Raw genomic sequence first — 144,179 nt, 5'->3', positions numbered from 1 at the left:
ATGTTTTAAATAGATACTGTGGGTAATAAATAAATCAGTGGTCCAATCTAGCTGGCTAAGCCCAGCCCTAGATTGATAGCAATGGTAATTTATGGTATTGAGCTTCAGCAAAACACTTTGAAATAAATAATGGACTTCAAGCGTCTGCAGTCACTCTCTGCTGTGGATCTGGATGGGGAGCAGAGGCAAAGTTTGATGACAGGATGCAGAGACCAAGAGACAAGCCTCTTATGTGAAGCATGACTAAATAATCCTTTTGTTTTTTTTTTACTGGTAATTTAAAATAATCACTAAATCAGAAGACTTTCCATACACTACATATAAAAAAATCTCTTCTTTAATTGGGCAAAATGATGCTTCATTCCCATTGTAATTAAGCTGTGTGACTCTCATGTCTAAGCTGGCAAGAAAATAAAATATTCTGACCATTTAAAATGTGCGAGGTAGAGAAACCTTGAAATTCATTTATTTTTTTGGAAAAATCGATTGGGCCAGTTTCGCTAAACCGCTGTGATCCAAGGCCAAAAATTCTATATATAAAGCACACAAACGTGCGTGTTTGTCAGGACAAACTCCTCATGGTACAAACAGATAAAATTCAAAAATGAAACCCAGGTTTTCTCTAAATTCAGTACTGCCAAAAATCCTACCTTTCAGACACATTCATCTTCTTCTTTGTCTTGTCTCCCACCGTCTGTTTATTCTGGCATTCATCAGTACCATTACTGCCATGCCCGTCAGATCTCTTCGAGGAAATGAAAAACAGCAGTCATTTTAAGGCGCAGGTTAAAGGTTAGTTCATGTAGATGGAGTCTGGCACATCCCTCCTTGTACGCTGGTATATTCACTGTCGCTCAGTGCATAATGTAGCAAAAGTAGACTTGAAATTTCATAAAATGCCTCTTTATTTAGTATCAGACTTTTAACAAATGCCTTGGGATTTGATTTTATATAGGACGCACAAAGGCTTAAAAGGGTGTCAGCATGAGTTCATGGAACAAAATTTACTAATAGGAGACAGAGAGAAAAATCTACCCGAGTAAAAGTGTCCTCCACTCAGCTCTTGAGAGGAGATTTACCTCTGGAAAAATTGTTCCATGAGCGAAATTCATTTTTTTTCCTCTTTCAGATGCCTCATTACATTATATCCATCCCTGCGAGTAAATGAAGAGCAATTAGCTCTGTTAAATTCTCCAAAAGGCCACAGTGGCAATAAAAAGGACTGATTGTACAGGTGGCAAACATTCTCTCATCTCCGGGAGAGGAATGCACTTCTGCTAATGTTGGCGGTGTTGGTCCAGAGGTTACGTGGGTAGCTTGTGGTGATTTTTTTTCAAGCTTTTTGTAGTTCCTCGGAGGTGATGAATGGCAATGGGTATAGTGCCAGTAGCAATGTCTCTAGAACTAGCTTATTCTGTGCTGCCAAGCATGATTTATGACAAGAAAAGGGAGGGGGGAATCTCTGACTTCACCATTTGCCCTCTTGCACTTTTCCATATTGTCCAACAGGAGTTTAGGGGTATTGGATTGACAGAGCAACTGCACACATCTGGTTTGGGGATATAGCCAGACCTTTTCCATGCCAACAACCATTTTAAGGAAATAAGTGGGAATGGGAAAATGGAAATATGAAGAAGCAAAAGAGGGAGTAGTATCCATGACGATTAACAGCCCAACACAGTTTGCTGTCAAGTATTTTATAACTTCTATGGACTTTCTAAAGTACATAGCTAACAGAAAATGGATATTTTTAAGGTTATTGTCTCACATAGAGACACTGTGGACATTCAAATCAACCATCATTCAGAGAAGGAAACACTGCTGCGTTTAGGTTTCCTGTGAACTGAAAGTTTTATGACAACCCGACTGAGTGAAATATTTCGAGAGTGCTGGATGCAACCTGATCAATAATGAGGGTGAAAAACACGAGAGAGAGAAAACAGTCAATATCAATAGTATCAATGACCTCTCACAAGCACGTTATGTGCCAATGTTTATCCAGATAAAGCAGGAACATTTAGTTCAGCGGTCCCCAAACCCCGGGCCACGGACCGTTACTGTGGTCCGTGAGACGTTTACTACCAGGCCACGAGAGTTGAGGCTCGGGTGTGAAATTTATGGTTTTCAGGGTATTTATCGTTATTGTTTTATCATTTTTATCATTAACTTGGTTTCCCTGGGTCTTTTCCCGTGTGTTATGAATAAATCTTAATTTTTTGGTACCAGTACTGGTTTTATTTTGTTGTATTTATCCGTGACACCTTAAAGGCCAGTCCGTGAAAATATTATCGGACATAAATCGGTCCGTGGCCCAAAAAAGGTTGGGGACTGCTGACTTAGTTGATGTGTGGGTATGTATGTACGGATGCATATATGTATATATACATATATGTAGAGCTGGGCGATATGAGATTTTTTCATATCACGATATGTTTTTTTCATTTCAGGCGATAACGATATCTATCACGATATAAGCCAAATAACTATATTTGTAAGATTTAAATGTGCCGTTGCTCACAAGTAAAATGTGAAATAATCAGCAGCTTGTTTTTATTTAAATATTTATTTCCCATAATAAGTTCAACAGGGTAGATGTACTTAAGGAACATGAGACTTTTTCAGATAAATAAAGGCAAATATTACAAACTACACAAAAGGCAGCCGCTAAAGCGTTTAAGTTTCAAAATAGAACAAACGAAACAGACTAAATTGTCAATTCCACTTAGAAACAAAATATTAATTCTAAAAATAAATCTTAGTTTGTTTTACAGAAGAACAGACAAAACTGACTAACTTTTGTCAATATCAAATAAACTGAGAACTAAAAGGAAATTCTCAATCTCTCCTTGTTGTATAGCTGAGCTTTTCAAACACTTTTAACAGTTACTTTAGTCTGACAAAAGCCGAATGACGAATTAGCGCTTCCAGTCAGAGACTGAGGCTACGTCCACACGTACACGGGTATTTTTGAAAACGGAGATTTTCCGTTTTCGTTTTAAAAAATAATCTCGTCCACACATAAAGGCAGAAATGAAGGAAAACGCTGCTATGAACATGCCAAAGCAGCAGGTGGCGCTAGATTCCTAACCGTGCAGAAATGTTGGCCAATCAGAAGTCTAGAAGCCTCGGTGGGAAAAAGTAAACAAAGCTGGGGCATAGAAGCAGAACCGAGTCGTATGTGTGGAGGGACAGTAAACACTGCAGAGAGTAGAATTAACAGTAACAGTCTTGTAGAAATTCATTTCACCGAAACAATAACGTGGCGCACAGTGTGACGCATGCACCAGTTTATTGTATTTCCAGACTTGCTTTCGGCACAATTTACAGTGCACGCTACTCTGTTTTTTGTCAGACTTGAAATAGCCGAAATACCTTCACCCTACGGAACTTCTATGGCTCTTCCGTTCGACAATCTCTCCGGCATTGGAACCATCATCTGTTTTCTCTTCGGTCACGCTCGGTTGATTCTTCTAGTCGGCACACTCATTTCCTCCATTACCCGCTGGCTGCTTCCCAAACAAACACACGTGCGGCTTGGCACTTGTGCTGTATGTAACAAGTCACGCGACGTGACGCTGCGGCTGTGATTGGTTCGGCTCTGCGCTACTGAATTTGGATTGGCTGACCTTTTTTTTTTTTTTTTTTTTTAAGAGGACAAGAGCGGCGAGGTCTATCGCGATAGCTTAATTTCTCTATCGAGTAAAAGTTATATCGCGATACATATCGTTATCGTTCTATCGCCCAGCTCTACATATATGTATGTGCGTGTATGTTTGAATGCATGGCTGTATTCGTATGTTTGCAGGTGTATGTATAACTTGTACATATCTTTCTTATGTAAATGTAAATTTGTCTGTTATTGTGTAAATACTTACGCTATTGTGTATTTCACACACATGGAGAAATGCCAAACTGCCTTTCATTGTAAATGAATATGGGTATAAATTGTCTAATTGTTTACAGACAATTTTTTATCATATTAATTGAAAAAGAACACACTGAGAGGGGCTGTTCAATATATTGGACTTATTTTATAACACTTTTCACATTGTGCTGTTGCTGTTTTTACTTGCATATCTTTCACCTCAGATAAATAGGTTACAAAAAACAACAGCACTTCTCAGACGAATGACTAAAAAGTGTTTGGCTCGTGTAACTGCGTGCCGGTTCGGCACACATAAATACTGTAATATGCAATGATCAAGAGTTTATTTGAGCCATAAACCCTATACAGTACTGCCTCCCTCTAACCTCAGGCCATAAGTCCATTCCTGCAAGAGTTCAAAATTTACTTTAGTTTGTTTTTCTCTCCGCCATAAACCCTCGCCATCAAGTGACTAACTTCCAAACAATCTACTGTAATATATAGCAGCTATGATAAATTCAGTGGCAGTGATGCAGCAGTGGTCTCAGGTAATTCTGGTAGAGCATTTTATCGTTCAGACATGGTTTTAAAGACCTCTGTCTTCTTAAATAATACAAAATCAATGCGGATAAAATGTTCAAGGAGGATTTTAGCGCCATAAGGATGAATTAGACATTCAGAAACAATTAATTTCCGCAGTACGTGGCGTCATATTTAGATTTAATAAAAAGTTTTTAATAAAGCAGATTGGAAAAGGGATCCTTGCCTCCATTAGCTGGATGATGGATAACTGAGAAAGGTGAACAGCCACTCATTAACACTCTCTTAAATTACGAAAGTACTTGCCGCCCCCTCCCCCACCTTTCATTTTTTTCCCTTAAATGAGATAAAATAATACTGAGAGGATGAGCACTGAATCAAGTCCAACCGTAATTAAATACGCTGATGGGGTGAAAGTGGTCTGCAGTGCTGGTGGTGTTTAAAAATGTTGCCGTGTGTTAAAATCACTCCGGTGTCAGTTCACACCACAGTCTGTGGGAGTGTGACGAATCAGACTTAAAGTGTCTGACAAGCTTCAAACAAGGATGTAACGCACTTTTCTTTCTTTCTTATAACCTGTTTTGTTTGGTTTTTAAATTGGAGATTTATTTATTGGGAATAGGTCTTCTACATATACATGACCGTTCACCTGGAGAGAAAAGCAAAATGCAGAATTATCAGGATTTATCAGAATTTTGAAGTTTACAGATGGCCTGGTGCGGAACTTCAATCTAAAAAAATAATCTGTCAGGTTTTCGGTGGCAATGACACAACTTATTGGCTCACAACAGCCTCATAATCAATAAACAATTTAAGTAAACATCACGGCAGAATCTTTTGCTGAGGTTTTACTTAAATCAAACCATGTCATTAATAATTCTGGTTTCATCAGGGTAATGGATCAGCCCGGAGAACGTGAATTATTTCGCTTGAGCATCATAACGAATACATAAACGAGGCAGCCCTTCACTGAAATCTTTACAGCTTCTTCTCTGATTTAGAAGAATGAGACACACCCAAACTCTGCTGCTCACTTGCAGACCGAGCTGCCATAATAATGCGCAATATGACGATTAACAGTGAGACAAAGTCATTCATCTGCGACCTGACCCATTTAGAAAGCAGGGGGACACCATCTCTCTGATAAAGAGATGTTATATGGAAAAGAGGAATGTGTTTAACTCAGTTTTGATGAAAACTGAGAACAAAATAAAAAATAATAATGTTTTTCTTTAAACTACAGCCTGTACGCACTGCAAAATCCCATGTCATGAATTAGACTTCTTAACACCTGTTTATGATTAAATTCTACTCAATCCTTGTTAGCAATATCATCATTAACATTCTGGATTTACCTGCTTGACAGCTTGATACCTTTACAGACTGCAAACTGATATAATGATTAAAAACAGCATTGATGTTTATCCTACTTGTGATGATATTCAAGTGTATCTCCGGTCTTCTACAGTTTTTGTAAACTTACAAAACCGTAAAGGAGAGTATTTTGCTCCTGTGTCAATATAATATGCTAAAAGAAAGAGTAGGGACTTTAATCATTATCACCATAAACATTGCATAATTTTAACCTGTCAGCTTTATTCTTATTGCAGGTTAAGCACTACAGAAGACACAGAAAATGAAGACGGGTGTAATAGAGCGTCTGATAAAAATAGAGGTCACAAGGTATTCTTCATTTTGCTGACTACTCCAGATTTGGAACCACTTGGGACGCTGGTATATAGGACGCCTGCTGTTAAAACACCACCGTGCACCACCATGATTACAACTTGATCCTTTTCCACTGAAAGCTCATGCCGGTAGAAATCAAGTACCCCGAGGCTTACAGCACGCAGCCCAAGGCCTAAAAGGTAATAGCATGAAATATAGATACGGGGGTGACAGATGTTTACAGTGGGTCGTGAGATGGCATTGAGACACAACACAGTGGCTCCCTCCATTGGAGAGGAACCTGATGAGTGGTATAGTAAAGAGATGGAGTGATATAGAAGGTGCTCTGGCAGTGTTTGCAGGCAGATCATTAGGATCCCTCTTTAACTCAACCCCCAGTGACAATCTATTGCTCTCCACCCCTGTCAGCGAATCATTATGGTCTGATCATTAGTGACATCGCCACATGCCCATCACTCAGGCTGGTGCCATATTGGCAGATGAACAGCCTCTGCCCCAGGCCCACTAATCTAGAGACTTCAGACAGGGAGGATGAAGGAATGTTCACCCAGCACTGAAAACAGTGTTGAGGGGGACAATAACTGGGGTAGTCCTTATAATTTTAATGAAACACTCGACATTCTGGCCTTGATTTAAAATGCTCTGTGATTGTCTTTTAAAGAAATATGTAAATATGCAATAGAAATCATGTATTAGAACAGCAATGCAGATATTTAAAAAAAAAACCCTTTTGCATGATAGCTGAGTATTTGCATATGTCAGGTGAGTGTTTAGGTTGTAGTCTATGCATGATCAGGACAGTTGTGGTTTAGGAGAGCTAATCTTCTTGATACAGAAAAATACCCCTCTGTGACTTTTACACTAATTATTATTATTATTAATGCACATATTTCAGTGTAAAAACACAATGTTTAGTGAATTATCTGGTTCAGGTGAAACCTGTTTCAAACTGTGATGTCATTATATTATTATGGAGTTATGTGCTGACTATTTTCTTCTCAACTGTTATGAAGAAATCAGAAAATGCCAAGAAATTGCTACTTTTTACTTTAAAAAAGTAGCAAGAATAAAGGAATAAGGAAGAAGTACAGTTGCTTCTGAGAGAAATTCAGAACAACAAAGAAAAGAAAGACTGAAGTGAAAAATTAAGATAAGATACCTTTAGTTGCGCTATGTTGGGCCTATACATCAAAATTCAGGTGCACTACCTGAAACGTGCTCAGAATCTGCTATTGAACCACACATGCAACATGCAGCTCACACATACATAATTCTAACAAGCCTATTGCTCCAGTTAGGATAATGAAATAAAAGATAGTGATGAATACAATCTACAAGGTTTCAGTGCTGGAGTAAATACAGCTTACTAGTATTGTTGTCTGTGCTCAGATGCAAATGAACCTTTAGTTCAGTACTCAAGTAAATGTACTTAGTTACATGTCACCAGTGCGGCCCAGCAGACATGCATGACGTGAGAAATCATGTCACTCTTGTTGCTAATAATTCAAGTTTTCTTTTTAAATATTAACCTCAAGAAACCATCAGTGGTGCTTACTGTACACTTATATCTCCTGAGAACCTCAGCGTATTATATCGCTCCTTTCTCTCATCATTTCAGACTTAACACAAGCTGTAATTAAACAGCTACACGAGTAAGGAACCAAATCATGCATCCCATTTCAGCATGTAATACCAGCACAAAAAAGTAATTAGTTTTGAACATAGTATGCATGTTATGATTGATTTCAAATGGAAGAACTCCAGAGATGCTCTCAGCTCCGTGCTGTATGTTCTCAGATGATGATGCAATGAAAACAGAAATGCATGGCCTCTGCTCTGTGACCTGTAAATAATTGATAAATCAATTTTCTTGACTAGAACACCAAATAATGAAGCAATGCAATTCTTATCAATTACATTTTCGTCTTAATTGTTGACTTCACTTAGCACAAAGCAGCACAGCGAAACACCATGCCATTTTTCAATTAAAAGGTCCAGATGTTTTTGGAGGCTTCAGTAGACACAGGCAGTTGTGAGAAATGCTTTATCTGCATTGTAATAATCACTAGAACATCAGCTCCAGGCTAAATTTACATACTCATGTTTTATTCCAGCCCTCTTTCTAATGCACCGCTTAATTATACTGAGCGCAGACAATGTCAGACCCCCATAGCCCCAAATTTATTATTGCACCGTGTGAAGCAGCAACCATCAAACCTAGTGTCCCTCATCACAGCACACCACAATTGCTGTGCTCTCTCTCTCTTTCTCCCTCTATGAAATTCCGATCATGCTTTTGGTTCTCAATTTCATTGCCAACATGTGAATAAAATTAATAGCAATGATTACAAAATTCAAACTGAAATCACACTTTAGACGCACTTCACACTTCTGCTATTTGTGGATTATCTTCAGTACTTTGTTGCTGTACTTAACACGTAACGTTAAACTGTTTAAAGCGCATCAGGAAAAATGCATTTGGGAGCCAGAGACAGTATTGATGAAAAGGTGCAATGTAAAGGTATTTAATACTGAAGAGACATTAATGTATGCACAATTATCATTTCTTTCTGTGAAAACTGTGTTCTGTGAAAAGATTAGATGAGTTTAAAAGTCATATTATACACATGATTCAAGATTCATAATCAGGATATTTAATTACTAGAGAACATAAACATATTCTCTACATACCAGATTTAAAAAAGTATGCTCCATTTCAAGTGCAATTCTGCTACTGAAAGTGTTGTATAATGTCATGTTATGATTACATAGACTGTATATAAAGGATGGACTCACATTCAGAATCATATTTTGAAGCCTCAGTATTAGTGTCTTAGTCACTCCCATATTCATTCATTCAAGCAAGAGAAATTTATTATATTTAGAACAGAGCATGACATGCTAAGCTATCTGGAACTTTGCTAATTAAAAACAAAAAAAAAGACTTCATGATGCTTGAGGAGTTAAATATTACATTTAAAATTATTACTTTTGGCTAACGTGTAGGTTACTTTCATTTTAAAGTTTTAAAGTTCTAGCACAAGACTGTTAAATCTTACAGTGAATGACATTTCAGTGTTTTCCAGTATAAAGTAAAGTAGCTACAAACTGGATGAAAACAAAATGCTCATAAAATAAAATGGATTTTCCTAAGAACTCATTCAAAGTCAGCAAATGAATAAAGAACTACACAGATGATAAATAAGCAAACTTACATTCAACTAAAAGTGTAATCGCTGCAGCTGATTTTAAAGTTTCACCGTCGTAATTCATGATCTGGTTCTCGTGCAGGGTGGCTTCTCATATTGCGAGGTAAAACAGACATCCTAAGTACACAGCATATAAAAGGAACACTTCTTACACCAATTCAAGCCGACATCTCTAGTTTGGTAAGGTCACATGTTCCATTACAGTGAGCAGAGAGTGGAATCCCTGCACCCCCTCCATCCTCCTCCCGCCCAACCCGACAACTCAGCCCTGCTGCACACCAATCCCTCTGAGGACAGCCAAGCATGGAAGAAATATTCTTATTTAGATGAGGGCTCTGCAAGGGGCATAGTATGGCATAACAGAAGAAGAATACAATGTACTGTGGCAAGCACTGAGAGTGACTCCAATACAGCCTCTTTTACAGAAGGCAATCAAATCTGGCAGTCATGTGTAAAGATACTTATCTGCCTGGAGAGGATTTCAACACCATATTTCCAGGAGAAATGGAAATCAGTGCTGACAGCAGCTTGTCACTGTTATATATTCAGAATATCTGATCTCAATAGAGAAATTTCCTTGAGAAAAAACAGCGGGGGGTGGGCGGGGGGCTGGGGGATAATGAAGAGATATTTGGTGGTAAAAGGCCAGTCCTACATCCCGAATAAAGTTAAAACAGGAAGCGGGAGAGATTGCACTGTGCTGTAAGTGTTCAGTGTCCTGATGAGGATAGATTTTTCAAGAAAACACGCTGATCCTACCAGCATGCCTTTACACACTTTACATTTCATATCGCCTCGGGCATGTTCTTGCTTTTGTTTAAAGCACTGCTGCACAAATGAGATTTAGCATATTCCCAAATTCATAGACAAATACCTGTCTGCTGTAGCAGTTTTTGAGATACATTATTGCACGGTACTTTTCTTGATAGGTCTATAAATTTATTGTCTTCTGGGGCCTTGGGAAATATGACAATACATCAGCAAAGAGAGACTTTGACATGGACAAAAGCACTTTACGAGCTGGTATTCCTGCAAATGTGGAATTATCGCCCAGCCACTGAAGAAACTTTACAATTCCAGTGAGCGGCGTTAATCAGATTTTCCCCTCCAGAGCTGTAGTTCATTGTCATTGCTAATGGAGCCTCCTCTGCAGGTTGTTGCTCTTCACTAAATTAGTGTGAAGTCTTATCCCAAAAACATTGACTAATACTGCACTTAATCTTAGAAACTCTCAACTCCTGTGAAAAATCTCATCTGGAATGACACTGATGCATCGGAGCGTTGCCCTGCATTGCATTCATCATGTTCCTGACAAAATTAATCTCGATAGGCTGAAACCAAATTACACCTGAGTTCGCACCAATTGCTCACCACAAACACTGAATAAATATTTATTGATGATATGTGTGATTTCTTCTGCACTAGTGAAGTCGTTTGAGAAAATAAAGATGAAACGAGACAACTTTTGACACAAAATTTTGGCCGTTTGAACAAAGACAAAGAAGAGTGTGCAAGAACTCGGGTTGGCTCTTCAAGGTGGAAAACTTTAGCGATGGTATGATGAAAGGAAACCCATTAAAGCGTCACCGCACTTGGTGTTGGACAGTATGATGACAATAAAACTGCTTTCTTAGTATCTCCAGTGTAGAGTACGTGAATAACGGCATTAGTACATTTTCCTCTTGTAGGGCTTTGAACGGAATGTCTGTCTACCTATAAACTTTACTCTAGTATTTGCAAAGTAGTAGCTTTACTCTCCAACAATATTCAGCTAACCATTTTGGTAAAAGCTAACATTTTTGTAGCATGCAGCCTTTAGCCAATGTAAAAAATTTCAAGCCATCAGCATTTCTTTTAAATGGCTCTGTAAGCTGTTCAGACCGTCTCTGACTCCTTCTGTATGAGAATGGGGTGAAAAACACTCGTGTTTAGCCCTGCCAACCAAAAGCATGCACAGCTCCCGTTATTTATCATCCAAATGAACTCATTTTTCACTACTAATTAAAACATGTTGAAATGAGGAGGAACACGGAAGAAGGGAAGCATTTGTTTGAGAACTGCACAGTCATTCATTTAGACATGTATGTTTGGCTTCTGTTTAAAGAATCCAGAGTGATGTACGAACACAGAGCTAGCTGTTGTCACTAATAGCGAAAGGGAATCGTTTGTATTGTTGCCGTGATGCTGCCACAATAAAATGGATTGACGGGTCTTTAAAAAAAAGGTCGACCAACCTTTTTTGGCGCCTCTTTTAAAACCCGCTGCTTCTTTAATGCACTCTCCTCTATCAGTTATACAGCAAACCAACAAGAATATTTTTAGCCGATGGGGTTTATGGCTATGTGTTGGTGATTAATTGAATAAAAAGGTGGCGTTTCACAAATCATCCCTTTAATTAGTCGGCGAGCGTCAGTGTGACGACGCTGCCTCTGTCTGAAAACACGGAGACGGGGGTGGGTGTACCAGCCAGAGCTCCAGCAGGGGCCGAGGTCCATTAGGGGGCTTTGGAAAGAGGTGGGGTGCCGAGGAGGCGGAGGGGAGGCAGCACAGCCCCAGGCAGACTCTGCTGCACACCCAGGTGCTGTTGTCAGCTGGAGTCCTGCTCCAGCTGCTCGCCAAAGATCGATTTAATTATTTCCATTCCCTCTGTCCCCGCATTTCTTTAATTCTTTGTCTTCTCTACCTTGTTGCCTTTTGGCTTCTCTCTGAAAACCCAAAGGTCTATTGTGGCCAAAACAATGCGTCGTATATATTCAAATGACCGTTATTGGATTTCATGCAAATCTGAAGCGTCTTTTAACATTATAAAGCTGCACAAAGAGTGTAAAATTAAATCTACTAGATAACTTGCATTTTCCAAGCCAAATTTTGACACTTGTATCACTTAATCTGCTTCCTTTCATTCGGTTCATTTTCGCACATAATGAGACAGATTTTATAATTACAGATGTACTGCATTGTTACAGCCCATAAGTGCTGAAGGAGATTTTGGCTGTGGTCGCTGACTTTGAGGTCGCACGACTTGTGTTATCAATTCTCAATGATTTAAATTGCTAAAGTTCTTTTTCTCTTATCTGATCTTTTAAAGGGTAATGAAAGGGCCCATCTTTTTACTGAAACCCATCTTCAATCACTGTTAATGTTAACTCCATGTACACATAAGAGGGCTGATAAAGAATCATTAGTCTCGTTAATGGAATCACAGGTCCAATCCCTCCATCCTTTTCTATTGAAAAGCCCTCTTCATTTCAAAGTTGTTCTGCTTTATTAAAGCTCATTACCATTTCTCTTTTAATAAGCACTCTTTAAAGTCATTACCTGCAGTGGAGTTAAAGGCTCAGCTATTAAAAGGTTACTTTAATGTGAATAATGGCCTCCCGATATACTCAAGTTAATTACTATTGGATACTGGTTCTAGTTTAATCTAATGCTTAAACCTTAATGAAAGATATGTCACAGTACAATGAAATGGCAAAAAATTGTTCCCAATCAACACAAGTATTTGTGCTATCTCTGCTCACACAGGCAGCGTCTCTCCATCCTCAGCTTCACGGCAGTCTTCCAATACATCGAACCACAACGTGCACCGTTTTCTCAGAGCACCAATAGTCACATGGTTAGTGCGGTTAATTGCAATTGAAGACAATCTTGTTAACGTTGTCTTCGTTAATCACTTTTTCTAACATTATGCCGGAGTCAGTAACCGCTCTATGGTTTGATTTCTTGTTCAAACACGCAACTTTTGTTTTCAGAAGAAGAAAGGAAAGAAGAAGTAATTGTTATCTCTGTGCTGATACTAGAGATGGCACGATACCACTTTTTTATGTCCGATACCGATACCGATATCATAAATTTGGATATCTGCCGATACCGATATGAATCCGATATAGTGTTTTTTAATCAACAAAACTGTTTTTTTAAATATCTTGCTGCATTTTGTATAAGTTCATACTCAAGTTTAAAACAACAACTACACTAAAGCTATTCTGTTATACCTGTATGCAAAAAAAACCATTTCATAGTTCAGCAATACTGATCAATCTAATAAACTTAAGTAAGTACTTAGCGTAAATATTAAGCAACCTAACTAATAGGGTTCCAACTCCCAGCAACAAAAATAAATAAATAAAAAATAGGGAACCACCCCTCACGCTCCACCTCATGATGCTTAATCGATGTAATCAACCTTAATTTGATGCAGTGTGAAAAAAAATGCACAGAAATCAATTATTTTTCAAGAAATATTAAATAGATTCAACATCTTTCTTCAACAAAATTGCAGACTGCACAGATGGTACCTCCCCAAAGGAAAAAGTACTATAGCTTACTAGGGTATATATATTAGACTTAATAGTTACTATATACAGTAATTGACTTCTATTCATTTTACATCAAATTAAAACTTTGGGTGTCAGATAATTATTTATTAAAAGCTAGACATTTTAAATTAGAATAAGAAAGAAAAGTATGTCTTGGTGCCCCCTTTTCCCTGTTAATGCCCTATCGGCCCCCCTGGCTAAACTTTGCTAGATCCGCCCCTGCACAGTTACCAGCCGTCAGCTACGTAGAAAAAGATCCTCGAGTAGAAAGTAATATTAAATAAATTCTAACAACAGCTTATCAAGCTTAAACGTGCTGCTGTTGTTTATCCACTCTTTTCCTCTTTCTGGTGCAAAGTGGGCCAAAAACAAACAAGAGAGACGGACTCGCGACAGAAAAGCCGATCAGCTGATCATTAAGCAGTTTCATGATTGAAGTAGCATCAAGAAGAGGCAGTCGCTTGTTAAGCTTAACGTGGGAATGCTTTACAAACATTCAGAGATGGACTTACACACTTGCTTTACTTCTCTCGGGGATAACTTTGTCGGAGATGAAATGCCGGGTTGCTAGCGAAGCTCCAAATGCTATCCAGACCACCGACAGGTCCTGCATGCCACAGCCGCTCTATCACGTGATGCATAGTGCTCCGACGTGCTAACGTTCTGAGGTGAGTTACGGGTGTTGCAAGTTTTGTGAGGTGCTTTCATGATATTTAATGGATTGGATTACATTTTTTATTTTTCTCCGATATCCGATCCAGTAATTTAGGTCAGTATCGGACCGATACCGATACGTAATATCGGATCGGTCCATCTCTAGCTGATACTGCATAAATTTCAAATCTTGATACCTGCAAATTAAATGTAGATATGCATACACACTGGCGTGTAGCACAGTGCTGATTATTATTTTTTATTTTTGTATATTCAGCTTGTAAAAGCATAAAAAACCTTTCTGAGTCAATAGAAGTCACTGAGTATTTTGGTCACACAGATAGCCTTTCTCTGTTAACTCGCAACACTCTTTAAATATGGAAGGGGGTGGTAGTGCTGCCTGACTTTTAATGACTGGTTTGATTTTCAGCCCAAAACTTTTCTCACACAAATTTCTGTCTCCTGGTAAACAAATTAACTTGTGGCTCACTTGGAGCTTGTGTTGCACGAGGCCCCAAATTATTACTAAATGCTAGGCCAACATGAGCCGCCAGAGGTGTTCAGATATTTCCAAGAAAAAGAATGAAAATCCAAAATGAACCCCAATTTTTCATTGCTTAGATTTCGCTATCATCTTAGCCCTGTAATGCGACGCGCTTGACCTCTGTGTTGTCTTCCTTTTTGAGGGCACACAGTTGATAACGACAACTGACCTCTTCAATTTCAAACTGTTTAAAATTCACAAGTGAAAAGCCTAATTGCTGTGATCTCCACAGAACACCAGGAGTATTTAGTATTAGTATTTATTTATTTATTGTCATTGTCAAGAACAATGAAATTGCGTTTGGGGCTTCCATACAACCCCAAAAAAAAAAAAAAAAAAAAAGAAGAAAATAATAAATACCCCTTAAAACCCAAGTGTACATATTTAACCCAGTGTGACTCCAATGCAATAAGACAATCCTTAGCAATAATGTTCGTAGAAATTCAGACAAAGACCTGAGAAACATGACAAAATACAACAATGCAACCCATTCAATATTATTGTACTGTGAGATATGATATCAGATATGATAGTTATCTATTTAAGAAAGAGGGGGTGGGGGGGGGGGGGGGGGCAGGAGGGGGAAGAGAATAAAGATATGATGCACCAATGCAGACCAGTAAGGGCTATCATGAACCCCACATTGTAGAGCACTTCATCTTTTCATAGGAGTTAGTGCTGCAGTTCTGGGAGAAATTGAAGTTGAAACGTGGAGCAAAATTGACCAAAACCCAGACAGTCAGGTGTTTCCACTGGACAGGAAAACCATAGCAACTGTCTCCTCTCATGCTCAACAACTGTCCAGTTTTGACTGTTAGAGACTGGGACATAGTTCAGGGCACAATGTTGCAAATAAAGTCTAAATAAAGATGTAAATGTTAGGGTTTGGAAAAAAGTTCATTTTGAATGTGATGTCAGCAAAAACAGCGGCGTTTCCCACTATGCATCATCACCTCATCTTTCAAAACACCCTGTAACTGTTTGAGGCACCAAGGAGCTTAATTCTTAATTTAGTGGGGCTTCCTTTGTTGTGTTTTACATGGCATCATAGACCACAAAATGTTTTTTTTCTTGCCAGGTCTGATTACAACAGAGCCACGTTGGAATATATGCAGAATGTGATTTGACATCGTCTTGCATAGAAAAGAAAGACTTTTCCTCCAAAGAAAACAAAGTTTGACGTTAATAAAACCTTTATATGTTTTTCCAAATGAATTGTGCCATCAATCCTTCAATGATGAATTCTGTACTAAAAATTTTCCATATCATCACAGATGCTGACTTTTGGATTTGGTAACAGCCGAAACGATCCGTCTCCTCTTCAGTCCAAACAATTCGGAATCCACGATTTTCAAAAACAACATCTGGATCCTGCTGTATAATTATTTTTGTTTACATAGAGTGAATCCTGCTCTGAACACTGTGATCAGAGTTTTTATCCAGATGTTTAAATTAGGTATCGTTCTGATATTGCTTAACTGTTTGATCACAGCCCCTCCCCCATTTTCCAGCCTCCCTGGAAAGTTTTGTCATCCAGGTCTCACCGTCATAAATAAAAATAAACAAATACGGATATAAAAAAGTACAAAGTTAAATGAATGCATTCCACTTTTACTGACTCCAGGTTGTACATCCACACAGTCTACATGTATTTTAAAATGCTTTCCCTCAAAACAAATCACTCAGTTCAATATTATCACAAGAAAACCCAGTAATAGCTGCAATATCACCATTTACAAATTACAAATACTACCACTAATTGCTAAAGAGCAGATTCCCTTAATTTTTAAGGATGATGAGAGAATACATCACTCTAATGCTACATTTGTGTTTTTCCTGTAGTGAAATATGTGTCTTATTCATGCACAGAATTAATGTGCACCAAATGTACCACATTAGCATTTTCCAGTGATATGTTTCTCTCTCTCTTAAGGTCATGCGGCCTTAACGGGAAGCTTAAGTAAGACTCATGTGCGTGTGTGTGACCCATTTCATAAATCCCATCACCTCCTCGGAGAGATAGTGGATACTAAATGTCACAAACCAGTAGGTCATCAAATCCCTTTTCCTCAACAAACAGCATTAAGACAATGATAAGAAGTGAGCAATGACTGCGTTGGAGGGCCTCACTGTGCTAAAATACTCTGATGACAACAAACGCATTCCATCATGTCAACAACAAACGGTGCATTCATGAATAGGTTTGCTGAGATGTGGTGGACAGATGCTGTTATAGTCATTGGTCTCCATGCTTGACAGATTATTTGCAGAACTTCAATGTATCTTTGAAGCCCAGGGGTTGCTTACTGCCAGCCAAACAGAAATGGCACTGTCAGAGAAAGAATGGACAGGCGACTTCCAGCAAAGAAGAGCGAGATGAAAAGATGCAACATTGTTTCTTGATCAAGAGCACGCGGCTTGTGGCTTTTAAGATCAAATATTTCAGCTGAAAATTGGCTGTAGTGCAGGCTGTATGGCGGTGCACTTCATAAATATTGTACTGTATGTTTCACATGAATGCCAAAAAAAAGAAAAATGGGACACAGTCCCCTGAAGGTGTTTGAAGCAAACTGACAATTAAAAGTGTAATCGTGTGACTTCACAGAAGGCAAAAATAAGGAGTTTTTTTTTCTTTTTATGCTTTTAGCATTTATTAAAATGCCTCCTAATTACACCACCTAGGCAGGCTGCTGTTTTGCTTTTTATTTTCTTTGAGCGCTCTATGCAGGACACTTAAGAGAAAAAAAAAGACAGCTGTTGGTGAGCGCGGTCACATTCACACCACCGCTTGTCAGTAACCCAACATTAATGAACTCACTCTTGAGCTGTTTGGTGCAAGAGGAATATTTTCTATCTGCCATGTTTTTAAGGGACATAAAGGATGACAAATGTTTGTAAAGGAGAAAAACAACTGTCTTAAATACTGACATGTGTGTCAAATTAATTTAATTTGTAAAGCGTGAAAGTAAAATCAAGCTTAGATACCAGGAGTGCATATGAATGTGAAATAGCTGTGAAACAGGCTATTTTAATTGATCTTTAATTGAAATCAATGGAAGATATTTAACAGTGCAGAATTTGATAGAAACTGTAGGGAAAAATACAATAGTAGCCACTTATTCTGGGATAAAATTGGAGTAAAGAAACTTGCCAAAACTAGCAAACGCATTTAACCTTTTACTTATAAATATGCATCATAGAAAGTCAGTGTAAAAAGCAACAAAAAAGTCAATTTTCTACTAAATCATACTGAATCAGTGTGGATCTTAATCTATTAAAATCTTTACTGATGAATGCTGTGTAATTTGTTGAGAACAACAGAATGTAACAAAATCAACCCTTTGATGTCTGGACTAAAAAAAATCACATTAAAACTAGGGATGGGTACCGGTGTCCGGTGCCATGATGGCACCGGTTCTGACATAAACGGTAGTAACCAGACTGAAAAGCAGCGCACATTTCGGTGCTTTATTTCGGTGCTTTTTTTTCCTGAGCTGTGATACACTTTAGATTCTAGCCAATCATTTTACGTTTCCGAGGATAGTAGGCGGGGCCAGGTACGTACGTTCTTTTAGAGCAGAGCTGCAGCTTAAAAATGCCCAAGGCAAAGCGGTCAAAAGTCTGGCTGTACTTCACAGCAAAAGATGCAAACTCAGCAGCCTGCAAGAAGTGCTTTAAGCTGATACTGTGATACTGTCAAAGGAGGTAACACCTCAAATCCGATGAAACACCTGGCGACGCATAGCGTTTTTTTTTTTTAAAGCCGAGAAATGCACCGTATTTGATAGCTTGCTGCGAGACCTCACACTGAGCACATCTACTGCGGGTGGGTTGCCTGTTATCGGACCCGGATTTAGCAACATACAAAGAGCAGAAAGCAAAAACACAAAGAGTAGAGTCCTGGCCCCTAGCCCTGCCAGTGTAGCAGAAATGATGACGGATGATGATGCAGCAGCAGCCGTTCTTCTCTGCGTGAGTAGCTTAATGTTGTTCGTGTGTAATTTACGTTGAGTAGGCTAACCACGTCATTAAATTAATGCATGTAAGGTGAACTAGCAACCATCATCATAGCTACATGCGGCTGTCTTCTTGTTTGATGGCAGATACTCCCTTCACCCTGGCCAATAAGGCTAAAATTACCAAAGAAAAAGTGGAAAACAGTTAAACATGAGAGGTTTTGGACAAAGTTTATGTTTTTTCCATTGTTTAAGCACTGCTTCCAGCCAAGAGTGATACCATATATGCCCCATAGCTGCAGAAAAGGCTAACATTGTTATCTTTTTACAAAAAAACAGCTGAACATGAGAGGTTTTTGGACCAATTTTGTGTTCTCCATTCTTTAAGCACCAGTTTGAGCACCGTTTAAGCACCGGCACCGTTTCAAAAGTACCGGTTTGGCACCGGTATCAGATAAAACCTAAACGATACCCATCCCTAATTAAAACAAACCAAAGACGTGTTCAAGCCAAGAGTTCCATATCAAACGCTACAGGCCTCAGTTAACATATTAAATGTTAAAGTTCATGACAATACAACTGGAAAAAGACTGAATAAGTGTGGCTTGGTTGGAAGGGTTTTCAGGAAAAAGCCTCTTCTCTCTAAAAAGACCACGACAGCATAACTTGGGTTTGCAAAGTTGCATCAGTGCATCAATAAACCAAAAGATTTCTGGAACAAGTTCCTTTGAACATACAAGACCACAGTGGAGATGTCTGACCATGATGCACAGCACCGTGTTTGGTGAAAACCAGACACAGCATATCAGCACAAACACCTTGTACCAACTGTAAAGCACGGTTGTAGAGAGAGGTAATTATTTCAGCTTGTTTTGCAGCCACAGAACCTGGGCAGGACCTTGTAGTCATAGAGGTGACCGTGAACTTCCCTGTAAACCAAAGTATTCTAGAGCAGCGGTCCCCAACCTTTTTTGCACCATTGACCGGTTTAATGTCAGACTTTATTTTCACGGACCAGCCTTTAAGGTGTCACAGATGAATACAACAAAATAAAATACTACGATCAAGACAAAACTTGTGGTATTTTGTAAATATAATAAAAAACGCAAATTCACTGTCTAATTGTGTAACTTTATTAGCAGCGTCCTCCTGAAATGTGCCAACAACATTGAGAGTAACCTCCTCTTCTCTGCCCCTTAATTCTCTCTGGTCGCTATGGTAACGTGTAAATAGTTCTTTCAAAATAAGAAACACAACTCGGGAAAAGACCCAGGGAAACCGAGATAATGATAAAAACCCTGAAAACCATAAATTTCACATCAGAGCCTCAACTCTCGCAGCCCGGCACCATATGACTCACGGGCCGGTACCAGTATGTGGCCCGGGGTCTAATGGGAAGCTATTTGTCCAGTTTGGTTTAAATTGGCTCAGTCAACAGGACAGTGATCCCATGTCTAAACCTCAACCCACATGATATATTATGGCAGAGCCATAAACAAATGCCAACAAACCTCAATGAAATTAAACAACTCTGCAACAAAGTGTGAGCCAAAATTCCATCACAATAATGTTTTTTTTAAGCTATTTCTGCTAAAGGTCATTCTACAAGCTACTGAATCATGGAGGGTACTCTTAAATTTGGTTAAATAAATAATCACAAAGTGTTATGTGTCATGTATTCTTGTTCATCTGGGTTCCACTCACCTGATTTTGAGACCTAGTAAGCACTAGTTAATTTCTTTTAAATATGTCTTGATATGTTAACTCTAAGACTTCCATTTCAAAAAAACAAATCTCTCGCTGTTTATTTAACTGGGTCATCGGTCATGTTAGCTCAGCATAAGGAAAAAGGCTGCCTATTCAGAACTAAGCAAATATTTTGCCAAAATGTCTAATTTAAACTTTGGACTGGTTTAACATGCATGCAGTTGTGCATTTTGACTCCTTTTCTTGATGCTTCATTACTTTTCATTAATGATAAAACATCTGTGATGTTTGTTTGCACACTACTATTCTTTCATGCACCGGCGAATTTCAATATAATGACTATTTCATAATGATGAGCTGAAAATTACACAATATACTCGCCTTGCTCTCGTTCTTTCAAGTGAGAGAAAAAAAAAGAAAGACAGTAACACTGCAACCCCATAAGAGCCTCATAAAAATAATGAAACTCACCGGTCTCCCTGTTTCTAGCAACACTACATTTGAACTTTATGTTGACAAAGCAACAAAGCCATCACTATCTACAGCTAGAGCTTGCATTATGCTGATGAATGGAGAGCCCTGCCAGATTACTTGATTTGATAAGCAGTACAACCCATCGGTAACATAATACATCACAAATTGTTTTGTCAACAATTTATGATACCATTTATCAAATGACCATCGCAGTGGGCTGAGTTATGGTGTCATAGCTGGCATAATGTCAATACTCAAGCTGAGTTGAGGGCAGTCTGGCCGCAGTGATTTAGACATGCTACACTCTGACCTCTTCTGAGATTTCCTCTTCATTACCAGATAAATTGATGATGAAAGCAGTGAAAAATATAAAATTTTATGTTTTAATCTTTATAATTAGACATAGGATGGAGATAAAGTAGATGAAATGAAGTCCGAAGTTGGTCGTGTAGAGGGCTTCTGCTGTTTTATGAAGAGAAACACAGCCTAGCTTAAATTAAAAATTGACTCTACAATATCAAGAAAACCTGGGCTAAAAAGTGATTAACGTGAACATTAACCAATTTTTATGAGTCATATGATAGAATTTTACATCAGTCCATCATCAAGTTTCTGGCTACTGAGCCAAACAAATGTTACAGTGGCAGAGCTTTCACTCCAGCTTTTCTTTCCACCCCCAAAATTTGAGAAATCCAACAAATGTATCAGAATTTTTGCAATAAAAGCATTGTAACAAAGGTCTGATGTTGTTCCTCTCCTGAGAATCAATTTGGGCTGTAGCCTGAATGACAATTAAAATGTAAGGCTTTAAAATGCCTGCTGAGCTCAGTCCATGCCTTTGGTATTGACCAGAATATATGGCCTGTGTCCAAGCCACCACTGCTCGCTGGCCAGTCTTAAAGGTTACTGCATCCACTACATGTACCCACATTAACAGGACACTCACCTCTCTGGGTTTATGGTCTGTGTAATAATTTTAAGCAAAGAGAGAAGAGCATTCAGTGGAGACAGTAACAGCGAGAGAGTCGAGGGAGGACAAGTGTACTATGATTGATCGCGCTGAGCAGTATAGCTGTGTATTTCTTACACCCCCCCCCCTCCCAGATTAGTGCCTGCTCCTGATCTCTCACATCTGTCTTGACTTTCTCAAGAAACAAATTCCTTAGACTTAAAACTCTTGGGATTAAAACTTTATTGACTGGTTTACTTTTTGGTTTCAGTTATGCACATGAATGAGGTGGACAGAGTGAGGCACTGAGTAGCTGCTGTAGTAGGTGCTGTGTTGTAATGAAGATAAGATAAGATAAGATAAGATAAGATAAGATAAGATAAGATAAGATAACCTTTATTAGTCCCACACGTGGGAAATTTGTTTTGTCACAGCAGGAAGTGGACAGTGCAAAAGTTATGAGGCAAAAATTAGAATACAATAAGAATAAATACAGTACACAACTGTACAGAATAGAATAAAATAAAATACTATATACAGTAGAATAAAATAAAATAAATATACAATAAGATAAAAATAGAATACAAATACAAATACTATATACAACTGAGTAAAAATACAACGATGACAGAAAGGATTATTGCACTTAGTATTATTGCATATGTATGGATGTGTGTGCTTGATCAGTTTAAGTCTAATGAAGCCTACTTTGTTAGTCTTCATCTGTTTATTTATCACCCAGATTTTTAAACCTCAAAGAAATGATCTTATTATTAGTAGCAACATTCTGTCATGTGCCAGAAACATGGTTGAGAGGTATCACGTTTTATTAGTTTAACCTCACATACAGTATTTCCTGTAAACTGTCAACCCATATTTACTATTTACTAGTACTTTTGTATCTGTATTTTCTTTTTGAGACTGTGTTCAGTTTGCTTTCTATTTTTTTTTTTTGCATTTGTATTTTTCAAGTTCACTTTAAAGCCTCTACTGGTTTCTTTGCAGAAAGAAGACTTTATGTCCAAAACACGTAAGAAGCTTTATTTTTACACTCAACAGTACATAAAGCAATTAAAATCAACTCCTCCTCGATGAGCTTCAACATAAAAGTGCTTCATGAGAATGCAATTAACGACAGCCACAGTCCTGCATAATGAGTACTTTTAATGTTGGTGCTATAAGTACATTTTGCTGACAATGCTTTGGAAAGCAGGATTTTTAATTTAATTAAGGATGTGAATACTTTCTCCATAAATACTTTTTGATTCTACTTTAGTTTTTCATTGTGTTTATGTTTCGTGTATTACCCATCCTGGATATTCGCGTGTATTTGTATTGTCGAAGCATGTGTTATATGAATAAAAGTAACCTGACTCTACCCGACTTGCACCTGCATCTGAGGCATAAACGTCAAAATTTTTCATGGCACCGATTCCTGCAGATTAAACCAATATTCATGCTACTTCTATCCACTCTAACATTTACAAGCACAATGAAGACGAATTGCATGCACAGCAGCGACAAATATCAAGAAATAAATAATAAATCCAAACCAGATGAAAGGCTGTTTATAATTGGGTTAGTAATATCCCTGGCACCGTCTGCTCGGTCATTTCCTTCAATCTCCCTGAGCAACAGGGGATCATACAGGCGACACTCAGAACAGGAAGTGTCTCGCCGCTCCGTGACAGGCTGACTTCTTGCATTCTCTCACCTTCTTCAACACCAGTTCAAATACAAGGAAGCCGGGAGAAAAGACATCTTCACTTGCACAACACCCGGTGATTTCACAAATCTTTTAATGATTTCTGACCCTTTTTGTGGACAGTGAAACTGTGAACTCATGCACCCATAACTTCTCACTTAATCTGTATTACTCTCATCACAACAGAGCAAGCCACTCTATCAGTAAATGCTAATCTCCTAATTAACAAGCTAATTAGGCAATTACAGCTTTGCAGAAGGATGCCTAAATGAAATATGACAACACAGTCACTTTCCACAGCACCTGTGGGTCTTTTCAGATGTCACAATGAGAAGCATGATGACAAAGTGTTGTCTCTGCACTCATAGGTGCTTATTCCTATGCCTCGCTAAGCACATTTGTAAAAATATTGTCATTTTATTTAACCTAATCTGCAGTACTTGTGGAAACAACATGTCAAATTACGTCTAAATTATTTCTCCTCAGATAAACTGACCTGCACTGTTTTCACACCAGCAGCAGTGGTTAGCACAACCCCTCGGTTATGTAAAGATGGTTTTGTCAACTAGTAGACCCACAGTGTCTTACTGTAAGGAGCTGTCACATACGGAAATGAATTATGTTGACATATGGCTGAAAACAATGGCGAATAGGCCTGCTATGCAATGCAATGAAGAATCATGCACTGCAACAGAGGAGAGGAGTCGGAGCCGTACCTTTGAGCCCCTCTTGACAGGTATGCAGTGTGACTTGACAGCTCAGTATTTCAATGATAAATGCAGTAGTCCTGGGACTCCCATTCACTAAACTCGAGAGTGCATTGCTCCCATACTTCAAGGTCAAATGAATGAGCAAAACCACACAGACCACTAAAGACAAATTAGATTTTTTTTCTTCTTCACATGTTGAAATTGATTGTGATGTGAACATTTCAAACTTTGGAATTTGGTAGATACACTAATGCAAACTTTTAGCATCAGTGATTTCTTTTAAATTGACCACGTCAGACGATTTTATTGTGAAACAATTATATATTCATTTATAGGTAAGATTTTCTTACCTACTCTAGTAAGGAAATCAGAAGCTGAAAGGTTATTTTAAGTAATGACTCACCTTATCATGACTTCAAACAAATTTCTTTCAGTAAAAGTTGCTCCCTTTTCACAAGATCGATCCACTCCCTGAGTTCTGACTCATGAAGATGAATCATTCGCTAAAACTATTCACTATTTTAATACAGCATTACGTGGACCCCTGACAGCTGCCAGGGAAATATTCAAAAAGGAGCACTTCCTGAAGTAATAAGATGATTCTAATAACAGATAATGCAGTGATGTAAAATATGGTCATGCCACATCATATCCATCTTTACCATCTATATGAGACAGGTGACTTTCACAGGTGTCATCAGAGCTTAAAATGTGTTAGCTATGCGTCACATCACTGTTATAGCACACTGATTTTAAATATTTGCCATATAAAGTGAAGACCACACACTGGATCACACCAGCGAGATTTCTACAGTCCACAGCCACAGTCTCAAACCCATAGTCAATCTCTTACTTTATTCCAGTGTCAGTTACACACCTATAAAATTTTGCAACTGCATATTGCAGAGTTGTGACTATCATTTTGACAAAATCTGTCAACAGACACACAGACGAACACCTGGCGAAGCACTAAAAAATGCCTTTGTGGTGGTTTCTGCAACATTGTCTTGACGACCACATTTTGTCACAGTGACACACACACACACACACACACACACACACACACACACACACACACACACACACACACACACACACACACGTAGACGTACACACAAAGACAGATAGAGCAAGGTTAAAACAACATCAGCTGTTACTAGTAGATATCAAACTTTCATATAAAAGACACTTAATCAGGGAGCTACAAACATATTCAAGCTTAAGAAGAAGGTGGTATTTTGTGAAGCTGTCATAGCCCCCGGCAGTCCCTCTATTGGTCAAACAACACACATCTTTAATTCCTGCCTTCGTTTTGAGCTCAGCATCACATCTGTAAATCTTTGAAGCTTTATACTGTACGACTGCGACACTGCTGTGTTGACGAAATCTGTACACAGACAGACATACAAACACCTGCCAAAACACTCAGAAGTGCTTTTGTGGTAGTTTCCGCTACAGTAGTTGTCTCCAGGAAAACAGTTTTTCATGATGACGCACTGACAGACTCACAAGTTGAACATAATGCCAACTTTCCATGTCAGAGTAACTTCTGTTGTTCATCAAATTCAGACTTACATTTTCCATAAAATGAATGAGCTCAAGGGTCAACACAGTTTAATGAACATCAATACACAAAACATGTATATTTGTCAAATATACATGACATGTTTAAAATGCAAAGATGTCACATTCTAGAGAAACTGCTAGTTTACATCTGTAGATGTAGGGAAGGTCAACATAAACCTTTCAAATAAACAAAACCATACACATATATGACAAAAACAAATGAAATATGCTTTTTGTTTTTTAAAAATGTTACAGTATTTTTTTTTCTCTACATTTCAGGTTTCATGAATTAAGCTAATTCCAAATCTGATAAATATCTACACATGCAACATAGTCAAAATTACAGGCAGATGTTGACTGTATAGAACATCCTGTTTGTATTTTGATTAAATTAACTGTGCAAAAATAATTAAATAAATAGATATTTTAAATGCACATGTTCACTCGGTGTGCTAAAAGGTGCTTGTAAAAAAAATCATGCTACATCCTGGTATACTTTGCGTCCACGGTACAAATCAGCAGGCTGGTTGGTCACCAACTACTAGTTTTTATTATTATTATTTTATTATGAGAAATCATGCATAACGTAAAGGAAGAGCGTACTCACAGAGGGGCTCTGCCCAAGTTTGAACCAAGGAGTCTGGCTGTGAGGCAGACGTGCTAACCGCTGAACCACCATGCTGCCTGCTGAAACTCCCACTTCTATTATTGATGGCTTCACATTCACCTTTGCACACAGTTACCAACTGGATATAGCGCTTTACTTCAGAAGTAATAAATAGCATTTTAGGCAGCTTTTCTGTTTTTTCAGAGGTCCGGTGATACACTGGATGGGCCGCTTTAAACTACTTACACGTCATTTATTCAGTGATGTCAGGGTGGAAGAAAAGTGGCTGGTGGACAACTTAACAACTCACTTGAGCAAACAAGTCCATATATTTAGCAACACGGCCGTGCTTAAATATTGTTTATGTGACTTTGTCACTTCATTGCAGAGTAATCAGAACCAAGCAAAGCCTATCTATCAAAAGTTCACCATTAACGTCTTTGCACAACACAAGCCCTCTTTTGTGGTTTCTTCGTATAAAACTCTGTCCACATCCTTTATTCCTACACGTTATCGCTGAATTCATTTTAACTGAAGGGAAAGCCCCTATTTTTTTTTCTGATCTCGATGCTTATAGTAGAGGTGCACTGTATATTTGCTGCCATTCCTCCGGCTCAACAACTTGTCTGCTGCCATAGCAACTGCGAAAGAGCACAGAGCAGCGCCGCCTGCTTGTGCAGTGGATGTCACTCGTAGCAACGACCAATCAGAAGTTCCCATCCTTTTGCAAGCGCTGTGGTGAAGATGGAGGGATGAAGTGGGTGGGCTTTCGGCATCATGCATCTGCCAGCATAGGACGCGGAGCTCGTCAGTCTTCGTCATTCTCGCCCGGGATTGGTCGAGGAGCTTTACTTTCCAATAATATAAACATGTCTACTGCTTGCCTGGCTTGAACCGAGGCTTACAAGGGACTGTGCAGTTCTACATCAAACTGTATAAAAACTCTCATTATGTGTTTGCTTGTATTGCTACAGAGCTAAATCTTTGTTATTGCAAGAGAATATGCACATAGCTGCACGTGCACGCGTGAGGAAACGAGGATACCCTGCTGCCGCTGTTGCAAGAAAGAGAGGGGACTCAGCCGTGCTTTCATCATTATAATCACCATCTTAAGTACTAGCGCTTAACATTTTGTTTTTCGGTGTTCAGGCGAGAAGTGACAAGAATATAGACCCCTCCTCTGCAGGGCGGAGCGTGCATTTTCATTTCGTATTTTGTATTTTTTTTTGTGATTATTTTTTTTCCTGCCCTCTTCCCTGCTCTGACACGTCTGCACTGAGTGAGTGGCATTGGCACACTGTCAATCGCTCACTACTGCTGCCATCAAACAACATAAAACACACACAGGCAGAGGCTGGAGCTCATAAATTTCAGAAGGGCAAGATATTTTTTTGCGCATCGCCTTAATACAGCGTTGTCTCCTAATTAATTTCCTCTCGCCGTTGCTTTTTTTTTCTAAGCAGAAATCTCCCAACTTTTTGTACATTTCATATTTTTTGTAGTCACATTTGGAAACCTTGCTGCAGATTGTGTATTTTTTTTAAATACTGTCAGTTGTCGCGGGGATAATTTCTGCACATTTATAGCTGACACCTGCGAGCCTAAGATTGTTTTTTTTATTTGTTTACACGTTTTCACAGCGGATATCTTTTTTTTTTTTTTTTTAATTTTGTTGCCGGTGCTTCATGAGGAGGATTTGGACATTTTCGAAAGGAAATGCGCCGGAATCCCACGAAGAGCGCTAATAAATGAGAGACCACCAAGGACCGTTTCTGTCTCTACCGCCCGTCAAAACCCAGAGAAAAGACTGATTGCTATGAGGATCCGTGCGGGATGTGATGGACCGTCAATTTTGACAAACAAGTTTTAAAGAAGAAGAGAAAAAAATATTCATGCGATTTTCTACAAACACAGCCGAAATCAGCGTTTTGGCACTTTGGACCGCGCGTAAAGCGACGACAACTTGGACAGAAGATTTACGCTAAAAAATAGTATTAATAAAAACTGCTGCATATTTTTTAACAAAAGACGCGTGTGTGCTGCCTAACCCCGAAGAATCACACAACCGTACATCCTTCCAGTCTGCGGCATATGTTGTAGCCGATTTCGTATATGAGTTTTTCAATTTGTGTGGCTCAGTGCACAGACTCTTTAGCGGCTACTATGGACGATCAAGCCCGGATCATGCAGTCGATCGCCGGTGTCAGTCTGGCTGGCCACTCGGTACAAGGAGGCATGGCACTGCCGCCTCCACATGGACACGATGGGACAGACGGAGACGGAAGAAAACAAGACATTGGTGACATTCTGCATCAAATAATGACCATAACTGATCAAAGTCTGGACGAGGCGCAAGCAAAGTTGGTTGATTTATATGTTTTATTAACTTCGCCACACCAAAAAAAGAAAAGAAAAAACAAAACAAAACGCCGAACGCATCATTATTGAGATGTGGCCCGTTTAACTTAACTCCCCAATGCACAACAATAGGCTGGAGTGGCTTTAATGATAATCTCACTCTGAGGTGTATTTATTGCCTCGCAAAGCTTTAACACAGTGAAAGTTGCCACTGAGGGAAGCACAGCATTTTAGTTAAACTGTCCTAGTGAGCACGTGTTTTATAAATGTTCATTCATCTACAAAAGTCTACGTGGTGTTGAAACACAATTAATGCCAGTGGGCTCATGTTATGCAGGGAATTGCCACTGAGACTAATATTTACATTAGGGCTTGGTGTTATTTGGTGTTTAAAAAAAAAAAAAAATACTATGACACAGTATACATTTTAGAAGAAAATGCTAACTTTCTGAAGAAGAGGCTTGGAACATTGGAAGGCATTATTAAAGTGGCAACTAAACTTAAAAGCGTGTCCAACCCTATTAACTGTTTGTGTCAGACATGTGAACTATCAGTGAACTTATTTCAGTATTTTATTTTCTCTTATACTGAAACAGGAAACACGGACTGAACTGTCACAGAATGAAACCAGCACTCTTCAGCGTTCTCTGTGAAATCAAAGAAAAGACAGGTAAGATCTTTGTCTAAAATACTGTAATATCAAACTATAAACTCCATCGTTACAGTGATACATGCAATTGGAGAATCAATAAAAACACAGGCATTTTTTTTTACCTCTCAGTGAGCTGATGACAGCCTGCATCCAGGTTATAGGTGACCTCTGACCGAATGAATCAGTCACTTTTTAAAAATACGTCACCGTACCACGCAGAAACTCCCGTTGTCACGGAACAATAGGCAGAGTCTTCTTCCACTGAAGATGCTCTTTTTTTTTCTTCTGCAAGTGTGCTTTAAAGCACTGGTTTGCTTGGATTTGAACATAAAGTGCGCTCCAGATTTCACACTCACCACCCTGCCAGTGAAGAGGCTGGGGAAGTCCCGTAGCATATGCTCTACATATCCTAGATCACACAGAATCCATGCTGGAAAACCTGACAACGTTTTGCCATCAACTTATAAGAGATTTTTTTATTAGTCAAATCATACGATGGGCTCGCAGAATTAATAATTCGACTGCAGTTGTATGAAAGCCTTCCTGCAAAGGTGGATGGTTAATCTTGAAAAATGCAAACAACACATCTCCTGGAAGCTTAGTTAGAGAAAAGGATTGTGAAATAATAATAAAAAAATCCTCTTTTTATATATTTATATGAGCATAAACTGTTATTTCTGTTTTTTAGGACTAGGATTGAAAACCTTTAGCATGCACACACACTTCATTCATATATTATTGAGAGTTGTAATTACAAGCGTTCATTTTTTTATAGCTTAAACTTTGTGTTTTTTTTTTATTTCAAGTCCAAACCTGTATCCCATGAGATTATTGGTTTTACACCTTATGGTCTATTTTCTTAAATAAGGACGCTGGCTTTTTGATGACAATTTTTTTGCAGACAATGCTTATTGAACAGGTGCTTCAAATATCTACTCTCCTATATGTTAGCTATTTATTTTTCTAGTAATATGTATTTTTAAAATGATGAACGAATTTGACTCTACTAGAAAAAAAGGAGTAAACCTGGTGTTTTGTCAGATTTGTGACCTTTGTGCGGTTTATGAGGAAATTAGCTTGAAGGAGGTCATAAAAGTTTATGAACTTCCTCAACACAGGTGGCGTCCACAGGGGCAGGCCGAGGGTCCACAGTCTAGCCGAGCTGCTCTGCTATGTTTGTGAGCCTGTTGATTTCAGGCAATGAAAGAGACGGAGCAATAATAAAAAAAGAGTAGATGCAGATCAAACACGATGCCAGCTTTGAGGCGGAAGTGTTGCTGCGATTGTAGAATGTGGAGCTCACTGAAAAAAACAAGTATTAGAAGTGATTTTTAGTTTCAGACCCAAACCACTTTCCCACATCAGTTTTACTTGTTTGTTTGTTTGAAGTTATAATGGCTCCTGTTTGAATGTTTAAGCTGTGTGAACTCGAGTCATTCAAGTTAGCATGGAAATTATTTAAAGCAACATCATTTGGTGTGTCCACGTGCACGTTTGATCGAGATCCTGGTAAGAAGTGAGTGTGAAAAAGAGACGAGACAGAGGAGGAGAGTGAGCACAAGCCTGCGTGCGTGCATGTGTGTATGTATGTGTGCATGGTTAACCTGTGGTTTAGAGTCACAGCCTCCCCCTCTTAGCCATTGACAGAGCTCAGCTGGTCTGGTGGCCTTGTTGACCGGTCTGCTTTTCCAGCTCACAGTAAGCCTTAAACTGGCTCCTACAGCATCATTCACAAGGCTTCCTTGGCCCTTTCATGTCTGTTGAGATGGCACATGGGGCCGCTGTCTTTTAGCCATGGAGCCCACCGCTGCCTGAAAATGGCTTTTAATAATAAATTTGAAAGTGGTCCAAGAATCATCAGTGTAATTACTGCACACATGTATCATGTTATCAGGGCTTATTGCATGGTGTGCAGGTGATTAGTAAGACTAAGGTCTGGCTTTCGTATTATTTTGTAACGAAGATGGCGAGACTCAGTTGCATTTTGAAATGATTGCGTTTTGGAACGGAAAGGTTAAGAAAATGCATTTTCTAGTAATAGCAAGACACTTCAAAGCGTTTTTTTTCCAAGGTGTTTGGAAGTTTATGGCACTCTTTTAACTGTTATTGTAGAGCTACGGGCACATTTCTGCATTGCTAATGCCCTCGAAGTATTAATTCACTTTGATATGCTAATTAGAGAGCATTATGCAAGAAATGAGATTAAGTGGCAGCATGAAGTCATTTGCCTGTCACTAAATTGAGTGTTTTAGCAGGAAGGCTTTTTCCTCCAAAATTTCTTGGTTTTGCATTTAGATAAGCTGAATGTGAGATTTGGTTGGCAAGTGTTGTTCTTTGTGCTTTCATGTGTGTGATCTTTTTTTCCCCTTTAGGTTGATACATAAAAAAAGACAAACAAATCAAAATCTTTCATGTCTCTAACTGTTTTAGGACAAAGGATACATTCACGCTGTACCTTTCCCCCCCCTTAGGCTTCATGAGGAGACAATGAATGCATTGAGTGAAAATTGCCTGCGATTCAGATGAGTTTTGCAGTTATTCCTCTGTGCTGGGTTTGTTTTATCCTGCTGGCTACTCCCTTGTCTTGCTCTCTTGCTTGGAAGAGAGGCTCACAGCAGCAGGAGCAGCGGGAGCGGCAAGAATAACAAAGGTGAAAGATTACCTCCATATGGTATTTCTGACCAGGAAAAGAGAGGTTCTGTAGCAAGACTCCTCTTTGATGTGAGGTTTAATCAATAGAAAGAGATTACAGAAAACTATTACAGGCTAAATCATGGAGTACTACAGAGAGGCTTAGCCCTCTCCACAGCTCTCTCAGCTGCGTGGCGCTTCTTTGGCTGCGTATTGACTTGTTGTTTTCGTGACCTTTGACTCATCAGGTTCAGAAATGGGGGGTCTGGAGAGGTAGGGGAAGGAGGGAGGGAATGTGGCAGAGATTCAGGCTGATGAATGCTGCGATCCTGTGTCAGAGGCAGTGGATTAGGGAGGGTACTGCACTCACAGGTCGAGGCGGTGTCGCCGTTTGGTGTTTTTTTTTGTGCACGTTTTTGATATGGCTTCTGAAAGAGCTGAACGTGCTTTCACGTGTGCATTTGGGTCTGTCCACGCTGTGTTCGGTGCTCGACTGAGAAAGACTGTGCTCACTAAATACAGTTCAGGATGAGCCTGTAATTAACCACATGCAAGCCGGACTAAAAGTGTTACCTGAAGTAAATAGAGTTAGGACTGAGTGGGTAAGCATTTCTGAATTCTGTAGGGAACATGAATTTTAGTGCTGCCAAAGTTAATGAGGAAACTAGTTCTAATTGTATTATTATTATTATGATTATATTTTTATTAAAATTTTTTTCCCCTCAAAATTAAGGAGCTAGGGAACAAAAATATATGTTATTTTAGTCAATTCTTTTCTTTTCTTTTTTTTTTGGTTCTACCTCATGGGTTTTTCTTCATCCTGAAAAGGCTCCAGTAAATGCATGACAGAGAACAGAAAGCTATTCAGCAGCAGACACAATTGACTTTGGCTGCTTTTTGTCTCAGAGAGCCCCAGTGATGCGGCTGCACTGACTAGATAGTGTTGTGCCGAATGGCTTGCGCACAGCTGGGTTCTTGACTGGCTCAGTGTCAGGGCCACTAGTGCTTCCCCTTCTAAAGCACAAGGGGGACCGAGGAAGATGTGGCTATTATCTAAGTAGCTCCCAAATACCCTCCATTTCCCCATCATCAAAGATGAAAAGAAGGAGAGCCAGACAAAGAGGAAAAAAAACAGAGTATACATATTGGTTTCATTTGGAAGGGTAAATGCTTTTGTGTTGTGGCGATAGATGTCTCTGCAGCTGTAGTGGCTGGTATCTGCACGTACAGAACCTCAAATCTTTATTTATTTATTTATTTTTTTTTTGGGGGGGGGGTGATCTAGTGCTGTCCTTCCATCTACGCACGCACCCATCTTCTTGCACACATCTCCCTCTCTCCCCCTCGAATCGCTTCAAGCGTTTTCTGCAGGCTCCTGCGCGATCAACAGCTCATAATTGTTTTTTGCACATACGTTATGCAAATGAGCCTTTATGGCAACTGGCATAACAATTAGCATCCTCCAACAATATTTTAGTAGGTTAATTGCGAAATTTCTGAATTGTACATCTGAGTTGTTAATTAGGCATGACAGAGGTGGTGAAATAGTTATCTTCAGGCGGTGGCAGCCAGCAGAGGCTGCTTTGGATGCAAAAAGGAAGGATTGATTGAAATTAGTTTACAGCAGTAGGAGCGTGCCTGCTGGAGACTCTTTGCATGCCCCTCTTGCTTTTTGTGGCATCTGTTTGTTGCTGAATGCAAAAAGCACGAGGCAGACGCAAACGTGAAGAAGGTGGGTCACGTTTTGACACCTGTAGAAATATTGCGCTTTTTTTTTTTTGGCTGTTTGAAGAAATACTCGTCCTGCTGTTGTTTTTAATTTTTATTTTTTTATGTCACTGCAGCTGGACTGTAAACAATTTTATAACTTATTTATTCCACTTTTTATTTTTGCATTGTTTTTAAATGTTAAAGTTAAATGTAGCAGGGAAAAACAAAATAAAATATCCATCTGTATTTATTTATTTATTCATAGGCTAAAATGTATTGACGAAAAAAAAATTGTTGCAAAATCTAAAACCCCTTTTAATGCGTTTCTGATTATGAAAACACATTTCATTATGCGTTTTTCTTCCTTTACACTCGTAGTGATTCTATATGATTTCAAGCTATAGCTGGAGTTTATTTACAAGTAAGTAAATAAAGTCACAAAGAGACTTTATTTTAAAATTACTCTCCAAGTCTCTTGTGTCATGATGTTCATTACTGTGTCACCCGATGGCCAAGTGTATGTAATGCCATAGAGCTGGTTATTAGTGTAAAAAGCGTTACAGTGAAAGACTGGCGCAAAGCAAGTCCTCTCTCAGTAATGACTCTGCTATTTATAGGTCCCTATTTCATTAGCCCTAGTGTTTCAGGGAAGAGTCTTCCTCATGGGACAATAGACACCATGATGTTCATTTACTCTTGTACACATTACATGTGGACAACTAAGTGACCCATCATCTGTGAGTGCAAGAACATGGACAGCGCTCTTGAATTTCCTCCTAATTTAGCTTTTTTTGTGCCTGTGTTTAATCTTTTTTAATAGATGGACTTTTTTTGGAGGGGATGTGTGTGTGTGTGTGTGTGTGTGTGTGTGTGTGTGTGTGTGTGTGTGTGTGTGTGTGTGTGTGTGTGTGTGTGTGTGTGTGTGTGTGTGTGTGAAGGTGTTACAGGTGATGCGGTTCTCTTGCTAAAATGATGAAGGAGTTAAAGCCACCAGTCACTAAATGCACACATTTGTAATATCTCGACACCGTGGCGGTTTGCGGCTTGTTGTGTGACAAAAGCGACGTGATACACAATCGTCACCTTTCTTCTCTTTACACACGATTGTTTTCCAAAAACGGGGGAAGGAAAAAAAGGGGCTCTTTGCTGTCTCTGCTACATTTGCGAGCTTGAAAATGTAGCCCCTCTCCCCATTGTTCCAGATGCCATTGTTCCTCGTTTCATACATTAGAATGATATATTGAAGGCAGAAATGGGAAAAAGACTGCAATGCAATGAAATTTTAATCAGCGTCTTCTGCTGCTTTAATAAGGCAAATAATTCTTATTGGCTGCTGTGTTAAGATTTCTAATATTTAATTCATAACAAACCTTGCATTATTCTGCTCTTGCCCTAAGACAAGCTCCACTCTGCTGCCTGCTAAAAGGCAACGATGGAGGAGTGGAGGGGGTGTTAAAGGAAGTGCACACCCAGCATTTTTCTTATCAGTTTTGGCATAAATATCACACTGTTTTGATATCGTCCGTGAATTCAAATATCTGTTTAAAATCATTTTAACTAAATGTGTCACTGGAGCTAATGATGGAGAAACTGGGCTGGCACTCCTGGTGATCAGTGGACAAAGACTTAAGTAGCTTTCTTTGTAATTTTGTCAGCAGTCAGTTAAGTGCAACCATTTGCCGGGCTAACTGTCTTTTTATTTTCTTTAGTCCTTGAAGTTCATTTTTGCGTCTGAAGTAATGGAGAGATGGCGAGGGGCCAGCAGCTAGGTGCTGGCTCATGTTACAGAGAAACGGTGGGACCTGTTTTCGTCTCTCGGTGAAATGGCTTAATTGGTGTCAGAGCCCCAGGGATAAAGGCCTCTTGCTCTGAAACACAGCCACACAGGCCCTGTCTTCCCTCAAACCAGGAGGAACGGCCGACGTCTGCTGGTGAATGAGGACTAAGCCGTGGCATAACAATACCAAATGATGTTTGGGATGACAGAAATTAATATGCACTTGCTCCCAGAAAGCTATGATTAATGACGGCGAGCAGGGAAATGCTGTCCCTCCTTTTGCTCCTCTTTGATGGGGGATTGAAAACCAAAAAGAAGGAGGGAAAAAAGGCTGGTTTCTCCTCTCTTTAGAAAGTGGAGGAAGTACATTACACACTGCTATTCTTTTTTTTTTCTTACTTTATCCTCAAGCAAGAGGCAGGAAAATACCGAGCACTGGTAATGAATTTTGGAACCATTCAGTAACATTGTGACCTACTATATTGTCCCGTTGCAAAATCCTCACAAATACATGGATCCTTTTGCAAAGCTGCTCAACCACTGGTCATAACTCTAGTTAAGAATCTGATATCTAATGTTATCTGTAATCGCTAAAAAAAATTAGCAAATGTAATTTTAATAAGAGTTAATAAGAGATGACCTGACGATGGCTTCTTTTCGTATAGAATTTTACGCACGCCCATTGATTCCAAGCCAAAGGTGTGAACAAAATGGTGGTGTGCTGTTGCCATGATAATGATCTGTATCTGTTGTGTCCTAGGAGGAGACGCATGAATATTTAATTGTGTCTGCTCGAGAGATTCCCCAGACCCTTCTGTTCATTTCTTACTTTCTCTAATGTGTTTCCACCCTCCCAGGTACTTCCTCTCTAAGTAATGGAGAATTAAAGCGTGCATTAAAATGATCTAAATTGCAATGTAAGGGATTTCTAAGGACATTTGTCTCAGCACAATGCGGCTGAAAATTCAAATGGCAAGTTTTGACAACGGACATTCTGCTGACACCGTGTATTTGCTTCACGTTGGCTCCTCAAATAAGCATTTCCTCTGTCAAAGTGATTGATATGTATTAAGCGTGCGCTTTTTACATCACGCCGCTTTGGGAGATAATGTGGGTGCGCGCATATAAGTTTTAAACAGCGAATGAGTTCCCCCTCATATTGATCTATTTGTGTTGGCGGAGTGGCAGGTGCTATACGAAGACTGTGTCAGCTTTGATTGTTTGTGTCAGTGATCCGAGCCGACACTGAGCTCTTTTACTGTTCGTCACTGCACTTGCTTCCTGTTGATGAATGGCAGCGCACTGCACAGATCCTCAAAAAAAACCTCGTGTCTGTGCTGTCTCACCAGCCCTCTGAATCAACCTTGGATCTCAGAGATTTTTTTATCTCTTATGTGTACACTTGGATTTTTTTCCAATTCTTTTTATTTTGTAATGCTAAACTGTGGGACATACCTAAAATGTCCACAGGACTTTTTAAAAAAAATTTTTTTTAATGAAATCCAATAATGTAAAAGCTTTCAATGGGAAAGGGAACATCAGTTGATGAGGGACAGGAGGTGTGGTTCCTCTCCTTCTCTAAATATTCAAGTTTAGTTCTTAACGTGCATCTGTGTGTGTGTGTGAGTGTGTGTGTGTGTGTGTTGGCAGGCATGCTAGGTTATGGCGTGAAGGTGAGCCTCTGTAAGTATGCAGAGCACGGCGGGCCTCGCACGGGTGCTGAAGGAGAGCATGGAGTGGCAGAGTTAATTTATTTAATGACTGAGCGTCTTATATCTCCCCAGCCCTGATTAGAATCCATGCTTGATGAGGGAAGCGATAGAGGGGAGTGCGCTGCCCCTAGGCCCTAGCACGTACATTCACGGTTTTCTTTCTCCAGTGCCTATTCCCCCCCCCCCTCCCAATCCACTGGGTTTTGCAATAAAAAAAGAAAGACATAAAAGGGAAAAGTGCACCACCAAGTAGGATAATAACCGCTTGTGTCCGTCACGATATTTCGTGATTATGTCCGTACATGTGATCGTTTTGTTGCACACTGGCAGGAAATGCAGCTCTGAGCCTGATTAAATGTGCGTGTTCGTGTGTGTGTGTGCGTGTGTGTGTGTGGCGTGCTCCGTGATAAAGACGAAGTGCTGTGGAGCTCCATGAACGTGGGAAAGCCAAACAGAGCGTGTCACTTTGGCAGCACGGGCTGTCAGCATTGGGGAGCTGCAGTTGTAAAAACCATGACCTTCCTCTTTGCCAGCATGTCTCTTGCAGAGCCAAAGCACTGCCCTGTAGATCTGGGCTGGCTGTGGGAGGGAATACAAACACGGAGAGAGGGACAGTTGGAAAAAAAAAATGGCAAGAGCCATAATTGTGAGGAAGGGGCGGCTGAAGTAATGAAATACTTCTTGGAGCTATCATAACTGAGAAGGTGAGGGAGGGAAAGCAAAGAGGGGAGAAAACACTCGGCGGCTTCTAACATTTCCACGAGCCATCATCAGTAATGCCGCTGCAGCCTCACAAACCAGAAATTATTTCTTCAGGCGTCGCTGTCAAGTGTTATTCAAATAACACCAGCCTCACATTTGAATAACAGCCGACATTTTGAATTAATTAATCAGACAAGATAGTCTGGGCCTTTTCTCATTAGTCTACAGGTCAGGCTGGGGAAGATATATGCGCCGGTGATGATATACTTGTCTTTAATAGTGATTTATGGAGATTTTGGATTGTACTCGATTTGTCAAAGGGCCTGGTAGCAGAAAAATAGAAGAGTGTATATTTCATTACCTAATCTTTGATACGTTCCACGATGCTAAAAGATACAGTCCCGTTGTGTAGCTGCACAGGAAGCTCTTTTTATATTCGCTCTTCTTGAGTGAAGAGGCACACACACACACACAGAAACACAAAGACACACATTTAATCTCATACTGTAGGCTTCCCATTTTACTTTTCCTATGCAATTAAGCGAGAGCTGTAAATTATAACTGTACCCTACTTTAATTATCGTGGTGTAAAAATAGAGTTCCTGTCTTTGAGAGGATTTCATTAACTTACTCAATATTCCATGTCAGCTCGGAGGATCACAAGATTGCAGTGAGCTTTGTGTTTAACATCCTCTGAATCAAGTGGGTTACTTACCTAGATGCTATTTAATTAATAGGAGGAGCAAATAGCAGTGGGTTTGCATGTAAATATAGACTCCATATCTCCCTGGCTGTAGTTGACCTCAGCTGGTTTGACATTTTATTTGGGTTTCATAGTGGGTTTTGTGCGTGCGTGTGTGTGTCTGAGTGTGTGTGTGTGGTCACAGCGAGCAAAAAAAGTACAGTTTTGAAAAGGATAGTGCTCATCATGTAGTGTCACTTACTTCATGGGTTGTTAGATATGAAGTTCATCAGCAGCTATTTGTATATATATATTTTCTAACATACAGCGGGTTTAATTACCCAGAGTAGACATGTACATCTGTGATTTTATGCTGCACAACATGTGTGTGTGTGTGTGTGTGTGTGTGTGTGTGTGTGTGTGTGTGTGTGTGTGTGTGTGAGTGCTGGAGAGTGTCAGGAAGCTACGAGCTGTTGCCATTCCAGTGAGCAGCCCACACAAAATGCACCAACACCAGTGTGACAAAACATTCAAATAAATTGCTGTCAGGCTGCCGAAACACCAAGTGCAGCGATTTTTATCTGACATGTGGAAGACCCAGACATGCAGTCCTGACAAGTAACGCCGGAGCACCTGTGAGAGACGAGCGATAAAAATCAGGATACGCCTGATCCTCGGCATAACAATACCTATCATTACTTGATATTATTACTCTTCTTTAAGAGAGAGCTCAAGATGGAAAGATAGTCTCAACGCGTTGGCTTCTTTTAAAGTCTGGATAATAAATGATCTTTGGCCGCTGTTTATTTAGACGCCCACCCCCAAAGAAGAATTTATGGTTAAGTGGAATTATGAAGGCTGATGGCTTTTCAACAAGTATTAAAATGGCTTTTACATTCATGCAGAATTGTTTATTACTCTGAGAAAATGGTCGTATTTTTTTTTTTTGTCTGAAGGTTCAATATAAAAAGTGCTAGTGTTTGAAAATTTAATTTACTGGTCTAGCATCAGCATTCACAGATGCAATCAAATGCACAACACACACACACACACACACACACACACACACACACACACACACACACACACACACACACACACACGTTCTTAAATATTTACATTAGGCTTTTATAATGTTTAACGCTCTTGAGTAATTCTGCTTTTTAGTTCTTTGCAGCTTAAATAGAATTTAGTGCAAAAATCAACCTGACTGATGATCCTGATTGACTTAGTTTCACCGCTGCACGCAGCATGGAGGCACAAATTAATACTAAGAGAGTCTGCGTTGCTTCACTTATTCTCATTGAGTCTCCAAAATTGACTCAGTAATTCTTAAATCCAATTGAGAAGCATTAAAAATGTGCTTTTTTCGAATCTCCGAGACAAAGGACTCACTGTGCAATGTGCCATCCATTCTCTACTGTATTGTTATTTTCTCCCTTATAGGTTACTAATGAGGAATCGGCCCTCATTATGATTTTAAGGATGAGAGAGGAAAGCTTTTAATTAATGATACGTAAATGGTTCTGAATTGATTATGTTAGAATATCAAGAGAGATGGGTAGAAGCTGTGGTGTAATATATTTTAATTAAGAATTAATTAAAAATGATGGCAATTTTATAGAGGCAGAAAATAGAAGAATTTATTCTCTGTCACAATTAAATCAGCCCCTGATTTAATAAACAGACACATGCTGTATTCACTGAAGAGTTATATTTATACGTTGCGAGGCAGAATTATCCCAAATATTAAAAAAAAAAAAAAAAGATCAGCGCAGTGTGTCAGTGGTCGACCACAAGCTGGGTTCTCTGGGGTTAATGGTGATTTATCTCATTCCTAATTCATGAGATCCTCCTGGTCTGTGTTAGGTGGATCAATAAAGCTGTGTTTCCTTTTTGAATTCAGTGTCTACAATTAGATTTGCGACGTGGAACACAATTAGAAGTAAGACATGAATGCATGTTTTTATCTCTGGTGGCAAGTGAATGTGCGCTCCCAAAAGATATCAATCTGTTTATGAGGTAAAAAGATTTGTGTGAAAAAGATGACTTGTGACTAGACGTGGACCCTTGTTAACCCTTTTAATTGTTATCTGCTTTCTTTCATTCATTCTTCGGGGCATGGGGAAGCGGAGGACGGCGCATTAGCCGTGCGCGCCGCTATTAAAGGGAGAGAGGTCTTTGTTTTCTGCTAACAGTGGCGTACATGCTCCGTGCTAAACTCCGCGATCAATGGCAGAGAGGCTGCTATCACAGCACTCGATGCAGGCGTAGCTCAGGGGGGCGGGTGGGGAGGGGGGGGGGGGGGGGGGCGTGCGGCGGGGGTCCCTGGTGGTTCATTTTGATTGGAGCGCAGAGTTTTGTGTTGAAAGGCGAGGGAGAGACAGGCTGTTGGAAGCAAATCCCCCTGGATCAGTTAGAGCTTTGCAACAAAAACACCTTGATATTCCTGGGAACATTTGCTTAGGAAAAAGAATGAATTTAAATAAACGGGCAACGAGAGAATGAAATGATCTAAAGCATTTCTGAAGGTTTCTGTGCTCAGAGAAAGCTCGTGTATCTCTGGCTTAGAATTAATTTAGCAGCCACTTTTCAAATCACAGTAAAGCGCTGCAGTGTACAAAATGGAAATCAGTGTAGCTGAAGTGTTTTGGTAATGACGTTCAGCAGTCTTAAAAAAAATTAAAGTTTTTTAAACAAATGAAATATATAGTAGGTGGAGGGTTTTTAAGATGGTGTTAAGTTGATTGTTTGTGTAGCAGCGTGTGAAAGAAAGCCTATATTAGCTAACCAATCTGGAGTGGGAGTAAGAAGAAGAAATGCCCTTTATTAAACACTGAATAGATTATTAGTCCGAGTCTCCTCACGCGAGATCACCCATAGAGGCTCAGAGCCATCAACAGTCACGTGCGTGCACATCGAACGTCTGTGAGTGCGCACACAAATATAAACGCGTACGTGACGCGCAGAGGGACACATGTTGAGGAAACACGCACAGGGGCCCCAGATGTGTTCATGCATGCACACGCTGTATATATTGCACGCACGCCAGTGGCTGGCAGAGCATCTTCTTTTTTGACACCTGCAACTAGTTGCAATACATCACTGTCAGGATCACTTTCTCCACCCATCCGCATTTGCACGTTAGTTATCCGCGGAGGCCTTCGTCAAAAAGTTGAGCAGTCCTGACATCAGCTCCCTTGTGGGAACCGAAAAGGTGAAGTTGTGCTGGGAGTTGCCGCGGCGGGTGTCATCGCTGGCTGTACTCGCTGCACCCAACAGCACCGTAATGACTACTGAAGAGAGAAATGATGCTTTAACATGTAACTGTTATGCCATATTAATTGTGTGATGGGCACGTGAAGGGAGATTGTGAACGGCAAAGCCAAACACGTTGCTTTCATCCTGATACTTTTCCCAAGTTACAACAAATATTGTCATAAAATGGAGGGAAAGACATGATAAAAAGCCAGGTGGAGCTTATTTTATTTGGCGGTTCTTCTAGTAAATGTACTTGTGTAAGTGACGACGAGTTTGGCTGTTAAGGAGGAAGTAGTGAGGGCATGCTACCCCTTCTGTGAGCCCACTGCGGAGATGAGGAGAGCCTGAGAGTGGCATTGCTAGCAGTGAGCACCAACAGCGCACTGGCCACGACAGAGAAGAGGTGGGGAGTAGCGGTTGGTGGGTGGGTAAGGTGGGGGTGGGGGTCAGTATCTGAACTGGCTGATGGGAGCCAGAACATGAAACAATGCCGGGGGAACGTCTGGTGGGTTCGCTGCACAGAATTACAAGCGAGGGAGCAGGCCTGCTGAGGCAATTACAGCTTAATGGGGTCATTTGGAAGGCAATTGCCAGGGGTTAATGTAGTATGGAGAGATGAGGTGAGATTGAAGTGAAATTTTTGGCTAGAAAATGTGTTCAAATGAAAAGGGAGCAGGCAGACAAGTCGTGCACTGATGGGGTGGGAGGTTGATTGGGGGAACTGGAATGCAGGCTTTCACTGCCACACAGAGAGACATTAGGCCTGACCGTTCACTCCAATGTACACCAGTGCAGGCAAGTGCACATGTCTGCACAGGTACTTTTGCACTCTTTCTCCTTTTGGCCTCTACTTTCTGCCCAAACTGCGAACAAGAGGCCCTCTGTTAGCACTCTGCTTCTGAACACTGCCTGTATTACCCACAGGCATGCCCAGTGGAGGTTTTCTTTTGCCTTATATTACTTGTGATATCAATTCCTGCATTGGGAGCATCAACCATCAGGGTACAAAATTGATTTTTTTTTTTTTGTGCAATACAGAGAAAGATGTGTCAGATAAAATACAAGAGGCACCTTAGAGAACAAGGATAAAAAGGATCATTATGTGCTGTTACGTTAGCCAGTTCATTACCTTAATTGCTCAACATAATCCGGTGTTGGAAGGGTGCATTGGAGCTTTGGGAAGGAGTCTTTGCCAGGGCTTCCTACCCCGGGTCTCATCTCCCTGATCCCCTGATCTGCAGTAAGCAGACTGATCATGCTAAAGCTAAACTTTGATCAAAGCCAAACTTATTTAAGGTCAGCCATGTGAAATCTCCTGGGAGCTGCAGTGTGCGCCGAAGCGGACTGCGATATAGGAAGTAGTACAGCGCTGTGGCTTGCTGCTGCTGCCGGTGACCGTGCTGGATCACTGGACAGCAATAGCATTATCATCAGCCCTTTCAAGTCTTCAGCATTTTTACACGATTATGCTCAACAGTGGAACTTAAAACCATCCACGGCTGGAGATTCCTTGAGAGTGCGTTCTCGCTCGCACTCTTATCCTTCTCTGTCTGTCTTTTTCTCCCCCTCGCTCTCTGTCATCTCTGTGAAGTCTGTGTATCCCCTTCCCTCCCCCCTCCCCTTTCCCCATCTACACAGGGTTTTGGCCAAGAGCCGGCCACTTCACTGAGGCAGATTTTCCCAGGCTCCCCGAAGGCTATTTTACCAGGATTCCCATTAGATCTTTACCCATTACCAATGTTCCAAGTCATTTACAGAAGAATCTATTTATTTTATGTCGTAATGAATTCATTTGCCAAGCCTATTCTTAATGAAACTCTTCTTTTAACATGCATGAATGAATCATTTACTGTATTTTGTATATTTGGTTTGATTTTTATCTGTCACTGTCTCTGAATATGCCCCAAATCATTCCCACAGTATGCTCTCCGTCACAGTGCAATATTGCACAATGCAGAGGTGGTGGAGCATTGTGTCAGTGCTGCAGGAAAAACAAGGATGATGCAACTGTGTTGTCATTTTAGATTGACAAATAGACAGTGGCAGACCATCAGAAAGGGGAAGAGAGTGGAATGGTATCGCTGACAAACTGCTATGACCTTTGGGGTCCTTTGGCCTCCAGAGTGCAAGACACATACAGTGTTTACCGCAGGTCAGCAGCAGCATGAACATGTTGCTCCCCCATGGAGAAAAAGCCTATTGCGCTCATCGCACCGAATCATCAACACCAATAATTGGTCAGATAATCTTTAGTCAACTGAACGCGTAGTTCCAAAATATGTTTAAAAAAATTTAAAAATACAGAATCTGGGCGTTATTTTAGCTTTGAAACAACTATTAATTGGCTGTGTCGAATATGCCAAATTCAGTCTGTAGTGCTTGAAGCCATGACATCATCCAAAGAGAAGTAGAACTCCCAAAGCTGGTAGGCACTTCTCTTTCCCGTGTTCCATGTCACTAAAGCATCCCATCAAAGCTCGCCTCCTTCCTGTTGTAAGGTAGGGAAAAAAAATCGATGCTGCAATCTTTTCTTTTTGCCTCCTCCAATCCGTAATTGAAATGGAAAATCAAATGAACGGCAAGCAGATAATTGTTTTATCAATATTCCCTGCCTGCCCTACAAGGGTCAGTGCAGAATGATCATGAGTCGGGGATATGACGAGGACAAAATGTGAAATTGAACAGCTAGGAGGCAATAAATCAGCCTTGACAACTAAGAGTGACCAGCATGTAGCTGCAGCAGGCAGCTCTCCCTTCAGAATTTGTCCTAAAGCTGTCTGCACTAAATGGGGAATATTCATCTCATTATTGTTACACTTAATATTGCTATCAAATATTATTCTTAGAGTCCAGACGGGAAGTCAAGGTCACCCCTTCTATATTTGTTGTCATTGTTAGTGCGTGATATTGAGACTATAATGGAGGGCAATGCCATATGGTCTGCTAGGCTTACAAAGAGACAAAGAATAGATTTAGTGACTTGTTGTGAGTTGAGCAAATTGGTTTGTTGTTTGGTTTCCCTTTGATGACTCCTACCGCTTAACTTAACATCAGATTACATGAACTTTATATTAACTTATGTTAACTTACATTCTGTTGATTATATTTCTTTGGAGCTGGAGTTTTCAGAAGATAACGCTGTGCTGCAAAAGTCTGTTTTTGTTTTACATCCAAAATCTGCAAATAGGCTGAACTATAAAATCAAAATAAAATGAATGAATGAATGAATGTTAGAAGCTACAGTAAGGCCACACTCATCAAGTAATCAATTAATTACTAATTAGTGATCAGCGATGCATGCTAGCTTTTTTTATGTTCTCCTGTTCTTATGCATCTTTAAAAAAAAACATTGTGCCAGCTTTCCATGTCTTGCAAAAACTGCAGATAAAACTGTTGCCAGGAATCGACATCTTAAATCATGTGACATCCCTTCCCATCTGGCTCATCCAGTTGCAAGGCATTGACAAAAATATGAAATTGATTTGGTTGACGGGTGTTAAAGAGCCGACAGGAGAATGTCACAAACAATGAATGGTCACAGCTTGGAGGAAAATCAATGACAGAGGTTGAAGCCAGTCTAGAGTGCTACTTGGCAGCGTTACACTGTTCCTGGGAAAGAGCTGTCTTCTGGCCCTGGTTGTCTGATCAAAAGGAGAACTTGATCGTTTTAATGATGGAGGATACGATAAAGATGACAGCTGAAATAAGGACGCTGGAGCAAAGATTGTCTGACTTTTGTGTAGGTCGAAGCTAATGCGTTGTTTGCAATTCATTTTAGAGATTTTTATCCATATCCATAATTTGATGTGTGGCTGTAATTTAAAGCACATAGGTGTGCTTATAGCCTTTTCAGTATAACTTTGCATGGTGGAGATGTATAAATAACACTGGTTTACAGTCAACAGATGAGAGGAAACAAATCCCTTTTAGTTTTACTGTTTGGATTATCATCCTTGAAAAAAAAATGAATTGGCAGAGTGTCTTTCAAGTGGACAAAGTGATGAAAATCCCCCCTACTTTGTTGGGATTGCAGTTGTAAGCTTTGCACCATATGCTACTTTCCTCTTTAGCTGGGATTATGCCATCATTATTGCTGATAAAAGCTGTTTACTGCCTTGGCTCCAAATCGATGCTCGGGGCGCTCTGAAACTGGCATTCCCTCTCCAGAAGAGTTCATTCCCTGCCAGCTGCTCAGGATTCAACCCCCTTTTGTTTAAGATTTCACAGTTTTTGTAATGTTTATTTTCTATTTAGCCCCCCTCCCCCACTACCACCTTCCCCCCCATGGATTTTTTTTTCTGCATTAGCATATGTTTACAATAATTTGACATTTACATTTGATTTGCTTACAGCAGATTGAAGGTGTCTGAGGCATGGTTTTTACAATACTCCTGGAGCTACTGTGCTGGAAAATTCAGTACATACAAATAACAAGGCCTGTTTGGAGTCGAGGCTTTTGGTAGCGAGGAAGCTGTCGTGGTACTGAAAATACCCTGATTTTACAGCAACATCCTAAAGGCTTCCTTCTCACACTGTTACCAATCAATGGCATAATCAGTCAATGCAGATGCAGCTCGACAGCTGTGTTAAGATAACAACCGGTTCTCATGACTATACGGGCCCAGATGACCTTGTGCGCTTCAAATTAATAATGTAAAATCAACACAAGACAACCACCCCCCTGGTTCCCATGCAGACGATGATGAACTACCTTTTTGCCTTACCATCAAAGGCCACTCAGACTAAGTCATGTTTCAAGGCATATACAATAATGTCACTTTTTTTTCTTCAACCCCCCAACTTAGGCTCCATGTCCCTTAAATAATGTCTCTCACTCTTCCTCTACAGCTCTCTAGTACCCAGGGAAATCATACTGATCAATATTTCCCATTTTAGAGGAACTGCAGCAAACATTCACACAGGATTTACTGTAGCCCTCTGTTAGACTTTAATCAAGCTATAATTTAGATCCAACAAACAAAAGGTTCCCTAGAAAATAAATGGAAAGTCTATTTGCAATTTTACAGGTTTTTCTCTTTTATTGGGCTTATTTAGTCTTTTGTTGTTGTGCAGATTGTGCTGTAGTAGTTTCTATCTATCTATCTATCTATCTATCTATCTATCTATCTATCTATCTATCTATCTATCTATCTATCTATCTATCTATCTATCTATCTATCTATCTATCTATCTATCTATCTATCTATCTATCTATCTATCTATCTATCTATCTATCTATCTATCTATCTATCTATCTATCTATCTACTGATTTTTTTTCCTGCACCCTGTGTGTTGTTCTTTATGCATGTGCTTGGATGCATTGATAATGTATTCACAGGGCATAAATCAGAACATGCTATCTCAGTACTTCTTTATATTGGTCAAGGGCCATTGAGCAAAACAGCTTAATGCGCCCTTAACCATTTCAGTCATGGCAGAAAGTAGAAAGACTGCTGACTGGCTGACACCCCATGTAGTCTGTTTACTGTTTAACTTTAAAGTGCTAGAGATTTTCCTAAAATGTTCCTGTTTCTTATATGCCACCCTGATGTATGCCATTCAATGGTGACATACATAAAATGAGATAACCAGAATTATTTATTCGAAAGTCAAAATAATGAAACCTCCACGTACGACTGGAACAAACTACGAGACATTTTAGGTTTGCCTCATGATCTTTGCTTGAACTTGAGAACTGGGTGAGGAGAGTTAAGGCTTTCGTTGACTGTTGCCCATGGCAGGTGGTGGCAGAGCATGTGTGGTCCCCCATCACAGGTGTGTGCAATTAGCCTGACAGCTACTCCTGGATCACCATGAAATAAGACCCTCTACTCTTTATGTGACTATGCTCGTGTGATTTTTCTTTTTTTTTTAAAACATGCTTACATGTGCATCATAGTGGTTACCAGCAAATACAGATTGCTGTACCCTGAAAAGATCTTGTATAAGCGCCCTATGGTGCAGCAGTGTCAACGATAGCACACTGTGTAGATCCAAACTGGGTGTTGCTGCGAGGTAAGAGAATTTGTGTGCCGTTTATTCAACCTCCCGTAATGGGGAACGGACTTGGAAGAGAAGAGAGGGTAATGTATTGGAAAATATCCCTTTCAGCACCTCAGCATAACTTGTCATAGGTCAGGCTTAAAACGTAGCTTGATACAGTTATTAACTCTAATCCGGGCATAAACACAAATCCTCAAGCACCAGCCCAATTAATAATTTGCATAATTAACATGCATTTTAAATAGAGGCTGGTCTTGTCGTTGCCAAGGCAGGGATGGGGGTAATTAGGGCTAACGGAGCAGCGCCTAGGGCCCTTACCCGCAGACGTGCTGCAGTCATTTCCAGCAAAGGGATTGACAACTGCAAGACAAGCTCCCTTGGCTTAGAGCAAAACCCCCTTTGACAGAATTAATAGTTGACAAACTGCTCCTAAAGCCCTGGCATTGTTTCTGTCAGTTGTTTGGTTTGATGTCACTGTTAGACATTATAAATCAATAGTGTCAGGATTTAGTAATGTTTATAGCCAGCCATGGTTTATTATTTCATGTGACTGTCATGGACAAATAGTATTTATCATAGCTGTCTATAAATTATTGCAGACAGACTGTTGGTTTACCCAAACCCATTCTGCTCTTGCAGGGGCCCCTTCCAACGTCCACTTACATATTTAGAGTAATTTATTTTACCAGCCACATTAACCCTTTGCTTTCTCGTAGTCCTCTGAGACTTGTCATCGTAGGCCGACCGCTTCTCTTTCACCGGCACATCAAAACAGCTGATCAAAGCTCATTTCGGGCTCCTTGTTTTCGGATTTCTTTTTGACACTCTTTATTTTCGAATGTGTTTTTCAAAGGGCTTGGAGCTCCGATTAACAACATTGACAGCCTACATCCTTTCATGTTTGTGCACGGCATGTCAGTGGCTCGTCTCGCTTAGGTAGAAAACGTGTGATTACGCGGAGAGATACTTTCTTCAGAACGAAATCATCGTTAAGTGTTTTGGTAAGAAAGTCCACTCCTGCTTCATCAGTGTCACTCTTGACAAATTTATAACGCGTTCGTTCAGTCAGACGCCTTTCACTGAAACAAAATGGTCTAACCTTTGCGTCAGTGTTACACTCATCAAAAACTATTAGAATCATGGCTTTTAATGAGATGATTGATTGGTCAGCTCTCGCAACACTTTGTCAACACAGAGCAAGAACACAAACGCTGCATTCAGTGATTGATGCTATCTGGTCACATTACCATTACTTACACTACTGCGTGGATTTATCTTGTTTACATTTGGTATCATAATGAATACGTAACAATGAGACGTTATTGACCAGCGGACTTTGCGCAGAGCAGTCGCCATTCAGCTGCATCGATGAATTTTGTGCCATTTTCTTCTTCAGACAGACATGAATGCAAATAGCTTTTGCAATTCCCCAAGTAATGTTTTGAATTAAAGTGTCTTTGAAAGCTTTTTCCATGGCTGCAAAAGCACTAAAAAGAGAGAAGAGCAGGTAAACTGAGCTGAAGCTGTGGTATTGATCAGCTGTGCCATCGACTATAAGGTCCACTTTCAGCAGGGAGGTCATTAGTTACTCCTGTGTGCTAATTCATCCCTGGGTTGAGGCGAATCTGTTAGAATGCTAATTCACTACTATGATCTGACAGCTGGGGTAAAGAAAGGGGCAAGCAGGCTGCGGCAGAGAGAAGCAGAGGAGGGAGCTACAACGGCTTAGTGGTAGGGTCTTGTGTTTGGGTAAAGAGGACGACTTCAGTTCATGGGAGTGTGCACAGAAAAAGGGGTGCGCAGCTGACCCCTGCTGTCTTTGCCCCCTAGCAGTAATGATGTAAAAGAAAGATGATTGGTGTCCACATTTAACTTGCATTTGCAGTCCACTTGAGAGGTCCAGTATGCGTGACCTACCTTGATTAAGCCCGGGGCTGCCTTGGACTGTACCCTTTAGACTGAAACAAAAAGTGGAAGCTCACAGGAGAAAGCTGAGCCTGTATAATTGGGCCAAGTAGAGCTGCGGGAGGCAGCCAGTCTCCGCTTTGCCTTTTGTATATTCATGACCCCCCTGACTTGATTGATGGAAGGATAGCATTTGGTGACACTGTCATTTGCAAGTTGAAAAGGTAGTGTAGTGGCTGGAGCGGCACTGTGGCTGTGCCTTAGAAGGGCCACGGAGGAGGCTCATTTCTATGCTGATGATATCCAGCCCCCTCTCATTTTCTTTGTCTCCGTTAGAAGGACATCTGCTGACAACACAGAGTTTAAAAGGAACCGAGTTGAAAATGAAACGGGGATAAAGGAACATGCATCTGCGTGTTTGCATGTGAAAAGCATGTGGTTAAACCACGATTTTAACAAGCGTGAAAGTTTGCTATTTGATATCTGCACAACTGTCGTATAATTTCAGATTTGAGCATTTTTGGAAGCGCCTGGCTCGAGAAAGGAAATATATGTTGTAGCTTTGAGCAGACGTTATAAATGATCTCATCGGCACATATTAAAAACAGGTTGGTTTGAGTTTTACAGATTAAAATCGCATCTCACTGATAGTTCTTTTCATAGCAGCTACAACAGTGATCCACTCCTATCTCTGTTTACGGCCCTCTGAAGTAAAGCCCTCTGTTGCACTGATGTCAGGGTTATTATACTTTTAGGATGATTAATGAGGATTAACTTCATCTTCTGTTTACACTTAAAACTTATTGTATGACGATAAAAAGTCTAATTTATAGCCCCCAAAGCTATTTTTTTTTCTCTTCATCTTTAATACCCTGTTAGATTTTATAACATCAAAATGTGTAAGTTTTTTCACAACACCATCTAAAAATTGTACAATGTCAGTTATGGTTTTTTAACCTTTCTGGGCTTACCTCATCATCGTGTGACTGTCAAATTATTTATGTGAAAGAAAAACAACAAAAAAAGGCTGACATTCATTGGACTCTTAGTGCAAAATAAGTCACTGTATTGTGCTATTTTCTCAGAAAGAGACATGAGGACAGGCAAAGAGGGAAAAAAAAGTGTAAAGAAACTGCAGCACCTCTCCAGTGAAACTAACATGTTTTCTGCCGTGGACTTGCAAACCAGTTGTTATTTTTCAGCCTTCCCCCTCAGCAACACCACAGTCAGTTTAAAAATGAATATTCTGAAAGTGGAGTTTGCTGTAACCGTACAGTAGTGTAAAAAGCCAAACCATCACCCTCTTTCTCCTGAAGGCACCAGAAACCAAAAAGTGTGGGTACTATATACGTTATACTGCCTTTGACTGAACATTACTCTCACTAGAATGGAGAAGCTGCGGCTCTGTTAGAAATGGTTAACCATCTCTCCATATCTATAAAACACTGTCATGTCGTCGCAATTAAGTTGACAGCCTGGTCCGGACAGTAGAAGTGTGACACCTGACATCAAAAGGTGAATGAGACTTTCAAAGGCTGAAGATGTGAAGATGTCTTAAGCTATCTAAATATTATTCACGCTTTGCAGCACTTTGATTGTGTAAAAAAAAAGACGGGGGTTGGTGATTGAAATATCAGTTTCCTAGAGACACTCCTGCTATCCCTTCAGCACTACAACCCACACTTATCAGAGCCACAATTTATAGCCGCGGTGTGAAGTGTTCGCCTGCAACTCCCATCTTTGTATTTACACCAATTAGCACATAAACTCTAATTACTGAGATCAAGCGAACTGGGAGTCCATAAATGCAAAGCGACACGGAGAGCCAAGTCAGCTGACAGAGAGGGTAGGTGACAATAAATAGGGAAGTATCAATTAGGCATCAATGACGCGATGATGCATGCGTATGCTGGGAGGTGTCACGCGGGGGACGGGGGGTAGGAGTGTGAAATGTGTGGGGGCAGCAGGGTCCGCAGAAAGCGCAGGTTGTGGGATCTTGTAACTCACGTGCAGTCGCACAGAGCGGTGACACGTTGATTGTACAACATATCTCCATATTAACACCGAGCTGCAAGTGCGCACTTGTCTCTTGTGTCTCAGTGAAAAGTGGTATTTATCACAGCACTGCACTCCTCATAAAGTAACAATTAACACATGCTAATTTGAGGGGCAGGCGACAAAGGTATAAAAGTTGGCTCGAAATAAAAGGAAACGAATACGCTACGGCAAAGGGTCATTGAAGAAGCATCAACACTGGGGGACAGATTTGATATTCTGAACTTGTGTTTAATTACGGGGACTTGAAGCCCAGTGGCGGATGAAGAAAGTAGAGGCTTCACATAATGACTCGAAATGGATCTTAGACTACGCTTGAACCGCAGGTTAAGCCCAGTAAATTGAACTTGATCAAAGGCTATAGCAGTAAAAAACTATGGCTCGGCACATTAATCTAACAAACGCATAAAACAGGACTGGCTCAGTTCTATAAATTAAACTCTGGCTGCAATAATGCTGATCTGGAGAAATTTTGCCGGCATTGGCTCAAGCTGCCTCTGTACATCCCAAGCCTTGTTATCCCCTTGTCTTGATCTGGATCAGTGTTATCTTTTCCCCTCTCCTTGTGCAGCTTGATTTTTTCTTCTTTTTTTTTTTCAAGATGGTCCAATGATGGATTTGCAAAGTGGCTGTTTGCAAGAGAGTGTAGAGCATTAAAGAGCTGCCAGAAGGCCCATTAACATAAATGTTTAAATCAAACACACAAACTTATGCGCCCAAAATGAAGCTGTTTCCTGCATTAATCTGCCACATCTGCCTTTGGTCCAGCAATTAGTCCCTTCTCATTCCATCCACCTCCCACTCAGTGGCCAGTGTTTATCCAAAAGGAAAAAAAAAAAGCACAGAGGAGCTGATATGTGGTGGGACCGGTGTGACGCACCACACAGTTTACTTCTCCTTTTTTTTCTTCTCTCTCTCTTTCTCTCTATCAACACATGGCTCTGCTGCTGATTTAAAGCCTTGTAAAAATGTCTCACTTTAAATACTGTTTGCATGCAGGTCCCTGGAAGACATTTCCTGCTCAGCAGATTTACATTATAGGCTATTAAGGTTTTATGATGCTTAATGTAAAAAAAAAAAAAAAAAAAAGTATTTTCCAAAAAAAAGCTGCTTGGGAATTGTCCGAATTTTGTCCAACTTTCCCCCTCCACCCAGAACCAGAAGGTCCCGCAACATCGCAGTCGCAAAACCATCACACCGTGTTCCTGGAACCCCCCCCAAACAACTGAGCATAAAATTTAGAGAGACAATGAAAAGTAAAGTAGCACATGAATAAATTTCCTTAGGGTTGTCAGTGAATGACCTCAATCATTGACAATTTCTGCTAGAGCTTCGCGTTCCTCACCTCTTTGCTGAGATAGCAGATTTAATGGACTGATTCTTATGCTGCTGACATCAAGCGGAAGATGACAGAAGCAGATTAGAGCAGAATTAGCCTCAACTTATCTATTTCACGTACATTTTCTTCTCTGTCGAGACGCTTTTTTTCCCTTTTTTTAAAATCAAAAGTTAGTGTAGTACGGAATATTTCGCAGACAGCTCCCTCTGTTTGATGCCTTGGAAATCCTGGAAGCGCTGTTTGGAAGCAACAGAATTTAGCGGAGATGAATAAAGCATGTGAATTGATCCCTCCATCACCTGAATAGGCTGTTGATTTTTGGGAGAGTTATCGCTGTTTTTCTAAGTGTGGCGTGGAGTATTTGCTAGAGGGCTGAGTGATCGATTCAGCAGCCTGTAGCATCCTAGTGTGTTTATACATGGCTTGTATGGCAGCTTTCACAAGACATTTACCCCATGATTTGCGATGAGCTTATGTGTGAATAATTAATGGCAATTAATCCTTAATTACAGTAATTAGGCAAGTCACAGGAAATTAGGCTGCAGCTGGAGAAGCCCGTGCCTAGGAAAGGGAGGACTGGGGCTCAGAGAACGTGCCATTTAGTGACAGTGGAGCCATGGTACAATGATTGTGTGGCAGTCCTGCACCAGCGTGCACGCTTACCAGCAGAGATGAGGGCTGTAGGAACACCCAGACGCAACTGTCCGGCAAACCAGACCCCGCAAAGCAATCACAAGCTCAGAGCTCCGGCGCACCCAATAAAACCTACCTATAAAACTCCCAGCAAGGTGACCTTTGACCCCGGCAGCACTTTTATTTCTTAGTTTGCTCAAAATTGCGTGAAGGCGATGAACCACTGCAACAGGTTGTGACTGATGAGCTAACAGTAATTGGTTAATGCTTCACAGTGAGCTCCTTTTTTTCGCTTGCTTTTATAAAACTAGATTTACCACTTATTGGGGCCCCTTAGGCTGCAGACTTGAGCGCCCAGTGCGCCGTTAACGCAAAGTTTATGAATCTACTGTGGCTGGAAAGGGAGACTCTCTGAGAAATATTTATTTGTACCTCTAGTAAAACAATTAGGCCGCTTGGAATTATTAAAGGAAACTACAGCGGGCGGAGTTGTTTGGTTGCTAATTTCATTGTTTGGTAATGGCGGGAGAGATTAGGTGGATCTGTTCTGGGCAAAGACAGAGCAGGAGAATAGGGACAAGGCTCTCTGTGTCTCGCTCGGAACTCATTTGTGCTTTTCCATGCTTGCCTTGATGAATTTCCGCTTCTTTCTGCTCCTGTTGCTTTCAATTACACTCTTATTCAGAATCCTAATTGATATGCCAGTCTCAGTAGATGAACCATGGACTTTTTACAGTCAGTTTTTCTATTCTTAGACCGGCAATTCCCCACGACAAAGCGGGACTGTAGCTATCACACATGTGAATTTTTTTGATCTCTTGTTTCCCTTTGATTTTATGCGAAAACATTATAATGATGCATTTCTTTATTTAGAATAAAAAAATAATAATATGCTTTTATCCCACTAAACTTATTTTCTTAAGGGGTCCTTGAAAGACTGTTTTTATGGTGTAATTTGTGGGCCCTCTGCCATTACGAGCTCCCACAATCGTCACATCCTTTCATGCATTGCATCCCCCCCTCTTTTTTTCATGGACAGACTTTTAAGCTAACAGGGAATGTAAGTGAGTTGAGGAGGCATCCAACTGTGATATTACATTAACCCATAGTGCTTGGCAATGTCTGTCAGTGACTGAAGAATAAAGAGAACATGCTCTGCTCTACTCTTTAGCCTTCAGAAGTGCTATTAGAAATAATGAGGATATATAGTTAGATAAAAGACGCTCTCCTAACTCCTGAATTTTGAATAGCTGCTCATATTCCGTCACCAAAAGCTAAATAAGGCTCACTGGTGATGCTTGCACAGCCATTGTAATATGATTAGTGTATGCATTATATTATATATTATAAAGCATCTCATTTCTCTTATATTCAGAAGCAAGCTGGGGTTTTCAAAACCAGATATTATGCAGTGCTGTGATATGAGCTTGTGCTGTATGTGTAATAAAATCTTTTAATCAGAGCTCAGTGGGCATGTTATGTTGTTCAGCCATTCAATAAGCAACTGTACTACTCCCATTAACTTCTCCTTTAACACGAGCAGGAAGCCACGGAGTGGTTGGATAACAATACCTGAACAGGCTCCTCACTAGCACGGAGAGATGCCGCTAACAGTGACAAGGTCAGCATGTTCTACAGGCCCTGCACATACATTGCTCACTATAAGTAATATAAATGAGGCCGTGTTAGCTGTAAACTCACAGCGTGTTGCCTGTAAGCAAAAGGGTAACTGCGCAGGAGCAGCACCTCCAAATCTCCTCCTGAGCAGGTCTCACCGCACATGGGAGTCTGTGGCATGAAAGATAAAGCCACCTGCTTGAATCCGTCTCCAGTGTGAAGGTTTTGCACAACTGAGCAAATCAGTTTAGGTAAATATGCCAAACAGCGCTCAGTTGCACACGAATATATACACAGAAGGCACCGCTGGAATTGGCGCTACATACATGCATTAGCATGCATCTGCAAGCTCGACTAAATTTGTTGAGCATACAGCTTTAAGTGGGAGCAGAGCAGAGATTGCGTTGTTAAGGACATTCTTGTATCTACAGTGGTGTTTACTCACATTGGCTATTAATTATTAATGCAGAAGCAGTGAGAGGTTACAGCGATATGGCGCTCAGACTTTCCAAGCACTGTCTGTATGAACAGTCAACACAGTGAGTGCTTCAAAGAGGCGCTCTGAAATGTTTCAGACTCTCATGGAGAAAGCTTATTACAGTTGAAATGTTTTTCTAGGAGCCCCAGATATTCTTTGTGAACGCTATTGCTGGGAAAATATGGGGGTATTTTTTTGTTTATCTATATCAAGTGGCATGTAAACAAAGAGACAGTCAGCACTTGCGGCTCACTTGGTGTGAGTATTTCAGTGCACAAGTGAGAACTTGTTTGTGCAAAAAAAGGAAAAAATTGTTTTGTGAAGAAATAAAAATAAAAACTGTAAAGATACGACAAAGAGCAAAGATTCCATTTACAAGTCCGAAAATATATTCTTTTCTGACGCAGCTCATCACACAACATCCGCGCAGTCCGAGGCTAATCGATTTATCCCGTTAATTTCCGACGGCATGCGTCCAAGCAAACGCGGCCTGTGAAAGTTTTAATAACAAGCGCCGCGATAAACATCAGCTGGCCGTCTGCTCATTTTGAGTCGACTTTGTTGCTCCTCTTGATGACACCTCTGTGGATCTGCTAATAGAGGAGGGCCTGTAAGGCTATCCCCTGGCCTTTGTCTGACCTCTTTGTGGAGCTGAATTCTTCAGATGTTTGCAGGATCAAGTCACTTAATCTGTGGCACAGACTATGGCCAGAAAAACGAGGACAGGGAGAGCATGGAAGGAGGGGGGGGTGAAAGGGAGGAGAAGGATGAGGAGGAGGGGAAAGGGTAGCAGACAAGCGCCTCACTCTGAAGGCAAAGCATTCAGCACGCGGGGTAAAGAACTGCAAATGTCTGGCTGTTCTGCTATGCACCATTGTTTCATACGTAGCTGGAAATAGACAGAAACAGTGTAGCGGCAGAGCTCTGGCAGGCGGTGCGTTTTATTACTGCTAGACCATAGACTTCGACATTAGTGAATATGGCTCATTAAATGGCATGGAATGTTACCATTTTACATAATTCCTCCTGTATCGTTGTTGCAAATGAAATCCTGTTTCTGTCTGTGACTGCACCCCAGTCACTCAACAGCCATTACAGCTTTCTCATCATGCCCTAGCACTCCTTTAAAGTAGCTATCTATAATTTCATGTCAGTGTCACACACAAAAGGCATGCTTTACAAGCCTAATGGTTTGGCGTGGCTGATGTGGAAAGGATATTGCACAAATAAGAGCAAATCTGAAGAAATATTTGAGAATTAGGCAATGATGTATTCAGATGGCTAGGGAGACCGGGGTGGGCAACAAATATAAATAATGTATGTGGCAGGGCTCCGAAACATAAGCTGGAATTTGCTGCCGTTCTTTTTGTTCTCAATCACCTTGATGAAACAATCCCGAAGAAATGGCTTTGTGAATGAGACCACTGACAAGCTGATTTTCCACCCCTGGCATGAGACCGCTTTCTCCACTTAATGTTCTCCGATAAAGTGTAGCACAGAAGTAAACTAGAAGAGCCTCCACTCCTGACACAAGTGACAGTATTTGCATCAATTATGCAGTCTACGGCTGCGGCAGGAGGGAGACGAGTAGGGGGGGGAGAGAGAGAGGGGGGAGGAGATAGAAGAGAAAAGGGTTCGTGACAAGACGCAGAGGCAGAAATGAGAATTTCTCTTTAAAATGCATTCTTTAGAAAATAACATTCAGGATCATTTACATGAAAGCGGCTGCAGCGGTGAACTCGACAAAGCAGCAACAAAGTCTGCGGAGCATTTTGACACTAAAGACTTTGGCAAACAGAGTACAGTATAATGGAGAGTTCTTTGTCTTCTCTGTATTCACTGTACGCTGAATATCTACTCTGAAGCGTACTGTAGGAGACAGTAAAAAAGGGGAGAATGACTGGACTGGAGCTGAGAGGAAGGCTTATTGCTGCCCTTATTGCTAAATTCAGTGAACCACTAGGCTGCACAGGACCAAATAAGCCTGGCAAAAACATGGACCGCAAGTAATGATCATTTCTACACAAAATAATTCCAATGCAAAACAATTTTTTAAAGACGGTCCAAGTGGATCAAGGTCAGCAGTTAAAATAACATCCCGGAATTGCAATTTGACAATGTTATGCCAACAACAGTCTTTCAGAAATGTGTGTAACGAAACATATTTCCAAACCCATGAGTCTGCGTTTCTTGTGAACCCCTTAGTTCTAGAGGGAGGCCGCGTGTTTATTGGCAGAAGGAATAACTTTTAAACCGTGTCCCAGTTTCAACAGACTCCAGCGCAGCATTTTATTTCACTGTGTCCAACCCTATTTCACATCCTAGTTAAGTACACTTACAAATCTGCTGTGCCATGGTTTCTAACCTCTCATACACGTATGAATCCACACACACACACACACACATGCACACAGAGTCACATCACTAGGCCTGTCACCGCCTTTTATCCATCGTCAACCTTCAGCTGTATGGTTTATCCGGAGTGACACTATAGCAAAGTGCTTGACTGCTTTTTGCCAACAGACTGCAACACTTTAACTGTACTTAGTCATGCATCATTATGGCAGACTCAAAGCGGTGTGTCTGGGAACGCCTGCAGATGGTGGAGGCTGAACCATTTGGAAAGGAAGCCTCTGTGACAGTGATGCTTATTGCATGAGTAAGTGTGTATGGACACAAGAGTGCGTCTATGTAGCAGCACCGAATAGAAAACTGCTCAGAGGAGAAAAAAAAAGGTGCGACGCTGCTAATTCAACAGGCTTGAGAAAACGCTCTCTGTGAGATATAATATATGAAATCTGCATGTAAGTCTTTGTTAGGAGGAGCCCTTTATATGCGTATTGATCAGTCATTGTTTACTCCAATCGATGCTGACTTAGTGAAATGCAGCCTCTTCTCTGTTCTTTGCAGGGATTTAACCCTCTCTGCATTGCATTTCGTGGCTTTGTTCTCCTCTTCAAACCTCCCTTCTGCTGAAAATGTGATAGCATTTACTGTCACTTGTCACTTTATCTTTATTTCAACAGATGACAAAGCTTTTATATTCAGCATTCTGCTCCACACATGGGTATTTTCAACAGATCTCTTCTGCCATTGAAAGATAAATGTTAACTTCATTCAATAGAAACCTCATTCAAGGTTCATACAAAGCTGACTTCTTTATTCTTTAAGGAAATGAAGAAACCATTAGCAAAATATTCACTGACGGAGAAAGAGAATCTTATCTTTATTCTGCATGACCATGCAGAGCCGTATTCCTTTTGACATCATTATGTAGAACCAATTTCTCTTTCATATCATTTCTGCTGTACTTGCATTGCCACATCTATACGCTCACTATTCTTTATTACAAAGTAGGTGGCCTAGAGGAAAAAAATATGCATTTGTTCCCTATGGCATGAAATATGCATATAGGTGCCTCGTTTCATCTCCAATCTGTGTTATTCCTTTAAAAATTCACCACTGCCTGCAGTCCCTCTTTAATATTTAATTTGACAACTTTTTAATCTGTCTCTATGTGATGATGAAGTAATCGTCAGCTGTCACAAAAATGATTGAATCGTACAATGGGACTGAAGTGACTCGTAGGTTGTAGGCTTCATTATTTGTTTTTGCTTCAGCTGTAACGTGAGCTTGAGGGAAAGAAAATCCTCTTTCACACACACTAATTTATCTTCCATCTTTATTCATCTCCTGCACCCTCCCGACACCCCCAACCCTCGCACACACAGACGCACGAAGCACGACTATATATAACATCCATAGATCATTAATACGCTTTTAGTTTGACATCCAAATTGTATAGCCTGTTGGTATGTCCAAAAAGTGCAAATATTTAATTGTGTATCTGTGCTACTTCAAGTCCTAGCAAGAACCACAAAGCAGTGCTAATTACTCCCTTTTCTTAGCACTGGTCTTTAATGATCACATATTATCCATCAAGCTAGCTAAATAATTAGCAGGAACGTCTCACAAACGAACCGCCAACAGATGCTTTATCAGTCACAAGGTGAACATTGGTGCTATTTCTCCTCAGCGAGGTTACCAGCACAGAATCGTTTGGAAAACAAAACAAACAGATAATGAAGCAACTTAAATGAATGTTGTGGCAGATGAATGATCAGTCCCCACTAACTCTGTAGTACCACCTCTCCTGGCCGCTCTGGCAATCTGGCCATGTCGGGCCCCCACTGTGGACCAGCATGGCACTGGGAGTTGTGCTAGCCAGTCACCCCCATAGCCCCAGGCTGCTTCTACCTTTGGTATGTTACTCAAGGTTAAAGGGATCCCAGTTGGGTGTTTAACAGTGTTGTGCTCGGATCTGAATGGCATTTTTTTTTTCAAACTGTCTGTACTGTAGAGTGTGAGCTTAGAGAAGTATCCGGAACTGTTCATCTTAGACGATTTCACATTTACAATGTAGATCCCGCTTCACTATTTCAGCTGCAGCGTTCCTCTAGCACACCTCTAAATCCCTTCACCAGTGTTGTACTCTTATAAAGTAGCAGGGGTAAGTGATTTGAACCATTTTAGTGTGAAGATCTGCTGTTTGCCGTACACATGCAGCTTTTGCTGACATTCATTTTGAAACCACTCGGAGCACTTGCGACTCGGTGTAACAATGCTGGGGAAAGAAAAAAAAATGCCTGCTGAGCTCTACAGTGAATATACCTCTGACCCAGACCGAGGAAGGGGAGATTTATGAAATCCACATGTTTAATACATTTCATTTTGTCCAAGGGATTTGTATTGCTTACCACAGTATTTTAGGGTTGAAGCATTCTGTATAGTCACAGCTTGTATTGTCTGAGGAGAATAAACCCTGTCCGGTTCTGGCTGCTGAAGATTTGTTTTATAGCACCTCCTTTTCCTTAACACACATCAGCCATGCGCTGTCTGAGGTATTGCATTTTGTTGTGCTGAGGTATACACACCCCTAATCTTTAATGCATAATCCCCTGAAAATCCGCTACATAAATGAAAAAGATAACCCTCATATCAGCGTGGTGACAGAAAATAAGATAGCTGGGTAATTTAATAAAGGATTGATGCTGGCCCTGGTGTGATATGGTGTGTGACCTCTGTATATTCATTGTGTAGCACGGAGCAGGTGAGCACTGCTTATAGAGAGCAGTTCTTCCTATTCTGAAAACCCATCCGGGGAGTGTAACATCCGTGGTGACACGCGGAATGCGCCATATGGATTAAAGCGCGGCGAGGGTAGTCACTGAAATATTTGCTTTCCCAAAGTGTTGATACAGTATGAAAAAAAAAGGAGAACCATGGCTACGCTTCCCTCTTGTAATCAGGTAGCAGTTATCTCGGTAAAGTGTTTGCCTACCTAATGGTGTTTCCATCTTGTGCGAGTCTGTGCCATTGGCTTCCCATTTAGATGCGCTTTCTCCCACAGTAAGTGCCAGTCTGCAGAGGCTTCGCATGTAGCGCTTCTGTGTTTGTTCTGCCCGTGAGAATCTGCAAACAAGACAAACAGGCCAAGTGGGCGAGACGGAAAAGTAGTTCGAGGACGTCGCAACCGCGGTCAGCCACCGCTGTTTAGTTCATTTAGCAGCTGACCACGCCGAGTCATAAATACTGCCCCCCACCCCACCAGCAAGGCGAAGGCTTGTTTTACATCTAAAATGCACTTGAGTGTAATGTTGACAGATATAGCTTGTGACGAGTGATAGTCAGAATGTATGAGCGCCCATAATGCCGCTGTCAACCTCTGGTGCCAGACTGAAAATAAGCAGTTCACCTCTGTTTTCATTCACGAGAGTGCAGCAGACAGCACTGACTTCTCCGCTGTATTTATTGACTTGTTTTACTAGCCCGAAACAAGGTGCTTTTATACGGGCCTGCTCAGTCTTAAGACTCTCCAGACATTTACATTATTCCTGACTGAGTTACACGCACATATAAAGGAGCAAGTCCGCAGGCTAGGTTAGATATATGCTTTTTCCACCTCTCCTTCTCTCCTACATTCATACAGACTCATGCACCATTTTATTACCCCACCATTTTAGATATTGTTACACTGCACCTTTTATCCTATTACTGCTCTACTATGTTCTTTTTGACTTTTCTGTATATATACATATATAAAATAGACACTGTTTTTCAGATGTGATACGTTCTCCTTATTTGAATCCTGCTAAAGCTGATTCAGTATTCGGTGTATATAAAAGCCTAGATTTCACAAGGCTCTAAAAATCATCTTTCGCTGACTAATCTGCGCGACTGCAGTGGAAGATAATGAATGCCAACACCAGAGTCACAGCAGACACTGTGATCCCCCAACACCCCACCCCACCCAGCCTAAACCTCCAGCAGTATTTACATGATATTTCATTTTAGAATAAACCTCTTTTCTCTCCCACTGTGAAGATATTGAACTCTTTCACACAGATGTCATCTTAACCAAAGCTTATTAAAAAGATGGACATCAAAGTTGCGGGTGCCCATTTATCTTATAGCACTCTAATTGGCCACCACAGGCTAGAGAACAACTAACTCCAAAATAGGAGGCGTCGAGCGGTTGGGCTAAAGAAGAGGATGTCTAAAGACCTCTCAGTGGATTCATTGCCAATAAATCCTCTGGAATGAAAGCGGGGCTTTTCCACGGGGTGTGGAATTTCGTAAATACATTATGAAACGCGACACGGAGAATTAAGCCAACGCTCGGGTTTGCTTTCTTTGTTCTGGTGTGTTTTGTGGGCTACGTTGTCCTCCGCCTGACCAGTGACTTCATCGTTTGCTTGACATATTTGGAGTTTTTAACATCATTGCTGACGACATGAGGTAATGCACTCTGAAAAGGTCAGACGGCGCAGTAGCCGTGAGTGAGCCGAGATTGCATTTCACAACTCCGTATACTATGTATTGTTTTGAATTCGCCACGGTGAATGAAACTGATTCTTTAGTCCAGAGTCACTGCTACTCCATCAAACACCACACGCCGGGCCTGAGGTGAATAATGTATTATGTTTTCCACTCAAGTGGGCAATAAAAACACAAAAACAAAGTCATTAATTGCCCACATACAGTAACCAAATGCCATCAAGAGCCTGTGCTCTCATTAACCTGGCACCTAATTATCTGCCTCCAGTCTGAGTCCTGACAAGCTCTACCGTCTGAACCCTCAGCTCGGTTGTGTTGTGTTGTGTCAGCACTCGCCAACCATTAGGTACAAAGAAGACAAAAGCTTCTCGCAGCAAAGGTTCCCTCTGCATGCGCCACCACAATGTTCCTCCTGTTAATGCCTTCCCTTCCAATTAAATCTGCAACTGTTAATTATTGTAATTATGGGAGTGAGCTCCCAGCTCTACCCCCCTTCAACCCCTCCCTAGCCGGTGTGTGGAGACGCTACGGGAGCTGTTGTGTTGCTTCAGTGGCGCCTCGTCTCTGCTCCACTGAAGCCTTAGCGGGGAATTGGATGCGGAGGGGGACGTGGTACACATGACAGGGGTGACGTGAGGGAGATTGCATGGTTCATCTTCGGTAACTGGGCGAGCAAGTCACAGCCAATGGCCACACCTCCAGTCTAACTCATTAAATGTTGTGTAAAGTACATGCTGGGAATAATTAGCACCAAATAACCTCTTTTTTTTGCTATCTTGCTTTCAGGGTGTCATTAAAAAAAGTGGAGTATCCTCGGCAGGTGTGTAATACAATCAAAATAAAATGAGAAAAATGATATTTTCCTCATTTTCCACAAACGTGCAACTATTATTTTGTCCCTTTCTCATAGCAATGCAAAACTATATTCTTGCTGTGTTCTTTGAGAGTCGCTTGCGATGGATCCGAAGTGATGGGCTGAGTATAAGGAGAGCTGAAAAAGAGTGGATGGCAGGCCGGCTGCCTGTTAAATCTCTGCGTGTCTCAACATCCTCTTTGGCCTGCTTCTGTCACAAGCTGTTGTTTGGCCTGGACCTGATCTGCCCAGCCACTCCTTGCACTGCACTCTGCAGACCTAGCAGTAACCTGCAACATGGCTCATACTCAGGATGCTTCCAGAAAAAGCGCTGTCGTCCTGGGTGCATTCAGCCTCAGATACTGGAGGTGGATTTGTTTTTGTGAGCTTTATCAGTCCCCACCGAGAATCAGCACGTCAAGTGCAGTTTTATTCCGATGTCATAACCCCGCTTGCCTCGTAGCAGAGTCCTTACACGCTAGCACGGCTAGCAAAACATTCTGGCTTTACAATTTGGAGCTGAATTCTCTTCTATAAAAGACACTGAAGGAAAGAGCAGCTCCTTCTGCTTCAGGCAATGCAGCCTTTTCGTGGATACACTGCAAAATCTAAATGATGGACTGTCAACTCTCTTGCAGAAATGGCACTGCAAAGAATAATCTCTCTGGCAGTGGATCATGGTTGGCTGTATGCTACCAATGCCTTTTCTTTGTTTATGTGAGCATCTAGCCTTTGCACGCACACATGCAGACATGGACGTATGCACATGCACAGATACACACAAATATAGAACACATAAACACACACAGACAAAATGCTTCCAGCCCAAATCCTTTCTTTGGAAGCATACAGTGAAATATATGGGATTAATAACCTGAATAGCATTATTTTTCACCTCTAGCCTTTAAAATAATGCATGCTTGGCTTAGTGTCTGGGCAAAGTTTTGCCTGCGTATTTGCCTGGTTATCGGTGTGTACAAGACCTGCTGTGTGACCTGGTTTCATGCAATCTCCATCTTCTAATTAGGAGGCTGTAGAAAGGCTGGAACGAGAGGAGGAGTGATTAGTTGCCGTTGGGTATTTCATAAGTGGCTTTCAGTGCCACATTTGCATTATTTGCTTGGGGTCTGAATAACAAATCAACCTACCTTTCCAGCAAATTGAGGCTAGCAGCTAAAGACCATCAATACATGAAATATAAAATGAAACTGAAGAAAAGAAATAAGCAAAACATGCTAACACAATATAGGGGGCAATAAAATGAAATATTGAAACATGAGATGCAATAACGGTCTCAAAGTGATCTACGCTCCACGTGCTAGTCTAGATGAGGCTTACAGATATTATTTGACTAATAAGGGTGGGGGACAAATTAAAGGGAAGGCATAAAGAAATGAGTGGAAAATTACAGTGACTACAGGTACGCAGGAGTTAAGCAGCTGGCATTCGATCATGCAAAGACATCTTGTGAAGCAGTGGGTCTGATTCTTGGACAGTAAAACTCTCAGTCCCCCTCACCCATATTTCTCTTCACTGGTGAAAGAGTGGTTTCATTGTTGGGACACAGATGGTAGGGGCTTCGGTCACAAAGACTGCTCCGCTAGTGCTTCAGTAAGAACAGTGACTTAAGTGACGTCTGCATTGAGATCTGTGGGAAAGATGGTCAGAAACTGCTATTGGCCCGTGATGCTTGTGCACTAGAGCAACATTCAGGGAAAAACAAAAGAGCAACTCTTCCCTAGCTGACTTGAGAATGCCAATGCAGCATGTGATCAGTCTCGGCAACAGTAGACTGTTGACAGTTACATAGAGAGGGATATTACAGCAGTATTGCAGTCCTTAAACTGATCCCTACAAAGATAGATGCAAATTTGAAGGTTCAGAAGTTTAAAAACTATCACTGGTTTAGAGATGCAGGAAAAAAAGGGGGACATTGTCGGATGATTCATCCCTTACCAACACCAACAGAGGGTGAAGGTCTGAATGCATGTCACCTACTGAGAGCCTAGTGAGGCAGTTCGAATATGTGGGGGTGGAGGGGTTTCTCATGTGGTTTGTGTCCACTTGTCCCCTGTAGAGGGAAGTGTCACTGCGGATCTTTAGGGTGAAACATTCCTGTCTTGATGGGAGTGGTTTCTCCCAAGATGACAGTGTTTTTTGACCACTTTATTTGTTTCAAATAACAAATAAATGAAGATCAGCTGGGTGAATGGTGCTCAATCCTCCAGCAGAATCCCAAAGATTTATAAAACCAAAACCAAGGCACACTGAAGCTGCTGTGGAAGATTTTCCTGTCATTTGTTCCCATTTTGTTTATTGAGCGTATGCTATGTTTGTCCTAGGTTTTGGTACGGCTGCCTGAGTACCACACGGATGTCTCTGTGTTTGTTGCTCATTCTGTGACTAGCGGACCATGTGAACCACGTCAGCCCTATGTTGGAGCCCCATGCTGTACGTGTCCTGTAGGGTCAGTCAGTGTGCTGATCTGTAGCGGAGGTCCTGTCCGCTCATTTGGCCAGTCTCCCCCGACCGCCGCGTGTGTCCGCCACCACCAGGCCTGGTCAGCCATCACTGAACCACTTGGCTGTTTGCCCACATTTGAGTCTTAGAGGGCAGGAAACAAAGTGGGCACTCACATATCCACATATAAACACACAAATGCACATACACACACACACAGGGGTGCGCGCACACACATGATCACAGCGAGTGACAGTGGCTCTTGTTTACTCAGCCCTCCCACCCTCCCTCGCTCTCCTTTCATCCTCTCCCTCTAGTCTGTCATGTTGTGTGTCACTTCCCACAAATGTCAGTGCCACCGTGGGACAGTGATTAATTTTGGTGTGCCTGGCAAAATGTCTTCAAGATGTCTGTTTGGGTTGTCTTTTCCCACCCCCTTTGCCCACCCCCGCTCCTCGCATGTCTTGGAGTTGTGGGTCGAGAGTGGCATGCCCCCCTCCACCCCCCACCCCAATGCTGTCACAGCTTTTTTGGGGGGGGGGAGGAGTGCCTCATCATCACCAAAGGACAAAGGCTACCTGAACTGACAGAGATCTTCTTTTCTGACCAGAGCCACTTTTTGTCACTCCCCAGCGCCACCATCTCCATGCGTTGTCTGTTTAGTGTGTGCTGGTGGTGTATGATGGGAGAAGTCTTGACCCAGCACTGGGGGGCTGTAACACTTCACTGTCAGCGCGGCTGATTAGCTTATCACTCACTGCACTGGGAGGAAATACATCATCATTCCAGACAGGGATTCCCCAGTTTAGGGCCCATTCCCTGTCTTCTACTGCTCGGCATTTAATCACCACACTCTTTGTCCCTTCCAGTGTTTCAGCCTCACCTCTAAAAAAAAAAAAAAACAGTCCTTAGCGCCTCACAATGGGCGCTTTCTTCCTTTCCGGTGTTTTTATAGTAAAATCAGAACAGCTGCATTATTCACACGGACGCCCTTCTTAGCGTTTGAGCTGGAGACAGACAATATATCCATTTGCACTGACACAGATATTGTTCATGTGGAGGAAAGCAGCCCGAGCCATCTTCCCAAATTATTCTTTTCAGCTCACTCAACAAAGAAAGTGAAACACAAAGTGGCAAATGTGCTTTGGCTTCCCCACAGAGTGGTATCAGGTATGATAATGACCCTGCCATTAACATTGGGAATAGTTAATGTGTATTAATGTGTTAATGGCATGTTAATTACTGTACATGTTAGAGAGAGAGAGCCCACAGGCATTCTCTCAGATTCTTTGTGCCATGTGGATGTAGGCCAATCTTAAAAAAAAAAAAGCCTTTAAGAACGTCGATGAAAGAGGATTCTTATGTTTCATTTGACAGAACAAAAGATTTTCAATGGTAATTTGATCCAGCTCCCCGCCTCTCGAGCTGAAGGTTACCGATCCAGGCGCCACGACAAAGGAGATGATATGAAGTCAAAGGAGACGTGGAACGCGACTGTAGTGACACTGGCCTCTTTGTGAAATGGATACTCTAAGCCCTCTGTAGTCTCTAGTGTTTTGCTTTGGCAGCGGGTTTTAATAACACGGTGGATTAGAAGCCCCGGATCCCGAGTGCCAAGCTTAAGTTAAAGCTCACCTTGGATGAGCTTCAGTAACAGGCTAGAAGCCACGGTCCCGCTCTTCCTTCCAGACGATTCTCTCCTCACACCATCAACTCCACGGCTTTAAGAGAGATGACCTTTGCAAATATTGACAGAAAATAAATTCTGTTTCGATTAGTTGGCTTTGGGAGACCTTTGCGGATCGATGCAATTAGATGAACAGACTGTCGATATGTGGCCGGAGCTGTTCACTAGAGGCAGTGGGTAGGAGAGGACTGCAGGAGGTCAGGGTTACTTGTAATGAACAGGATGTTTTGGAAACAGTGGTGGAAGTAACCGAGTCACAGCGCGTATCATCTAAACATAGGTTACTTTACTGCTTCACAGAACTTTTAATCTTGAAAAGTCCTTTAGGTATTGAGAGAAAAGTGTCGCAAAAAAATAAAAATAAAAATCTCTGGCTTCATCTGCAAGAAGCGCCGCTCTTCCAGTGTATCATCTCGTGTCTGACAGTGCACTGAGCGAGGCAGAATGAGGTGGAGAAGCCCAGAGCCACCCCTGCACTCTTCAGCAGGCCACATTAACCCAGCGGGGCTCTTCCTTTATGGCTCTCCTGCTCACACTTCAGTGATGAGAGTAAACAAGCAGCGGGGCAAAGGTCAGCTAAGCCCACAGAATAAAAGAGGGCACAAGGGGGAAAAAGAGGTGGGAGGAAAGGAGAGCAGCCCCAGGCAGTGCTCAGATCGCTGTCAGGGCTTCAAGCAGGGAATGATGTACGAGACAACGGCCCCGAACCGGAAATGATTATAAACAGTGAACAGGGGAGAGTGTATGAGAGAAAAGGCCTGCATTGCCTTTATCTGTCAAATTTGTTACATCCACGAATCAGATAATGACAGTGAAACCTGTAAAAAGTGAAAAGAAGAGCCACCCCTAACTGATAGGGAAGGATTAATCACAGCGTCTCCTTTTGTCTCAGCCACAGAAGAGAAATGAGGAACAATCATATATGCAAGTGCTTTTTTTTTTTCTACCCGGCTACCCCACCTGTATTGTTGAATGACAAATGGGGCCGATTAAGGACATGTGACATTATTATTACAATTTCTCATTTTTTTTCCCTTTTATATCATGAAATGTGCCCTGGTAATTAAGTGAGCGAGCATCATCATCAAGCCCATGTGTAATAACTGGAAGATATGGATTTTTCTTTCTTAAATTCCTTTTCTTCTTTTCTTTTTTCCTTTTTCTTTTGCTTAGAGGCTTTACCAAGGTGACATGACTCCCGCACTTTCCCCTCGCACCGAGATTAATCCCACTTTGACTGTGGAGGTGGATTAAAGCTAAACTCGGGTGCCCAAACTTGTTTTAATACCCATATCATCAGACAAAAACAGGATAAAGATTTGAGCAGGAAAAGCAGCATTGCAAAATGTTACTGTGGAATTGCGAGTTACCATACAGATTTGTCAACCACACAGCAAATTAAAGATATTATCTCGCTTGAGCTTATATTGTGGAAGTTGTGTGATGACGCCGAGCTTAGCTCCTCCAACAAAGGTGCGTGGAAAAGAGACAGCGAGGCAGAGATATGCGTTTCGCTCTTATTCTTTCTTTAATTTTCAGTATTTATGTGGTTGAGATGAACTCACTATCCCTCCCATAACATGTGTTATGAATGACCAGCCAGAGCTGGCGTGGCACAAATACACCCTGGTGGACTCCTGCAGGGCCGTCTCCTTCTTGGAGCAGCGCAGTAATCATTTTTATCCTGCTGATTTCCTAAATAGAAATGGACACGTATGATAAAAATGTCACGGCCACTCCACATGTCAGCGGACTAACAGGATTACGTGTCACTTTCTAATGCCTCGCTCTGTTTTCCTTTGCTGTGAATGGCCACAGTATTGCACACAGGAACTTTGTGGTAATATATGGTAAGAGACAAGTAGCTCTTTATGGCCTGTGATTATTTAGTTTGAATGAAATCAGTGATTTATGCCCATTTAGCTGAAAAGCCCTGTAAATTCCCTCAGCTGCATTTCCCCTGGATATGGAGTGAGTGGAGTGAAAGTGACAACTAGGTTTGGTGTGGAAATGTACGCCGCGTCCCAGAGTTATATTTAATATACCTGACATGAAAAACGTGGCTACCTACTTACCACCACCCGCAGCACAAAGAAAAGTGCAGCCTGCTGAGTTTGCGTTGATTCAGAGAGTGGGTGTAAACACTGAATTAGGGAAAATATGAACCGTCGTGGCAGACAAACCACCAGCTATTAGAGCATGTTGAGATCCCGAGCCGGGCATCTGGTCAGTCACATTTGAATCATGTGCCGTTTTGTTTCACGCAGCACAAACTGGAATGGAAACAGTCGAATCTGTCCAGAATGATGGCTTTGGGTGGAGTTGTGCAGATGCAGCGTGATGTGGATGAGGGTTAGTGGAGCAGCGGCATATTGTCCACATGGATGGCTTGGCTCTGCAAAGCCTGATGGAGCCTTGTCCAGCATCTCAATGTCTCCAGCACAAATAGCCACATTCATCCACTCCTTTCACACCATTACACCTAAAAGACTCAAAGCCAGCCGACCTATAAATAGAGGAAAATTTGTTTTTCAGTGGCATTGCAGTTGAACAAACCACCAACGGGGATGAAAACATCAGAAAAGAGGTTACACTGTGGGCTTTTTTTAACCTACGATTGTGTTTATAAGAAAGATATTAAGAAGAAAAGGAGTGTTTTCTCTCTAGTATTTACTCTTGTGAACGGCTCGCAGGGTCAGTCGGTCAAAGCACGGTAAAAAGGGCTTCTCTGATTGCATGCCTACTGGCTGACACAATAGAGCCGCTAATCTTCTTATTTAGAATCCAAAGGCTAGCCATATCTTAATGAAGCTGTAATGAGCGCTTGAAAATCCCTGAATTGCGGGAGGGATTATTGAATTGAAACAACTCTGGTAATCATAACGTTTGAGTAGCCACTCAGTATTTACTGCCCATTGAGCCACATTTTTATCCACTTACTAGACCTGATTGCTCGAGCGTGTTTTTGGTGTAATTTTGACCTGCGAGAGCTTTTTTTTGTGTTTGTTTTCTGAAAAGCCTGACATTGTGGTTTCACTGCCAGCGCATCCAGGTGTGCACGTAGCCTGCGCTATCTGCTGTGTGATTACGACCTGCTGACAGGCTGGCGAGACAGAAGACCAGAGGAAATAAACAGCACCATCTGAAAACAAACACAGAAATCAGGCTTTGCGCTTTGCATGCAATTCACTGCACAATTTTTTCCTTATTATTATTATTATTTCACAGCTCAGTCTTATAATGGCCTAGATTCGTCTTAAATTAAATGAATTGAAGATTCAAAACTCACAAGGAAATAGACGCGAGTAAAACAGCAGTTACTTTTGTGGATTTCCCAGCATTCACTGTGTGAAAGACAGACACTTACTAGAGGTATAGTTTTCTGTTTAGCATCCTTTCACAGAGTAGAAGTGCCACTTCACCATTGAGCATTTGTCAGTTTATGGATGTTGCTGTCATGTCAGCCTTCCCGTACACACAGTGTGCAGCGCAGTGTGTAAATAAAAGAGAACAGGCGTACACATGGGCGACAGGAACACAGCATATACACAGGAGGCGCTCAGTTCCTACCTGACGGGGAAACATCACAGTATCAAACGATATAGAGTCAACGCTTCTGATTTCAGCAGTTTTGACTTATTCTCTTATTAATAATGTTAATTTCCCCATCTTAATTCATCTCTTGAATGCATTTGCTGAAACCTGTCCCTGTTTCTGTGTCTCTGCAGGTCTCAGCATCCGTGGCGCTCAGGAGGAGGACCCCCCAGACCCTCAGCTCATGCGTTTAGACAATATGCTGTTGGCAGAGGGAGTAGCGGGACCAGAGAAAGGTGGCGGATCTGCCGCCGCAGCCGCCGCCGCCGCTGCCTCGGGCGGGGCAGCCGACAACTCAATCGAACATTCCGACTACAGAGCCAAACTCACCCAGATCAGACAGATTTACCACACAGAGCTGGAGAAATACGAACAGGTAAGGAGGGAGCTTTACAACCCCAAGGTTAAGATCCTCCCAAGAAATGCCTCCCGAATGAGTTTTTATTGGAAATAGCACACACCCTCCAAAATGTTCTTTATGCATTATTCCATGTGGCAACCAGCTTTCAAATTTTCACTTTGTGTTTAAATGTTTAAAAGCCACTGAGTTGTACTTTCACAACTGCAAACTGTGGCGAATATGTACGATAGAGGAGGATGTGGGGAAAAAAGCAGCTCGGGAAAAAGCGAAATTGCCGTATTATTCACTGTGTTGTAGTTGATTATAGAGATCCAAAGGAGTGCCCCAGTCATCTGTGTTAAATGAAAGTATGATCAGCTCTTTCACCCAGCACTTTGAGCCTGTCATTAAACACGGGCATTATGGGTGAAAATAGAAGGTGAAACTGTGATGCCTCAGCAAGCCAGTGAGGTAAATTAGAGTAATTTACTTTGTGCTCTCTCCGAGAGAGGAGGTGGGTATGCGGGGGCACACAACACTTCGCCTGGAGTAAATGCATCTTTCTTAAGGGTGTTTCCAGGTTTTAATTATCTAAATGTAAATACTTAACAAATTTTACTCAGAGTAATGAGCTAAAGTGTGCACTACGTAAATGAGTTATTCTAATTAATCATGTATGAACTACCGTGTTAACGAAAAGCTGCTTAACTTCAGTGCATTAAGGCCAGGCCAAATTGCAGATCTGCATTTATTCTGAGATGACTTCACCTATTATGTCAGAGTTATATGCAAACACCGCACTCCGTGGAGGCTTTTATCAAGAACAGCGTGCATATTAACTCATTTAATACATGAAAAATGGATATAACTTTAAAACATCAGTCAAGAGCTTTTTAAAGTTCTAAAACAAACAAACAACAAAAACCCCGCCTCACGTTGGTTGTTTTTGTCACTCTTTCGCTTGGCAGGCATGTAACGAATTCACTACCCACGTGATGAACCTGCTGAGGGAACAGTCTCGTACGCGGCCCATTTCTCCCAAAGAGATTGAGCGCATGGTGGGAATCATCCACCGTAAGTTCAGTTCCATCCAGATGCAACTGAAGCAGAGCACCTGTGAGGCTGTCATGATCCTGCGCTCCAGATTCCTTGATGCCAGGTCAGTTGATCGTGTGTGCTTAGTGCGAATGCGCGCGCGCGCGTGTGTGTGTGTAGGTATAAAGTTTCGACTTTTTTATTGCTTCTGCGTGACCCACATAAGTAAATCCAGTGGGCGAGGTCATTTTTAGACGGTGCGCAGGTCTGAAGTTTCTTTTCACTTTTCTGGCACAGCACACAGTGTGAGCACTGCAGAGATGCATGATTTTAATTATGCCCATGTTCCATGCGTTATCCATTTCCAAGACAATCATGCCCTCACACCTGAGAGCAGTTAGGACCCAAATGAAATGGGTGGAGGGGAGGTCATCAGCAGGTGTTGTGGATTACTCTAATCACTAACAGTATGGTGCATTGTAGAAGCTCTGCGGAGAGAAGCACAAGTTTGGGCCAAACAAGCCAAGTGGAAGCACATTTGCTGCCCACTGCCTGTGTGAAGCACAGTAAACAAGGCAAAATAAGCAAATGCTCAACAACATGATAAGTAGTGCCCTGGGAGGGAAGGGGACCCAGATCTAGTTAGAGTTTGCTTGTTTCTACTGAGATCCCTGGGGCTGTGGCACTTCAGGAACAATGCTCAACTGTGCATGCCATGATTTCTATAATGTACCGAGATGCACTCCGACTGGGCTTTGCGCTCCATCATGAAGCCCACCCATCCGCTGCACTAAACTCTACACATTACACGCTTGGACTAGAGATTGGAGACCAACACACCAAATTAAACATTGTATGTATTTTGCAACGGTATGTGTATGTGTGTCTTTCTGTGTGCTTGTCAGTTTATTGGTTGTAGTCTTTTGTGTGTTGATGAGGCTCTTGGAGCAGGACACGATATCCTGCTCCTGAGGGCCCTTAGAGCCCATTCCTCATTATTTTCACCATTTATGTGTGAGATTGATTGTGCAATTTGTGCAATCCAAATGGATGAGTTAATGCTGGTCTCACTAATAGGCTTGCTCGGTGTTTCTCTCGTTTTGCTCCCCACTCAGGCGGAAAAGGAGAAACTTCAGCAAGCAGGCAACAGAAATTTTGAACGAATATTTCTACTCGCACCTCAGCAACCCGTATCCGAGCGAGGAGGCAAAAGAGGAGCTGGCCAAGAAGTGCAGCATCACAGTTTCCCAGGTGGGTAGTGCTCGTCTAACAGTAGCTGGTGGGTAATCAGGTTGGGAAAGGCTAAAAGCCTTGAGGGATAGTTACCGTAGGTCGCACCACCAAGGCGCAATGTCCTTTGCTAACCTTGACATTGTGACTTCCTAATGATCCTTCAGTCAAGGCTGGTCCCAGTCAGTCAGAGCAGGGCCACAGGGAAGGGAGGCCTGTATCATCTTAGCCTCAATCAAAGCACTATGCTGTCCTTCCTTAGTCGCCCCAGCGCTGGGTCCCCTGCCATTTTTCCCCCTCATTCCCATCCACCATGTGCGCTCTCTCTCTCTTGCCTGGTCAGTCGCTCAGGTCATATGGAAAGAAAAAAAAAGGCATCATCCATTACTTTAAGAAAAGCGGTCACTCCGGTGCTTCAAAAACACTGGATGATCCTGGGTATTTACTCATATGTTTGCTCTTCAAGTGACCTTGCAGGAGTCTGCTAATTCTGTTATATTTCACACTTAAAAAGTCAACTTTCCAATTTGATATCTATCATAGCCTCCTCATTGGGTAAACCTGAAGGCAATATCTCTCACACCTAACCCCCACATCCAAAGTATTATTACCCTGTCTTCTCTTTTTTTTCCTCCCCCCTTTGCTATGATTGTGACTACTATCTAGATTTTTTTATTCTCCATTGTTCTATGGTTGTCCTCTTGAGACACAATATCAGAGAAACATGAATCTATACAATAATCTGCAGTGTTTTGTCTGTGTGGGGAGGGGGTGATGAGGGGTATATTGAGTGTAGTCATGAAGAGTCAGATACTGTAAAAGCCCATTCTTTTTTGCCTTCAGGGGGTGGGAAGCACCATCACAGTATCACAGGTATGTCATAACTTCTCCTGATCCACTGTTTTCATTTTTTTGTACCTCCTTTGTTCATGTATGTAATGGCCTCACAGTTGTCCAGTGCACAGACCCTCCCTCTCTTACACTATTGGATCCATGCTAATGCTATAATATCAAATTTAAAGTTTAAATTTACATTTAAAAAAAAGCGTGGCTAAGCTATATCAGCATTTACATCCCACTTTTAACAAGAGATTGCAGCCTATTTTTAATGTTTGACATCTTTACACTACACCCATATTATCACCATACTATGTGTGTACAAATGTGTCACATGTAATTTTTACTTTCTGGCTATGGTTTATGACATGATTTATTTGTTTTCTTTTTCTTTTCTTTTATTGTTGTTTTGTTTTCTTGTAGAAGCTTGAATAATTGTGTGATCTTTTTAAATCTTGAACAAAAAAAATTGCACTTAGAGTTTATTTATATCCCTCCCACCTCATGATCACTGTGTGATTTACAGCAGTTAAAGAAATGGGCATTGTTGTCTGAGTGTCTCCTAAAGCAGTCCGCTGAACCAGTTCCCATGAGAACAAATAAGTCTTTGCAGAAATTAGAGGGCTTTTAAAAATTCACCTGAACTCATCCCGGGCCCCATTAGTGGTGTACTCCTCGATAAGCGGAGGCCATGGCAGACATCATTATTGACTTATTCTTAGTGCTTTGGCTCATTTTAGGAGGGTAACAGAGTGAGAGGCTTGACATAATGCTGGGTTCACTATAAGTATGTTATCCCTCACTGTGGCCCAGCCTTTCAGATTCATATATGGCTTACTGTGGTCACGCTGCAGGCTGGACTAATACCCCCACCTCCCCCCCACCCCCTTTTTTTTGGTGCTTTCTTGATTGCACAAGTAGTTCATTAACTAAACACCATCAGTTGTGAATGGTATGCCAATATCGCTTTGCAGCTTTGCTCAATACATCTTTGCTGATGAAACACCCTGCATCATTTTAACAGGGATCATTGAAAATGAAGTCATCTTCAAGTCAAGCGCACACTCAGATTCCAGCAGTCCAAACGCCACATTTCCTTTCTATTATTACTTTTAATGCCCTTAAAATACCCTTGAATTAACAAAATTGCAGATGTCTGTTTCATGTCCAATTACTGCTTGAGCACAGAACTGATGCACAATGATGTATTTAAGGTGGTAATATTACCTAGTGCGATACCAGGTCTTATTTCCTTTTTTATTCATTTTATTATTATTATTATTATTATTATTATTTAATTTGCATGTGCATTGCAGAAAGGGCTAAGGGCATGGGATATGATGGATGTAGTTTGTGTTGAGGTGTGTGGATGCTTCAGAGGCCACCTTTGATGTAATATGTGTCAATATAACACTGGTTAACTGTTAAACCTGATTCCACCACAGGGTTAATATGTTCTGTTATAATGCAAAATGTATGACACCCTTTCCAATATTTCAGCTATTTAAAAATAATAATAATTTCAAAGCAGCGAATGCTTTATTTTTTGTATTTGATCTTACAGTAGGGCATTGCAAGCTCACTTTTGGCTCATGCATTGGTCATATATTGATCAGAAAGCAGTCTGAGACACAATGAAATAGTCCAAACTCTTAACTACAGTGTGCAACAATGAAGCCAGTTGTATTATAGCTTTGCACAGGAAGTCTGCATTGTCATGACACAATCGCTGCCTTTGAGTGCGGGTGGTGTCAGGTAATTCTTACCAAACATAGGAGTCAATTGAATGCATGGTCTGCTACGATGCTGTGCTGTGCATCTATTCAATATTTTAGCTGAACCCGAGAATCACTGAAGCCAGAGTTCATCGGGCAGGAGAGAAATGTGTGTGCAGAAAAAAGGGTGGTATAACATCTACAAGATGTGACGCCACCGCGGCTGAGTCTGTCCAGACTGCTGAGGCTTGTAACACAATAAATGTGTGCACTACAGTCATAACACACTCAAAAAAAAAATCTATTAATTTTATGAAGTAATCAGTCATATTTTATTGCAGGATTTGCCTCCTTTCTGATGAAAGTAATATGCGATGAAAGTAAACTAGTGTATAGTCTGTATCCATTAAGTCAAATTTAATGATAAAAATAGGTCTGAACGTGCAAACACCACAACTGGCCACAACTGACATTTTAATAAATGCAGATCTGTTTAATGCACTGTTTTTATGAACATTTTGTTAAATTAAACAGACTGATGAGCTTTACAAAACATTTTATATGATTTTTCAGGGGTTTGTGGGCACATTGCGAGCTGTCCAAAAGAGCAACAATATTGCATCGTCTTAGGCTCTACAATCCACTCTAAGCAGGTTAAGTAAAAAGGATGATGGCCAGGGCTTTCATTGCTTCCAATTAAGCCTTGCTTGTTAGTTTAACCTCTAGGTAAACCCATCAAACAATTGATGTCAAGGAAACCCTGCCAACAGTGGGCCTCGCCTGAATGGTCATTAATTTTAATTGCCTAGATATTAAAGATTTAGAGCACAGAGACGTGGAGGATAGAAATGATCTGATGTCCTGCAAATCCAGTCAGTTTTTACGCCACAGCATCGGTGGGCTGCTGGGGATATTAAAATTTAAGCACATGGGTGGAAATTAAATAAAGCGTCATTAGGGGCAGCTGCTCTTTGGCTGGTCCAGCCGTGGGCTGCAGGGCCTGAGAGGGGGGCTGCAGCACAGCGACAAGACACTCTAATTTATAGGACCATTAAAAACAAGCATCATCTCATTATTATTCCACTGTTATTGCAGAGCCAGCATTCACACATAAGGTTCACACCATACAACTTTTCAGTGTCTGATGTTGAATGGCATCGTTTCGGTCCAACAAAATTAACATATCCGACTGCTCTAAATCTGAACGTACCCAGTTTCTAGTGCATGTTTGATCTCGAGTCTTTCTCGAGCCTTAAGAGCTCTAGGCCTGCCCCAATAATCCCTGTACTGCTTCTCATGTCTACGGCGCTCTAAATCACTGAGCGTGCACAAATGTTTCATTGCCTTAGTGTTTTATGATCTTCCAAAGTAAAGCAACCCAGACCCAGTAATCCCAAAAAACTGTGTAATGTTTTCCAGTGGTTATGCTAAATTGGACGTACTCGTCATATGATGAATTATTACAATACGTTAAGCAACTGTATTTCTATAAAATGTCAATCACCTGGACCCACTCGTCTGGAACCAGTGAGAATTCTGTGGAGGATAAAATATGAACATTCATATGTTGCACTGAGGGAAATGTCAAAATTTGTATCCTTAACAACCAGTCCTCATATGAGAAATATGTACCGACTTCAGTGTCTGTGCAATAGGAGCCCCTTGTGTTTTAGTTTTGTCAGGAGACAGATCTGAGAGCATGTCATGCTCCCATCCATGAGAAGACACAAGTGGCTCCTGATTACGGCTTAATTAGCTTGTGTACCCGGCGGACATTAGCACAGGGGCTGGGAATTGGGTACTTGATGGACCCAAACATGACATCTTGAAACAATCGCACTGCTCAGTGCATGGTGCTGTGCCTGCTTGACATCTGACTCCTCTGCTCCTCCTCCTTCTGCTCTCCCACGCAGGTATCCAACTGGTTTGGCAACAAAAGGATCCGGTACAAGAAAAATATCGGCAAGTTTCAGGAAGAAGCCAACCTGTATGCCGCCAAGACTGCTGTAAATGCGGCACACGCTGCAGCCGCTGCAGTGCAGAACAGCCAGGCCAACTCCCCTACCACACCCAACTCCGGTAGGCATTCCTGCATATAGACAAATAAAACAAACGAAAAGATCTACCTTCTACCTCAGTCCTTAACCTGCTGCCTGCCTGCCTCACTCTCTCATGCACCATTCACACAGGCTAGAGTGACAGGCTCTGCTCCCAGCTTGGGGATCACAGTGTCTCCTGTCTATAAGACAGTTGATGCCAAGCAAACTCATGCATAAAGAGAGCGTTCCTGACTTGTGAACCGAGAACACATGTATTTTTGGCAAAATAAGAAATTTTTTTTCAAAATAATGCCGTGGGATTTGTTTTCCCTTGACTTTCTGTCAACTTCTTGTCATTTCTAATGTAATGGTATGTATTCCCACTGAATGGTAAAGGCATTTTGCAAAAAAGTGAAACATAATTGCTGGGAGCATTTTACCTGCAGTAGTAGTATCAAAATGGTATTATGTGCAGTTGATGCTGAATAAAAATAGAGATAAAAGCAAAGAGCCTGAAAGGGCATATTTAGTCAAGTTTGATGAGTAATGTAATGCTGAGTTTGGACTAGCTTGAGCTTCGTCGGGATGTGGTAAGCTTATGAAGTGGTCCCTTTTTCTTGCACCCAGGATTCCAGATGAAAGATGAAGAGTTTCAGCTGGATTCTGCAGAGAGCAAAAACACTCTTTTAAGCAACATGTTTACTGGTACTGGTCTTTTCATAAGCTTCTTATTGTCCTTGTCATTTACCATGTGATACCTCCCTGCTAATTTAGACTGGAAGTAGGTGATGTGGAACAATTGGGAGCTTAAGCGACCAACCACATATAGAACCGGTCCCCTTGTTGTCATGTGATTTTCATTTAATTTGTGCTCACTGCATTCGTAAAAAAAGATCTTCAGTTCTTCTGCACATCATCCTTCTCCTCCTCTGTTTTGGTTCCTTGCCTTTTCTTCCGTCACCCCTGTAGTTGCCTGCTTTATGGGAGTCTTTCTTCTGTGTGTTTGTCTGCTTGAGCTGGGTGTGTTTTTTACAGATAAATGTGTGTGCGCGCGTGTGTGCGTGCGTGTCTGTGCCTGTGCTTTCCCTTTATAGCCCTCTCATGTATTCAGCTACTTACATCTTCCCTTTCCAGGTTCTTCAGGTTCTTTTAACCTCCCAAACTCTGGGGACATGTTCTTGAGCATGCAGAGTCTGAATGGGGATTCTTACCAAGGGGCACAAGTCGGAGCCAATGTACAGTCACAGGTAGGAGCAACAATCAGGGACAGTTCCTGACGACTAGTGCAGAGAGCTGTCCTTGTCTTGCCTGTGTACTGAGCCATCCACAGTGCAGTCTAAGAAGCACAACAAACTGAAAAAAGCAAAAAAAAAAAAAAATCCAAAAAACATAAATAAGAAAAACATGCTGCCCATCCACGGGCAGTTCAAATTACCAAGTGAGGCCTCCAATAACAGCCCATTGACTGAAGTGTTTACTGACTATTTCGCTTTGGATGGAATGCTTTGGCCGCCAAAATATGATCCCACCCCACTGCAATCATGCCGCAAAGCAGTTTCCTGGTTACTATTCAAAACATTGTCTGAATGCATTTGGCTTTGACTTGAGCTCTTGGGTTGGTATTTGGGTTTTTTGGTACAATGTTATCCCCTTTTTTTCTGTACTTCTGTATCGCTATCTTCCTGTCTCATCTTGTTATTGTTTGTTGTTGATGTCTTCCATTTTGTGAGTTTAACGCAGCTACACAGCCGACACACTGCACACACTCACTACCACACCAGAAAAAATATATGCTCATTCATAATAAAGGTAAAGAAAAATCAAAGCTAATTTAAGATTTTTTTTAAAGTCTATGTGTTCCATTACTTTTACTTATGCTTTTATTTGGTATCAATCCACAACTGCTTTAGATGAAGTAGTATACCTGAGCATGCTCGTAACATCACTATCCTTTGTTTTTAATTTTATTTTGAAAATCTTTTTGCCCTGTTTTTTTCTGGTTAGTACATTTGCTGTCTCAGAAGTCCCTTTTTGTTAATTTCACTTCAGTTAATATCTTTTGCTTTACTAAGCATGTTTACAGTTAGTGTTGGAAGTCTGCGAGACACTCGGCTGACCAGCTTGTCCACCTTGTCTGTCCCTTCAGGTGGATACCCTGCGCCATGTTATCAGTCAGACGGCAGGATACAATGATGCTCTGGGGGGAAACACGATGTATAGTCCACATGGCCTAAATGTAAGTGAAGGTTTTATTGGCTTACACGTGGAGCTTGTTGAGGCAAAGGGAGTGTGAAATTCATTGATACTTTTTTTTTTTTTTTCAATAAAAGTGCTGCATGGTTATCCTTTAATTTTATTCAATGAAATTACAGTGCATTACATTGCTTTACAACCTGCACAATAAAATATTAGCCAGTGTGTCACATCACTGTGTCACCTGATCTAAATAAAAGCTGCTTTTAATAAAAAAATATGCTACACAGCAGGTGAATAAAATCAGATTTACTTTAATAAACGGCTTTTAATACTTTGTTTGACTCAAACCAAGAATGAGATTTGGAGGGGGGGAAAAACACACCCTATCTGTTGCATTTCAGCTGCTTTGAAATGCTTCACAGCATTTTCCGTAGACTTATCTTCATGATAAAATATGATCACGTGATCGCCCGCAGCCTTTTTCCAGACATGAATTTCTTCTTCCCTGATGAGGTTTGATATGGCGCCTTTTTGTAAAGCAGCACATAATCTGAAGCTATCAGAGTAAAGATTAATTTCGTTGATGAGGGAGGATGGAGAGTGAAGGAGAGAAAGAGAGAGAAATAGGAGGAGACAGCTCGTTCTCTCGGCACTGTATCAACACTGCAGCATTTGCTCTCTTTGTGTTAGCATTCCTGTTGGGTGAAATGCACAGATATTCACAGTCTTAATAGTATGTAAGAGTTAAGCATGAAAATAAGGTATTAAATTAGTTTTTAAAAAATCTATTTTTTTTTTTTTTTTTTTAAATATAAACAAACGGTGGCGGCTGTTGCCAGCAATTCTGTGCTGTTGGTGTCATTTTGGCTTTGCTGTAGCCTTATTGCTATAAGCTCTTTAGACATGTCAACTCCTTGTAGGATCAAGTGTTTCTTTCTTTCTCACAAGGTTTCTCACTTCCATGTGCAGTGTAGACCTGTGCCTACTGGCTCAGCAGAGCTCAGTGTGATCCCTACTAAAATATTAATAGTCGAATAACCTTAACACATGAAAAGAGAGGATCGGAGCACAAAGAGTAATAAAGTAAAAAACATATTCTGAACAGAAAGCTGTGGAAAAGCAGCCATTTTTAGCCATAGCCCAGAAAATGCACTATTGATATATTCACATAGACCTTTAGCTGTGTTGGTGGTGACGTAGAGGGATCCAGTAAAGGCTAGGTCACGCCTGGAGCAAAGCAAAGTCAGGCTGGCTAAGACTGGCTCTCTTGGAGAGGCCCTGCCCTGTCACTTTCCCTCAGCTCTCCCCACCTCACGCAGCCCTAGCCCTCCCTCTTCTTGACTGACAGGAGAATATGTAGCGACAAGCTGTCGGTCGCTTCTGAAATCTGCTTAGACACTGATTTCAGGGATCGCTCCCATTGGTCGGGACACAGGACAAATTTGTTTTTGAGAGTCTCTTTGCTGATGCTACTGTAACACAGAGACTAGACTAACTGCGTCTGCAACATTTTAATATCAACTGACACATTAGGGCAATCAGTCTATATATCTACATATTCTGTTTTTGGAGTGTCTAGAATTTACCAGGTTCATATTGCATTGAGTGTTTGATTGTAATCTCAACCTTTTCCATTTGTGTCCAAGGCTAATGGGGGATGGCAAGATGCAACGACTCCATCTTCTGTAATATCTCCAACAGAAGGACCTGGAAGTGTGCACTCCGATACCTCGAATTGATCCGCTATTAATGCATCTTCGCCTCTAGCAGGACTTTTTAACTGGCTGACCACCTGAAGAGGATATTGAAACATAAACTTTCACAGCAGATTGGTTTTCACGTATCTTAAAATGTATCACGACCGTGTTGCACGCATTGAAACTCCATCCTCCATTATGAACACCAAGTGTTTCCCGGTAGCTGTTTTGTTCTTTCTTCATAAATCAATCAAGTGTACACACCATGCTTTTCTTCTTCTTTTTAATTTGTTGGTTCACTGTAGAGGTAAACACATGCACATTTCCAAACAAAAATAAGAGTAAGCTTTCAGGATAATTATCTCCACTCAAAAGTACGGGATGACACTTGTGTGTTTTCCGTGACATTTTATGACACCTTAAAGGCCCATTTGTTCGATTCTTGATTTAATTGCCACTCTCCATTTTGATAATTGATTCCTTACAACATAGAGATTAAAGCAGCTGTTTCTTTGACTGTAATGTGCTCGCAGTCTTGTCCGGCAACTCAACAATGCTGTTGTTGACAGCTCAATGGCAGCTTTGTAGTTACTTTCAAGATTTATTTTTGCCTTACAGCTGTATACATTAGTACAAGGAAATGACTATTCAAACTCTGGAACATAAAGAAGCATAATTGATTGCTTGACTATAACATGACACCACTGCATATTTTATAATTTGATGTTTAGTATGTACATATGTAAACCTTTTTTTTTGTACTGCTTATGGAAGCCCCCCTCGACAGCACACACACACACGGACAGTAGATCATTACAACATGGCACACAGGAGCAGGCCCCCATTACACAGGAAAAGTTGTACATAATATAGCTTAAGAGTAATTATACACCCTACCAATCAATACCCAGCTTTATTACCTCATTCATAGAAACCAATAATTTCCAACATTTCTGTAGCTTAGAGCGCTCACCTACTACCTCTAAACCATATCACCACCACAGTTTCTTTGGCCCTTATTTAATGTTTTTATGTAGTTATTTTGATCACATCTTGTAACACTGTAAACTCTTCATTCTCTATGTAATCTAATGTATATTTTAATCTTTTAATAAAATGATGTTGCAGCTGTGCAACTTAAAATAACAAATAAAAACAAAACAAAACAACGAAATAACAATATTAATACCATGGAAAATAGACGGGGAGAGGATGGGAGGGGGTGGGGTTGGGTGGCTGAAGATGTTGTTGCTCTGTGGCTTATATGGCTGGGGGGTGTGGGCGCGCGGGAGGGGCGGGGACGTGTGGCGAATATTGTTGTTAAATTAACACCAAACAGTTAAAACTGTTGTAAATAATGAAGGGAGGGGAAAAAAAAGAACATTTTGAATGTTGCTCATCTTGTTACTAAATCATGCGGAGAAAAAAGACAAAAAAAATCACTATAAAAAGTGTAATGCATAGAGGTTTCAGTATTCAGAACTGTACATTTCCAGCTCTGTTCAACAGGGTTCAAGACTTCTTTTCTCTTTTTTCTATTGTATGTGATTCTGAAACTGAAAAGTCATGACAAATGATTTGTGGCAGTGATTCTAATGTATTAAAGATGTTTAGTGTTACTTTCTAACCAGACTACACCCTGGACTGAAAAGTCTTCCTTGTGGTAGTTGTGTAATTTCAAACATGAATAAACCTTTTGCTTTCATGACAGCAAGGGGGTGTGTTTGTTGTCTCTAGTTTTTCCCTTAACGCTTGTCTGGTAAGTAGAACCTCGGCTCTCTTCTCCATCTCTGTAAACTCTCAACGAGGGATGCAACTTAATGGTAGCTGACTGCTCCTGCTCATTAATCGAAACTTCAGAGTCATTAAAAGCCATTTCTTCTCATTTTTTAAACACATTCCTGTTTAGTTTTTAGATAGATTAAATACAAATTAGAGATAAAATCATGTTATTTATTCATCACGTATGGATTTGCCAGCTTTACATATTGTGGGTAGACGCTGAGGACTTGACCTGGGTTGTAGCTACTGTAGAGCTGACAAAGTGCAATTAACTGAAATGTCAGGCACTTCTTATTCAGGCTGTTTTGTCTGTCTGTTGTGGAAAGGCTGGCTTAATGGATCATTGGTTACCAATTCCACATGGAAATTGACATCCATTTATTCTCATTTTCTTAGCATAGTTCTTCATTCTTGTCTTTCTACTAAGCTCGTGTCCAGAGTTTGTCCCTTTCAGTCATGGATCCCTCTAGATTTTCAACAAAGTGCTGCAACAAACACTCCCAGCATCCCCAGCAAGCAGCAAGTTCAAAGCACATGTACAAGTTTGTTTTTTTTCTTTGATACACACAGTTAAAAAAAAAAAAAAAGTAACAGCACAAGAGTGATTCAAGTGCAATGCACAGGCAATTTCTAGGAGAACATATTTGTCCACTCATCCAGGCAAAAACACTGAACACCTTTCTCTGGAAACCGTGCCTTTGTCCTAATACCACACACCCATGTCACAGATTTCTGTGCACATGCACACATTTTCTTAGAAGATGAAATTAAAATCCCAGTTTTACCCTTTTTTACATCTGATCCTTTTCTGATCCCCTCTAAGGATCCTTGAAAGCATGCAGAGGTCAGTTCAGTGTTTCTCAGCCATTCAGAGTGCAATCTATTTGCTTATTCTAGCTTTACAAATGCATTTGCTTCCTCAATTCTTCAACTATTACATTTTAAGTACTGCACTCAGCAAAATTGCTCTCAGAACCTTTTAAATAAAGAAGTTACATTTTCTAAGATTATGCCTATTAGAGGTTTTTCTAAGGTTCATTAAAGACGACATTTTCTAAGTAAAACTCACCATGAAAGGCATGCATCATTAAATATGGAAATCCTGAATTATATTAGCAATATGCACCAAGCTAGCGCCAATTAAATTAGAGAAAGATATCATTTGTATTATTAAGGTAGAGTTCGTATTAGATTAAATATAAAATGTAATTTTGTCACGTTATGATTTATGCCTTGCAATGCTTGGTTCATGGACCCATGTTATACTGTGTTTCAACAGAGTGATTGTTAATATTAAAATGTAAAAAAAAAAAAAAGTAATTGCATCACGCTTTTGCTCGATTTAATTGGTAGGAAGTTCAAACTGAAATTTATGAGCTGCCAAACATATTGTTCCTCTCTTCAATATGACTTGATATTCAAAATGTACACACAAACACCCTAAAACATAAACAGCATTATGTTGTTAACCTTATTAACGCTATAATGCTGGAATCAATGCTTTCTGATTTCAGAGAATAATTACAAGTGTACGTTGGTGCTTTGATCGCCGATCAAAGATTGCAGCAATATGATAAAAAACAGAAAGTATATGTAAATCTTCTGAATTTGTATTTGAAGATTTGAACAGCACTGTGTAAGATAATCTGAGTTAATAAACAACAGTGTATGCATTTTTAAAAAAATTGGAAATCCTATTAAAAAATATAATCAACAGTTAAACTCCAAAAGCATTCAAATCTAAAAGCATCTGTGGTGTCAAGTGCAAATGATACCAATACCCAATGAAGAGATTTTAAGAGGAAGAAGCTTACAGCCATTATATTGTTTAATATGTTCAGCAGAGTGGCAAAAACAAAGACAAAAAAAGTCCTCTGAAAGACTGGCTTCAGTTCTTACTTATATTCTGTTGTTTTAGCTTTTTTAGTTTTAATCAGTGCTTTATGACACTATCATAGTGATGTAATCATAAGGACATTTCCATTTTTTGCATTTATCCACAATTATAAAATCTCTCTTTTGACTATTAAAGCCGTGTTTTACTAAATCATCATATTGAGAAGTGTACACTTCTATGCGAGCGTAACAATTCTCCTCAGCCTAACAGTGACTGAAGAGTGCAAATTAGAGTAGTCGTGTGTCTCTTTGAACATCTGTTTTTCATGGAAAAATGTATTTGTTATTCTGAACATAGAGCCATAATTAAGAAATCACGTTTTAGTTATTTTAATAGGATATTTAAATATGTAATTAAACTATATTTCTTTCTTTCTTTCTTTTAAAAGCACACAGTAACCTACATGTAAACACTGAAGACATGGTGCCGTAGCTCTTATTTAGCACAGAATGTTTGGATGAGAAGGGTCTGGCTAACTCGCTAATCGCCACCCTTGGACAATAATTTTGATAGACTTTGCTTTGGAAGATGCTCATAAAGAGAGCAGTGTAGCCTGAGAGTAGTGTGCAGGAGTTTGATTCACTGAGCAGATGTATAATGGACCATAGCCTGCCTGCACTGATCTCTTCAGCCGCAGTGACTTATATTAAGAGATGAGTCCTGAGTGGCCTTTGAGCTTAAAACAGTGGAGTTAATTAACATTTGATCTGGCTTCTCTTTACATCTTTAGAAGTTCATTTTCAATTTCATTTCAACCCATTCAGCCATTTTGGTGCTGAAAGATTACTTTAAGATGGCACGTAATCTCTCCTCTGAACTGAAGGTGGCTTATCATAGCTGCTTGGACAAAAGCATATATGTGAAGGCTATGACAGGAGACAGATGTTTGCCCTGCCTCTTAGCAGACGCGTGTGAGTAACAAAGTGCTGCCTCCGTGCTGCTCAAATACACTCACACCATGTCACAAAAACCCCCCCAAACAATCATACAAACAAGAAAAAAACAAACAAAAGAGATTCATATTTATTTTTATTTTTATTTATTTATTTTTGACTCCCTCATACTTACAAGTAAGAAATAAATGTATTGCATTAAAAGCACAAAGAATGTTTTAGAGGTATAAATATTATATTATATTATATAAAAAAACAATGCTGCTTGAAAACATCCCACAGTAGTCTGTTCATATTTCAATTTTATGTTCTGTAAGAGCGGTACAGATGTTTCCATCTGTATAAAGGCTCAGTGGCTACTTTGTTACTGTAGGTGCACCTGTTCACACCTTCCTTAATGCAAATATCTAATCATCCAATCACAGGCCAGAAACTCAATGCATGGGGGGGAAAATGCTGATTTGATATGTGTATTTCAGAAACTGATGATTTACTAGGAATTTCCCACACAGCCACGTGTAGGGTTTACAAAGAAAATCGAGTTTGCCACAGATCTCTAAGCAAAAAATATCTTGTTGATGGCAGAGGAGAGTGCTTTGACCTGATAGGATGGCAAAACTAACTCAAATAACCTCAACCAAAGTATGCAGAAGAGCATCTCTGAATGCACGGATCGAACTTTTAGGCAGCAGAAGACCCCACTGGGTGTCACTCCTGTCTGCTGTCAGCTTGGCTTAGATCATGGGACACTTGAAGACTTGGAAACAAAAACAAAATTACATTAAAGACATATTTTAATCGTATCTAGTAACTTCATAATTTTTGGGCATCAAGGGGCTCAGAGTTATAGCATGTAAATATTCCATATTTTCAGGCTTTGTCTCCTTTCTTGTCTCTGTTTGCCTTCTTTGCTTCAACATATACCCTGACATGCAAAAACAAACAAGCCTGTTGTCAACTTCTGAAAAAAAGATAACGCAACTGAACCAATTTCTTTTTATTTTATTATTTTTTAATTTAAGATTAGGAAAGTGGGTCACTGAATAAATATACCAGACAACAGACTAAATTCATTTGCAAGCTTTAAAAAAGGTAAGAAGTGACAAGTCTACCTAAAGTGACAAGGTGTTTGTGATAGATTCCTTTGATGTTTTTCTCCTAATACATTAAATGGTCTGTTAAATATCGTTCGCTACGTTTTCATGTGGTGGAGGTGAGACGATTTAAAAGAAGGATGGCACCATTCTGAGAAAGATTATCAAAAGCTTCTTCAAATATTCAGAATGCCGTCACGCTGCTAAAGAAGCTCTGCAGTCAGGGTTACGTGTGAGGTTTCCAACCTGGATGAACCTTATTGTGTTCGCCCTTTGTTCCTGCAAAAACAGCCGTTAACCCCCCGTCCCGGCAACATGTTTATCTACAAAGACAGAGTGGCACCCATTTAAGTGCAATAAGACTGAAATCATCTGCACCAAAATCACTTTTTGCACTTCTTCTCACCTGCACATATTTAAAAAACTGCTTCATTAGATGCATGTGATTGCTTCCTGTGTGAACCAAGTGAACCACCTGCTGGTTCACTTGGAGATGCTTTGGGAAGCCATGTTTTATAATAGATGCATTTTGGAAAATCTTTTATTTTTTTTCTTTGCAAGGTTTTTTTTTTTTACACCAATGACTACTAGTTAGTTAGTTAAACTTGGCATAAGGATTAGACACAGAGAGAGAAACAGCTATCCTGGCTATTTCTGAAACAAAGTTGTGGTTTAATGCTCATGTGCTGAAGTTCCCTCAATTTTCAGTCTTAATGCTAAGCTATGCTAAGCTGCCTGCTGACTTTATTATTCTACTTTGTGTGTCAACGCTTTAATGAGATGTATTTGTGTTAATTATAATCATTTAGAGAATGCGCCGCTACTCTATAAAAAAAAAAAAAATACATACACCATATTGCATTTTATAATAAACTGGCAAAATGTTCATTTTAGTGAAATCGATTCAAACCTAAAATCCTCCAGCTAGCGACTTTGATTCTGGTAATTACTTGGAATAACAGCTAGTCTTTACAGCACATTTTCCATCCTCCATTCGCTATGTATTGCAGTGTGGCTATAGGCTACATTGTGTAATGGGAAGTCATTAGCTTTTGGTCTGATGCAGTTTGTTCTCAGTCCCTCGCTGCTACATTTATATTTCATATCTTATGTTTCACACTGTATTAACAGCTGTGGCTTGTTTTTGCCATCTGCAGACAATTACTTTAGTTTACTTGGCTTTGTAATAATAGCATGTTTTCTTCTTGCAACTCTCTCAATAGACAACATACTGCAAATTCTTGACAGGTGCTGAGGCATTTGCTCGGGAGACATGGTGAGGAGGATTATTACTGCATTATTTAGTTCTCCTGAAATAAACAAACAGATTCCCTTCCTGGCATCGTGCACGACTAGCGAGTCAGCATTGTGTTTTGCATCGCTCCAGCTCTGAGCAGCCAATTATGATGTACGTTGAGTAGCGAGAACCTCGGTGCCCCTTTTCACCTCCGACAAGACCCGCTCAGTGTCGAATATTTTTCCCTTCGATCCCCTCTCATTTGCTCAGTATCTTCTCCTTTTATGACCTTTTTACATTCACCTTGCCTTGTTTCACCTACTTGCTATCACCACAGTGGCTCAGGTTCTGCTCCACAGTCTAGTTTAAGTATAATAACTTGACACTTCACATTGCATTAGTCTTAGTCCCGACAACAAGGTTATGTGACCTATAGTGTCAGAGAGCATACACCATACTTGCCTGGAGTAGCTATTTATCAAGACAGCTTTGGGCCACCTATGATTCAGAGCAGAACAAATACAGATGCGAGGCGGTTATACCGAGGACATATTTGTCCAGAAACCGTGGCAAACACCATCGCACAGTTTTCTCTCACAGACACTTCAGTGGGATTTTCGAAACCTTTACACCACCTTCGTTACAGGTTAACATGAAAAAATATTCATAGCTGATCATTTTAATTCTCTTTAAAATTCACAGCCTGCCATGCAGTCATTTGACTAAATGAAATAATGTGTTTGTCATCTTGTTGCTTCATAATGTGATCACATCTAAGGGCACTTTCCAGTTCTTTTGACTCTGAATTGCAACATACTTTACATTCTGCAACTATCTTCGACTATTGATTAAAAAGCACGAGAGGAGCGGCTGTAGCCGAGTAGGCTGGTTCTGAACCCCGAGGAAATCATTAGGAGACCAGTGACCTCACTGGTGCAACGCACAGAAAAAGTTGCCCATTGGCATGAAGTCATATTTAACATGCAATCAGTCATCCCGTTACCCCTGGCAGTCAAATCGGATTCAATAGACATGGAAGATTGTCTTGAAGAACTGTTACTCGTGAATCACAATTTTTTTTTACCCCTTAAAAAAGTGATGTCAGCCATACAAATATTGTCCTCTCCATTCTGGCCCTGTTTCCAATTTCTAATAGGAAACAAAGTTGCTGATTTTACTCACAATGGTTGTAGCATGGTGTAGCATTTTACTGGACATGTAAACCTCCATCAGTCTTTTACACCGCTGCTGCTTTAGTGAATGTGTTTATCTTGTTTATCTCCCGCTCTCTCTCTCTCTCTCTGGGTCTCTGGGCTCAAAGTGGCCCCTGTCTGCTTCCTGGTAGTGTCTGGGAGCCCAGGTCTATGAGGCACCAGGATCATTTTCCCTCTGTAGCTGTTGTCACTAGCATGGACCCAGCTAATTCATCTTGCTAATGGCAGGTGGGTCAGTTGAGCGCCGTAATTGTGATTTCTGTTTTTTCTCCCCGCTTTCATCTGATTTGGTCGCAGTAGTTATTTTATAGTATAGAATAGTAGATTTACTTTCCATTGTCAAGGAAGCGATACACTATAACTGGTGTTTTATATACAATATAATTGATTTTAAAAAAAAGAAGGAGCAAATAATCACTCCTTTTTCACCGGCCTATGTTGCTACATTTAGATTATTGTCATGAGATGAATTGTGAAGGACAGTTTTCTGGATTAATATAATGAGCTCTATGCTTTTTTTTTTTTTAAAAAAATAGTTAACAGATTTTCTTTCAGAGTTACTAGAATGAAGCCAGCAGTCAGTTGGAGCCACTGGGGCATGAATCTCCAGAGAGCGGTGGACATGCAATGAGCCCGGGCTGATTTCAGGCAGGAGGAAGGTCGTCACCACACAAATGAAAAACATGAGAAGGGGTTCAAGGTCTAATCAAGTCCTCAGACTGCACTCACTGGGAGCAATTAAGTTCCTCCCTCTCCCTCAACATAGGTAACCAGATCCTCCTATTGACATCCTCAATAAAAGGTCATTTACTGTATGGATAAAATGATCAGCCCGCCTTGTCTGAGAGCCCTATAGCATAAAATGAACTTGAAAATTGTGGTCAGAGCTATGACCAAAAATAGCAAGTTATCCACCAAATTGACAAGGACACATAATCGAAGAAATGATTCACATTAAAAGAACAACAGGAATACATTTAAGATGCGGTTCAACAATAAATGATTGCACCGCATATTTGGAATCTACATGCAAGATCTTCACTGCATGAATTTTCAAGACCTTGGCACTGAGTCCAACCCAACCACAGGAATTCATTACAATCATTGCTAGTCTGACACAAATTAAGTCCTGGTACTTTCTGTCTTGCCTCTCAGACCACAATACTTCATCATAAGTCATCCTTAATTTGTATGGTTGTCACAGGCTCTTGTTGTCAAGTCTGTTAACTTGCAGCTCCCTTTGTCAAAGCCTGTCAGGACTGCACAGACTGGCAAGGAGAAAGCATGGCAATTTCCAGACTCTGATCCTACCTAGAATGTCTTTAAAAAACAAAAAACAAAAAACAAAAAACAAAAAATGATGTTTGCTTTTGAACTAGAAAGTAAGTTATGGTCCTCTTGAGTGCTGATTGTCTGACTGCCTTTTTACAGGGGGCTGACATCATACTATATATTATACAACAAGAGATAAAATGCTATACCAGACTGCAAGATGATGCTGTTTCTGTTTAGAAAAAAAAAATTAAAAACACAAATGTACCGGTGGTGAAAAGACATTTAATTTTTCCATCTCTCGTTCCCAGGAGGAAACAACGTGTCTCTGTTTCATCTCAGAGCATCTGGCTTTTACAACGCATCTTAGTTCAAATTAAATTTCATTTTGACGCTGCCAAGTAAAATTGAATAAGGGCTGCAGACGTAAAATGATACCACAGTATAAGAATTGTGATTAGTAATTCAGCTACTCTGTTGACTCAGCCTTTTATTTGGTGCTATCGGTGTAGCCAGCAGGTATCTGGGTGAAACTTTCAATTTGCACTTTTATTTATGAACGCAAATAAATGTTAAAGCTAAAGTGACGATAGCTAACAGTCATGGGATAGATTTCAGCAAATTCCAGCATTTTTTTTAAAAGTTTCCATAGGGACTGTTAATTGCCATGCGATCAAAAGCCATTAATTAGTAGGACTCGACTACAAGCAGACTACAAACGGGACACGGCTCCGGACATATTAGTCACAGAAAGACACAGGTTTGAGAGTGACTTATGTGTCTGACTTTCCCAGGGCAATAATGAGCACATATAAAGTCCTAAGAAGTCTCAAGAATGTTTAGATTAGCATACGGTAGCACATACGATGGCTTTTCTTTTGGCAAGCCTTTAGGGAAAGTGTCAGTCGGTGCTGTAGGTAATAGAAATAAAAGAGTTGCATTGACCATAAAATACTCGTCTCCCCAGGACAACATTTAGCAGGAGCCACAAAAATGAGCAACAGAGAAGAAAAATGTAAATGTATGATAGTGAGGAGTGAGCTGTCATTTCATTTGGAATTCCTTTGCTGTACCCCTCCATCTCTGTTAATTACTTCCACAGCAATGCATAAATTCCCCTGGGCTCTTAACCGAAAAGCAATAAACATCGTTTCACACCGACTCACCCACTGGTAAACAATTGCAAAAGAAACGAGTATAAAAGTAACCAGTTCAACAGAAAATCCATTTGCCATTATTGGTAACATTTTTTTTGTTTGTTTGTTTTTATTTTCTGATAACTTTCAACCTCCAGTTAAATAAATGTTCAGTTTCAGTCAATTTTCCTTCCCATTTTCACGAGAAGTCGGACACTACCGCATTTCCAAAAGCAAACCTAACCCAAAGAAAGGAACATGTGAAAATTGTTGCAAATCTGTTAAAGTTTACAAACTGTTTTTCTTTTCTTTTTGATGAAAAAGAAATACTCTTAATCTTTCAGCACCAAAATGGTTAATAAAGTTAGGACATCAGCATGTTTATTAAGATGTTGCATCATCAGCTCCTCAACAAATAAGGACTTTTTAAAAAATTTCATATTGCCTCAAATGTGTTCAATGTGTGATAGGTCTGCACTGCAGGCAGGCCAGCTAAGCAAACAGGCTTACTGTTTTCAGCCTCACTCCATTAGTAGATGAAGTAAGTGGATTATGTCCCACTTATTTTGCTTTTATCAACACAACATCAGCTGAAAACATTGCCATTTAACAATGTATGGTAAACTATTCTAAATATTAGAACCTTAAGATTCTTGGTGACAGAGGTGCAGTTATCTATCTTGACTGGTTGAAGAGAGAGGAGAGCAAAGAGAGAAACAGCAGCAGCACAGAGACACAGCAAACAACATCACATCAAATGCTCAGCAGGTTGGTGGTGTTGGTACCTGAGCATCAGGAACATATGGCTCTGAAGGAGGAGGCATTTGCAGTAAGGTACAGGGAGAGAGAGGCGAAAGTACAAAACACAGCAGAGGGAAGATACAAAGTTAATGACATGCGGTAGTGTGGAGTGAAACAGAGGAGAGTCGAGGAGGCGTGCTCAGTGCAGAATGGAGCAGTGTTTCTGGTTCTGCTTTATAAAGGTTTCTTCTTTGCAAGGTTGAATTTAAACTTGGTGGATGCAGAAGCAAACTATGTTCACTGACAATGGTTTTTGTAAATGTTTCCGAGGCTGTGCAGTGACATCCAGCACAGAATCACATCTGTTTTTAAAGCAGTGCCACCCGAGGCCCTGCAGATCGCAGCCTCTTAATATTGGATTCCAGCCCTGTCCCTTGTAAGTGGCGATTTCCCCAGACTGCAAAACGTTTTAATTATATCATATACCATACAGGATGAAATCCTCAATATTTTAACAATTTTACAGAGAGATGCATTATTCTTAAATTGCTGAACTCTTTGCTGCAGTCTTTCAGGGAGCAGCAAACGCTCCCTGAGCTTCCCTGGGACGCTCTTTTTACACCCATTTACATTTACTAATTTACAATTGACCTAATCAGCTGTGAAATCTTCCAGCATTACAGAAGTTTTTCAGTTTTGTAATGTTTTTAAACTTCATGCACGTTAATTAAAATTCATTAACTGAAATCCATCATGTTAATATGCCAGATTAAAGCTGATTTTCATCTGTTGTGCCTGACTGGTTGATGTCATTTATAACAAGTAATGTGTTCTTATTACAACGTTAGAGCATGTTTATTAAATATCTACCAGTAGAAGAAATGAATTCCCACTTTGAACAAAACCAGGCTAGATGTTTTTCTCTGTTTCCTCTCTTTGTGGTGAGCGTAGCTGCCTTGCATGAGGCATATTAACAGTATCAGTGGTGTCATCTAACCTTTAATCTCAAGAAAGCAAATAAGCAGATTTCCCGTGGAGTTTTAAGTATTTCTTCATGGCGAGCGTAACGCTTGAATTTTTTAATTCATTAGTTGCAAAACGCAGTGGTGTAACAGTATATAACAGTGCTCTCTTTTCTTACAACGTCTGTGTTCTCTTTGCACAAGAGCTTTGTAATCTGAAGCTTCTTACTTAAAGCATGAAACCAAATCTAAATTGTGTAGAGGACAATTAATCAGGATTTCTGTAAAGACTTCAACCTCTCAACCTCTGTTTTTTTTCTCCTTTTTGGTTTCTTTTTTCAAGTTTATACAGTTTCTTTGTGGTTGCTTTTATTAGATTTAGGTAATTGAGTGCAGAGACAATAGAGAATGAGAAATGAGATTCGTTTTTTACAGAGCACTACACATTTTGGCACTCTCAATCTGCAAAATCTTACAAAAACATTTATTACTTTGGGTAAAATAATTTGTGGAGCAATAAATTCAGTGTTACATGTAGTAACTTGGTTCAGTGGTGACATTATTGTTTTACATTATTTGATAAATAGCGCATCGTTTGGTAATTTCTTTATTTCACAAAACTGTTTGAGAAGACTTGTTGTGAAATGACAAGACAGTAGGCTGAATGATGGCAGCAGGTAAATGGCAGATTTACACTAAATATTACCAGAGGCCTAGTTGTACTCACAGGGAAAACACTGTATACTTATGGCATCTAAATTTAAAGCTTTTTGTTTACTAGTTCACATGGTGAAGGAAATTTTAGCTCCATTGTGCAATTTCAATTGTTAAATTCATTTAAAATATTAGTCTGTGTTTTCCTGAAGAACATTTTTAGTTATAACTTTATTTTGTTTAGATTATCCTGAAAAAATTCAGTGCACAAACTGAACAAAACCAGAAGAAGAGCAAATTTCTCCTGTGCCAGAACAGGCTTGTACCAACCTGCATTCTGGCAACATCTGGAAGTAGGAATCACATCCACTTGTCCCGTCTTCCCGTCGGCCTTTACCTCAGCCACTGAGGTGATCAATAGAGCATCTTAGTTGGTTGCTGGAGGACAGAGTGGAAGATTGTTGCTTATCGGGGCATACATCGGTGGACCAACAACTGCACTAAAGGGAGATAGAAGATGATGCTAAAAAGCACGTATTATCATTTGTTGCCCAGCTGCCAGCATCATGCTTACTGGGATATTATCCATATCAGAAGTAGCAGAGCAGACAAAGGTGGTGCCCCAGCACAAGAACACTGTAGGTCAAGTGAAGTTAAGGAAGAAGGGTCTTGGCCTTGAGGAAGTTTCTCTTTTTGACCTGCCGACCTTACGTTGATTATGAAACTCCAAGAACCTCGAAATGAGTTTGAGGAAGGTGCTGGAGTGGGCATATTTCTTCATATTTTTAGACAGAGCCAGTCTGTTTCCTGTTCCAGTCTTTGTCATAATGAGTTACTGGGTATGGATTTATATTTAGCTGCCTTGCAGACATGACAGTTTTCCAATAATATTCCTCTAATGTTATATTTGATCTGGAATTTTCTTATGCTTCACCAAAGATTTTTTTACACGTTACAACTTAACTGAAGTTGACTTGTAAGTATCAACTTCCCACGATATCGGTGATATTCAAAACAGGAGTCAATGCAGCAGAGTTTTGAATAGGTAAAGAGGCAGCACTGCAAACACGTTCCTGCTGGCACTATCAGCAATGACTCATGGATGTGGTGAAGGACTGTATTTATCTGAGAACAGGACAGGGACAGGGGAGGGTTATCAACAGTTTCACACATCCACCGATTCCCTCTGAAGTGAGATGCACCATATAGGTGTAAGAACGGGAACAGCGATAGCAAGAAATGTTGGCAATATCAGCTGCCTGTGGCCTAATTATTTCTGGAATAAAGCATTTCAAATAATTACTGAGGTGCTCTTAGAAAACAAGACCGACTGAGAGGATGTTAAACTTTTTTAAAATCATTATCGTGTTTGTTCTGGCTTCAATTGAAAAGCACATGTCAGCAAAAGGTGTCACACCCGTGCATCTTGTTATGTCTCCATAGTGCTTACTTGCAAAGTGACATTCTTATTCATCTCTGAGTGGGCATATGCCGCACAAAGGACACCTCACAGAGAATGGATTCAAGTCATTGTGAGCATACAGACTAAGTAGAGGTAAAGTAGTTGTACTGATGCATTGACATGACATCAAAGCAAACCTCAACATTACACATAGCTGGCTATCTTTGGAAAGTGATGATGATCTTCTCTGTACTTCTCATCAACAGATGCAGATTGCAATGTACAGCCGTCAGCGCGCTACATCCCATTTGACATGTTGACACAGCGGGTCCTTAAAAGTGCATGTGTCAGGAGCTCGGAACTAATAGTGCAATGTCTAACTTCAGAAGATTAGCCAAGCAATGACATAAGCTGTGGCTGCTCTGGTGTTTAGAAGGCGTTTTTGAAAAATGTGTGTGGCACTCGTACGTGAGGAGAGAGAAATGAAGGCGATGGGAAAGGAACTGCGAGAGTGGAAAATAAGTGAAATGTAAGTCATAGGTAGCAATATTTTGATAAAGTAATCATGCTTCAGGAGCAAACCTCGGACTCTGATATCAGCCGTTGGTGATTCTGCGAAGCTCCTGCGAACATGGCAGCATCAGATTTACAAATTGAAAATCATTAATAATTCTAACCAGGATGTGATAAATCTGGAATCACTCCCGATGAACCTGGACACACTTTCATAAATCAAAAAGATTACTTGGAAATTTTTTAAAATCTGACGTCAAAGTGTCAGGCTTACTAATGGTTTTTGTAGATCCCTTACCGTGATATATCATTAATCTGAGATACATTTGAAGTGTGTCACCGGGGGAATATGGCATTCCTCTAATATTAGGAATATGCTGGTCCGTGTCAATACTGGAGATAGAAGGGATAAAAGCAGGTGGAGGTGCTGGGGGAGAAACTTCCCCAGCGGTTACATTTTGATAAGGTGGTTCAATGAATATTTAAAATGACCATACACAGCAGAAACTGAATACCCTTATATTTGAATGTAACACTTATTCTGGTTGTGGAAGTTATTAGAGCCTGACTGATATACTGGCCGGACGATATTATTATAAGCATATAGCTAACTGGCCAGTATTACGGCCCAGCCGTTTAGCTATTTGTCGACGAATTAGTGTCTACAAATACTTTTTATTTAAAGGCAAAAAAGATGGAAAATACTCCTGAACATGTTACATTGCACAGTGAAACATCCCTGTTTGAAACACAACAACCAGCAGATACAAACAGAGTTTGGGAGAGACCAAGTGACCCGTCTCTGTCCTCTCAACCCCAGTCGCTCACAGCAGATGGCTGCCCCTCTCTGCTGCTGGAGGTTTCTTCTTCTTAAAAGGGAGTTTTTTCTTCCCACTGTCGTCAAGTGATTCCTCACAGAAGGTAATCTAATTGTCGGGGTTTACTCTCCATTCCTGTAGAGTCTTTAGTTTCAAATAAAAAGCGCCTTGAAGTGACTGTTGTTGTGATTTGGTGCTACATAAATAAAACCAAAAAGAACAGAACTGAATAAAGAAGTAAAGGAAGTTATTTTTAACACGGACTGTCGTATCTTTGTATAAATTTTAAATCGCATCTTAAAACATATTTTTTTACTCTGGCTTTCGAAACTGTAGGAGAGTTACCAATTCTTTTATCCTAATCTGTTTTTAATTTTTATCAGTTGTTGTTGTTAATGTCACTGTTTAATTGTTATGTTGTACAGCACTTTGGTCAACGCCCTGTTGTTATTAAATGTGCTTTATAAATGAATAAATGAAATGAAATAAATTCATGAGTAACTATACAGATGACAGGGAAATCTGTTATTTGATATTAGAAAGAAAAAAAAATATCAGCCCATGTATCAGATTATTAAATCTCAATCTTATAATTTATTTATCTAGCAGGGATGATAACGATGTTTGAACACTGCAGTCTAAACAGATAATATGCTGTCTCTTATGCTTTAATGCAGCGTCAGTGTTTGCCTCCTAAATCTGGAGAATATCCATACAGAAAACTCTGCATCCCCAAAATCCACATCACTGCTGAAATGTGTTCTTTATTCTGAGAGCAGTGTTGCTGAGACTTAGGAGTGCTATTGTGAAGAAGGAGGTATTGACCGTGATGGTGAACAGGGCACCTCTGTAATCTAAATGTCATTCACTGAAAAGCATCTCCCACACAGCCAATGGCTTTCATCTGAATGTGCCTCCAAAAGATTCAATTACTTTTTCTCTCCTTCTATTTCTTTCACCCTCTGATCTCCACCCTTCCCATGCACTAGTTGCTTATCTGCTGTGATTATAGTCATTATGAAGCAGCCGTGTCTGTAGTGCGATTTCATCAGGGGCAGACATACTCTGCCAGCTGCCTCTGCAACCAGGTCCCGTTTAGTAAAGGAGCTGTACAAAGAGCTAACTGCAGATGTAATACTAGATATTTCAGCTACTACTTGGCCTTCCGTGGATTGTTGTAGTCGTCACTTAACTGGAGAGGAAATTATAAATAATTACACATTCTGCGCCATATATTCTGTAAACATCACATTAACGCGAGCAGCGGCGTCTAAAACCTTAAAGGTTATGTACTCCCCAGCTCTTACTATTTCCTATTCTGGTGAGGCAAAGGGAGAAGTATGGCAGCCCGAGGATAGAGGGCTGTATCAGTCAACACAGCTGCTCTTTTCATGTTCAAAATCTGTTTCTCGCACGTCTCCGTCAAGGTTTCAGCGGAGGGGGTGGAGTTTAAATGCGATGGAACAAAACTCATTTTTTGACAATGACATCAAAGGAGATGGCTGCTTTTGTGTTTGAAGTGGAGCATGTTTGAAGTGTTCAGAAGACAGTGGAGTGGTAGGGCAAGTTCATTGTTGCTTCGCTCTGGGGATGATTATCAGCTGCTATCGGCACGAATCTCTGAAACAACTGTCAGCATGACATGTGAATAATGATCTCCCTTTTTTACCTGCTGATGCCAAACCAACTCTGACACCTAAATACCTACAGTACTACTTGAGTTCAGGCATTCATTTCCTTTCTTCTTTCTGTCTTTGGCTATAGTTTCACACAATTCGAGGAAATTATTAGGAGCACATTGTTTTAGCACACCCTCCCACTTTGCTCTTGTGAGCACTAAAGAATTAAATCATTTCCTTCATACTCTTTTTCCAATTATCAATAGGGTACGAGTAAAGAAATATGCTCAAGGTTGAAGTATTTTCTTCTTATTATGATATAATAATAAATAGTGGTGTGATTCATTATTGTTAAACCCCCTAGAGTTAAATTCAGTCATCTCTATTGTTTGGTGGCTTAAAATCAGAATGATCAAAAAGTGTCACTGTCCAAATATTTATATTTATATATATAGAGAGAGAGATCTGTATCATTTGTACACATACTGTTTTCCTTTTTTCCCTCCATGATGCTGGGAGTCATAGAGTAATGGCTGACAATGCCCTTGAATATAAACCTTTCATTCATATTAGCTACTATCATATAAATGTGTGCTCCTAATGGTTACATTAACCTAGTAAAATAAACAAGTCAACACGCCTACTAATATGTGTAGTGAGCTCTAGATTTAGTTGGGCCTCTAAAATCCTCCTCTGCTAACTATTATTGTACATGGGTTGGCAGTCTATAGTCCAGCCTGTAAAATCTTTCAGGAAGGGTCATTAAGGATATTTCATTATCTCCATATTGCCAAGGTCAGGTTGCCCATATATCCACTTTACGGCTGCTAGGGGAATATGCTGCGACTGTAGTATAATAGACCAGAAAATGTCCACACCAGGAATGATGGGAAATCAATATCGGGCCCAGCTCATCAATACAAACCCCATTTTCACAAGCAGGAAGAAGGTACTCCTGAAAAAAACGTCGAGGGAAATAGATTGAATCAGAGCGAGAAAATGAAATAAAACAATGTTTTATTGTTAATAAAATGTTTGTTTTTTGCTGTACAATATGCAGCGAGACTCGTCAGGGAAGAGGTTTAAACTGGTTTGGGTTGATTTTGCTTTAATCTGCCAGCACTGGATCAGGCAGTCCATAAATGTCCCAGCACAGTCATGTAACCACGTTAAAGGAGAAAGAAACATGGGTTGTGACAATGATTTGCCCCATTTGTTACAGCAGTGGCAGCCAGGAGCTTCAATCTGCCTTTGGTTAGTTAGAAGAATGTTGATGCTCTCGGTTTATTGCAGGGTAATGGCAAGAAGAAATGTAGGGATGCCGACAAATGAAAGAATGTTTGTATCATTGCAACTTGGGGAGGATGTGCGGTGCAGACCATTCGATCATTCCTAAAACAATTCTGCTGTCATGGCGAGCTGTTATTTTTGTGCTAACCGTCTTTAATTAATTAATTACTCAAACCCGGAACAGAAACTGTAAACAAGGTGGTTTTTGAGATGCAAGGCGTAAATATTCCGAGGTGAAATTGTCAGTACATGTCAGCTATTTGTTAAATAAACATAGATGAGCGTGTTGTGGTCCAACAAGGAATTTACAATGTGCTATGGTAGAGAAAAGAGAAAACAGCCCCTGGTTGTTTAACCAGCCAGTGGTAGCCTTGGGCGTTGTTTGTTTATGCAGCACAGCTTCCAACAAATGAATATCACTCTGGCAAACTGATGTTGGGGGGAAAAAAAGGACTGCATACAAAAAGCTTCTCCCATGCCGAACGACCAATAGCATCCAAACCCTCCAAAATACTTCAAAAGATGCTCGCTAGTTCTATCTCTCCGTATCTTAAATGTATTTTATTTCCCCTCCCTTCAGTTATTTTACGGCACAAACAGTGATTCACTAGTCTTACTGTACAGTAGATACATTGTCTTTGTATGAACATTACACATTGTCTGCTGCATGTTAATGGCTTATTGACCATGTATGGTGTAATGAGACCTTGGGTGCAGGGGCAGCCATGATATATGAGGGTGAAAATTGGCCTCTACTGCACTGATGACCTAATTTCAATATTCAGGGACTTGGGGATGGAAATGACACTTTTCACATTTAAATGCTTTGTATTAGCCCCTGGCTTACTGTACCTCTGCCTAATCCCAGTTCGCAGACAGAAATGCACAGAGAGCGACTGGGAGCTGGCTTCCTGAATTGCAACCATTCATTGCAAACACAGCAAGGTGTACACCCTACAACCGCCAGGCAGGGTGCACAAAGAGAGAGCGTTTGACTCGTTCCAGGAGTCACCTTCATCTTTTTCTTTTCAGCCGACTTGATGCATGCATTCAAGAAAATAAAGCAGAAGCAGATTCCAAAAGGGCTCTGTCTTCAGAGATAACCTTGAGGATGTATGGCATTTAGCATTCCACTCAACCTCGGTCATGGCTTCCTGAAAGCGGTCATGATTTCCCTAAAGCACATATTTTGATCCTCAGCCTTACAAAGGGAAATATTACTACCTCTTCAAGCTAAATAGGAAAGTTTCCCATATTTCTTTTCTTCTTTTTTTTTCAGCTTCCTGCTTCAAATGTGAATTTAAGGACTGTCATTGCACGTTAGGGCAATAGGGGATGAAGCTCGATGACCTATTTGCATTTCTGTCTAGGAGCTGAAAAGAAAACGAGGGTGGGGTATATAGTGGAAGGTTGTGAAAACGCAGACTTATTTATCATTCATCCTTTATTTCTCTTGTATTAGTGAGTGGAGGTGTCATGTTTGGCACATCGAAACTCTGTGTTCTGCCAAAGAGATGTGACGCCAAGAAAAATAGATGTTGTTTTAACCTTGAGCCTGATTTAAGCAAACATGAATATATTAGGTGCAGTATCCCTCATCTCCCAACTGACGTGCTCGCACTGTATTCTTGCAATGCCTCTGTATATTAAGTGCAGTCTTTACTGCAGACAAGAATATGAACTGTCAGGGTCCACACAAAGGACAGGTGAACCACAGTGTAGCAGCTTTGCTTTCTTCCTTGACAAGGGAGAAAAAAAATCCTCAAAGATGCTCTGTAAGCTATAACAAAAAGATACACTTATATTTTTCTTTCTTTACTCACCTAAGATGCCATACAAGAGTAGATGGGACAGTGTGTTGGCCACCGCTTCTTAGCGAGTTTTTGTTGTGTATGTGTGTGTATTTTTGTGTGCCATGGGGACAGCGCAGTAGCTCACGGTGCTCCGACAGGTCCACTGTGTGTGGTGTTCTGCAGCATCAGCAGCCGGACAGGGGCCAGACGGTGGATTTATGATGCTAGGGAGCGGAAATGACCTGCTTCTGTCATTGGGTGTGTGCCCCATCACGAGAGGCCCTAAACTATATTGGCACAGCACTGACAGACATGTTTGTCATCCAGTCAGTTTTGAAGATACCAAGCAAGGGGTATTACTTCTTTGACAAGCCCCTCCACTCAATCTGTCTGTGAGTGTGTGTGTGTGTGGATGGGTGGGTGGGTGTGTGTGTCTGTGCCATACCTGTCTTTTTCTACTCTGTCTGCTCTTATTATCCTGCTTCTTTTCTTTCACGTGTTTTGTTGCTCAGAGTTGCTTTTTAGTCAAATTAGATCTAATCTCATGAAGTAATGAAGAAGCAACTCAATTGTTTTTAACTGTGCTGGCAGGTACAGTGCATCTTTTATTACAGTAGTAACCTAACTAGTGTACTCTAATGTCATTAGTAAGTGCTGAATGATGTTTAAGGTGTTGGAAAATATGAATTTGTGCCACTGTAACTAACTAAATATTAAATTAATTAATTCAAATGAATGTCCATAATACATTAATTGTTGTTACCTTAACCCCAATCTAACACAAGCAGCTTTTGCAAACCACTGATGTGCTTTCATCTGTCCATTTAGTGTGGAAGTATTGCATGAACAGTGACACCTTCTGGCTTTCTGAAAAGGCCAAGTATGGCTGGGTTCACATTTTCAGTCACTGCCTGCTTCACCTCAAAAGAGTTCAGCATTAGCGTAACGCTGGTATTGGCACTTCTAATATTTCTCATTTCTAATTAATTAATGATTGTCATTAAGTCACTGATATAGGTAGTTTGTGTCTTGATGTAAATGTAGTTCTTCACTTTCATATAAGGAAATGCCATCGGCACTGAAAACATTACAAGGCAGTTAATTTAACAAATACATGTTAACTAAAAGTGACCTTTTTCTTAAAGTAAGAACATAAAAGTGAGTCTGGCAGTGCAGTCATCCTGCTGAATTGGAACTACACCTTTGTTTTGAAAGTCTGACATGCACGACAGCGGAACCACAGCTACTTATTTTTAGCAGTAAACTTTTCAATCTTTCAATCTGAGACATTAAACAAATGCACATCCGTGTCAGTAAAGAGTGAAACAGTAACTGTACGCACTCCTGAGAATTCAAAAGCTATTTGCCGGGCTTTAAAAAGTCATTAGTCATCTTTGTGTGAGTGTGTGTACGTGTGTGTGTGTGTCTATTTGTGCCACAATTATAAGATTAACACTGCACTGAGCCCAATTTAGTGCTGCACATACTTGTTTGGTGCTGGCTCAACAGGAATTAATTACAATTACGCAAATCAGGTTAGGGAAGTTAAGAATTACACACACTTTTAGGACATACATTAAATGGATAGCTGATGTAATTGGGAATTTGTGTTTTCACAGGAATATCAACACATGGATATAAAATTTAAAATTACAAAGAAGGCCACAACCAGCAGTGGAACCACAGAGCAGAGACTGCCAAGTGGGTAATAAAGGATTCAGCTATAATTGAATCACGATCACATCTTAAATCAATCTTTTGTCCGTACAAAACGGATGAAAGATGCTGTAACAAAAGCCATCTCACAACAGTAAATCACTTGATCAACTCATTTACTAGATGCGCACCATTTATTAAAGACTAAAAAACTGAGCGCTTAATTAAATACTCTGGAAAATATCTTTGATAAGTACGCAAACTCACAATGGATTTCTTTTTTTGGGGGGGAAGTTTTAGCATTAAATCCCTGACCTACTTGTTTGATTTACGCAGAAGACACCAAATTCAGTTTCTTTTCCTCCATCACCAAGCAACCATCTACAGAGCCTTGCCTCACCCATCCACTCCAATGAATATTTTATAAAGATGCAAAGATTTCCTCCTTCTCGGTGTGTAATCAAATGCACACTGTGCTGCAGGGATTTAAAGAAGAGATATAAAGTCACATCTTAAGGAAAGAATCCATTTTTCTCTAGCCTTGCATTCATTTAGGAATCAATGTGCCTCTTAAGAGACTGGCTATTTGAATCACACACAGTTGCACACACTTGAAAACCTTTGTTATTTTTCTGATCTTTTGAGCTTTAAATGGTTTTAGACAGCAACCATTAATGGACTGCAGGTACTTAGTTTTTACTGTAGTAATGCTGCTTCACTGAACACATGAGACATGTTAATTAGGAGAACACGCAAGGTCAGAACTGTGAGTAAGACGCAGGATTTTAACCTAAAAATGTGTGTGCTTTATAAAGAAGGTCTTTCATAGTAACTGTAAACAAGTTTTTATATCCAACATTTGATACATTTTTCCCATAACTTCATGGCTTTAAGTGAATAATGTTAATAATTTTTCTCATTCTTGCTCAAAGCTGATCTTTGTGAGTGAATTTTATAATTAGTTTTCATTTTACACATGCGGTTAGTGAGGGCAACCCGAGATAAAGGGTAAATAGTTAGAAGTGATTCATTTAAAGCACATATATTTTGTGTAATTATATTTTTTCTCCTTAGCTCTGTTTCCATTAGAGTGAATTCAATGCCCTTTGAATTTCTGAGACAGTCCTTTTTTTTTTTCCTTGGAACTACTGGCACAGTGTGCAATCCATTTGGGTCCTCTTGTTATTTTTATTGTCATGTTTTGAAATGCTGTAATGCTGAACTGTTTTAATTAGTACTCTGCACTTCATGGAGATCATTGTTCACGCTTGCCTAATTATGTTTAGATGGCCCAAATCTCCATCAAAGGAAACCATTATCTTACATTGATGGTGAAGCGACGGGATTCCATCTTCACCCCCTAGACAAGGCTATTACTGCTCTGCCTTGGCTTGGACACGCTAAATAAACACATCAATTTCATAGGTCTGGAAAGTTAGAGATTGAGGGTAGATTGTAGTTATCAGCTGCATATGGTTGATGATACACACACCGTAGTGAGGATCACAAGGAGTTTTGCACAAGCTGCGCTGACGTCTTAAACCTCTGTCTAACTTCAAACTGACCTTTGCTGGGAAAACTAGAAAAAAATGAAATGCTATACCATTACTTACATATTCCTTTATAGTGCCTTCCTAATGGTGGTATTTAAGATGTGTGGGGGAGGGGGGATGATTGGTGATGTATATTTTTGTTTTTTGTTTTTTTCTTGCATGCTTCTCTGCCTGAGAGCATAGTGAATGTGATGGTTTCAGATTTGATTAGGCAGCCCAGGGGCCTCAGCAGTCCAGCCCTGCAATGGGCCGGCAGGGGCCTAGTACAGGCGTCTCATTGCTCACCATGCCTCAGTGGTGATGTACACATCGAGTGTGACCGCCCGCTTGATTTAAACAGCAGTCCAGCCTCGATGTGGGAGTGCGCTCACTCAGTGCAATATTGTGGGCCATTCATCCAGTAACCACTGGACATTGCTCTCTGCCAAATACATCGAGCTTGCCACCACATTTGTGTTTGGAGTGAGCGAACTGATGCTGTATGAGTGCCATGAGACTTTGTGATTGTGTGCCATGTTTCCTTAACACTGCCCAGAACAAGGTTCTGCACAAATCTTGACAAGAACAGATTCTGCTCACTGCTGTCACAGTGTTAACTCTAATGAAGGAAACTTTATTTTAATATAAGCCTTCACTCTAACAGTATGCTGAATTGTCTAAAGTCTTTCTATCGGAACTATAAAGCGCTAATAAAAAGCCCTGGTGTGTGACAAAGGAGTAACTCAATCTCTGTCTGTGTTACGAGTATAAAGTTAAAGTCATTAACAATGTAGCACTTTTACCTAAGTACCTGTCTTTTTCTGGCTATTTCTTTTTCTGACAGCTCAACAATATCAGTCCTTCTGCAACATATATCTAAATTGAGCTAAGGCCTCAGTCACAATGCCCTAGAGATTGCTCAGCAGCCCACTGGCAACTTCTGGTTGCCAGTGGGCTGCTGTGCATTCCTGCAGTGTTTGGAGTGTGGTCATTGGAGGTTGCTGTCTGTTGCTGACAATAAAATGAATGCAACAGCCAGGAGTTGCTGACTGGTCTTTAGACTTGTGTGATGGAGGCATTAGCTAAGTTTACATATATGTTGCAGAAGGACTGACATAATTGAGCTCTCAGGAAATCCTACTGAAATTGGTTTGGTCAGGAAAATATTCTGCCAAACTGGTCATTTCCAAACTGTTTTGTTATGTGTTAGTTTATAATGAATATTAGAAACATTAAGTACATAATGATTTACAAAATGAATGCGCTGACCATTTAAACTAATAACTTTACGAAGTAATAGCTACTTGCCCGAGAATGTGTCGTCATTTCCCCTTTAGCTCTTCTAAAAGTGCAGTACTTTAGACGACAGAATGAGGGAAAAGCCAGTAGTAAAGTGTTTTGTTTGTCTCGTACCGGATGATGTAGACTATGAAACTTTCAGTTTCTAAAGATATGATTGATATCACCCATGTGGGGGTGATATCAATCATGCTTCCAGCACAGGTTCCAACACAGAAAATCTTTTACACATAACTCACGAGGAAATACACACTGAAGTTTTTTTTTTACATTTGATTTCAAACTCTGTGCAATTCTACAGAACACAGTGGTTCCATTAGCAATTTAGGGGCCTTGTAAACTAGCCTATCATGCCATTTCTTTATGTTAAATCACAGCGGCTTATAAGCACTTAAATTATATTTAGAGATTAAATTCTTTACTCAGACCTTCAGCCTGCAGGCCTTCGCTTTGCACGATATGTGCAGCTATTTTCATTTCCTAATGGTCACCACAGCCAAGCAGTAATGAGCAGAGCTAAGGAGAATTGTTTTTTCTTAAGGAACAAATTACAAAAAAAGAAGGAAGAAAATTCCTGAGTAGCTCCATCATTACAAAAGGAAGCCTAGAGGAGAGTTTGCAGTTCATTAGTCTACACGCTTGGTCCCTTTATTCCTACAGGGTGAGGGAATATAGGTGATAAATTGTGCATCCATTCACTTCCACGGTGCAAGTTGTCATTAAAGGCCCAACGTGGAATTGGAATATAGTGCCACCTTTGAGATCCACCTGCTGCTCTAGCTGTGTTTGTATTTATTTTGTAGGGCTAGAGACTTTTATAACTCCCAGAGAGAAAGACTGAGTTTCTGAAATAAAGACTACTGGGTATGTAATACCCTCTAAATGTATTTTGAAGCCAGACTGATTTAGCGTTATTAAGTTTTTAAACACAAGAACAAACTGACCTGGATTTTTGAGCAAAGCTGTTATTTATAGTAGGACCAGACAGACTCGTTCGCACATGGAGAAACGCCATGTTTTTATGTGCTGCAGAACATGTGGACCACGTGAATACACTATGCTGATGTTAATTCAGTGCATTATTACTCACTAAAACTGCGCACTAAGTGGAGCTAAAGCATCCAGGTACGTGATGTAGTTTTCACAGTTTTCGACTCTTCATTGTGCTGCTGTGATGAAGGTTGACATGTGAAGTATGACATCATGCCAATGGGCAGCTTTTTTTGAGCTCTGCACCAGTGAGGTCACTGGTCTCCTAATGACTTCCTCAGGGTTCATAGTCTGCCCCTTTCTCTGCAGCCCATAGAACCACCCCCACTCACAGACACAAACACACACACACACATTTACACACGCCCACCCCCTCCACCCAACACATGGCTCACCCAACATGGACAGCTCAACGCTTGGCTAGCCTCTCTCATTGTTCCTAATCAAGAAATGTGAGGCATAAAGATGCAGCAAGTCAGTTCATGCATGCCCAGTGGCGTCCTCTTTGTCAGACAGTCAGATGAAGCCGAGTGGAAAAAAGCGGTCTCTAATACTGTACGCACACACATTCATACGCAGAGAAATTCTGAAGGGAGCGGTGGCTACCTTTGGCTGGTTTGTGAGATATGAGATGATCACATATTCAGCTTCCATGAACATAAGCTCTTGGATGTGATCTAGCATTGGGCACAACTGTTGTACATTGTGGCATTAACTGCACATCCTCAGATCATCAAAGCAATGCATTTTTAGCACACTATATATTTATTCTGCATGCAATTAATGGACCACAGGCCTAGAGTGATTTTTCTCACTACTTTTGCATCTAAAGGCAGGATGAGAGGCATGTAAATCAGGCAGCCCATGTACTTCTTTAATATTTAACATAGGTTATTAGACAGGGCAAAGATTTGACCCCCGAGCGCTTCTGCACATCACATGAATAACTAATGTTGGCTGATTATGTTAATCAGTAGTACTAGGCAGTGATGACCAGGAACGCAGCACCACTGCTGCAGGAGAGAGAGCTATAATCTAAGATGCATCACAAAAACACAGCCCGAGCCCATCATTAGCTCTGAAACACAGCCACTGCACACTGTGTGCAGCACTGGGCAATTTACACTTCATATGCTCAGCTTGAATTTTCCTTTAATATGTATTCTGGAGATAAACATGCTGCATTCGCGAAGCTACTAGCTGTGATCTCCCTTAACAGATAATCAAATATTTGCATAATGATAAGAACACTGTGGCTACACCAGTCAGCGCTGCATGTTGGCAGCTTCAAATGGCAGCGAGGGAAACTGAAACAAACTTCAATAGCTAGAAATCATCCAGTGTTACTGCTTACATTACCCCCTACGCTTGATGCCAAATTATACCAAAGACACAACAAAAAAATTCAAGCTCTGTCATTTGTGGAAAAAAGTATATATTTCATTCAGTTGTGTATTTACAGGTTTCAGTTTACATTTGCCAGTTTATGTGGGCATATATGTGCATATAGCGGCACATATGTGCTATAATGTTCCCAGCAGTTTAATTGAGCCAATTCTTTGTTACATCCAGTCAGTGTTTATTTGTACTATTGATAGCTGTTTTTTTATGGAAAAGTTTGTGTGCTTTCAACAGTCGTGCCAGTTTTGACATTTTTATCATATGAGTGAGTGAACTTTAGGCACACTCAAAGAAGACGTCTTTTTTTTCCCCAGAGTTGATAGCGCTGATTTTTAAAGCTTATTGCTGCATCATAAAGCAAGTGCCTGTCTTCTCTCCTGTTTGTTTTGAGCCAAAGATAAAAACATACTCTTGGAAAGCCATTTAGAAGTAGAAGCGGTTTGAGTGTGGCTATATTCCATCCCCATCACAGGAGTTCTTTGGCCTCCACCATAAAGAATTCCAACGAGACAATTTTGCGCAGTGTGGGGTGAGCTGACAGGGAGTGTTATTAAAGCGCAGGGTGCTGACCGCTCTCAAAGTTATTAAAGTGCTGTGAGATTGTGTCTGTGATAGCCCTGCCGGTCGGGATGTCCTTCACACACATACAGGTACATTACTGTGGGGATGCGGTCATTGCAGGGAGGGGGGTATGGCAGAGGTGTGTGTTTCAGGGATGGCAACTATAGATTGATCAGTGACTCCCTGTGAACTAACTAGCATCATAGATTGTAAAGATATGAAAATATTACCAAATCTAATTCTTGTGAGGAAAGAAATGAATGAAACCTGAAATATTTCCAAAGATATTTCTTTAGTTTGAGTTCTGGTTTGTTTTTTTCTGTGACCATTTCTTCAGTAGCCTACCTAGCATTGCTAGTAGTGCCGTTCAGCAGTCTTCATTGCATTATTGTAATTCGATTACTTTTTTGATTTTCAGTGATGGGAAGTGAAAACCGCTGCAGTTTTTGAAAACATGTGTGTTTCAGTTGCTGATTATAATTGCTGTGATCTGCGGGGTTACAGGAATACTTGCCCATTGTACTCAAGTCTCAAGCTAGAAGCTAGCTAGCTAATGGGATGCTAAGGCTAGAATTTTAGCTAATGTTAAACAAGATACAGCATCACAACCGTACACAAAAGCACAAAAATAGAATAACAGGCACGTACAGGATGACTTCAATGACTTCCACTTTGGCTAAACAACAGAAACTGAGTATCAGCAGAAAACACACCTTAGAGATGCTAAGTAGACAAAATGAGAGCAAGCCCATCACTGCCAGGTTAGATACACTTCAGTGTTTGTAGTTTGGCTGATTCTTGACTTTTCCTTATTGTTCCAGAAAATAGAATTAGTAGCTAGCTTAAGTAATCCTAAAGAAAGATAATGCAAAAGAAAAATAGAAAATAATGAATAACATATCTAATTTTGGCACAAGGTAATATAACCTTTGAGGGAGCTAAAAATGGGCCATTAAACTATGTTAGTAGAAATTCTGCAAATAATATTTTTTTCTCCTTTTTGATTTAAAAGCACAAAATAAATCTAACGATAGGCAGTGGATAACAGCTTTTCCTAATTGGACAGGTTGATCCACTGTCTGCTGTAGTCGAAGGCTGCTTGATAATACAGTACAACAGAAAATATATAAAAAAAGATTGTAAAATGCAATAAATAAAAAAATATACAAATGAAGAGTGATTTGTATTTCTTTGATTAAGTCCCTAGGTGAGTTTCACATTTAAATGTGGAGGTAGCTGCCTGTGTAAAATGATAGGCAAATGGGAGGAGGGCTAATGGGCTGATTCTGTGGATTTCAGAGGAGATGGAAGAAGCCTGGAACATCAATCTGCTGTCTGTTCCCTCTCAATCTGTTTCAGCTCCACTCTGACATGACAGCATGGGGGACTACAGCCCTCGATTCATCACCAGGTCTGGAAATAACAGGACACCTCCAGTTTGTCATACTAGATTAGTCTGTGGCCCGTAACCACTGTCCTTAATAGAGTCTCCAGCGTTTCATCTGAGGTGTCCACGAGACCACCACTGTAGACCTCAGGGGAAACACAGAGGGTGTGGAGACATCCCTGCTGACTTACATGTAGTATATTCCAGTTCTACTGTAAAACTGCAAAGAAGTCAAATGCAAATATAAATGCAAATTATATTATCGTGTCTAACATTTTTAACAAATGCTGTGGATTATCATGCAAAACCCACAAAGTAACTCTAGTGCTTCCTCTACAAGTCTCTACGGGCCATACATCTGATTTCTGCACATAAAACCAATTGAATGTAATTCCATAATGTTTCTTATTTGGTGATTAGCAGAATCTTGGTGTATCACAGGTCCTGGCAGTAGAATTAGCCTCAGTCTTTAATAAGACAGCCGGGAAATGTAATGGACAGTGCAGGGTTAGGGCAGGACTCTGATAGCTCCTCTCTACTTCCCCTCCTGACCTTGACTGGCGGTATGGCTCTTTGAAAGTCTAAGTGCCCATCTTACCGTATGCCTGAAGCAATTTAGAAGTCCATACACATTCATATAAGTCCCACTTATTGATTCTTTTGCTGCTGTTCACACACAGTCTAGCAATGCAGAGTTTCAATCATCTCTATGTGACCTGCCATTGTCTGGGAAAAATGTGATCTATAGCCAAGGAACTTGTAAGTTTGCAGGAAAACATCTTCGATGGCATCCATATTTATGTAGAGATATTTTTGACCTCGCTGACATAATTTGAGGAAAAACGTGAAACTTCTATGAATACACATAAATAATGCCTAGGCTCCTTCGGAGTGTTAACCAAAGCAAAGCTACAAGTAAAAATAAACCTAAAACTGACAAAAGACCAATTCACAAATAAATGACAACATTGATTTTATTGACTACTGCCAGTTTTGTCTGTAAGCACATATAAGCAGCAGAGTCAGGGCTCCTGATGGAACTGCTGGGGTGGGGGCGGTTGCTTATTTAGTCTAGGATGATGTGCGCTGTCTCTGGCTCCAGAGGTTGCCCCTCTTCCTGTTTACCTGGGAGTCCTTTGGGGTGAGGTTGAGCTGAAAAGCCCAGTCCGAGCCAGTCAAAGGGAGCGTGGCGCAGTCTTGACCCTGGCGCTCCACTCATTGTGTAGTGCAGCGGTGTAATGAGGCCCTGTGTGGATATTGATATGACAGAACAAAAGGCCAAGGTGCAGTAAGGACAGCAATCCACACGTTTCACACCATTTGTTTTTCACACCGTATCCATCACATTAATGGGTCACCTTTCTGTGACAGCTCATGATTACCTGCTTACCCATGGAGAGAAAAGGGGGTGAGAGAGAGAGAGAGAGAGAGAGAGAGAGAGAGAGAAAGCTAGGTAGACGCAGAGACAGCGAGATAGGCAGGAAGATAGGGAGCGAGGTTCTCCAGTAGTGAGGGTAAAGGGTGAGTTGGGGTTGGAAGGGGGCTCAGGGAGTGGGGGGAAGGGAACCTTGTGCCATTTTTTTATTCTTTCATGAAGATTGGCTCCGGCCCTGTCATCATCCCCACAGAGTGAATTTATGACAGGTCAGCTCTCCATGTAGTCACCTGATGGATGAAGAACATCCAAGTTTATTTGGGGCATAGTGGAAATGGCTGAACAATTCCCTAAAGCACTGATAGATTTTTTTCCCCCCTTTTTTGTGTGTAATAATGGGGTGAATGTACCCCTTTATTGCAAAGGGGTACATTCGCCAGTAGTTACCATTAAAATTACTGTCGATTGAAAAAATAAACAGATTTTGTTTTCCACACGCCACCCCTTTTTCACTGATTTTACCTCCCTAAAGTACCTTTTTAATTGTCTTGTTTATGAGGAATTCCAAAAGCATAATATATCTGTTACCCTCTGTAAGTGAATAATTATTGGCAATAAAAAAAAACAGCAGATGTTTTTTCTCCCACTGACCGCATATCTTGATATGAAGTTGTATATTTGCCATGTTCTTTCTCCATCTCTTTGTTGATTATTGCCCATGCATGGCTCATTTGCTGTAATGTCCAGCAATTTCAATTGCTGAAACTCTTGACCTGGATATATTTTACTGCTGCAGCAATGAGTCTGCTGCTGATACTTTGAAAAGATGAGTTACAGAGAACATTATTTTTTTTTCCTATGAAGGCTGTTCTGACATTCACACCGGCCTCACTTGGACCTTACAGACGAGTGCAGAGGTATACTTCTAAGTTTTATTTCCAGAAGTTCAAGCAGTTGGCTTGAGCAGCATTTACTTCTCACAAAAGAGCTTTTGTTCTCAACCATGCACAGCATTTTAAATGTTGTTTTGCCTTGATCTGGCAAATATTTAACCTTCTGCTTAGCTCAACGGCTATTCATGCCCATTCCCTGAGCACTACTGCACGTGATATCATATGTGAAACCTTAAGTTAGTTCCCGTCATTGTAAGCTAATGACAAGATCCTATTCGAGGACAGAACCAGACAAAATCTTAGCTCAGCATATCGCGGGAGAGGCAAGGGAGGATGAAAGTGGAAAGAGACAGAGCTCGCCGTGTCCCAAATAAAGATCAGAGTGTCATCTTTCAGTCTAATTGCTTGGAGCCATTACTTGGTACTGCAAAAAATACTGTCTGCATATGCATTTATTTTGCAGTCTATTGATGTTCTTTACTCAGGGGACAGTCTACTGGGACCAAACGGCGGCAATGCAAACTCTTTTTGTGTGAATGGATGAAAGATTGCAGCCTGTATTACATACAGACAGTTTGCCATACAGTATGTCATAGCAGCCAGCACATATTAGGTGATGGTGTCAATATATCTTGCGTCTGCCCAGTGGAGGCTTACTCTGCATTACGCTAAAACATGAATTATATGAGTGGAACAATGCTGTGTTGGGCTGTGATGTAAATCAGAAGGGAGAGAAATTGCTGACAAGTTTTGCTATTAAAAGATAATTGTAATCAAGGTGCAAGACGAGCAATGAAGTGGCGATAGCAGATAGATAGACAGCTGCAAAAGATGGATTGTTTTAATTTGCACCAATTAAATTGAAGTTCACTGGATCATCTTCCTCAATCTTCATGAATACTTGATTTTCTGGCCGCTACAAAGCTATTAAAAAGAGTGATTGGACTGTAACACTTGGTATACCATATTTTAAACTTTCATTAACCCTTTACAATAATACTTAGTTTTAGAAGAGGAACTAAAATTCATAGTAAGCACAAGATTATTATGCACAGATTCTGTTTATTGTCTTTAAACGTGTCAACCCATGATAACAACTGATGCCTGATTGGTTGGAAAATGGTCACTGTTGGACCCTTGAGATGTTTTATATATACTTTTCTAAAAAATGCACATATATTCCCATCGTGTCTTTAAAGACGTTGTAAGAAGTTATCACCACGTGTCCATTATTATGGTGAGATTGCTCAGAATTGATCTTGCTGTCAAGAATTTTCTTAAATCAAGTTAAACCAACAGTGCATGAATACGTCTATCATGCATTACCCAGTTTGGAATACTCTAAAAAACCAGAATATGTACGACACACAATATAACTTTTATTTAAATTTTCATGACTGTTGCAGCTTGTAGGTAACATCACTCAGACAGGTTAACATGGCACATTTGGAACTATAGGGACTGTTTTTTTTATTTGTTTTGGGGGGTTTTTATGCACATTTGACACTTTACTGACTTTGGTGACTCAGAGCACACTGCATTTCCCCAAGTGATGTATTGATTGATATTATTTTAACAACAAAATTATATGGCACATTGGAATAAAAAACAAGATAAGATGCTGTATTTAAATAGGATAATGTATAATTACCATTGGGCATTTTAGGTATTTAAGCAAATACGTGACAATTTTACAATTGTTGGAAACTGTATGTTGGTGAACTTACATGTTTACTTTTACTCTGGATGTTGGAAAATGTCTCCTTTTTGATAATATTTAAAGTTGTGCAAACACGTGCACGCCTATGACAAAAGTTTGAACGTATGTTTTTCAGTAAAATTTTCTTACTAATCAGCTACATTTTTATTAAACCATTCTAACAAACAGTAAGCTGGGTAAGGTGTTTTTTTTCCTTCACAAATGACAGTCCTCCTACTCTGGATGAGCACATTTCCAGGGATTTCATGGTCAATTTAAGAGGAGTCTAAACAAAGACACAGCTGTGTGCATATATCCCAATCTGAAATGTTTCTGTGGTTAATTGGTGCTGATTCTCTCTTGATGGCAGCGTTGCGATTTCCAAAGGTCAGTGATCTTCATGTTTGTTTTAGTGTGATATATAAGCTTATAGTATTCTGAATAACCTCAGAGGGCGAACACAAACCCTTTGAAGCACAAACTTTATGTATTTAAGTAAAAGTTACTTGGTATTGGCAGATGTAAATTGATGTTGTAAATCACAGTTTCATACATAGGAAAAGCAGGGAGTGTGGCTGTGAGTGTAGTGAGGCATTTCAGGGGGCTGGGAGCAATGTTCCACAGTGTTTGCTTCTGAGCCAGACTCGCTCCAAGGCAGGGTGATTAGTGCTTGTCGGTAATTTGGCAACCTTGACCATGTAACCTTGCTAAAGCTGGATTAACATTTTACCCTGGAAAAGCCAGAGATGCCTTAAAACATGTTCCATTTTTCTGTTGCTTATTATGAAACAACAGCCTGCAGAGGCTATTGAAATAAGTGCCCATGGTGTGCTGCATGAGCACTCAAGGAGAAACTCTTATTAGATTTAAGCATGCTAAGTGTCAAAGAAATGTTGACATATCCATCTGATTGCTCCTGAAAACATCCCATGTTGTGCAAAAGTATCGAGACACCTCTCATTTCTTTGTATTTAATTAGGAAAATGGGAGATAGTCACAGTGACTTATTGAAACATGTACAGCATATAAGGCAAAAACTGAAAAAGTCAATATTTGGTATGACCACATTTGTTCTTCAACACAGCCTGAACTCTCTTAGGCAAACTTTCTTAAATAGTCTTCAGGGAAGACCCATTTTTGGGTCTTCTTTGGATGTTGGCTGCCTTTTGTTTCATTCTCTGTCAACATGATGCCGCACTGTTTCAATAATGTTCAGGTCTGGGCTCTGGGGACCATGACTGAGTGTTTGGGGTCATTGTCATACTGAAAAATGAAGACACTGCCAGTCAGACACTGAATATAATATAATCGAATTGCTTTTATTGTAGTGCAAGGTTGATCAAAATCTGCAAATGTGTTCTTAAGGAATTTTAGGAAACTGGATAAGTAGAGGACAAAATAAAAAGCGGTGAGCCTAAAGAAAAAAACTATCTAGAGGATGTGAACCGTATCTGAAAGTCATGTCCCTGAGAAATGGGAAAATAAATCTAGCAAAGACCTGGCACAGGACCTAAAAGATGCATCTGGTCTTTCAGCTGAGCCATATACTGCTCATCAAAGCCTCATCAGAAATGGTCTCATTAGAAGTGTGGCTGTCAAAAAGCCATTCTTAAGGAAACGGCTCGGCTGCTTTTTCACTAATGTACCCAACCGTCATCAGAGGAAGTTTGTTTGTGTGTTATGCACTTATCAAACTTTCATTACTCATAGCATTTAAAGGTAGCTCAGTCAAGGGATGAGTCATTGTTGTGTCCGCACATAGCAGACAACTCAGCAAAGAACTAATTTTAAATTGAAATAATGTGTTCCCTTTAATCGAGTTAAATATACAAACAGAGCCAAAGATAACAGAGTTTGACAGACATGAAATAATATTTTTGCACCAACAAGCCGATTTGCCAAAAAACTTGACATATATATATTTGAAGCGTGTCAGTTCCAGAGGGTTAACAACCAGGGTTAATGCTCAGCTGTAATATTATTCAATAAATAGAGTTAATATTTTCTTTCATAAACTCGTACTGTAGACCTTTTCACTTTACCTTACCCCTTTTTTAATTTTGTTCTGTAGGACCGCGCATGGTTTTATTTAGCTGTAATTTCTTCTTGTTTGCTGGATCTTCGAGGAGTAAACTAAAAGTTCCCACATTTAAATTATGATATGCTAATGATATGAAATGTTCTAACAAAACTATTCAAACAGTTCATCTTGTCAAACTGACATATTTTCCTTTGTTGACAAATGCCACTTTACATCGGCACTGCTAATTGTTAAGATGTAGGATGAAGTGAAGATGGATGCTGCTGGTTAGTGACAAATAATGCCTTCTCTGGATAACATTCACTCATTAATGAGCCTCTCCCTCTGCCCCAAAACGTAGCCTACCTTCCCTTAATAATTTTTATACAGTCCCCAAAGAGGCCAGTTTCACATTGGCCTTTAGTATTAATTGTTCTCTGTTTTGCTTAAAGCCCTCTTTTTCATTCGAATACAAGCTTGTTTGGTAATATTGAAGTGCAGCCCCCGTGTTTTTGTGAGATTGGTGCATCTGAGGTAGGTGGTACATTGCCCTCCCACAAAAAGCTCAGGCTTATTATTGAGCCTCTTTATCTTTACTGTAGCTAAGTTGTTAATTAGCTAGACCTTGAATTAGATTATTTGCATGTCTGAACAAGGGCTAAGGTATTAATGCTCCCTTAGGACAAACTGTAATAACCTCTTCGGTGGCTCCAAGATCCCTGTGGAGGGGGCTGCGTGGACGCTAGCCCCTGGAAGGAGGGAAAGAGCCAGCCATTTCATCCAATTAGCTGTGGATTACACTGCTCCTCTCCCTTTGAATCCTATTTGCTGTGATAAGGTGTTCTCCTACAGGGACAGAGCTGAGTTTTGCTATCAGGAAAAATGATTAATTCACAACCCAATATTAAAATGCAGTGCCTTCCATTTCACACTGTCTGACATAGGAGGAAGAAACAGCTCAGAAATCAATACAGGCACTAAACAACCACACAGGAGAAGGAGAGGTTGGCCAAGTAAGAAAATACCCCGAAGAATCTCAGAAGCAAGCTGCATTTCATTCTACACATCACACTTATACAGCTCTCCATGGTATGGTATGTCCTTGAATTATTCAGAAACTTAAACCGTGGGAATGGCTTTAAGACTAATGTGGCACAATATCATGGTCGCTATTGTTATTGCATTGTACTGTGGAATTTTCACAAATATTTATCTCTTTCTTCCTATCTTCCCAAGGGCATGTATTTTAATTTTACAATTCCATGGTCTTTGTACCTCTTTGAATAACCAGGGTAGTCACACGTACGACGGAGCCAAAGGAACATTCCTTACAGGTGTTCATGTCTTTCCTGGCCTGCGACTGGAATAGGCGTGGAGAATCCAGAGTCCAGATTTTTATTTTCCAAGCCCTCTGACGCTGCACAAATGATGTTTAAACACCCAGCACCTAGGGTTTAATTAAGTCCCTCTAATCGTGTTCCAATCAGAAGCTTGGACTGATGGGCTGGAATTCCTGATGTGCATTTCTGTCAGTCTTAATTGGATAATTGATTGCCAATTTGAACCTGGCCACACACTGCATACACAATAAAGCGCCTGGCCATGTTCCTTGAGGATTCATTTTCCATCCGAATAAAGATGCTGCTTCGATAGGCAGAACTCCAACTATTGGTCTTGCTGAAAAATAAGCCCTGGCTGCTGGTGTAGACTGAAAGTCCACTTATGAATGCCTTTTGAATTTTTAGTGCATGCAAACAGGCTTTGATGCATTTATATTGTCTTTTGCTCTCTGCAGAGCAAATGAATGCAGCATTTCCTTTTGTTTGCGAACAGTGAGTTTTGGATAAAACATTTTATTTGTTCATATGATTATTCTATAGCTATATCTAAAAATCAAACAACCCTCAAAATTAAAATTGTTAGCTTCCTGTGTTAAATTTCAATAGCAGCCAATGGAAAACAACAGTATAAATCAACAGAGCATGCACACACTCACACACACATATATTTCATGAAATAAAATTTTAAAGTTAAGGGAGTTAAGATCACTCTTGACCTGTGCTGACCTCAGAAGGCACAGGTGCACCACATCCTGCTGTTCAAAGGAAGAAGAGATGTTCTCAGAAACAGCCTTCATTGTAAAGTGTAGCCGGAGACTGCACAATAGACGTGGCTAGCAATTAAAATATTGAGAAATTCATTGCAGAACTAGTACATTGCATGGCGTTGCATCATACAGGTGTTTCTGATTTCCTGCTCGGTGCACTTTGTTAACGCAGCCATAGCTTGAAAACAATCAAAAGGTGATATGAGGAGGCTTAAAGGGGTATAAAAGACAAGTAGGATATAAATATTTATTAGATAAATTATTTGTGATGACAATGAGGTGGTTCAAATTCAAGGAGGCTATTCCTGAGGCTCTACTTGATCTAAATTTGCTTGGGTCTATTAAACTGGAGGATATCTATATTAAATCTGTCACATTCACATTCACCTTATTTATATAATGGCCAGTCATGATTATATGTTAAAAAAAGATAAGCGTGAATATGACATATTATTGTTACTATTGTTATCTATGCTGTCTGCAGCAAATATTTGTCCCAGTAAAAGGCTGGAAAACCTGTTTTATATTTTCCAAATCCAAACATCTATATTGCACTGATAGTTGGGCTAAACATTTAGCACTGCAGACTTTCATTTTGGCAGAGACATAGATCTGTGAGGATAAACAATGTGAAATAACATATGAATAGCGTCAGAGGATGATAACCGGCTATGATAATGGTGAACAGATTTCTAAATATCTTCATGCAGTTATACAAATTTGCCTTGTCAGGCAAAATTCCTCTGGAGAATGTGAACCACAATGGTTTGATGGGAAACAGATTCGGAGAGTCAACACAGCGCCGACTGATCTCCTCTGATCTTACTCATCAGTGACCAGTTTGCTCTCTTCTGGGACAACTGTGCATTTGGTTCCATTTAACCTCCTCTGCCGAAATGAGGTCTGATGGTGTTCTTAGCTATCAAAATGTCACCAAGCTCACCCCAATGTGCTCATTTATAAGAATAACATTTTCTCAGCTTATTGCCAAGGAGGAAAATTACAGAAGTTGAAGGTGTTTTTTTATGCTATGGCAAAAAAAACCAAAAACCTGTAGATCATTGTGTAGACATCCATAACTGCTGTAAAGTCTGCACTAAATCCAACATCTTCTGCAGTTTTCTCACAAGAAGTTGCTTCTTCTTTTTTTACCCTCTAAATAAGAATTTTCTACTAGTGAAACGGTAAAGAGAGAATTCCCCTATTATAAATGGCCTTTCTCAGCACTGTAACCTCACTACAAGTTTTAGCTCTAAAGTGCAACCCTTGGTGGGATTAGATATTTTGGCCACCATTTGTACAGAGTGAAGTTTCTTTGGAGTCTCCTTGAGACAAGTGACCAGTGCAGGGCAAAGTGAAGGCCTTATCAGTCACCCCACAATGGTGCCACCCCATGAATTATATTAGGGACGGATGTGGCTCTCCAAGCCACTGCATTGTGGACCATCTGGGTGACAATAAACATGTCGCCACATGGTTTCTTCCATCATTCAAGTCTAGATAGCAGATCTGGACCTTAACTATAGCTCACTATCTCCTGGATCTCGGCGTGACCTGTTAGAGAGATGGAGGTGAGGCTCAAGGATATCTCTCAGAGAGTCTGCTCCAGCACCAGGAGGTTATTATAGCCATGCTGGGGGGAGGCAGTCAGTATATCTAGTGTGCTGCTCTCACCGTCTCTCTGTATGTGTCTCTGTGTTACACAGACAAGGAGGAGCGACTGAGAGAAAAATGTTCAAGTTAAGTAGACAAGGAACGTTTTTGATTAAATTCAAGGGTTTGCAGGGTCTTTGCTATGTTAGCCCTCTGTTAGATAAAATTTCATAAATATCAGTTATTAAATTGTTTCACACAATCAGATTTGGCACTATAACTAGGCATAACAACTAATTTTAAGGCGGGCATTAACATTTTTATTTGGTCAAAATATTATCACATAACTTCCAATATGGTGTGGTTAGCCCTTGGCTCCAGCAGCAATAGCATTAAATAGTGCCTGTGGCAATCAGGTGAATGTTAATGATGTCTTTGCTGTGATTTTGTCTTCTGCTTACTCAAAAGCAACATTTTAGCTGGAGAGGGTTTTTAAAATAGTTTTGCTGAAGCTGCTATAGGAAAAGTAGCATGCTATGAAAGACTATGAAAGAATAGTGCATATTAATGCACTGTTATTTATTAATTCAGCTGAATATTGTAAATACTGATGACTTTAAGGGTAAAAAAAATGCCAGAAGCCTTCTGTACATTTGTACAATATAATATAGACTCGCAAGAATGGTTTCCAGTTTTTATTTAGCTAAGTTAATGTTTATTTAGTTTATTTAAGTTGTTAAAGCTTATCTAGAAATAGGCTATAATGACTACAATGTCCTGTAATGATCCTGGGTAGCTTTTTTTTCTAGCTGTTGAAATGCAGAATACAGGCGTATCACCCAGAGCTTATAGTTCATAGAGTACGGGAAATTTAAAGAAAGAAATGTTGTATCATGGTTTAAAAGAGACAAGAAATTGAATGAAGAGTTTGTGGTGAGGACCATAGACTGTATATGAAAGATGGACCTAGCTACAGTGGTGTTGCCCACTGGTTTTAAGATCTCTTGAGGCCTCAGTGTTAGCATTTTAACACCATGTTAGACCATATGTGGAAAAGCATGTTATCAGCCAAGGCTAGCAATCTTGGTTAGCAACATCTTTGAACTGTAGAGGTGCAAGTCACAAACACAGATACCACATGCCTGTAGTACGAAGCAAGATTTCATCATACCGCAAGGTTAACCCTGGGTTTTCTATACTGCAAAGTTGGTTCATGTCTTACCAGAGTTGACTGCCTTCGTAATTTATGGTGCAGCTAATCTGGTGCAGAGGAGGTTCTCTTGAAAATAGCATTACAATTCCTGTAAGATCCTGTGAACATTAGTGTGTTGATAGCAAGTTTTTTTTTTTTTAAACCGTCTGATCTTAATGATGTATTTGCATTAACTGTTTGTCAACTCACACAGCTGGCATGTTTTCTTTGATTCCTGGCTTCAAATAGGCCAGGGGTAACAAGCATAAGGCCCAGGGGCCAAAATCGGCCTGACTAACAATACAATCCGGTCCTTTGGACAGCTTTGGAAAACAGTGAGGGCAGAAATCTTTAAAAGTTTCACAGCGCCTCCTGGTCATAAAGAGCCCCCCTACACAAACAGGAAAATTCTTGTTACTTTACATGCAGGAATTACTATTGAAATTTCAGTTACAATGTTACAATACAGTAAAAAACAATTGAAAAGAACTGTAAATTAACAGACATAAGAAATACTGTTGGAAAGACGTCTTTTTCTTATTTTATGACCTTTCGGTCAAACTTCTTCACACTGATGGGAAGGTGAGTTTCACAGGTTTGACCCACTCAGATTAAAGTGGGCTGTGTGTAACCCACCATGAAAATTTATTCGACTTCCCTGAAATAGCCTAACTTTATTAATATAGTAGCTATTTTCTGGTGTTACTGACCAAAAACTTTAACGCACACATATTCATATAGGCTTTTAACACTAAAGTGCTTTCCTCACACACACACACACACACACACTGCTTTGTCTGCAGCAGCTGGGTTGCTTTCAGTCTGTATTGTGTTTAACCTCTTCATATTTTTCTCATAGTATAGTTTTACATTGCTTTGTAAAAATCGGCCACTCTGCTGCCAGTACACTCTATGTTTGTGATCGTCACTCACTTTGTAGTACAGTATATTTTGCCTATAGTACAAACACCTGATACTAACATACCATAAAACTGCACAATCCCATAGTTATTTTTTTTTAAATACAGTAAGGAATTGTTGTAGACTACACTTAGTTACAGAAGATCGTTATTCCCTGTTGTTGTTACTGATAGAGAACCACACACACGGAAAACTACCCAAAGTCAAAAGGAAAACGATTCCATGGTTTAACAAAATGTGAGGTTCCACATATCTGACAAAAAAAGGTAATTTGACTTAGCATGCAACGCTTTAGTGATGAAACCTAAAGTGAGACTCAAATGAAGTGTGCTAAAGGCAGGCAACAAGAAAACAGAGGAAGACCAATGAGCAAGTGAAAAGTGAGGCATAAACAATGGCATTTAATACAATTTCATAAAACCACTTATACCACATGACAGGAGCTCACATGTAATCACTGTAAGTAGAGACGAGGATGGGGGCTGCAGTGTCGTCGCCTCGATGCCAGAACACTCCTCCATGACACATCCCCTGCTTCTTCTCATTAATCCCCTAAGCTACATTCATTAACGGTCACTCCCTCCATTCAGCAAGCCTGCACACCCGAGTGAAGTCACACTAGCCATCACAAAAATAACCTGCTGCTGAAATGCAATAAGATAATCTGTTATAGCTTTCCGGTCTTAATACTTGCAATGTTATTAATTATCGAACACGGCTATTTTATTCACCGTGTAAGATTTAAATGGAAAGGATATGTTGCATGGATCAGATTCAAGTCCAATCAGTAAAAAAAAAAAGTTTACGTTTAAAAGAGGCTGCCAAAGACAGCCGTGTTTCATCATCACGCAGTGAAATCCAGCTAATAGCAGACGCTGAAGGACAGTTGTGTAAGTATGGCAGTCAGCAATGAGAGGTACAAGAGGAGACGATAAATACGAGAGATTTACAGGTCCTGGTAGTGTCAGATGCACTGTGGAAATAGTGCTAGGTGTGCTGTTATCTAGATGGGCCAGTTAGTGGCTTTTGGAGGAACCCCTGTTCTGAATAGGGTTGTAGCTTCAGAGGGCAGCCTTTATGGCTCACCAGTGCACTGACCACAGCCCATTAACTCAAAGAGCCTCCACAGGAGCACTGGAGCAGGGAAAGGGGCCGTGACCTACCCACGACCATCTTATTACTTTAACACATTATGTCTCCCTCTGTGATCTTTTTATTTAAGTGACTTCAGCAGAACGCATCATCTCGGGCCAAGTCGGGGACAGACAGGGGTTTCTGGACAAGAGGCGAGAGGAGGGGTCCAATGATTTATTGGAAACGTCTGTGATCGGGTGTTACGGAAAGGGAGTACAAGGATGGACTTTGAGCAAAAGAGTCGGGGGGAAACAGTTAGTGATGAACCTCACTGCGACAGGAGCTGTTTATGATGTGGAGAGGCCGAGCTGACCCCAGAACAGCTCCTGGGAGGATTCTCAAGTTCTCACTGATGAGCTTTTGCTGCTCTCTGATGGCCACATGGCCCAGACAGTAAGGGAGGGGCGTAAGGAATAGCAGGGTCCGGGGGGCTGGGCGAATGATTTATTTTACTACTATGTCAGTCTTTATTGGCCACACTACGAGAGATGGCCTCAAATGTTACTGTCCTCAGGAGGAAGCTCAGCACACTTTGCCTAAGTGTTACAACAGCTTAGAGAGACTTATATGCCTTTTGCGCGCTTTCATGGCTTCTGTCTGCATGTTTACATTGGCCAGAGTCAAAGGTCAAGCGTTACATTGCCACAGTGCATCTAAATCTATAGATCTTTAATTTTTGTCCTAATATTTATCCAAGATAAAATTTATTTAACCTGCGTGTTTTCTACCTTGTCACTAAGCTCTAGTGGTCGTCTAATCTCCAGAACTAAAGCAGTTATGTGCTGCTTTATTTGTTTACTGTACGAGTGATCTCAATGTGGAAGCCAAAGCTCCCATTCTTCTCAAGAGATGATTTTGGTTGCAGTAACTATTAACTTTTCCTGACCACGTTTTGTAGTTGTTACCATAAGCTAAATCTGTAGACTCAATCCCCAGTACTTTGTCGTATATTTCAGTGACACAACTGGAAGTGCTGGCCATTGAAAACAAGGGTAACTATTGGAAATTACTGCCAAATAATATTCCAGGGATCAGCTAATTCACTAATCATCCAAGCTCTACCACACTATACAGATATAAACCCAAAATACATGCAGTACACAGCCCACAAGTGCAGGAAATATTTCCCTTTTCTTGTTCAGAATCTTACAAGGACCCTTTGCTTCATGGCATGGGTTATGGACATTCCAGGATGGCTGATTTATTTCAACCCATTAGGATTACAGAGACAAATCTGAAATCGTCCCCATTTTCCGAGGCCGTCCCCTCTTTTTCACCCAGCCACAGCTGACAACCCACACATCAAAACTATCATTACGTTCTTGTTAGTTCACACTGTCGATTAGAGAAGGGCAACATAGATTCATGCCAAGGGCTAAATGTGTTTGTACTAATTCCTCCCCCCTCTCTACTTTGTCAGAGACAGACATCCACAAACACAGAACATCTGAACGACTCCAGCAGCTCACATCAGAAGGACTCAATCCTTCAGGAAGTGGAAGTAACCGATTAGATTATGTCATTGCCACAATCTGTTACGAAAAATAAACACTGGGCCTTTTCATTAACCTAATGAAGACGAAGCACGCTGATGAGCTCTTAAGTCAATTAACGATATTTAAAAACAGGCGGTGCAGCCCCAAGGTAAATTAGCATGCAGAGAGTGAAAAGGACCCAGGTTCAAACAAATTGTGCGTGGAACCCTCTGGTTCAAGCCGCTTGACTCTCTCTCCCCTAATGTACACCCTCCTCTTCTGCTCAAACAAGCTTTCATTAGCCATAATTAACTGCATGCTTTCCGTCTTTGCAGTGCCAAGAGAGTTCAAGTTAAAGATGTGGCTGAGGATGTGGAGAAGAAATGTAAATATGTGCGCTTAGCTACTTTTATATTGACCTATTGAAGCCTTTAGCTTTTGTACGGTTTGATGCGAGGATGATGTAATTTATCCGATTACGAAGAGAGCACAATATGGCTGAAATAATGCACTCGGAGCATCTGGAAGTCTGCTTGGTTTGTTTTCACGGTGTTCTCCTCTCCCCTGTCTCGTTTTTCTGTGTCTGTAAACTTATTTGAAATCCTCCTGGGTTTTAAAGCTCTCTCTCTCTTTCTTTCTTGCTTTCTTCCTCGCACACTCACTTGGTCTCTTGGCTGCAACAAGGTCTGAAAAGATTGCAGTTCATTTCGACCCGCAGTGGATGGAGGCCTCATTTAGTGGCTGCTGGCAACTCAATCAGCCTGCCTCACACTGATGAGTGAGTGACTACTTTCAGAGCACCAGTCAATATGTGTCTGCTGTGATAGAAAGTCAGCACCCATGCCCTGTGTTCTCCTGACCCAATGTTATGGCTTTTTTATTTTGTCTAATCAATGATATATGAAACAACACAGACACATTTCAACAATAGATCTCTTTTTTTTTTTACCCCCCTCCACACATACCCCACAATGCTTGGTATGATCTCTGTTCATGCAGCTGCTGTGATGTTTAGGATTAAATAAGTAGGCGATTATTTATTTTTTTATTTTTTCCCCGGCTGTCTGGAAGCAGGGAGAATTCAATATAGATGGAAAACAAGCAATAAACAGTGTACCTGGAGTGATCCAAACACATGAAACCTTTCCCTACTTTCAGTGGACTTCCTTCAGGATTATTGGCTCTGAAACCAGTGCCTTCCCCTGCACGTTCTTAGCTAAGTTTGAAAAAATGAACACCGCAGTAATATAATGATAAGTATTTTCTCGATGCTTCAGTGTCAGTGCTGTGTTGTCAGTGTGTAGGTACCTTTTCCCCCTCGTGTTTGTTTATTCTGTTCCTTCTGCTGCGAGTAAAGAACAGCCTATATTTTGAAGCTGCTCAGATGAGCCGATCTCACTGTCCCTTGTGTCCTTTATTTCACACAGCCCACTGCACATGCTCTGCAGTCTGCCGACCTCTTGACCCGCCTGTCACTGTGATGGCCTCTGTTATCTGGAAGTAGTTATTTCATATAGATGGTCTCCTGCACTGCTGGTCTTTTATTGAAAATAATCATTAGAAAAATTACCTTAGAAGGAGTTGGAGCAATAAACCTCAGAGCAATATTTTACCCAAGACCTGGTGTTTTATATTTACCATACACCCTTATTTTATAGTCTACGAAGCAGATTGAAATCCCTAACCATTGCCAATGACTCATTAAAAAATTAGCTTTTATTTGCGTATCTATACCAGACTGAGCACTTTCCAGCTATTTCAAATTCAACTAATGTAATGAGCTCATGTGCAAAATCGCTATAGAAGGTTCTTACTAACTTAGTGTGCAGGGTTTTTATATTACAACTAATACTTGAGATGTACCCTGTTTATTGACATGCATTTTTGCATCTACCAAAGTAATTAAAAAAGAACTAAAAATATTTGATTGTGCAACATTTTAGATTTCAGGCTTTTTGCCTCCCTCAATATCAGGATGCCAGTGCATTTGTTTAATCAAAGCTACTTTCAGCTACTCCCTTGCCAAAAGAGGTGCTCCAACAGGTTTGATATGGCAGAGGTTTATACTGAATGCCCTTCCTGGTGCAACTCCAAAGGGGATTTGTGTCTCTAGGGGCGGGGGCGGCTCATTTTGCCTTAAGAACCAACTTAATCCTTCACAGCAGGGATTCAACAAGTTGTTGGAAACATTTTGATCCATATTGACAAGACAGCCTCACACAGTTGGTGCAGATTTATTGGCTGCACATCCATAATGCAAGTTTCACATTGGACTGAGATGCTCTGTTGGACTGAGATCTGGTGACTGTTTAAGTACAGCGAACTCATCTTGAAACTAAAATGTTTTAGAAACCAGGTTTGTGACATTGTGTGTTGTGGCATGGTGCTGTCATAGTCTTAGTCACAGGTCTTATGGTATGATCAGAGCCACAGCATCTTGTAATTGCACATCAAATCTTTTGTGAACTAAGATTTAAAGTTTGATTATCCTGTATAGCTTCAGTGTGGTGCAACATAAAATAGTCATAAAACCTGTATTGTAGTCATGTTTGCAACATTTTAGGAAATACAGACATTTCTTCTAGTCGTAGGTTTTAAAGTGTAGCAAATATTACTGTGAAATGTAGTACAGACATGTAAGTTTACATTTAATCGTGGTTATCGCACATAAACTACCGCACATGTCTCCATGTAATCGTCACCCTTCTTGGATTTTGATTTAATAGGTTATTAATATGAAGGTACATAGCAAACAGTAGTTTTGCATTTTGTAACCATATACTCACCCGACAGAATATTTATACTGTTACCTTCAAACAAAGACCAATGGTGTGTCCAGCATTATAATAAGGCAGAAGTTAATTATAATATGTTAAAACATCAACTAGCATTACTTTATTATTATGAGGTCACTACCATAAGTCAACGTATAGAAATTCAAATGCCCAGATGTTAGCATTTTTATTTTGGGGCGACCGTGGCTCAGGGGGTTGGGAAGCGTATCTGTAACCGGAAGGTCGCCGGTTCAATCCCTGGGCTCTCTGTCCTGGTCGTTGTGTCCTTGGGCAAGACACTTTACCCTACCGCCTACTGGTGTTGGCCAGAGGGGCCGATGGCGCGATATGGAAGCCTCGCTTCTGTCTGGCTACAACCGTAGCTTGCCTCCACCAGTGTGTGAATGAATAGTGGCATTGTAAAGCTCTTTGGGTGCCTTGAAAAGCGCTATATAAATCCAATCCATTATTATTGCTAGCATGTTATCACATTTTTACAAAAATATGACTTTGTTGGTACTAATGTGTTTTGGCTCATATTTCTGTTACTCACAATTTCTGACCCTTTACTACACAGTTACATAAACTCAAGTGTAGGGATGGGTACCGGTGTCCGGTGCCATGATGGCACCGGTTCTGACATAAACGGTAGTAACCAGACCGAAAAGCAGCGCACATTTCGGTGCTTTATTTCGGTGCTTTTTTTCCCTGAGCTGTGATACACTTCTAGCCAATCATTTTACGTTTCCGAGGATAGTAGGCGGGGCCAGGTACGTACGTTCTTTTAGAGCAGAGCTACAGATTAAAAATGTCCAAGGCAAAGCGGTCAAAAGCCTGGCTGTACTTCACAGCAAAATATGCAAACTCAGCAGCCTGCAACAAGTGCTTTAAGCTGATACTGTGATACTGTCAAAGGAGGTAACACCTCAAATCCGATGAAACACCAGGCGACGCATAGCGTTTGTTTTTTTTAAAGCCGAGAAATGCACGGTATTTGATAGCTTGCTGTGAGACCTCACACCGAGCGCATCTACTGCGGGTGGGTTGCCTGTTATCGGACCCGGAGTTAGCAACATCCCCCAAAAACACGAAGAGGAGAGTCCTGGCCCCTAGCCCTGCCAGTGTAGCAGAAATGATGAGGATGATGATGCAGCAGCAGCCGTTCTTCTCTGCGTGAGTAGCTTAATGTTGTTCGTGTGTAATTTACGTTGAGTAGGCTAACCACGTTATTACATTAATGCATGTAATAGGTGAATGTAAGGTGAACTAGCAAACATCATCATAGCTACATGCGGCTGTCTTCTTGTTTGATGGCAGATACTCCCTTCACCCTGGCCAAAAAGGCTAAAATGACCAAAGAAAAAGTGGGAAACAGTTAAACATGAGAGGTTTTTGGACAAAGTTTATGTTTTTTTCCATTGTTTAAGCACTGCTTCCAGCCAAGAGTGATACCATATATGCCCCATAGCTGCAGAAAAGGCTAACATTGTTATCTTTTTACAAAAAACCAGCTGAACATGAGAGGTTTTTGGACAAAGTTTGTGTTCTCCATTCTTTAAGCTACACCGGCACCGTTTCAAAAGTACCGATTTGGCACCGGTATCGGATAAAACCTAAACGATACCCATCCCTACTCAAGTGTAATATTAGCTATAACAATGGGTGATGCAAAAATATTTGTTTGGATTTAACTTTGGTAATTAAGTGAAAATAACTTGGTATTGCCATGTTATTATCTTCTCTATGCTACAAGAAGACAAAATGTTTCAGGGAGCTCCTGGTATAGCTATATTTCATTTTTACTTAGTTGCAAAAGGCTGTCAGTCAAATTAGACAATTCATATATTATATTGCTATTGCCATTTTTATCAGTAAAAAATTGCTGTGATATTTTTTCCCCAGTTTTAATAATGTCAGAACAAATACACCAGTATAATACACATTTTCATGGTAGTGTGTATTTTTAATGTAAGCTTGTTTTTTATTTATTGGCCAGTGCACTTTGATATCTCAGCTGTTAACGAAATCCAGATTTTGCTGTGGGATACTGTGGCCACCTAAGGCTGGTTCCAAAAGTCAAACATAACTAAATGAAAATTAAATGAAAGGTTTGGTCTTTAGCTAATTTACCCCTTTTTAACAATCAACACATCTGCTAAATGCCAACTCATCTTTTGAAGCATTTTTAATGTGGTAATAAAATAACTCACAGCACGGGTACTTGTACTAAGTTTTGGTGAGTGAAATACTAATATTTTAGTACGTTTTCTTACCACAAATTAGTAGATATCTGTATTTGTTTTGTATGGTGGGCCTGACTGTGAAACTACTAATCAATATTTTCATCATCAAAAATATATCCATCCAACCATCCGTCCATTCATTTTCTTCCACTTAGAAAATTAGGCACAAATTAAACTGCTACAGTCCTAAAATGAGAAATAAAGGAAACATATTGAAATCCCCAGAGGATAAGGGAAAATCTGATCTCTGTCAAAATGATCAGGTTACGACTACATGCATGGAAAATGTACTGTTGATACTTGACGTCTTTCCCGAATTGAATTTTTACGTTACTGTAAAATGGTAAAATGTCATGTAAAGCAAATATACAGTAATTGTGTGCATGTGTGTTTGCATGCTGGTTATTAAAATCTTCTGTGGGGAGGGGCAGGGCGGGGTGGGGGCACTAATACTAAGTAAATCAATCAACTTCCAAAGTCTTCCAAGGCTTTTTAATGGCTGTCCCTCTTTGCCTGTCTCCTTCAGTGTGTCTATCGCAGATGCATTCAGCAGAGATTTTCAATTTATTTCTAATCAAGCTTTATCTAATATTCTCCCGACAGGCAATTAAAAATTCAAACTACCCTGAAAAGCCATTGCTCACTTTTCATTCTCTCCCTCTGTTCATTTAAGGATGTTATTTCATTAAAAGCTCTTGTTGATGAGTTTGAGGTAATTTGCAAGCACATTTGATTACCATGCTCTGCATTGCCATAGCCTTGTTCTATATGTAATGGTGATTTTTGTGTATGTCTGGACGTGCATGGATGTAAGAAAATGTTTTGTATCATCTTACTAAACACTTGCAGCACATAGGAGCTTAAATAATCTGTGCAGCACTTCGAAATATGTACAGTGTGAAAACATTAAAGACTTCCTACATAAGACCTTTTATTTGTCAGCAGTATTGTTCTGAGAAGGTATCACTACCCTGCCTTGTGCACTACCTGACTAGGTTTATGGCCAACCATGCAAAAACCGAATCCTCTTCCCACAAGATAGAGCTTTGAAATGGCAGCAAATAATTGCAAAGGGTGAATTTGTCATTACGAATCATAATGAGATTCTCCTGGTGAGAGGCTTTGTTTGGTCGGCTGAAAAGCCGCTCTGTTTTAAAGCCTCATAAACAAAATGCCACATTGTGCTTTTCTCCTCCTAAAGGATCAGCTGCACACTCTTTTATTCTATACATCATTCCCAGTTGTTTATTTAGAAAAATAATTGTGTCCTTGTTTAGTGTCTAAAATTATGTGACTGCAATTAAATTAGCAGTCATTCCGGTTTGGTTGGTTTGGATTTGTCTGAAGTAATAATTTGATGCTAGACTCAGTTAAACCTTAATCTCTGCTTTGTTTTGTTGTCCCTTGATTTTAGATAGATAGATAGATAGATAGATAGATAGATAGATAGATAGATAGATAGATAGATAGATAGATAGATATCGGTTTCAATACGACTGAGAATAACTGAGAGATGACTCTTGGCACAAGTAGTGTGATGTCTGTGATAAATTCTCCGTGGGTGACAGTGAGGGGAGGAGGACATTGAATATTTGGGTGATGTTCCCATCAATTCAGGGTGTATCGGCTCATATAAGAATAATGTATTAATATTTGTTTATAAAAGATAGATGACTTTGATTTTCATGCACTGCTCCATTCAGCTGTGATGTTGATGGGTACCAGGGACATGAAGTGCCTACAGCTAATGTGAGATAAATGCCTAGAAGGGCCTTGATCAGTATGTGCTGGAGGTGCTTGAAAGAAGAAGGGGGGAAAAAAGAACACATGGAAAACAAACCACCCTTGAGTGTTGCACGCTCTTCGCCTATTTAGGGCAGCCATGTCCAGCAGTAGATTTGAATATGCATGACTATCCCAGCTACCCTTGCAGCACAAGTCCGTGTCTAGGCACCAGCCTCTTTTCAGAGACAGAATACGCATGCATCTCATTTAAATATGTTACAGGCCCTGTCATACACAATAAATACAATATTTATTGGGTAAACAATGGAGAAATAACCCAAAAGTACAACACATGACAAGATGCTACTCTAAGCACAGTTGAGGATGACTGCCATTAATAATAATTAGCTAAATAACGATTAAATAAGTACTCTGACATTTCAGTGGAAAGTTTATATGTAAGAATAATAGTGGTCTTATGTTGGAATAGTATTTATGAAGCTACAAAACTCAACAGGTTATCTCATGTGAAGCTATAGCTTGCCATTCTTTCAACATACAATAAAAAACATCACAATAACTTTAATATAAAATGACTTTGCTCAAATGTGTCATACCAATAAAGGTTTTGCCAGCCGTGCCAGTTTTGTGCTGCGATCATTTCTGGTTTATTAAGGTCATGCCTTGATGAGTATGTCAGCATAGCAATTGACCCAACTCCCACTTGAGCGCTAAGCGATGATGCCTCTGCATGCAAGCGATGAGCTGATTTGAACGAAGCCAAGCCTGCACCTCGGAGCTGCAGTGCTTCTGCAGAGAGTCTGACTCCATTCCAAGCAACAAGTACTCGTGTAATATACTTCTTGTAAGCTGGGGAGCAGGAGACCTCCAGTTTACATCTTGGAGACTTGGTGCCACCATAGTGGATGTGAAGCTATCTCGCTTGCTCCCTGTGCTAGACTGGCTAATTAAATACTAAGGAAGGAATAAAATCTTAATGAGAAACACAAGCTTGCTGTGGTGTTTGGCACTGACCAGCTCCCTCTTATTAGGTGTACTTGCCCATATGTGCTTGGGTGAAGTGCCCATTAGAGCCTTCCCTAATGGATCTTCATCCGTGGCACTGAGATGCTAGTGGAATGTACATTTCGGCAATTTCCAAACTTGGCATACGAGCAGGTATGAAATTTCTTAGCCACAATAAATATTTTATGCAAATTAAAATTAAATTCTTTGCTTAGTTTAGGCAATTTCTCTTGTAAGTAGTGTATCTGTGAAGGAGATTACAACATTTGCTGGTTTGTTTATAATTTAATTTTTTATGTTGTGGCTGGCGGTGGGGAAAGACAGAACACCTGTGAGTGTTTATAATGTCCCATCTCCCTCACAGCTGCTCCTTTTCAAAACACCTCACTGGTGCAATAATTTCATAAAATTTCATGATTTACCATCTGGTAGACTGAGCTATAAGCACATGCAATAAGCATTTGTATGGCGCCGGTCCCAGAAAGGTACAATAACTGTATATTTTAACTTAATGGCTTTTCGGGGCATGCAAATTTCCACGGAGCAGATTGCAGAGATGCTACAATGTAAGTCTGGTCCCGTCTGTCTGCTTCTGTCTCTCCCTCCCGCTCTCTTCCACAATCCCTCCTATACAGTAGGCTACACGATCCCCCTATCAAGTGCTATAAAACATCCACACGCAGCAGCCCTCTATTGCCTCTGCCTTTGACTGTGAAGCAGCCCATGTCAAAATCTAGATATCAAACTCGGGAGAATGAGAGACACAGTAGGAGGTACAAGCAGATTATTTTCCTTTTAGCATCTAATGTCTGTGCATTTGGGTAATTAAAATGATTACTACAACAATTACACCAAGTAATTAGAAACTAATTACACTGGCATTTTTTGTGATTACAGGAGCAGATGAAAATAGTGTTCAAAATTAAATTCATTGCATATTCATGGAAATGAAATTAAATAGTGTTGGGTGGATGAGATAATAGAAGCCCGGAGAATGGTTTTCTAAGGGCTTTGGAGAACTCTCTGTGCCTAATGCTCTGAACAGGCAGTTTAAATCAGTGATAATCTTTTAATGGCCTTAAAAGAAGTTCATATTTAGAGTACTGTCAAACGCACCGAGGGATGTGATGTTTTTACTTCTTTACTTTTTTCTCTCCCCTCTTCCTCTTTGGCTCTGGGAATGATTAAACCTTTCAGATGTACAGCACAATAGAAAACATTTAATCATGATCTTCTCAAATGAAGGAAGAAGCAAGACCCTTTATGGCTCCTTTATGTTGCTTCATGCACAATGATTAAATTAAATATCCACTCCTGAATTCATTTTTTCTCTCTCTTTGCACCATCTTCTTTCGCTGCGAGCCCTTCTTTTCTCTCTCTCTCACTCCCCCTCCTACCTCCCATCTATCGACAATAGTCAGGGCTTTAGCTGCTGCCATGATCATGTAATGAGATTCTTCAGATTAAATAGATTTCCTGTTAAACTTGGGGCTTGGTAGATAGGGTGTCAGGAATGAATGGTTATTAACATTTAAATATATCACAGAATAAGAGAGAGCAGGATAGGAGTGAGTGAGAGGAGGGTGGAGGGAGAGAAAGAGAGACAGAGAGGGATGTGGGGGGGATAAAAACAACAATATGAATTTTTCATTGTTATCGAGTATGGATTTTCCTCCGCACCAGATTTCTGTAGGACCTGATGAAACCAAAGTAATTAGAGAGACACAAGCAGGGCACCTAACAGCCATTACAGGAACGAGACCTCATTGTTTATGGAGTAAAGCCAATACAGCTTCACTGGTTAGAAAAGTGGAAAAAAAAGCCCATTCTTGTTTTTCCTGATCTCCTGTGTCAGTGCTGTAGAGTATTGCACAATATTACCAAGTGAAATGTCTCTGACTGGCCTTCCTGTGAAGGGACCTGTGATGAAATTGATGGTCTTGTGATTTATCTTGTCGTGCCACTTTTTTTTTTTTGTTTCCTATTTCAATATTCCTCAAAGACGGGATGAACCTGTAAAAGTTAGCCATTGTGCTTGAGTTTCAAAGGGCGACAATGATGGACAATGACAGCATTTGTCTTTTTTAATACCTTAGCAGATCGCTAGTAGATGTTATTACAGCTATACGGAGCATGGGTAAAATTGAGCCGCGCCGCAGAGGTCGCAGGTCATTATGCGTTAATCACAAGTACTGTGGTGGCTGACTAAGTGAGAGAATGCTGAAGATTGAGTAGTGCTGGCAATATGTTTCTTGACAACAGTTAAAAAAAAGGAAAAAAGAAAAGCATACTCCTTTATATTCACTTGACTTACCAAGAGATGAAAAATGATGAGAAGCGGATTGAGGATCAGAATGTATTTTTTTGTGTTTGGATGGTTGTTTATTATCCTTTTCCCAGTGTAGCTGTGTCTTTTTGATTAGTTGTAAGTATTTAGTGCTTAGATTAATTATCGCCACAGCGTTTTAAGACTCATGCCTCCCATTTCGGTGAAATTAAAGCACTTTTATTCAAAAATTAAATGGTAACACTTAATAGAAATTTTTAATTCTGCTCATTGATAAGGTTTAAAGGACCACACTGATGCTATCTACAGTGCTGTGTCTTTGTATTTTTGTTTTTCAAATGAAATATCGGCTTTAGCCCATTTCCCAATCTGTCATCTTCACACAGCCCCTTGTGAAATATTCTCACAGATGGTACAAAATGCTATGCTTATACAATATTTCTATCCTAAAGGACAGATTTTTCCATAAGCCGGGCACATCAACGACAGGACAGGTGTGCTATTTACATAACACTGTGACTTGTCACCAAGCAGCCTCTGTAAGTAAATGTCACATATCCACTTTCACTTGAAGTCGAGTCCCAACTGACATCCATCAAAATTTAGTTTGGTCCAGGGTGTGCCTGCTACCACTGACACTTCATGCTTAGTAATTAGCAGGTTCAGTCTTTGATCCAGGGTGGTCGAAATTAAATGTTTTCTCTCATCTGTCATCGCCTGGATCTCTTGAATCCATTTTAGCTATGCAGCGAGAGAGGGAGACAGAATACAGTGCAGAGCCAAAGCCCTGCTGAATGTGTGAAATTAACAATAACAGTTGGAAAATCAGGCCATTCGTCTGAACCAGTGTGTTGTAAAAATGCAGAACTGGTAACCCTTCCCTGGTAACATCCAGATAAGACAATACATAATTGTTCTTCCTAGCAAACAAAGACATATGGTGAGGCTTATATAAAATAAGAAATAGATATGTTATGTCAGTGACAGCATGTAAATATTACCTGCTTTGTTTTGGGACTTAACTTACTGGTAGGTGAATACTAACTGGGGATGTGTGAGTTTCATCAACATCATTTCTTTGTTGCAAAGCATAGAAATCCTAGTTACAGTAGGATGTCTATTAAAGGTAATGCATTGTTTTCTGTAACAGATATTTGATTTTCTGGGTTGTATTTGCAGTTCCTGTGTATTTCCTCCTTTGTGTTCTTTAGTGTTAGGTTTTTGCCAGTGTCCACTTTGCTTCTTCACTGTTTCTCGATTGTTTTGCGTTTTATATCTGCGATTCCTCTTTTGGGTTACTTGCTGTTTTATTCTAAACTTACTAATCTTGTGTGTCTTTGTGTCCTCCCTTTTTGCTTGTCCCTCGCTGGTTTCCCACCAATGTCCTGTTTTCCAGCTAGTTTTCTGTGTATTTATAGTTTTGTCTCTCCTGCTTTAGTTATTAGTTTATCTTTGTTCCCAGCCTCTATTCACCCGACTGTAGTTTTTCCTCTTACCCTGCTTATCTCTTTTCATTTCTATGCAGTTCTCTAACTTTTGGTTATGCTCTTTTTTTTAAATTCACTTATTGTATTTTCCTTAATGGGATTATTTACTGGTGGGTTTCATTGAAACTCACTTTTACTTCTTACCAGCATGTGGGTTTAAATCTTTTAATAAATACACATAACAGAGATCACTTTAAAATTAATGTTTTGTTATTGTTATTATTATTTTTAGATATTTTTATAGTATAATATTGTTAATGGATGGAGGATTACTCCCCTTTGAAATATTTGTACTGAATCCTGAGGTAAAAAAATCTGATATTTAGACAAAACTAACATGAGCAATGGCACTAAATCTAAACTACATATTAATTATTTTGTAGGCATCAATATTTCTTGTTTAAGTTTTCTGATGGGAGTCATAACGACAAAGCTGCAGAATTAAGCCGTTTTTGCTGTTCTAAGCTATGGACTGTTGTCAGAAACTCTCGAATTATCAAACAAACAAGACAAGAGGGCTGGCTTGCTTTCCCTGGAGTTCACCGGACTACAAGTCATCCTTCATGCTGGACCAGCCTGACTCTGTGAATGTGGAAGCAGGTGTGGTGGCAGGACAGTGGAAATCCCCTCTCCGGCTTTGCCTTCACCGTTGCCCACTTGTTAATGACTGGGCTGTGGGAAGCTAGTCCTTTGTGTATGCTGTTATAAAGCACTCAAAGCCTCCAGGATGGCAGCAAGCTCACTCCTTGGCCCCGAGGCACTCTGTGGAGAATAAGACACACCTCATGCTTTGTTTTCCTGCTCAATGGGATCCCACACCAGAGGAAAGCCAGACTATAAAAGGAGCAGTGTCTCAGTTCCTTTCCACAAATGTGTACCTCTGTTTACATCTTAAAGGTAAAGAAACTTATTTCTCTATGCACTCACATGAAATAAATATAGGACAAAAAAGTTACTTAAAACTTTAAAATTAATTCTTTCTTCCTTCTTTCTGTATCTTTAGAATGGTCCTAACAAGAAACAATATTACAATAGATCTGCAGGTGTTAAGGTTTTTCACAGAAATCCAAGAAAGGCAGGGGCTATGGACTGCAGTCTCATCATGCACACAATATACATTTATTTTAAGATCTGTCCATCAATCTGTATATCTGTTTGTGCTGCTTATCCAGGTCCAGGTCACAGGCTATGCATACCAGACCTCCCTCTCCCAGCAACCTCCTAGCTATTCTGGTGCGACAGGCAGTCCCAACCAGCCAAAAATTATAATCTCTCCAGCGTATTCTGGGTCTCTCCCAGGGTCTCCACCCAGCAGCAGTAACCCAAAACATCTTACTTACAAATGCCACGATACCAACACGTTAACAGTCAGTATCAATACCAACAGGATTACATGATTCTGGATACCCAATTTGATACCAACTTGATAAGAAAAAAAAGATGAACCCATGTACTTTAAACATAAATTATTTATTAAATAAATTACTGTCTTGTGAACATTTATTTAAAAATATTAGCATTATATTCTGTTGACAGGATGTTAGAAGGTTGCTGATTATCTTACAGATTTACTATGAGGTATAACATTAGTTATAGCACATTAGCTTAAGCATTTATTTATTATTAGCCATTGCAAATATTTTAGCCTATGAAACATGCCAACAGCAATGCCAGCTAACGTGACGTGTTTCAGGATAGCAATCCAAAGTAATCTCTTACTGCCTTTTTGGAAGTAATAAAAAATAAAATTAAAAAATAAATAAGTTTTCTGAATTTTGGTTTTAAAAAAACATCGTAAGTATTGGTTTGGTTGGAATTCATACCTACAGTAGAATCAGTGGGAGGCATTTTTAAGCTGGTGGAACTCCTCATCCTACTCCAAGGTAAGATTTTTTTTTCTAGCTAAATGGCGTCAAGTTGCTTATCCAGCATCATTTAACTCTACTGTTATTGGTACAGACTACTAAATTCCTGGTATGTTGAGATTCCCGCTCCTAGGTAAGATGGGTACTCTTGGCATCCGTACTTAGGAGAGGCGGAGGAGGCATCTTAAATGCTCAAGCCACCTCAACCATTGAACTCCCCACCCATATCTCAGGGAGAACCCAGACGGCCTCTGGAGAAAGCACATTTATGCTACTTGATGGCTCATGGCCATAGGATGACAGATCGATCACTAAATCAGCAGCTAAGTTCTATTTTTATCTTTGGGAAATATCTGCATCAAATAATGATGTAAAAACTTAATATGAAGCTACTACCACCAATCATCTATGCTAGCATAGCACAGAAACGAGAAACAGTTAGCTTGTCCCAAATCCAACTATCAGCACAGTTAAAGAAAATAAAGTTCTATTTTGTGCGATTACACACAAAAAAGTGGGCAAAACAATCTGTTTAAGGGGCACTATGCTGCTGTTTGCCTCTCTACATTAAACTGTAGTTTATACATTAAACTACATTATTGTAATTGTAGGTGACCACTGGACAGAAAGCAGATGCTGAAGACATAAAGCATCTTAGTTTTGCATACAAACTGAAAATAAGAAACGCCAGTTAAGTGTTACACTTTTTTCTGGTTTGTGCCTCATATACTCAAAAAGTTTTTGCCTGTCTAAAGGGAAGCTTATTACTTGCTTATTAGCACTGTTTGCTCACTGGGGGGGATGTGAGCAAGTTATTATATTTGGAAAACTTATCTTTAGATATCATCACTCGCCAATACAAAATAAGTCAAATTAGAGCTAGGCTTGGAACCCAATAACAAAAATGTACAATATAATGCTCACTGATGTTTACATTGTTTGGCACAGATTCATATAAAGTGTGATATCATAGGATTTTCAATCAGTGTGTCCCTTTCGAGCGTTCTCATTTTTTGCAGATCAATAGCAGCTTCTGTTCAACTTCAGCTCTGCCTTGCTTTGAAACCCTCCTGTTTTTCCATCATATGCAATCATTCCAGAGTTTATTCAATTTATATTTAGGTTCTCAGAATTACAGCCATACATTCATTTGACATTGTTATCAATATTTATCACATTTAGTGTGCAAACGTACAGGATTTCACTGGTCAGTTACAGAGACAATAAGACTGCAGACCTAGAACTCATAATATTTTGGTTCCAATTACTATTGATTTTACAATTGGTTTGCAGCAGGATGTTGTTTTATTACTAATATATTTAATGTGCAAATCAATATGAACACTTGCTCCGCTCATTCTTAGGAAGGATATACAATCAAAGATACGGACTTCAAACAGCTGCGGACACTTTCTGATCCTTCCAGTAAACGACTGCAGCAGACAGTTAGATGCTGTTGCATTGAGTAAAAATACAAGCGTTTAACCGTTGCCTTATATATTAAAGAAAAAAAAAAAACACTTCAGCAAACCATTAACCTCACACTATACACAAAGAAGGTAAAAGGTCGGTAAGTTGTCACATTTTTAAAAGCATTGTGACTCTATTGGCTCGGAGCAGGGGCTAACAGAGAGCCAGCGGTGGGGTTTATCTCAACAAAAGACCGTCAAATGTAAGTGCAATTACTGCCAGAAGCAATAAAACAGGCTCTGCATTCCAGAACCACAGCGAGAGGGCACCTACGATCCTGAGAGCTCCCCCCAGCCTTCCCGTGTGGGCCTCAGATTGAGTGATGATAGCACAACATGATAGAGTAAGGCATAGAGAACCAGACCGTGTGGAGTACATTTATAATTTGTAATTGATAATGTAATAAAGGCTGCAAATAGGCTCAGAGTGTAGTTTCGCCGTTTGCAGCGACTGGCAACATGGGTTCATTCTGCCAAAATTACTAGCATTTCTCTCTCTATTTCACTGCTTTCTGTCAGTTCGCTCTTTATCACAGACCACGTCTACCTCTTTTTTCGCTCCGCGGACTGTGTGACATGGAATTGACATGTAGGTTCGCAGGCAACATGATGCTATTGAGCTGTGATGTAAAGGTAGCTACCAGGCTTCCTAAATACATCCATGCTAGAGTGGGCATGGAGCAGGGGGAGCAGGCAGGCAGGCCTCACCGCTGGGTTTAGCTCAGCTGTAGGCCTGTTAGATCAAATGAACCGCTCCATGCTTCTACACCAGCAAGGTCAGGCTGGGGATCTGTAGTGGATGAGGTCATGTGACCGTGTGGGATTTGAGGCTGCTGAGATGGAAGTCAACATTTATGAAAGCTGACAATGATTAACCACGTAGGGATGTTTTCACATAAAACTGAAAATATGGACTTTCAAAGGGTCCACGGGAGTGACACAACGCAGGGCGCTGTTATGTAATTGGAGGCGTTCGGATAAGATGCCTGGGACATATAAATGATCTTCAGAAAAAGAGCAGCTGGGTGAGTGAGTGGCATACATGCCTGTGGACTCTACAGAGGCTGCTTGCTACTTGACAGTGTGTCTCACTAAACTGTTGAGGGTGGGGGTGCTGTTTGCAGGGCTCTAAAGTGAGACGGAGGTGCACACTGGTCAAAATGAAGGTAAAGTGGTAGCTTTGGCTGCACTCCTTCCCTAATGCCCTACGGCACCTCCACCATTAGCATTCCCCACTGCGACTTGAGTTCATAAGACTAATGGAGTTGCTACCTGGGGACATTAATTGTGCGTGACACCACTTGGGGGCTTTTGTGCACTCACACTAATATCACCGCGCCTGCCTGACAAAGCGCCCGAAAAGATTACAAACAAACCCCAAATAACTGCCAGTGTTTTGTTGCCGTTTGACAGGAGAGTATGTGTGATTTTGGTACGTGTGTGTACGTGCGGCGGGTCTGGGGGGTCGAGGAGGCTCGGGTTCACCTGCAGGATTGCCGTACGACCTGAAGAGTCAAGCGATACGTGTCTCACCCCGGTGTATGGATGACTTCATCACTGCAGGACGACTCCCAGCGACAGTGTTTCGCCTCACGTCAAATTTTTGACACATGCATGACATCATCCAATAAAAATGCAGTCCCGGTCCCCAAGAGTATCCTCAATCCACAGGGAACAACAGGCTGGGCTGTAATGGAGGAGATGTGAGAGGATGTACTTCTCTGCCTGTAAAAGTTAAAGCATATAAATGTACACTGAGCTATCACTTCATTAATGCGATCCATTATAGCAATGCTGTAATAAATCCTACTGCACCGCTCCAAAGCGACAAAGGTAAAGGTAATAGCCATGCTTAATTTTGGTTGACGCAGCATAAAGACATGTTTTGCTTTTGGCATTAGTTGGGTGTTTTTTCTGTAGTTTTAGATGGCATTGAAAGGTCACAACTTTGTCCATCTCTGTTTACACCGAGAACAAAGCATTTAAAAAACCCAGCTGCTGCAATGATCACATTAGATTACGGAGTTCTATTGTCATTGAGTGTCTACATGTAAAACTGAAATGTTGCAGATTTGCAGTATTCAGGACAGATTTTTTTTTATTTTCGTTAAAACACAGGGCACAACAGGCTGTGTGTTAGCCCTGCGACAGACTGGAGACCTGTCCAGGGTGTACCTGGCCTCTTGCCCTAAGACAGCTGGGATCGGCTGCGTGACCCTGAAAAATGAGAGGGAGAGAATGGATGGATGGATGGCTTTAAAAACACTGGATATGAACAAGGTGTAAATTCTATATATGCAGAAAGACTGACAGGCATTGCAAACACTCAAATAGATAAAAGTTGGTTACATTAGCTCTTTTTCCTCCAAGAATGCAATTCTTTATTTAACATTGCAATTTATGTGTTTTTAACATCTAAAACTATTGAACTCTCAGTGTTGTATACAGTTGTTGAGTTTATGACACTTTGTCGTACTGTAAATCTAACTTCTGATAAACTCAAGTGTTGCCACGTCGCAGTTTTGTGTTTTTCTGTAGTTGGTTTGGGACTAAAAGGCAAACTAAAGGCAGCTGAAACTGAACAAACTCACGGCGCATAAAAACAGAGTAGCAGGATAATTCACAGTAGTATTTACATGTAAGGCATTATTGGAAATGACTGTAACGCTGTTTATTAATTCTTCTTTACATATAGAAAAGCGTGAATGCAGCTGTCTGTAATCATCTGTTATCAAAGCTAAAACATAGAAGAGTGAGTTTATTTTTTTATATTTACCTGACTTACTTGCAGTTTTTTGAAACAAACATGAAGCAAGAGATCTGAAGACTCCAAGTTATTAAGATATTCTTTCTAAGAAGTGTGACACATTCGTCGAATTGATTGTGAAGAAAGGGGTAAAGGGTGGTGGCCTCTCTCCAGAGAGTCAAACCAATTTACACTTCTATAATTACATTTGTATTTACACTAAGACAGTGAAAGTTTGATTTGTCGTTTCAGATCTATTTTCCTCACTGTCCGTTGTCTTCATAGAAAGCTGGAAAATCATTATCCGCTTTTGTCATAGCATGTACTAGCCAGCTACGATAAAGGAAGAGTCGTGTAATGAATGTCAAAGCTATTTCCATCAGATATTGTGAAATATGGGTTCAGAAGAGCCATTCAAAGAGATAATATGATAATTTGATTTCTCAGATAGGCTGAACGGAAATGCCGTGTCTGG

At 40.4% G+C, this 144,179-nt stretch overlaps 1 protein-coding gene across 8 annotated transcripts; it reads left to right on the top strand.

The window, feature by feature from the left end:
* The first annotated feature begins 27,344 nt into the window (after positions 1-27,344).
* Positions 27,345-83,765, top strand: LOC308404260 (pre-B-cell leukemia transcription factor 3). 8 transcript variants are annotated; one of them, XM_080894235.1, is made up of 11 exons: positions 27,345-28,854; positions 29,443-29,522; positions 71,576-71,817; positions 72,750-72,940; positions 73,932-74,067; positions 74,890-74,919; positions 78,512-78,677; positions 79,265-79,342; positions 79,772-79,884; positions 80,784-80,873; positions 82,480-83,765. In XM_080894235.1, exons 1-11 carry the CDS (start codon positions 28,607-28,609, stop codon positions 82,570-82,572), a joined length of 1,467 nt encoding a protein of 488 aa, XP_080750361.1. In that variant the 5' UTR covers positions 27,345-28,606; the 3' UTR covers positions 82,573-83,765. The 8 variants fall into 8 exon arrangements, with proteins under 8 accessions (XP_080750361.1, XP_080750363.1, XP_080750362.1 ...); XM_080894236.1 differs by having other exon boundaries at positions 27,347-28,854; positions 29,449-29,522; XM_080894237.1 differs by lacking the exon at positions 74,890-74,919 and having other exon boundaries at positions 27,346-28,854.
* Positions 83,766-144,179: the final 60,414 nt, after the last annotated feature.

Source organism: Rhamphochromis sp. 'chilingali', assembly GCF_963969265.1.
Source record: "Rhamphochromis sp. 'chilingali' genome assembly, chromosome: 10".
Taxonomy (NCBI): Eukaryota; Metazoa; Chordata; class Actinopteri; order Cichliformes; family Cichlidae; genus Rhamphochromis; species Rhamphochromis sp. 'chilingali'.
Note: the sequence above shows the minus strand (reverse complement) of the source record. Positions and strands in the feature narration are given on the sequence as shown.

Bases quoted from the DNA above. Each gene is read 5' to 3' on its own strand.
- LOC308404260 (XM_080894235.1), top strand. From the start codon at position 28,607: ATGAGTTTTTCAATTTGTGTGGCTCAGTGCACAGACTCTTTAGCGGCT. The intron at 71,818-72,749 runs GTAAGGAGGGAG...TTCGCTTGGCAG, and splicing joins AGCTGGAGAAATACGAACAG to GCATGTAACGAATTCACTAC. The intron at 79,885-80,783 runs GTAGGAGCAACA...CTGTCCCTTCAG, and splicing joins GAGCCAATGTACAGTCACAG to GTGGATACCCTGCGCCATGT.